Source organism: Vigna unguiculata, chromosome 7 (genome assembly GCF_037176805.1).
Source record: "Vigna unguiculata cultivar grain cowpea cultivar isolate G323 ecotype 2 chromosome 7, ASM3717680v1, whole genome shotgun sequence".
Lineage (NCBI taxonomy): Eukaryota > Viridiplantae > Streptophyta > Magnoliopsida > Fabales > Fabaceae > Vigna > Vigna unguiculata.
In genome coordinates, this window is record NC_140798.1 from 29,896,923 (window position 1) to 30,041,101 (window position 144,179).

The following is a 144,179-nucleotide window of genomic DNA, read 5'->3' on the forward strand; positions in this document are numbered from 1 at the left end:
TTTATTATATACTTATTTCACTATGTAAATGTTAGTTTTACCATCCTTCCAAATTCACTCGTCTTCCTTCCTTATTCCTTATATTTATTGTACACTTGCTCAACTCATTTAATAAAATATCAACCTATGATTTCTCCTCTTTGAACCATTCTCTTGGCCACTCCAATTTTCATTCACAAGACTCATTGTTGCAAAAACCCATTTCCCCTATTAATATTTGTAAAATTTAAATTTAAATTTAAAATATTTAATATTTTTATTACATTTTTTATATTAAAATCTAAATTGTTTTATATTTAAATTTAAATTTTATAAATATTATTTTACTTTTCTTAAATATTTCTAATATTTGAAATATTTTTAAATATCAATTTTAAAAGTATCGGTATTTTAGATTATAAATATTAGAAGAAAATATTTGATAATTATATTCTAATAATATTTTAAAAATTATATTCTATTTTAACAATTAAATAAAAGAATTATATTAAATTTAATAATTTTTAATTGAATTTCCAAAAATAATTAATAAAAATGTCAATTTTAAAAAAAATATTAGTATAATTTTTATAAAAGATATTAAATTTAGTGTCAATTAAAAAAGGACAAAATTGATTCATTTTAACTAAAATTGGGACGAAAATGAACAAAAATAATGAATAGAGAAATTATATTGAACAAAAATAATGAACATATAGACTAAATTGAAAAAAAAAACACAACCACAAACTACACGTGGCACACTTATGACTTAAAGCGTGGACAATTTTTTTAAAATTTAAAAAATTTTAACGAAAAATTAAAAAAATAATAAAAAAATTTTAAAAATAAAAAAATTAGTAACTGACACGTGACATGTACTGTTCAAAAATATTAATTATTTAAACAATAGTTAGTAAAAGAGATTAAATTGATCAAAATTTGACGAAAACAAAAACCTAATTGAATACAAAATAAAAATGAGGACCAAATTAAATAAAAACAATAAAGATAAGAATCAAATATATATTTAAACCAAGATTATTATGACGGTGTAGATATTTCTTTTTATATTATTTTTGAAAGAAAATACTGAACATATTCGAAAGATGACTCATAAAAATTTACAATCCCCGTTTCAACTTGAAACAATAATAAGTTTTTTTATTGTTTTTGTTTCTTTTTATATATTTTTCTTAATGCCTATTTTTATCCAATATAAGACATCCATTCACATTTAGACTCCAGCATTTCAAGAGATAAAAATAGACTGTATAAGGTTTAAAATCTTGTTATTGTGTTTTTTCTTCTTATTTTCTTGTGTAGATATTATAAAATTTGAAAATATAGTTGAGTAGTTTAATAAGAATGATTAAAAAATTTAATATACATCTTGTAAAGGTAAATCACGATAAATTTTTACATCTTTTTTCTTGCATATTAAAATTTAATTGAAATTTTATTTGTGCACGTATGAAAAGTTATCAAATATTATCTTGATATTTCTTGAAGCTTAAATATGCAGTAAGAATTATCTTAATCAAAAGGGCATACTACACCCTTATGCAAATATCTTTTTAACCGACATCTTGAACTCATTATTTAATTTTATCGTTTTATTTACTAATTAGAATTGGATTGAGAAAGAAGTTCATTAATTTCAAACCTAATAAACCACGACTCAACCCAACTACATATAAATATATAAAATTAAGATTATCTATATCTATATAATGGATGTCATTACCTTAGTGAAATAATAACTAGAAATTTCAAAAATTGAAGTATTTTATACTTAATAACCAGTTGTTTCTTTTTAATCACTCAGCTCAAGAATCCAACTCAATTCAATTATAATTAAATTGAATAAAGTGTTAAATACTCACCCTGTGTTCTTATTCCAATATATCAGTTTACGCAAACATGGATTACGATGGCTGGCTAAATACTTACAAGTCCATAATAGCTAGCTATTGGATGCTTTCTTTGCCATGTCCTTGATTTCATGGAAATAAAAAGAAAAAAAAACACTTTATCTATATCATCATTCATCTATAATATCGGACACTGGTAGTTGTCACTGCAAAGTTCTTTGATTGAAGTTTATTTTGACTGACTTTTGAACTTCCCAAATCTTCTGCCACACTATTTTGGATTATCAAAAAACCATTCCACTAGCTTCCTATCCAAATTTTGATGACTGTTCAAAACATACATACACATATCATCTCTTCATTTATGAAGATGTGCCATGTGGATTTATTCGTTTAATGTTCAATTGACGGAACTTCCACATAAAGCAGTTCCTAATCCTCTGTTTCCAAAATTATTATCCAAGTTGTTGACAGAGAGTATTAAATGCAGTGCTATCACAATAAAGATATGCGATGGCTAGTACGACACATCCATCAAACGATAACCACAACCATGATGATACTCCTTCGGAGTATTTGATAAGCACCGTGTGCTGATTAGATCCACCTAAGACTGTACAATATCACTTGACTTACGCATTAACTCTCAAGTGCCAACCCCATGAAACAGTCAAAGCTACAACCACAAATGGGACTCAGAATAAAAATCTACTAACCGCAAAGTCTACAGAAGCAATTGCAACTGAGAATTGGAGCATATCCTCATCGCAAATGATTGTCTGAAACCCACAATCATTAGCCACAAAAAGTAACGTTTAAAGGAAAATTATCTATGGGAGATCCCAGGCACACAAGATATATCGTTATATAAATAATTTACAAACCTCACGTTTTAATGTTCTTTAGGATTAAATTGAATTTCACATTTTATGATCCTAATGTTGTCTTCTCTATCAACTGTAGTCGGACTAATTGTGCCACATTTTAATAGACTGTGTTAGACTACCTATAAATATTCAGTCTCACCCTTTCTATCATTACGAGAGTACATTTGAAATCCAATGTTAACTAAAAAATAAAACAAAATAAAATAAGATAAGTGTGATGCAAATTTGACCTCATGACTGAATTGCACCTAAACTCTGATTTCAAGACTAGCACCTCGATCTCTTTTGATACAGACATTCTGTTCTTCTTCATAACATAACACCAATTCTGATAGACATAAACTCTTAAGATTCTACCAGGAAACGGGCAAGAAGTACAATGTAAGGTTTTTGAATTTACCTGGGAAGCTGTCTAATTAGTAGTCAATCAAGCCTTTGCGAAAGAGGCCCAACTGGGAAGTCGTACTGTTGAAGGACAGACATCATATGCAGAAGCTAATGTGTTGGTATTTTTGGCAGAGCTGATTGGGTTAAGAAGAAGATAAAAAAGAATGGATTGTCTAGAATTGGTTCTGAGGAGATGGGTATTGGTTGAAAATTGATACCAATTTTCTCTGAGTGTTGAAACTGGTGGTGTGTCGGAGTCATACACTAGTATTATGCTGATAGCATAACCCATTATTCGAGTAGTGAAGGCTTTGGTTGATTCAAAGGCTAAGGAGGATGTGTTTCTTATCTATCCCCTCGGAAATATCTTCAACTAAGATCTACCCAACTAATGTCGACATCAGATCACCACACGACATAATACCTTCTTACGACCATAGATTGAAAACTGCACTATAATCCGTTATTCGATAATCTAACTATTAGTAGTTGATCCAATTCTAAAAAATGTCAAAACGGGATAGACTTCACAATCAAACCAAAGAACTACTAAAATGAAACACAAAACTACACTCCACATTCAACACGTCTTACAAACTTAAACGTTCACGACACGTACTTGTTTGATACTAATATGATTGTAATATTTCGTACTTGTTCAAATTACGCAATATTAATAAAGGCATTGTGATACAAAAGACAAAAAAAAAAGCGATATATCCAATGATAGAGTTGCGGCAATTACAAAGAGATTTTTTTGGATTCTGAGACAAATGGTAGAAGAAAGGGCGGAAGCCCCCAGGCAGAAAATCATGCTCGGGGAAACAACACCCAGATAAAAGCAGAGTAATTATTAACTTAAAAAGCATAAAAGACAAGAAAAAAAGATGGATAGATAGATCTACAGTGTGCAAGCAGGAGGTGAATAATCCAATCGAATAACAGAAGGGTAATTAAATTGAAGAAACGTCACCGTTTAGGGGAAGTTTGTTGCAATCGAAGCCACAGCCGCACTGGGGGCTCTCGAGGAAATTCTCGACGCCAAAGTCGGCGGAAGCGATGCCGACGGAGAAGAAGATATCTTCACCTTGACGCCTGACCTCGACGATGTTGAGCCAGAGGAGCAAGATCTTGACGGTCACACCCTTGAGATTGTAGAGCCTACCGTTGGAGATGACTCCTGTGATGGTGGACTTGTAGTTGAGCGTGTAAGACTCTATGACGAAGCTGCAGGCTCCGTCAAAATATACTGCGAACTGCCCCGTTTCTCTGTTCAGCGAATACCCTATCGCTCCCTTCGGAAGAAGCCCCACCGGGAATCCGTACTCCATAAGAACATCGTACACTGACAACCTCTGCGGTTGGCTTAACGCGCATGATGCTGTCAAACACACCACCACGATGCATAGGAATTTGATTGAAGAAGACATCATCTTAAGGCGCCTCCTCTCACTGCAATCGAACACTCACCTCCCAAAAATTTTGTCTTGCTTTTGGAAGATATGGTCGATCGATGGAGAGAGAGAGGGAGACTCTTAGGTAGCAAAAGCTTAATAATTAAAAGATTAAAAAGTGAGCTTTTTCACACAATTAGTATATTACTATAAAGATTTTAATTGCCAGTCTGTGTATGGAATTTTTTTTTATTTAATTATTTTAAGTAAGTAATTAATTATTAAATAAATATTAATTTATGATGAAACATTTGTTGTCCATCTGTATCCAGTAGTTGAAGCATTTGAGGGCGAATTAACTGCTTTGCTTCTACTGATATTGAATTTTCTGGCTCTCTTGTTGATCTACCAATATTAATTAATGAATAAATCCATCAATTATTTACTTCTACTGTTTTTTATAGAAGGAATACTATTATTTTATGCATGCGAGGAACTCGTGCGGCACGTGACAGAACTTTGTCTCCAGGACGCGAAAAGGCAATTCTTTATATTTCATATTGAACACATTTTTTTCAAAATTTAATAACTCATTTGGCATTTGTTTGAGGCGAAAATGAGAAGGGAAAAGAAGATTATGGATTCGTGTAAAAGGTGAAAGTTTTGATGGTTCATGGTAACATTAGAAAGTTGAGGAAACGTGACAATGTTTTTGGTTTTGGTTGAGTATTTTGTTCTTGCGTTACGTGTTCATAAAAAAAAAATGATTAAGTTGTCATCATGAATTTATCGTAATTGTTTTACCTAAATATGAACTTGAGTTTGATTGTATGGGTGTTGACGAGGGTGAAAGGATGTTTACTTGTGTGCTTAATCCATCTTTAGTTTGGCTAATAACCTTAATCCATTTCAATGAAAATTTTACATTGTAGGTCATGTTGTTTGCTGATATTGAAGTTACAAATAATAAATTATATATTTAAACATGATCATTTATTTCTTATGCGTAGTTGTTTATGTGACTACAAATAAGGGTATACGGAGGGTAAAGATAAGATTTGAAAAATTTTATTATTTAAAAATATATGTTTTGTCTTAAAGTATTATGAAAAATTGTGTTTGGTTTCTAAATTAAATTATAAATTGTATATTTTGTGAAAGTAAATGTAAAATATTTTTTCAACAAATCACATGTGACTGTTAAATTTACTTCATGATAAAATTACGATTCTCACGTAAAAAAACACTCCATATGTAATTTGTTGAAAATGTTGTTTTACATTGATTTTCATAAAAGACAAAGATTAAATACTTTGTAATTTAATTTATGGGTAGAAACACATTTTTTTTATAATAATTGAGTTCCTAATTGTTATCTTATATTCAATTTGCTATTAATGGAGTCGTATTGAATTGAATTAATTAGATCAAAATTTTGGAAACCTTTTTTTTTTAAGTTGTGATTTTTATACATCAACCTAATTAAAGAAAATATAACACGATATTTATAAAAATTAATTCAAGATTTCAAATAAGTTAATGATTCAAGTTATAATAAGTTTGTTCAAATTAACCTTAGACATGAAAAAGAAAACATAACATGGTACTTTCAAATTGCATTATATTATAATGAATACAAACTTTTAAACGAGCCATTATAGGTTTTCTCTTGAGTACATGATATAACTTGGATGACTCTAACTTGTAGAAACTTCTAACATTGATGGTAATTGGACTTCTATATTGAGTAGGACATTCAAAAGATGTTACTTGAGCATTCATACTTTCCATGCTATAGTGGTAGACCTAATACACTTAAACTTTTTCATTTATGTAAACATAGAACAATTACAAATTCTCAAATATTTTAGTAATAATCAACATTTTGTCTCATATAATAAGAATTAGTAAAAATCAACAACAAAACAATTACAAATTAACATTGTCACTCATCTACCCACCATATTCAAACAATCAAGTGTGAAAAACATAGTAAAATAACATAACACACATTGTGTTGTGTGCTTTTTATTTGTAAGGGGGAGCTTGAGTTTTTGCAGATTGAAAGCAAAGCAATGATGAAGAAATAGAGTGTGATAAAAAGAAATATAATGTTTTCACTAAAAAGAATGAAAAATTAATAAGCAAAATATTTCTCTTCAAACAAAGGTCGAAGATGAGATTACGTTGGAGAAGATGTGACAAAGTTGAATAGTGAGAGCGAACATGTATAAATAACTAAGACAAAAGTCATGGAGGCAAATAAAGAAGGTGAAGGGTAGAAACAAATGATGAAAGTGAATGATAGAGGAGAAAACATAAAGGCAAGACTGATATGGTAGATGTGAAGAATATACACCATAATAATGTTTATGTTTGTTTGTTTAATGTTAGGATTGAGAAAATTGTGTGGATGAATGATGGAGACAAATGATAGAGATGAGAATTTTAGGTTGATACAAGGAAAAAGACATGATGTCTACAATTGCCAAAACGAGTAGGAAAAGCTCCATATTGATAAGGAACTCGACTTGACAACATGCACACACTTAAAAGAAAATGTTAGTTAAGAGTTTACTTTCTCCTTTCAGCTTTCCACTTCAATTCGACACCAGCTCATATCGGTTTTTCATTGTTTCTTTTTGGTTTTGTTTTTCAATTGTCACGATTGTTTTTTTCATCTGTTTCTTCTTCAATATGTTTTTCAATTGTCATTAGTTCCAATTTGTTGAGATTTTTAGGAGTTTCGGAAACATATGAGAAATATAAGAGATATAGAATATGGAGGAATTTGTTTTTTTATTTTATTTGTGTACTCTATATATGAACAAAATGTAATAGATTATCAAATATTTACAATATCTATTTTTCTTTATCTATTGTATGTCTTTGGCACATTTAATATAATTTTTTTTAACGAATTTGGACTCTAAAAACTCTTTTTGTTGGTTTATGAAAATATAAAGAGCAATAAACCCTACAGATAAACATACAGTTCCCAATATCTCAAAGGACTGAAAGCGGAAACATACATGGGAACAAATATCTCTGGTCTTCCACCTGTAGAGCACCCTTAGTTTTCTCTTAATTTTCTCTTCTGATAAGGAGAAAGAGAAAAGAACAGGATGATAATGAACATGCTCTCAGATGGGGACCATAACCCCTTTTGTAACCTCTAACGGTTACTTTTCTAAAGATAATATTCCTAATTTGTCCCCGTCATCAAATTAGAATATCATGGGTATCTACACAGTTAATATTTTCATGATATAATTATACACTCTTAGCCATAGATATAATTAACAAGATCAATTTATTAAATTGGCTAATAAAATATAACGACCCTAACACATTCAATTATTATATATATATATATATATATATATATATATATATATATATATATATATATATATATATATATATATGCATATATGCATGACCCAAATTGCTAACAATCTCCCACTGGTCACAAATATATATCCTTATAAATCCTTATAAATGTGTCAGACTTTATGAGCTTAAAATTGTCGTTATATATACCTTGAGTATATCCAACACATCCCGTCCATTGATTACATCCGCATATAGAACTAAAACAGTTTTAATTGCATTAATCGTAACTAAACCTGACAATGTTCACTAATGCTGATATAACCAAATGACATGGACTCATCATGAAAAGTGTAGCGTGAAAAATTACGTGAAAATGACCTGTTCACGTCTATTTTTCAACGGGTCCTAACTTTATCTCAATGAGATCAATATAATAACCTTAACATACAGAGTGTAATTTCTGAATAATAAACCATAAATTTATTAAACCAAAAGTGTCCAAAGGACAATGTATGCATACATAAACTTAAACATAGAACATAAACCATAAAAGTGACTAAGTCCCACTAAATCAAAGATTCCTCAAAAAGTAAAATACCCATATAAGCAACATGCTCATGAAAGACCTTGGGTGGAAGTCCCTTAGTAAGAGGACATGTGATCATAGAGTTTGTCCTTAAGTGTTCTATGGAAATCTGTCCACTCTGTACACTTTCTTTAACAACCAAGAACTTGATGTCAATGTGCTTTGACTTGCTCGAGCTCCTATTATTGTTCGAATATAATACAATTGACTTATTGTCACAGTATAACTTAAGTGGTATTTCAATTCCTTTTATAATGCGCAACCCTATGACAAAGTTCCTCAGCCATATTCCTTAATTTGATGCCTCATAGCACGCTACAAATTCTGCAGCCAGAGTGGATGAAGCCGTAATACTTTGCTTGGCACTACGTCAAGAAACTGCACCACCAGCTAACATGAAAATGTAACCTGAAGTGGATCTTAAGTTATCTTGGCATCCTACAAAATCTGAGTCAGAATACCCAATGATCTCCAATTGATCTGACATCCTGTATGTGAGCATATATTCTTTTATTCTTTGTAAATACCTCATTACTCTTTTTGCTGCTTTCCAATAATCCATTCCTGGATTGCTTAAATATCTACCTAATACTCCAACTATGTACGCCATATCCGGATGTGTACATACTTGGGCATACATCAAACTCCCTACAACTGATGCATAGGGAATCTTATGCATTTCCTAAATTTCCAAATTTCCTTTTGGGCATTGATTGAGACTAAACTTGTCTCCCTTAACAACTAGAGTGTTATGTGATTTACAATCCTGCATGCCAAACCTTTTAAGCACCTTTTTGACATAACTCCTCTGTGATAATCCTAGAATACCTCGAGATCGGTCTCGGTGTATTTGAATTCCTAATACATAGGAGGCGTCACCAAGATCTTTAGTTTCAAAATTTCCAGACATAAATTTCTTGGTTTCGTGCAACATGTCTATATTGTTGGTGGCAAGCAGTATGTCATCAACATACAAGACCAAGAAAATATACTTGCTCCGACTGAATTTATGATACACACAATCATCAACAACATTCATCTCGATACCAAATGAGAGAATCATGTGATGAAATTTGTGGTACCATTGACGAGATGTCTATTTTAGCTCATATATGGATTTTGTCAATTTGTAAACCATAGCCTTTGGGTCACCGGACACAAAGTTTTCTAGTTGTACCATATAAATAGTCTCGTCAATGTTGCCATTGAGAAACACTGTTTTGACATCCATTTGATGAAGCTCCAAATCACAATGTTCAACAAGAGTCATGATTGTCCTAAAAGATTCTTTCGATAAAACTGGAGAGAAAGTCTCTTTAAAGTCAATCCCTTTCTTTTGAGTATTGCCCTTTGCACAAGGCGAGCCTTATACCTCTCCACATTACCTTTGGAATCCCTCTTGGTCTTGAATTATTAGAATAAAATATTTTTCTGTTTTGTTTTATTTTCTCCCTCTGTTATAACAGAATGGAATTCTGTTTTGCCAGCTATAATGATTTGCCTTTGACCAAGACAGCTGTTGAATAAGGGTAGCTACTATAAATGCCCCTTTTTGTTTCTTGCATTCAGTGATTGAATTTAATGAAAACATCCTTTATTATTTTAATCTAAGATGGTATCTAGAGCCTTCTTTTCCAGTGGGATACCCTAATTTTTTAAAATGGCTTCCTTTCCACCCACTCCTTCGACTGTTTCTCCCTTTCTCAATTCTCTTGCTGAAAAGCTTGATGATACCAACTATCTCTTCTGGAGGCAGCAGATCGAACCCATCATCAAAGCTCACAAACTTCAGCGGTTTGTAGTCAATCCCGTCATTCCTCCGCAATACCTTACCGAAACAGATTGTCAAGATGGCAAACTGAATCCTACTTTTGAAGCTTGGGAAGTTCAGGACCAGTTGTTGCTCACTTGGCTTCAATCCACCTTATCGAAATCTGTTCTCTCTCGGGTCATTGGCTCAACTCATTCAGATCAGGTCTGGGACAAAATTCATGAGTACTTTCATTTGCAAACGAAGGCCCGCACTCGTCAACTTCGCACCGACCTTCGAACCACCTCTCTTGACGGCAAAACGATGTGCGAGTTCTTGTCTCAGATTAAGACTATTGCTGATGAGCTTGCTGGTGTGGGCAATCCAATCCCGCTTGAAGAACATGTGGATGCTATTTTAGAAGGATTATCACAAGATTATGCTTCTGTGATTTCTGTCATCGAAAGCAAATTTACGACGCCTCCTGTCGCTGAAGTTGAGGCTCTTCTTCTCGCTCATGAATCCCGTCTTGCTCGCTTTACCAAACAGTCCTTCTCTCCTTCTGTTAACTATACCCAAGGCTACCCACATCCTACCTCCTTTGATATTGGCACTCGCTCTCATTCTACTGTTGGGTTTGTTCGTGATGGCGGTTGTAACATCCCTAGGAAATATTACTTAAAAATAAATATTAAAATAAATAATTGCATTAAATAGCCATCTCGATAAAAATCCCAACGCGGGAAAATTTTAATTTAATAAGATAGCGCGCCAAAACTCATAACTGAATTCATAACTGATTACAAGTTACCAAAATTTGTATTTAAAACATAAATTACAATTTATCAAAACCCTAGCACTACTCCCATGCTAGCCCTCACTCCGCCATCTGAGCATCCTCAGCACCACCTGTATCAACAGCTGCTCCCGTGTAACGAATTACACGATCATCGCCACACACAAACAGAAAGGGTGAGCTGAGAAAATAAAATAACAAGCCTGTAAACACAAGATAGATCATTTACCCATCTTAATCATTATCTATAAATCTTGGCCAAGACCCTAACCCCAAGACTTAACAGTCTTCAAATCATACAATTGGTTAGCCTTGGACTCGGGAATCCGATGCTCACACGAACCTGCCCGCTCGTGGTCCTGCCTCTACGAACCTCCCCGCTCGTAGTCCTGCTCTACGAACCTCCCCGCTCGTAGTCCTGCTCTACGGACCTACCCGCCCGTAGTCCAACACATGTGATCCACCAGCCCTCGTACCTCCCCGCACGTGGCATCTCTCAACGTGAGCACGGAACATAAGAACCTCCCCGCTCGTATCCCCACGTGAGAGTAACTTGATATGAACCTCCCCGCTCATATCATCACATGTCACACCATCCATGAACCTACCCGCTCATGGCACAGCATCTCCCGATCCAAGCAAAGCATCATCGTCAGTCAAATAACACACCAGGAAGCAAAGAACAACAGCGTCTCCGCCTGGCCCGGCCCACTTGCCGCCAGGCAAAACTGCTCCAGACCGCCTGGCGGTATTCACTCACCGCCAGGCGCCAGCGCCTTTCAGACCCCACTGTTTTCTCGTCACCGCCTGGCGGATCACACCGTGTCGCCAGGCGCCTGCTCAGTGCAGACCCTCTCACGCTAAGGCTATCGCCTGGCGGTTTAGTTAGCCCGCCAGGCGCTATACCAGAACAGTACCTCACTGGTTTTAGCACCTCAACTAGTCTGTTAGTTACATACTCACTCTTATGGATCAATAAGGATTCCTCCCTGTAGTTAGTCTACCCCAATCATGGTTAATCAAGTGTCTATACACTACCCCGACATATCCATCTGTCCAACTCTTCCAAATAATAAGAACATTGTATTAATAGTGACTCTCCATTCATCCCACAAAATTAGCTAGGAGTCTAATCTCTTACTTCACATCATCGCTTCTGTCATGCCAAACTAACCAATGCATAAACCTTCTTAGTACATTCTCAACTTCCTCATTTATTCTTAACGAGTATACAAAAAAAAGAAACGTGAGTCTTCTATTCACTACCAAATTATGATTACCTCTGCCACACTATTTATTTATATCAAGTCTCCTATCCTCATCGACATTTCCACCTCTTATCGAACATCAACAATTTCAATCTTTCTCTCTTCACTCACCAACAGTTACGTATAAGTTAAATACCCCAACTCCCTCACGGCCACTCACACACTGCACTTAAACGGGGGCTGCTCACGTCCTCGCCTGGCGGATAACAAGGAGCCGCCAGGCGCGTTACCAGAACCAGACCACCTGTACGCGTTCTTGCATCTCCCGTGAACCCCACTCACTCTACTCCTTTCCAGTGACCAGCACACTTCATAAATTCAGTAATAACATGATTCATTGATACTAATCCATTCTAAAACAATGTATTGATTTAATCCAAGGATTGAATCACACCCTTGTGTAATTGAACTCTTAAGGGTTATAATCACAATCTAATTTATAACATCACAACGAAGTCATTCAAGTACAATTTTACATTCAAATAGGATAAATGTCCCAATGAAATCTCAACACAAGGTAAAAGTCACGAAATCACAACAAAACAGCGACAACCAGAATGCACCGCCTGGCGGAATTCAACCCACCGCCAAGCAACTCATAACAAAACCCAGAAATAGGGTTACACTGATGTGCCGCCTGGCGGCACATGCATGCCCGCCAGGCGGTTTCTGGGCGAGAACCCAGAATTTTCGTGGAACAGCGTCAGAACGAAAGGGAAACTCATGCATTCAAACAAACATCACATAACCAATCGAACACGAAGCAAAAACATAATAAGCAGCTCCCCTAACCTGGAATTCCTTGCTAAACCACGAATTCTTGATGTATCTCCAACCCAAAAAGCTTCCTTGACCCTCTCTTGCACGTCCCCAAAGTTTTCCAGCCACTCCACTCTCTTACAATTAGTTTCTCCCTTCTGAAAACCTAGTAATCGACTCTTGCACCCACTGTGGTACCCTTTGCCTCTCCCACAAGCTTGTTCTCTCTCACTTATTACTCAAATTAAAGGTGTTAAGTGCTAAAAACGAAAATACCTTAAGTGTCCTAGCAAATGACTACTCATGAACCACTATTGAATGATTTCCTACCCATTGGACTGCCTTCATCTGCAGCTAGGTTTTCTACGTCCCTTCAACACCATGCAACCCAAAATTGCCAAAAAGAAAATTTGTTCTTAACAAGGATTGAACCCACAACCACCCAATTAACAATTTAAATACATGACCACTCAACCAACACATATTTCATGATGACTCCCACAATTTTAAGGATTTATCATCATCCAAACGAGTTCAATATATAATCACACAAAAACACATAATTTAAATAACATCCAAGTGACACACATAGGACTCGAACCCAAGTCCTCACACACAATAAAGTACTCTCAACCACTTGAGCTAGTACCTTTCCATGTCATAGCTCCTCGCATTTATTGCTTTAAATATTCTCATTATCCGTCCTAATTAAATAATTAATTAAATAACTATTTAATTTTCCCGGATCTTACAGCGGTGGTCGTGGTCCTAATGGAGCTCGCGGTGGCAGTAATAAGGGTCGCCGTGGTGGGGGTCCTGGTCGAGGGCGTGGAGGTCGTTTTGCCAACTTTCAATGCCAAATCTGCCTGAAATATGGTCATACTGCCAACATTTGTTTTTATAGGGCTGATTCAAGTTATCAACCTCATGAGTCTCTTGTGCTCCATGATCCTTCAACCCAGTACCCTGTCCAACCCACTTTGCCTCAGTCTATCGACAAAGCTTCTAACACTTGGGTCAATCCTAATTTACCTAACTCCACTCCTGCTAATGCCTTACTTACTTCATCTCAGAATGTTACCAATTCTACATGGATCCCTGATTCCGGTGCCTCGTTTCATGTTACTGGTGAATCTCAGAATATACATCAGTTGGGTCATTTTGACGGGCCAAACCAAATTTTTATTGGAAATGGTCAAGGTTTGCCTATTACTGGTTCTGGTGTTTCCTCCTTCTTGTCCCCTCTTAACTCCACTGTTGCTTTAAAATTAAACAATTTACTTCATGTTCCTTCTCTTACCAAAAATTTATTGAGTGTTAGCAAGTTTGCCCAAGACAATTGTGTTTTCTTTGAATTTCACTCTGATCATTGTCTTGTTAAATCTCAGGGAACAAATGAAGTTTTACTTCAAGGTGTTGTTGGTTTTGATGGGCTATATTGCTTTCCCAACCTCAAGCTCCATCCACCGTCTGCCTTGTTGTCCTCTTCTGCTGCACCACCCTCCACTTCTGCAGAGTTGCTCTTTAGTTCTCCCTCTGCTTTTAAGACTAATGATGTAAATAATGCAGTGATGACCCCTAGTCTCCCCTCTTTGTGGCATTCTAGATTGGGTCATCCTCACTCTCATGTTCTTAACCTTGTTTTACGTTAGTGTAATGTTTCCTCTTCCAATAAAAATGTTCCCGAGTTTTGTTCATCCTGTTGTGTAGGAAAGTCTCATCGACTTCCTTCCTCGGTTTCTACCACTGTTTATACTATGCCATTGGAATTAATTTTTACAGACCTGTGGGGTCCCTCTCACATTCCTTCCCATTCTGGATATCTTTATTATGTTTCCTTTATTGATGCATATTCACGATTCACCTGGATTTATCCCTTAAAATCCAAAGCTGAGACACTTGCTACTTTTCAACAATTTAAAGCTATGGTTGAACTTCAATTAAACTCCAAAATTAAAAGTGTCCAATCTGACTCATAGATTAATCTGCCCTCATACTCACCACCAAAACGGTGTGGTTGAACGGAAACATAGACATATTGTCGATTTGGGTCTTACCCTCCTCCATCATGCATCTCTGCCTCTTGCCTTTTGGGACTTTGCCTTTCTTACTGCAGTTTATCTCATCAATAGGTTACCTACTGCATCATTAAATTTTAACACTCTTTTTACTGTTTTATTTCAAAAATAGCCTGATTACATGTTCTTGAGAACCTTTGGGTGTGCTTGTTTTCCTTTTCTCCGTCCTTACAATGCTCACAAACTTAACTTCAGATCCCAGGAGTGTGTTTTTCTTGGATATTCTTCATCCCACAAAGGTTATAAATGTCTCTCCTCTTCAAGTAAAATTTATATTTCCAAGGATGTCATTTTCAATGAACACAGATTTCCTTATTGTGATATTTTTCAGCAACAACCTATACCCGTCTCTTCTCTCTCACAATACTTTACCCTTAATCCAGATCTATCACCTTTGTCCCCCACCCCTCTCACGCCTCCAACTTCTGTTTCAGCTGCAGGTTCCTCACAGCAGTCTGCTGTATCTTCTCATACCAGTACCTCTTCTAATTCAAATACTGATTTGTTTGTGTCACCCACTGTGTCACAACCTACACCCCGTTCTCCCTCTTCTCCTGAGTCCAGTGCTTAAGCATTCATTGTCCTCGGATTCGTCCTTCCTTATTGTTGGCTCATACTGAACCCAAAGGAATTAAACAAGCTCTGTCTGATCCAACTTGGTTTTCTGCTATGCAACAAGAGTATTCTGCTTTATTAAAAAATCACACTTGGGATTTAGTTCCCTTGCCCCTTGCTCGACAAGCAATAGGGTGTAAGTGGGTCTTTAGAATAAAAGAAAATGCAGATGGCTCCATCAACAAGTACAAGGCTCGATTAGTTGCTAAGGGTTTTCATCAAGTCCTTGGCTTTGATTTTCATGACACATTCTCTCCGATTGTTAAGCCTATTACTATTAGAATTGTAATTACTCTTGCTCTATCTAATCATTGGGAGTTATTTCAGTTAGATGTCAACAATGCCTTTCTTAATGGCCTTCTTGAAGAGACAGTTTATATGATTCAACCCCCTGGATTTGAGGTTGCTGATAAATCTCTTGTGTGCAAATTGAATAAAGCTCTTTATGGCTTGAAGCAAGCACCACGCCAATGGTTTGACAAACTCAAAACTACACTTATTCAATTTGGTTTTCAGGCTAGTAAATGTGATCCATCTTTATTCATCTACAAGCAACACGCTTAAACTGTTTTTCTTCTGGTTTATGTGGATGATATCATCATCACCGACAACTCTTCTTCTCTCATCCAGCAGCTTACTACTCAGCTTCATTCTACCTTCTCTCTCAAAAATCTTGGTCAGCTAGAGTATTTCTTGGGGATTGAACTTAAGCACTTACCTGACAAGTCCCTTCTCCTCACTCAAAGCAAATACATTCGGGACCTTCTTCACAAGACCAATATGGCTGCAACTCATCCTATTTCTTCACCTATGGCCTCTTCCTGCAAACTCTCGAAAACCACTGGTGACTTATTTCTGGATCCTACTCTTTACAGATCTGTAGTTGGGGATTTACAGTATGTAACTCTTACTAGGCCTGATATCTGCTTTGCGGTTAATAAAGTTTGTCAATTTATGGCCAACCCTCTTGATACTCATTGGATGGCAGTTAAGAGAATCCTTAGATATCTCAAAGGTACTGTATCTCACGGCCTTCTCATGAAACCTGTTCCTGTTGGACAACCTTTCACTATCACAGCTCTGTGTAATACTGATTGGGCTTCTGATATTAATGATCGCCGTTCCACATCTGGTTCTGCCATTTTCTTAGGCTCTAATTTGATCTCATGGTGGTCTCGCAAGCAGCCGGTAATAGCCAGATCTAGTACCGAGGCTGAATATCGTAGCTTAGCTCAAACCACCGCTGAGTTAACTTGGATTCAAGCTCTATTACAAGAACTTCAGGTCCCTTTCTCTCCTCCTCGTCTTCTCTGTGATAATCAAAGTGTTGTCGCCATTGCGCACAATCCTATTTTCCACAGTCGCACCAAACATATGGAGATTGATGTCTTCTTTGTCAGAGAAAAGGTTCTGTCCAAGCAGCTTCTCGTTTATCATATTCCAACTTTAGATCAATGGGCAGACATTTTCACAAAGCCTCTCTCTCAAGCCCGATTTTCTTTTCTTCAAGGCAAACTCAATGTGTAGTGTTTATCTCCAAACCCTCCACCTTGAGTTTGAGGGGGGATATTAGAATAAAATATTTTTCTGTTTTGTTTTATTTTCTCCCTCTGTTATAACAGAATGGAATTCTGTTTTGCCAGCTGTAATGATTTGCCTTTGACCAAGACAGCTGTTGAATAAGGGTAGCTACTATAAATGCCCCTTTTTGTTTCTTGCATTTTGTGATTGAATTTAATGAAAACATCCTTTATTATTTTAATCTAAGATGAATAACCATTTACAACCAATGGGTTTCACACATTCTGGTAATAGGACAAGTTCCCAAACCTTTCTGGCCAAATCTGAAATTTCATCAATCATTTTTCATATATAAAAACATGGGCTAATATATATATATATATATATATATATATATATATATATATATATATGTGTGTGTGTGTGTGTGTGTGGGGGTGGGGGGGGAGGGGAGGTGGAGGGGGGCGAACCCAGTTAATAATAATTTTTATAAACTATTTTCACTTTTTCAAAACTAATTGGGACTTTTCGAATTGTCTTTTCTTGTATACAATCTCTTTTTATATGTTATATTACTTCTCTCATACAAGCATCATGATTACTATGAGATAATACTATTTTTAATGTTCAACTCACATCCATTTTAAATCTAAATAATTGGATCATATTTTTTTACCTAAATCAATTTTTTTAGCAAAACTAATTTGATTTTTTTTTTAAATTCAGATCCAAATATTTGGATCAAGATTTAAATCTAGTTCAAATATTTGGATCAAGTTCAAAACCCAGAATCCATTTTTTATAAAAGAAATTTAAATTGAATTTTCTAAAACATGTGTCCTTAAGGCCAACACGACTCAGCCTGTCTAGGTCGTCAAGCTCGCTCGGCCCATCAGGGTCTCAAACCTGTTCAGTCTATACAGGTTGTCGGGCATGACCCGTCCGAATCGTCGGTCAACTCGACCCAACCCATTCGGGTCTTTGGGTTCGCTTGGCCTGTTCGGGCATCAGGCCTGCCCGGTCCGTACAAATCGGCTGGCACGGTGCGTTTGAGTCGTCAGGTCGACTCAGCCTGTCTGGGTCGTCGAGCCCGCTCGGTCCATTAGGATCGTCGGGCCTGCCCAATCCATATAGGTCGTCGGGCACGACCTGTCCGAGTTGTCGGGCCGACCCATCCAAGGCCATCTGAGTCTTCAGGCTTGCTTGGTCTGTTTGGGTATTTGGGTCCACCTGGCTCGTTCGGGTCATTGGGCCTGCCTGGCCCGTTCGGGTCTTCGGGCCCACTTGACCCGTTCAGGTCATCGGGTTCATTCAACTTTTTCGAGTCGTTGGGCCGGACTGACTCATCCGGTTTTTCAGGCCCACCTAGCTTGTTCATATCATTAGGCCTGCCCATCATGTTTTGGTCATTGGGCCCACCCGACCTTTTAGGGTCGTTGGGCCTGCCCGATCCGTACAGGTCATCGAGCAAGGCCCGTCCGAGTCTGAATTTAGCCTAGTCCATTTCAACCTTTAGCCTAACCCAACTAGAAATTTAAATTGAAAATTTGGATTGGATTTTTTGGATTATCCATATTTGAAAATCTTGATTTATAGAATGGATATCCAATCCATAAAATATATAAAATGTAAATTAGATTGAAATCCAGATTCATTAAAATGATTTTTAAATGGATTGGATTTTTAATAAAATGAATTTTAAGTTGATTGGATTAGAACAAGATTTTTTGTCTAGTCCTAGATGATAATATATTCCATTGTACGAAGACGTTCCAAAACAAAATTAATGAATGGATCACAAACAAGGAATATAAATGGAATAGAAAAAAAAATCCTATGACATGTTTGGTTTAAGAAAATAATATATAGATTTTTATCTTCTTATTTTATTTTATAGTTTAAGAAAATAAATTTCATTTGCAAATGCAAAGATTTAAAACATTTGTTTGGCTTGACTCCCTATTTTATGTTTTTGAAAAATAAAAGTATTAAAAATGTGTATTCTTGGCTATTTTGAATAACAAAGTCTTAAACTATTCCATCATTTATAGTAAGAAATTATATATCTTACTGATCTTATTGCACTACATGACATTTTGAAAAAATATTGATAAATGTCGATATTAATTCTTAAAACCTTTTCCATCACAAATAAATCTACAAGTCATATATGTTAATTATAAAAGATCTTGCAAAATTAACTCTACCCACTTATAACATAAAACAGCCTTCTGGTTTGTGTTTCTTTCTATTCTTTCTGACCAAATCTGAAATTTCATCAATTATTTTTCATATATAAAACATAAGCTAATAAGCTAATAATATGTATGGTTACAAATCACATCGACTAAATATAAATATAAAGTAATTTTATAATATATAAATAAGATACAAATTTTATTCTATTATATAAAATTGAATTAGAGTTAAATTTTAGTTAATATAAATATTGTATCAGCCATTGTTTAAAAATGTTCATTAGCTGTTTCACTTTTTCAAAACTAATTGGGACTTTTCGAATTCTCTTTTCTTTGTATACAGTTTTTTTTATATGGTATATTACTATCTCGTACACGCATTATTAGTACGAGATGATAGTTTATTCCATTGTAGGAAGACGTTACAAAACAAAATTAATGCATGGATCACAAACAAGGAATATAGCGGTAGGAAAAAAGAAGTACAAAAAAGAAAATGATATTTTTATTCTCATTTTGTACTCCACATTAAACTAAATTACGTAAGAAAATATAAAATGAGAGTTAAAATATGATTATCAGAAAAAATATTCTATAACATGTTTGGTTCAAGAAACTAATATATATAGATTTTTATCTCCTTATTTAATTTTATAGAAATAAATTTTATTTGCAAATTCAAAGATTTAAAAAGTTTGTTTAGCTTGACTCCATATTTTATGTTTTTGAAAAATAAAAATATTAAAAATGTGTCTGCTTGGCTATTTTGAATAAAAAAATTATGGAATGAATAGCTTAAGTAGAGATTAAAAAATAAAAATACTTTTGAAAATTATGAATATATTATCCATATGTATATATTTATTTGTTATTGATACATTAATTATCCTTATTATTTTGTAAAAGAGAAAATGAATTTTGACGCAAATAAAGACAAACATAGTAAACCAGAAATAAATGCATATGTATAGTGGAGCTAAATTGAAATTTTATCTGTGAAAGTATACGTTTTAACAGGATAGGAACCTTCCTCTTCCTTTCCCTCCCAAAAATTTAATTACAATTTTTTAATAAAAAAATTCAATTCACTCCCCACCGTATTTCAACCACTGTTTAATCTGTGCATAAATTGCAATCTCTCTTATTTTCTATCTTCTCCGCTCTCTAGTTTTCATGGATCCAGATTATGAAACAAAGTATGCCACTAATGGCAAAGTCATGTTTGGTTCAACCGTTCTTCTCTTCCTCCTCGTAATCGTTCTCCTTTTCGTTCACACTTTCCACCATTCATGCTTTCCTCGCCGCAACCACGCTATTCGAATCCCTTCCAAGGGCCTTCTTCCTTCCTCTCTCAAATTCCTTCCCATCTTCACCTACTCATATGAAGCCCAGACACGGACACGGACACGACACGGACACGGACACGGGGAAGCGTCTAAATCAAAAAAATGTAGGACACGGACACGGATATATATATATATATATATATATATATATATATATATATATATATATATATATATATATATAAATTACAATTCATAGTCTAAAAAATTGAAAATTAATATTTATATAAAAAACAATCCACCAATTATACTTCATGATCTAATAGAAATCAAGATAAACAATTATAAAAGAAATAAAGTCTAGCAAAAGAAAAACAAAAAAAAACGTAAGTAAATCATGATGTTTAACTCTCATATTTGTTCATCTTCATTGAAAAATGCTTCTTCTAATTCTGGTTCATCAAGAGATAGGCTAGCAATCTGAAGAATTCCGCTGTCTTCCAATGAAAAGTCATCTCCTCCAATATCCCATAATTTAGTTTCCTCTTCTCTATACTTTGAGGAGTTTCTTGAGAGAAGACGGAGATTACTATGGATAAATACTAAATCTTCTGCCCTTTTGGGAGTCATCTTATTTCTTTTCAAAGAATGTATAAAAGAGTAGGTACTCCAATTCCTTTCACAACAAGAAGAAGAAGAAGGTTGTCCAAGTAGCTTAAGAGCTATCTTTTGAAGTATTGGTGCCTGAGATCCATGAATAATCCACCATGATTTTGCATCCATTTTAGTTCTATCCCTTATAGCGTCGGGATCTGCAAAATCTTCTCTTTCATTTGAAAAGTTTGCAAACTCTATATTTGCTTGTCTCCTTACATCCACATCATCAAAGTACTTCATAAAACATTTTTTCCTTTCATGAGTAAGTTCTGCATCTTCATGTGGGGCAACTCTTTGTGAATCTTCACTTAACCATTCATCACTATAATATCTACAGTATTAAAGAACATAAGCATAAATTAACATAATATTATATATTATAGATAAGACATATACAAAAAAATATATAATAATAAAATAATTTAATAGTATAATTACCTTGGATTTAAAGAATGAGCAAGACAATGAAGAGATGTGCTACTCTTAGTCCAACGATCAATTAATACTGAGTTTACTGCCTCAAAAAAAGATGAATGTTCAACTTGTGCCTTTCCTTCATGTTGGTATATGATCTTCCTCACATCTTCAATCATTGAATCCCACATCTCATACACTAAATGAAGAGTAGCCATATCCGTATCTGTTTTTCTAATAACATCATAAATAGGGGCAGTAAAAGCAAGTATATAGTCAACCTTCATCCACCAATTATCATTCAATAAAGTTTCTTTGACTGTTCGTGCATTATCAACATTATCCTCTTTGTAATCAGACCATTCATTACTAATTACCATCTGTTGGAGTCCTCTTTTCAAGGTTCTAAATCTTTTAAGCATGATGATGGTTGAAGCAAATCTCGTTGGAGCAACAGAAAGAAACTTCAATGAATTGAAGTTATTAAACATTGATAATCTCATAGAGTGCCCCATAATGAAGTTTTTAATAAATGTAGCATCATCAGCAATCTGTGAGATCCAATAAAATTCTTCATAAAGATCACTATTTCTTTCTGTATTTTTTGCCGCACAAATATTTTTCAATGCAAGATTCAAGGTGTGCACTACACAAGGAGTCCAATATATTGAAGAAAATTCTGATTCTATGATCATACCTGCTGCCTTACATACTGCTGCATTGTCTGTGATAATTTGTACCACGTTTTGTGGTCCAACTTCCATAATTACATCTCTCATGTGTTTGGCAATAAAATCCTTGTCTTTTGTCTCACCAGATCCATCTATTGCTTTCAAAAACATTGGTCCACTCTCATTGATAGCCATAAAATTGATAAGAGGTCTTCTTTGAGGGTCGCTCCATCCATCGCTAACAATTGTCACACCTTTTGGCTTCCATGAATTCTTTATAGGTTGCAGAAGATTTTCTACATGAGCTCTTTCTTTATCAAGCAGTGGACCTCTCAATTTATTATATGATGGTGGTACATATCCACTAAGGTTAGAAGTATTGGCAGCGTAAGAAAAGGCACTCCTATAATAAGGACTTCTTGCGAGATGAAATGGTAATCCTGAAGAATAAAACATCCTTGCAATTTCACAATCAAGAGCATCTCTAGCTTGAATGTTGAAAGAAGCTTCTAGAGGACCCTTGAGTTTTTGGTGAACACCACCACTGCTTGTTTGCTTTCTTTCCTCAGATATAGGTGGTAGAGAGACCTTTTTCTTCTTTGAATTTTCAATTTTCAAAGTTGCTTCATTATCCAATCTTTTAAGCTCAGCAAGTTTTGTCGGATTCACTTTTGGACAAACTCTAACCCCTTCTCCCTTAATTTTTAAGAGATGAGCTCTCACTCGAGTGTAAGATCCATTAAATTCAAAATCGGTTTAATTACTCGAATCATACCCAGTTTGGTTCGAAAATTTCAAAATGGTACCTGCTTTGAACTTTGCCTCAATTTAGTACCCAATTTTGATTATTGCATCAATGTAGTACCCGCCGTTAAGTCTTCACAAACGGCGTTAACTACCTTGCCACGTGTCAGCCTCTGGATTTTTTAATTTTTTTTAATTTTTTTTTAATTTTTTTTAATTTTTTTTTAATTTTTAATTTTTTTTTTGAATTTTTTTTGAAAATTTTTTTTTTGCCACGTGTCAAATCCTTGATGTGACACGTGGCAAGGTACCTTGCAAGTGTCATTGTCTTCCTTTCAACTTAGTCCCCATATATGTCTATTTGTTTCAATTTAGTACCCATATATGTTTATTTGTTTCAATTTAGTACCCAATTTATTTGTTTCAATTTTATTCAAATATTTTATTTTTATATGGAGAAATATTGTATCTCTTTTAAGACAAAATTTATTATTTATATAAATGTTATATTGATACTTGTTACTAAAAATGAGTTATAAAATTAAGTATTGAAATTTATATTAAAGTTAATGGTAAAAGTCATGAATAACATATTTGTAAGTCATTTTTAGTAACAAATATAAATATAACATTTATATAAATAATAAATTTTGTCTTAAAAGAGATACAATATTTCTCCATATAAAAATAAAATATTTGAATAAAATTGAAACAAATAAATTGGGTACTAAATTGAAACAAATAAACATATATAGGTACTAAATTGAAACAAATAGACACATGTGGGGACTAAGTTGAAAGGAAGACAATGACACTTGCAAGGTACCTTGCCACGTGTCACATCAAGGATTTGACACGTGGCAAAAAAAAATTTTCAAAAAAAATTCAAAAAAAAAATTAAAAATTTAAAAAAAAATTAAAAAAAATTTAAAAAAAAAATTAAAAAAATTAAAAAATTCAGAGGCTGACATGTGGCAAGGTAGTTAACGTCGTTTGTGAAGACTTAACGGCGGGTACTACATTGATGCAATAATCAAAATTGGGTACTAAATTGAGGCAAAGTTCAAAGCGGGTACCATTTTGAAATTTTCGAACCAAACTGGGTATGATTCGAGTAATTAAGCCATTCAAAATCACACAAAGTACAGTTGACCATATAATTTCCACCACCAGGAGTTTTTCTTATCTTTGTAAAATATCTCCAAAGGAGTTTTGTTTCATCTTCTTGTTCAATAGCTTGATTAGGTCTACTCATCTTAATTTCCTATAATAAAATAAATTGAAAATACAAAATTTACTTAATATTTAAAATTTAAAAATAAAACCAAAGTATATAATTTAAATAATTTTTATACATAATATATTTATAAAATTAAATTCAAAATATAAAATTTATAATTTTATGTTTATAATTTAAATTATAAAATAAATTAAAATTATGTAATGCATATGTATTGAAATTTGAAATTAAAAACTAATAAAGTATCATGTATAATCTAATAATAATATAAAATATAATTATCTATAAAATATAATTATTTATAAAATAATATATTTTTAAAGTAATGTTAAATTATTAAATTATTTTATATTGTTAAAAGAACAAGGAACATAATACTCTCACATGTATAAGTTATAGCAAATATGATGGATGCATAGAATGCCATTAAGTATTAAAAAAGTTAAATTATTAGCATTTAATGGATGAATTTAATAAGTAGAAGAAAAAGAGGGTGTGGATAAAATTTAATATAGAAGGCAAAGAATTTAATAGATAGAAGAAGAGAAGACGTAAAGAGTACTTACCTTTTTCTACACACTTCTTCTTCTCAGTATTTACTTTTTTCTCCTGCTCAAAATATATCTCTTTTTATTCTTCTATCCGAGCTTCTTCCTTCTTCCTTTAAGAGCTTTTTTGCAATGACCATGTGTTTCGCTCACTAAATCTCAACGTTTCTTTCTTTTACCTCTAACTGATTTCTTTTCCTTTGTATATTTTGTAAGTCTCTGTATGTATTTATAGAACATGTATAAGGTTTTTGTTATTAAAAGATGAGATATAAAGATATTCAAATAGATATATTTGAGGATTATTTTGTTAAAATTTTTGGTTTTAATTTTATATAATTTATTAAGATTTTTAGTTAAGATTATTTATATATTTATCTTTATTTTTTTATATATAAAGTAATTTATTTATATTTATTTGAAATATGGAACATGTATCTAGTAATTTATTTATATTTATTTACGTATAAAAAATGAAAGATGTTATAGATTAAAATTAATTATAATATAATATATTATATAATGATAAAACAAGTTAAAATCTCTTTAAATAAAATATTTTAAGAAAATTTTAGATAAAGTGAAAACTGAACAGATGTATTTCTTTTCAGATTTTTTTTTGTTTTGCTTAACTTTCCCTTTCCTATCTTCTATCTTCCCTTCTCTCCGCGACAGGCAACTCTGCAAGGCGTCCACGTTCCACTTTTTCAGCACCACAAACGTGTTTTTTCTGCATCCGTCCGGCAAAAAAAAAGCTTCCGACACCGCGTCGTGTGCGCTTCCGGCAAGTGTCCGTGTCCGGTGCGCCTCCGACGCGGGGAAGCATGGCTCCGACGCCGTGTCGGAGCTTCATAGTCATCCAACACCCACCGCTCTCTCCACGACTACGTCGTCTACTTGTCGGAGTTTACCGACGGCCAACAATGCCGTGTGCTTCCCAACTGTAACCACGTGTTCCACGCCCATTGCATCGATGCATGGTTCACTTCTCACTCTAACTGTCCACTTTGTCGAATCACTGTTCACCGACACGCCGTACCGGTCCAACCATTTTCTAACACTAAACCGGCTTCGTTGGGTTTTTCTTCTTTTCCCGCATCGGTTTGGTGCCCGAGGAAGTCGTTGGAAATGGTAAGCTTAATAGTGGAGCTAAAAGGTGGCCGGGATCCAGATCTGGGTCGTGGACCCATGATATCAAGGGCTGATAATTGATACCGTTGTACAACTGGCAGTTGGGTTTTTCAGCGGCGCCCAGTGCTACTGAAAAACGTGGCGTTCTCTTTGGTTGACCCTGCCCATATCCACTCTTCTTTGGCGCTATTGCAAGATTATGTTTTGTTATTTTCTGGAAGTGATGAGTGAAAAAAATAGAATTGTTGTACCAATTACATGAATATGAAAATTCATCATTGGAATTTATTATTCAATTAGGGTAGGTATCAGTATTGATTGGCATCCCCGGAATGATATGGTCACGGATCCACAGGATGAAGAAAACGAAATCAAATTTGTCTTCACAAGAAGAAAATTTATACACTAGTACCTTCTGAAATTTTGACCAACCTAAACCGTTATTTGAAACCAAACCTTTTGAAAAATTGAGGTAATCACTGATTTTTCTTTTTTTTTTCCATAAAATTGGTGGAGTGGTAAATGGGCCTGCAAGAAGTAAACTGAAAAGCCCGTTACTGTACGGGGCTAAGTGCGGGGTGCAGAAAGAATAGAAAAATGTGTGGTAATAAAGACGCAAAGAAATAGAAAAGTTGCTGAATATAGCCAGAAGCATTGGATGGCGCAGCGCATCGCTACTTCTACCTTACCATTGTAACAAACATATTTGAGATTGGGAAATGATACATTAACAAAAAAAAATTTGACAAACTACTAAATAAAGTAAAAAAAGTACTATTTTTATTACTTCTTTTTAATTAAAAAATAAAAAGTTAATCTACTTTAATCCTATTTATAGAAAGTTTGTAAACTTTGTCAAAATATTTTTTGTCAAAACCTCATTTTCCTTTGAGATTATAAACCGAAAGCCTGCAAAGTGGAAGGGAACCAGACCAAAGCAAAGCAAAAGAAAATGGGAAGCAAAGCAAATTTGTTGTGGCTATTGGGCACGTGCATGTGTGTTATTGTAGCGCATCACGAAGCCGGTGCTGCAGGTCCTGCCGGTGCTGCAGGTCCTGTCGGTGCAGCCAGACCTGTCGGTGCTCCCAGACCTGCCGGTCCTGCCGGTGCTGCTAGACCTGCCGGTGCTGCCGATCCTGCCGGTGCTGCCAGACCAGCCGGTGCTGCCAGTGCTGCCGGACCTGCCGGTGCTGCCGGTGCTACCGGTGCTGCCGGTCCTGTCGGTGCTGCCGGTGCTGCCGGTCCTACCGGTGCTGCCGGTCCTGCCGGTGCTGCCGGTGCTGCCGGTCCTGCAGGTGTTGCCGGTGCTGCCAGACCAGCCGGTGCTGCTGGTCCTACCGGTGCTGCAGGAGAATTGCGAGGCAAAGAGCTAATCAAGAGTGTGTGCAAGACAAGGGGAAACAGTGAACTGTGCTTGAAGGTGCTTATGTCGGACCCAAGCAGCCCAGAAGCCTCCCTAAAGGACCTGGCAATAATAACGCTGAAGGCAGCGGCAGAAAACGCGAGCAACATATTAGTAGACGCGAAGATGATGATCGATGACCCGACCTTGGAACCAGCAATACAACAGGGACTGTCTGATTGCAAGGAGAATTTGTTGGATGCAGAAAGCCAAATTCAAGACACTATTGCTTCCGTTTTGTCCGACGATGAGAAAGATGCCCTAACGTGGATGAAGGCAGCCCTAGCGGCAATCGACACATGTGACGAATCCATCCCCGGCGACGATGACATTCTCTCGAAAAGGAGTGTAAGCTTTCGCCAACTCTGCAACATTGCCCTCTCCATCAACAAGAGAATGATGGGCGTCAATGCCTAGATGCTACTTACCATCTCTCAATCCAATGTTGGTGTCTTTTTGTCTCCACGTTTTGCAAATCCTAGATGTTTTTGCTTGACAAGGTGGTTTAGCTTTTAGTTATTAGGTGGGTGGATGAGAAAATTAACTAACGTTCTCGTGCATTCAATAGGAACATATGCAGGCACCCACACATACTGTGCTAGAATATGGCACCCCCTATTGTCTTAGAACAACATCCTTTTCAATCTTTCTCCATTCCTTGTAAAAAAACCTATCTTTTATTTTCACATTCAGCACATTACATCACATAACCAATATTTATTCCTTTCTCCTCTCAATTGCTTTTTTTTCCATTATTTTTTATTCATAAAAATATGTTAGCTATAATAATAAAAATGTTCGCCAATGCAATGATGAAATCAGAAGTCACATAGGATTTGGCAATGTCACCTTTCTTCGTTCCACACTCGAGATTGATAACGCATAAAGAATGCAAACATGGTCTTTCACAAATCACAGAAGCGTTGCCATGTTGCGTCATGAAATGACACTATTATAATTTTCTACAGAAGCTCGCAGTTATTGCAGTGAGAATAAAAAGGTTGTTCATGAAGAAATTGTCGAAGAGGTTAACGCTATGGAGCTTGGGAGGGCGAAGAGAAGGCCTTTACACAAAAATATGATAGAGATACTACATCTCTTCTTTCATCAAGGCTTGTTTCATCTTACTATAACAGCTTTAATTTGAGCGTGTCAGAAACAAAAATTTACTTCTCAACATTTTGTTTTGGTTAATACTACCGATTATTGTAAAATGTGGCATATGAAATTGGGACATCCTCTAATCAAATCTTACAAGTTGTTGCTTCCTAACATCCTCACATTTCTTTTTTATATGTCATAGCTTGTGGTTTTGCTAAACAAAAATGCTTACCCTTTAACTCCAACACTACTAAAACTACCCATTCATCTAATCCTTATCCTATACATCGTTCTGTTTCTTATGATAAATGTTCCTCTGATCATGGTTCTTTTTGTCACAACATTTCTGCCCAAGCTGAACACTTTTCCTTTAAAGAAGCTCCTCAAAGTGACTATTGAAAATATGCAATGGTTGCTAAAATAGATGCTCTCAATAAAAACCGTACTTGGACATTAGTTTCTCTTCCTCCTGAAAACAAAGTCATCAGTTGTAGATGGGTTTACAAGGCTTAGCTGGTTGCAAAGGGATTTACACAAGGATAGATTACTTTGAGACATTCTCTCTGGTTGTGAAGCTAACTTCTTTAAGACTTGTCCTTGCGCTAGTTGCTGCTAAACATTGGTTTATACACCAACTAGATGTGGATAGTGCTTTTCTCCATGGTTATTCAATGAAGAAGTTTTCATGAAGCCCCCTCGTGGACTATTTGTTCCTCATCCAAAGTGTGTTTGCATGCTTCACAAGTCCATATATGGTCTCAAGTAGGCTAGCAGAAACTGGAAACACAAATTCATTACAAAACTTCTTCTTCTTAGGTACTCCAAAAAAAGTTCAAACCTCTCCTTTTTTGTCAAAGTCTCTTCTCCACTGTATAGTAGGTTTATGTGACGTACTTGTAGCGATATCACAGAAATTCATATTGTTAAAGCTTATCTTCACAACCAATTCCTTATAAAAGATCTCGGTCCTCTTAAGTATTTTCTGGGACTCGAAGTCATTCGGTCCTCATATGGTCTCGTTATAAACCAAAGGAAATAAAGCTTAGACCTCATAACAAAAACAAATCTTTTTGACTGCAAACCAACATCAACACCATCTGATCCTTCAGTTAAATTGCATGTTGATGAAGAACTGTTATTGATTGACCCCTCTTCCTACCGGCGCATCATTAGGAGATTGATTTATTTGACATGGTATTTCTTTTTGTTGTACAATAACTTGGCCAAGTTGGCCAGGTTGCGTCTTCCCCTCGTCAATCACATATGCAACAAGCTTTAAGAATCCTTCTTTATCTGAAAAATGCCACTAGCTATGGTCTCTTATATCAGTCCAACACTAATCTTAAAATCCAAGCCTATTCAAATTTTGATTGGGCATCCCATCTCTGGCTTTTGTATCTTCCTTGGCACATCTTTGATTTCTTAGAAATCTAAGAAACGAACTATGGTCTTAAGGTCTTCATTAGATGCTGGATATTGTACTTTGGCCTCCCTCACTTGTGAATTATCGTGGCTTCAATACATTTTCCGAGATCTCCATTTCCACACCTTATACAACCTCTTGTGATAACAACTCTGCTATTAAAATAGCTAAAAATCCCACTAAGAGAACTAAACATGTTATACATATGTTTTGTTATCTCTATTAACATATTCTGTTAAATCTGTTTTCATTTTGTTTGTTTACCTTTTTTGTACAACTCTTTGATTAAATGTTTTATTATACATCTATATATTCAAGCCATTCTTTGTAATCAGTGACATGTATTGGAATATATGAATGATATTTTCTTCTCCTCATTTCTCTTTTTTCCAATACACTCACAAAATAGGAATCTAGGTCGTTGAATTATTGTTATTTTTGGGAAAACTAACGTCGAGATGTTCGAGGAAAGGAAAATAATCAACGATTAGAAAGAGATCGACATTTCAAAGAAAATCCATGTGGGTGACAAGGACTCGATGAGTAGGGTTTGCATATGCTTTCATGTGATTTAACTATACTAAAGTAATGCCACATCATTTGAAAAAATTGCATATGACATGTTTTGATTAGATCCACATGAAATAGCACCAAAACGCCTTTCCGAAGGACACCAAAGTAACGCCATATACACACACATACACATACTACACACTTTTTTTTTCTCTTCTAATTGTTTGGCTTATCATGGAATTCATTCACATCTTCAAGATCACAATGTGTGTGCACTTATGTTCAAATAATGTAATTCATGTCAATTAAATATTTTTTTATGTTGCACATTTGAATATTTTTACTCCTTAATAATATTTTTATTTATTGTGTTTTTTATTTGCACATGAGAATGCCTAATTGTAAATTTATTTGTTTAATGATACAAACTTTTCATTTACTATGTAATATAAAAAGGAAGTTGATCTTCTTTATTATCTTATTATTAATTCTTGTTTCATTTGAATACCTCTTTTGTTTTGCTAAAACACTTCTCATCATCTCTCAATAGTTTAACTAATTTGGCAATGAAAAGTTTTCATATTATTCATCTTATCAAATCCATAATTATACAATTATTTTTCTTTGTGGGATTTCATTTTTATTAAATTGTTTCTAAGGCACTGATTTAAGACACACATTTAATTATTTTTATTTATTTTTTAATATTATTATTAGTTATTTATTTTTATCATGTAGAATATTAGTTTTTGTATTTCTTATATTTTTTTATTTTCTAATTCATCATCAGAAGTGTAATTTTATCATTGCAATTGTATAATTTTTTTTACTATGATATAATAATTTAATGTGACTATCGTGATTTTTTTGTCACTATCGAATATATTAATTATAAATTATTATTAGTTTAGTCTTTGCTATTTTCATGCTTTTGTTTTAAGTGGTGTATTTTAACTTTTATTAATGTATTAAAAAAGATATTTCATTATAATTTTAAAAAATGGAAGTAAAAAGACATTTAAATTATTTTTAATTTGAATATCTATTTTGTTAATAATTTTTTAAAAATATTTTTAAATTTTATCAATCAGATTTCATTAATATTTGAAAATTTAATAAATGTTTTGGTTCTCATTACTCAAATTTGTTCTCTTATATAAATCTTGTCTCACTTATATTATTCATTTGAATTCATAAATCTCTCCACACTCATTTCTCATCAAAACTCATCTCCTTTGTCCATTTTCATTCTCTTCATCTATACTCATCTATTTCATTCACACACATATCTTTCATCTACATATTTTCAAGGGTGGCAATATGGGCTTGGCTTAGTGAGCCGGCCAGCCAAAAAATACAGTGTGGGCTGAGATATTGAGCCTTCTAGCCCGCAAAAGTCCAACACGCATAACCTAGTTCTCTTCCATTCCATCAAACATTATGTCTTTGTCCAACCATCAAACATAATGGTACAACCAGTTCTCTTCCATTCCTCATTGCATTCTTCAAGCATTAAATCTGTTTTGCTCACATCTTATTTTAGGAGCTTCTCTCTGATATCATGACAAGATGGTGGTTTGTAGCCAACTCCATATTTACCAATCATTTCACACATCTTTGCAAATGTTGGATTTGTAATCACATTGAAAGGAATGGCATTGGTGTAAAAGACTTCAGCTACTTGAGCATCAACCTCTTCTTTGAATCCTCTTTTCATCATTTGATTTATAGGTGCTTGGACTCCCCCCCTTAATAGTATTGGCAATTGTTTGTTTTCCTTTAAAGCCAAACAACCTATGTCCTCCTTTAACAATCTCAGTTTCTACATTTCCTTCATCAATGATATTCAACTTTCTTCTCTTTAATGAAACATGCTTAGATTCTGTAACTATCTTTATCATCAAATTTTTAATTTCGTTCGAAACAGAGGCATAAGGTTCAGAATCCTCCCTAGTTCCAATAGATGATATTTGAATCTAAATATCCTCCCACTCATAATTTTTGAGCAATAACTACATTTAACTTTTCTACCATTGGCATTAATATCAAACCCGTGTTTCCATCCAATATAAGACCGATTTCCCGAAGTATTTTTACTTCTAGTCTTAACAGATGAGGATGCACTTGGATTAGTATCCACTGAATTTGATGCATTTCCATACATAATAATCTAACTTTTCACTACAAATTTAACCAGAAAAAGAAAAGATCACAAGTGCAGCTGTAAGGAGCTTAAATACTTCAATCAATATGTAAGTATTTAAAAAATAAAAAAATTAAAAATTAAACTAACTAAACAGTTAGAAAAAAGAGGAGAGGATGCATGATATTACAGCGCAACAAAGGGAGAGAGAACAAAGCACTCATGAGTGAAGGATGTGACCATTGTAGATGGCGAGATGGTGGCCGATGGCGACACCGATGGTCACAAGCAGGGACGTGACGATGACACGACCAAGTAGATGGCGACCCGACCCACCACCACGGCCACAACGACAACGAACGACAGCGGATGAATGAGAACAAATGACACAAACACGAACCAATGACGACGCCACAAATAGAGAATGACACGAACGAACGACGATGACGTGACCAACAAAGACAGACACAAATGCGAGTGCGGTGGCTAACAGAAAAAAAAAATGCGACGACGAGTGCAGTGGCCACTAGCTTTAGACGTGATGGCTAATACGGTGGCTAAAAGCTCTAGAAGCGATGACGAAAGGTTCAATAGATGACAATGAGCGAGAAAAATCACGACTGCACAAATTGAAAATGAAAAACCCTATATCGCGAGAAAATTCAAGTTAGGTCTCCCTCCAAACGACCTCATTTCTGTTTCAAATTTTCACCCATTCAAACTTGCAACACGCTACAAACTCACGATTTTGCATGATTTTAACAATCCCACCTTCGAGTTACTTTCAAGTTTTACTTCAAAGCCGACTTTACTTTCGAGTTAACTCGAAAGCCATGTCTAGGATAGTAAACTCGTTTGAGTTAGGGAGTTAACTCGCGAGTTTGATTACTATGGTTTGAACTACTACGTGTTATGCTTGGAGTTACCAAATTTGAATCAAGGAGAAGTATTAAAGTGTAATGCAAATTCTAGAAAAATCTAGAAAATCCTAAGATAAATGTATATATTGAAATGTAATGAAAATTCTAGATCAATGTAGAAAAGTCTAAGATTACATAGGTAAAAATCTAAAACATTATACATAAGTTCTACTTAAAATGTTCTAGAATAATCATGTAAGTGAGATGTGATCTATATATACCCATGTGTATTCTACCATTTTATGTATGACAACATCTAACAACTCACAACTACATAAATGCTATTTCCATAATTTTCTCTATCATATCAACTATTACTTTCACGAGCTATGATAGGTTAACAATGTTTTTAACAAAGTTTTTGACAAACTTTCCTATTTAAGTAAAAAACTATTATTTTATTTTAATTAAAAAAAATAATCTTTTTTAATTCTATTTTTAAAAACTTTGTTAAGTTTGTTAAAAAAAAAATTGACAAAAGATAATTTTCCTACTTTCATAACCCGAAAACACTATAAAAAAGTAAGAAATTTTTTTGTCAAACTGTTATTGACAAAGTTTTAACAATGTCGACATGGCAACACTCAATTCGATATTTTTTTAAATAATTTATCATGGCTTGAAAAGAGAAAATAAAGGTTTGGTGAAGAGTTTATCGAAGTTTGTGAACAAAAACATTGTAAAGTAACAAAATCCAAAAATGTAGCATAAATTTTTTGACAAACATTTTATTGAGAAAGTTACTAAATATAGTAATTTTTTAAAATAATTTTTAAGAAACATTTTATTGACAAAATTATTAAATATAGTAATTTTTAATTATTTTATGGAAGTTAAAAAAAGTAAAATAATAAAATTTTAATTTTTCTTTTTACAAAAGTGATTGTTTGCCAAAGTTTATCGTACATGTTAAACTATCATTTTTGATAGATAAAAGGACGGATTTTTTGAGACACAAATTTATACACTTTACAAGTGAACAAGGAAAAGATGAAATGAAATAATTTCCCTAAAACTGTTGTTGGAGTAATAATTAAACATCTTATCTTTTCTTTGAACATTAATTATAACAGTGTATTAATTCAAAACAACGAAGGTTTTACATTAAAAATGACGTATTGCAGGGTCTGTGTATTTGTTACACCGGATCACCAGCTTATTTTACCATAAGAAAAAAAATAAAGCTTAAAGGAAGAACAAAGTGAATGAGCGAATGAATGTATCTATCTATACGAAGTTAGTTGCGAAAGGCACTGTGGTCTGGGGCAGCCAGTTATCTCCGAGCAAGAAGTTAGAGACAGAAAAATTAGCAGCATCAGTGGCATTAATCACGTGGTAACCGGGCCACGTGACTCTGTTGGCAGTGGTCGATCCAGGTCCAGTGTTGTTAAACTCTGCATAATACAAAGTGTTCAAAGCAAAATCACCGTCCCATTCACGCCACCCACCTGCATCGATCACGCTGTCCATAAAACTCTGCATGTAAACAGTTCTTGAGTAGTTTTTCCATGGCCTTCCCAGATAAGTTTCAGCCGCGTTTATGTTCGCAGCCAAATCATCGGCTGCTCTAATCATACAATACTGGATACAAATTCCGGTGTTTTGGTTGGGGTCGGTTCGGCCTTGTGCGGTTATGGCGTTGAATTGGCCATTCATTGGAAGACGAGGATACAGGTTACAGTTTTGCAACACTGTCGCCGCGTTTCCGAATATGAAATCCACGGTGCCGTAGATGTCGCATTCCCTGTAGAATTGTCGCAGGGAATGCGCATAGAGTGTGTCTTGGTACCCCTCGAAACTGCAACTGTAAAACGCCGATAAATCTGCCCCGTTACGAAGTGCTACGGCTTGGTGCTTCTCTGCTCCGGCAGTGTTACGGATTGTCATGTTAACACCCACAAATCCTGCTCCAACCACCGCTGCAATAAAAGTGCATAATGTAATAATATCAGTCATAATGGCTCATTTCTTTAGGTGAAACTCACAATGGCTAATGATTATATAAGCAAATCAACAACTAAAAGCTTTTTTTTTTTTTTTTCTTTTTCGTCCGAAAACTATTTCGTGAACTTTTAGCCACTTTCTTACTTTTATTTTCATTCTTTCACACGTGTATCTATCCATCTATATATAAATGTATTGTTTTTAAACGTATTTATGGAATTATATTGACCAAGAAGACATGACAAATAAATGTTAAACTTGTGTTAATAATAGATCATTTTTTGGTGCGCTGATTATGTAGTAAACGTAATCTAGTGTACGTACCAAAAGTTGCGGACTTGAAGGTTGTCCAGCCATCAACAACACTACGATTCCCTGTAATAATTGTCTTGTTGATGCCATCTCCAACCATCATCAAGTACGTCTTTTTCTTATCAATGGACACATTTTCCTCGTAAACACCCGCAGTGACGTAGATGAGGAAGTATCCCGATGTAGAGGAAGACTTGTTGGGCGCCGCCGCAATGGCGTCATTCAAGGTGGTGAAGTTCCCACTACCATCTTTACTGACAGTGACGATGTCCTTCACCTTCACCTCGTCACCCACATTCGCCTGAAGGAGCTTTCTCCGACTCACGGACTCGTAGATCGCGCGCGTTCTGCTGGACATCTTCAGCGGTAAACGGCCGTTTCGAAAGGAGCGGTGTTGGGCGGGTGGGTGAAACGCGGTGACGTTAGCGTTGGTGGGGAGCCAGCCCTTGGTGAAGAGCGCGAGAGAGACGGTGTAGAGCTTGGTGTCGTTGGAAAGCGGGAGGAAGAGTCCATTGCTGACGCGCCAAGCGGAGGCGGTGGCTTGGAGGCCTTCCAAGCAGGTTTGTTGGTTGGTTAGAATGGCGCTGAGAAGGGTTTGGATGTCGTCAGCTCGCGAAGTGGGGAGGAGCGTGCTTTTGCGGTTGACTGTTTGGAAGGAACTGGAGAGAAAGTCGACGTTGAGTTCGGCCAGGGTTTGGCAATCTTGGAGCGCGTGGATTGCTGAGGTTGATAGAGAGGAGCTGCGTTGGAGGTATCTGTTAACCAACTTCAAGAACTTGGTCGCTTGTGAAAGAGACTCTCTCACTGAGAATCGCCCATAGTCGTAAACATTGGCGTTTCGGGGAGGGAGGACGGAACTGCAATAAGATGGGTCTGGGGTGGATTTGCATATTGTTCTGGGAGAGACAGAAGCGGTTGGAGGGGTTTCTGCGAAAACCAGGGAGATGAATAACATGGGTACGATGAGGATGAGAAATTTTGTTGTTTTTGGGAGGGAATTACGTAATTTGTTGGCCATTGGGACTTGATATGCAAGAACTGAGTGTGAGATGAAAATTGAGTTGAATCACTTGATATTTATATAGGAATTAAAGGAGGTGGTTTTCTAAATACAAAGATTCCGTGTTGCAGTTACCATTTACATCTATGTATGAATGCATGTTGGGCGATTGGGTTAGTGCAATTGCACTGCAAAGTTGGAGACCATAGACCAGTATTTGGAAATTGAAAAGTGGAAAAAAGTAATCTCTGCTTCACATTATGAGATCTCATATCCATGAAATTATGTGATAATATAATCGCTCGTTGCCTCTTTAATATAGTATTGTTTTTCTTTTCCGCGTCTATTCTTTAACTGCTATATATGTATACATTCAAAAAACATTTTCCTCTGTCAACGGAGTTGTCTTCAACCTAATCTCACACAAATCCAATGAACTTTTACCGGGTGCTGTTATAAAAAAACATTGACTTCATGAGGACGATGAATGGCTCAGTGTGGTGTACACTATAAATCAATACTCGAAATTTGTGCCACAGTATTATTTTTAATTTAAATGAACTCGCGTTTTCATGAAGAGTTTTCTTAAATCTGCTTCAAGAAGAATGAATAATCTTCGAATTATGATGTTTATGGATTAATAAGTGTATGTTTGAATTTTAGTTTAAATAAAGTTAAATAGATTTTACTAGAGTTTAAGGAAGTTTGAAATAAATTTTATTTTTGATTGGAACCGACAGAAATGTCGAGGCAATACTTTATAGAAATTAAAAGTTGGTGTGTTTTGAGAATTATTTCCGAAGATCTTGTCTCCTGATAATGCTAATTTTTTGTACAAAGTAAATCAAACACAAACTCCAAATTTTTGAGAAAATAAAACTTCCTATCTACCAAAACATTCTGAAAGAAATTTTGTTTTTGTCCTAGTAGTAATGGAGAGTTTTTATTTTAGCCTTTTTCTAATTTTTAGTTCATATTATATTAAATTAATTAAAAATTAGACTAAACATCCACAAACTGAAAAGGAAAAGAGGCAGGAAGTCTTGGTTTATTTTATTAGCTCAATTTAAAACAATTGCATAATTTTATAGGATGCGATGTTAAATGTCATTCGGAAGAGTATGTGTTCTGAATATGTTACTTTCTCGTGAGGGTGTAAAACAATATCTTATAATTAATTATCACTAATCATGTCGTAGATATTATAAATGAGTCCGGTTTTTCTGTTGATTTTTTTTATTGAGTATTAAAAAAATAATATTTTAGTATTTTAAAGATAATTTTAATATATTTTAAAATTTTAAAATTAATTATCATTAATATATTTTAAAGGTATAACAGACAAAAATAAGTAAAGAATTCAAATTTTATTATAAATAAACAAGTTTTTTTTTTCTTAGTAGATAAAAGTATTCATGTGGGTAATAAGGAATTTAAATTGGTTAAGATTTAGTTGTATATATTATGAAGAGTGTTTATTTTTATGGTATTTGGGAGTAAAATAGGTGGATGGAAGTTTATTTAAATGAAGATAATTACATAAAATGGAAAAAAAAAGTCAGAAGGGAAAGAAAACGTTTGGTAAAGACTTGCCTATCTTTTGGTAACAAGGCATTTGGATTGTAATTATGCAAGATTTAGTCAATGATGCCTAACTCCATGCATGACTCAACATACATATCTTTCTTTAACATTCAAATTAGTCAATTCTGAATTGGTATGAGTAGGACACGTTCTTTCAGCAAACATTTACATTTGGACATCTTTATTTCTGTGTTTTTCCTTTATTTTTTTTAAATATTAAGAAGGAGTAATTATACGGATACAGGCCAATAACATCTTGGTCTAATGAGAAATGCCTTTAATCTCCTAAATAAAAACTAAATGCATGTATTATTGGTTGATGAAGACCTAGACTAGTAATAGCATTAGAAATAGTCACGATTAAGATTATTTTAGAGATTTTAAAAATGGAAGTCAGTTAACGATAATATAATTCTAATGTATGATTAATTTATCATTTCATTTATTTTTTGATTAATTACTTCATCCTGAGGTTGTTATTATAAACTTTTCTTCCTTTTTCAAGTTCAGAATAACGTGGATGAAAATATGTCAGACTCTCTCGTTTTAAGTTGGAGAAAGAAAAAAAGACATTACTTATATAAAATAAATCGTATAAAATTGTATTACATTGAGCTTGAATTTGGGCAAATCTGTATTTAGGTAAAGTAATGCAGACAATTGGAATGTACTAAATGAGATTTTATTAACCATAATAGAAAGATAATCACTAAAATTATGGCATTTCTCTAGTTAAGGGACCTACAACTAAAGTTATGATTAGAAGAATATAAGAAGATTGAGCCTCTCTAAGTATGACAAACCCAATTTAAAGTTTATTTGGGTCAAGAAGATATGAAAATCTAGCCTAGAACTCTGTATTTGTAAATATTATACTAGGGTTTAATTTTGGGTTTTATATTTTGGTAGGAGCATACGATTTTCTTTAGGCCATGTATCTAGGCCTTGGTGGGTTTTGGGCTTGGAAAGAGTTTGGGCCTAGAAGAAGTGGGTATTCATATTCCTTTTTCCAATAATTTGGTACCAACAAATAGCATGATATTTCATTATCACATTAATAACTAAGATAGAACAATTAAATACAGAAGATAATATATGATATAGGAAAAGTTACACAAAGTATGAATTCATTACATCCAATCCTAATGAAATGAGAGTTTAACTAGTCCTATACTTTTAGAACATATAGATTTGATAAATTCTCACAAACGAATGGAAGAATTTGATGTCCTTTAGACTTAGAAGTGTCTTTGACTGAGTTCTAAGTTTCCTCTCAGTTTTCCACACAAAAGAACCCCCTTCTTTTTTTCATTCTCGACACTATAACCATAATGAGGAACTGTTTGCTCGTTGGGCGAGCCTGAGCTCTCACTGGGCGAGAAATAATCTTTGATTCACTTTTAATCACTACAAAAATTCTCATATTACATGAGATTTTTTTTTTGCAAATTTGTTAAAAAAATTGCAAGAAAAAACTTTTTCCTGCTATTTTTTCTAAGAATCTTAATTGACAAGTAATTCTTTCGTGGGTAATTATTTCCTACAAAATTATAAAATTCGTAAGTATTTCCTACAAAATTTGTTGTGAAAAGTGTTTTATACAAAATATTTTGTAAAAAAATTGGCAGCAATTTCCTGCAAATTTTTATTTTCATAACAAAATTTATAATTATTTCCTACAAAAAAAAAATTCAAAACAAAATTGGGAGGAAATATAGATTTTTTTAATAGTAAATTGCTCTGTCTCAATCTTCTAGTTGGACAAGATAATCTTGGCCGAACTCTCTAATCTTTCCTTTTCCTATACAATAATCTCAAGAAAATAAAAAAAATATACATAACTAAAAAGAACACATAACACTTCAACATCTTTTCATAAACAAAACACATAAATTCAGAAAAACAATAGAGGTTAATAAACATAAATATTAACTATTTATCAAACATATCACATAATACTTTAGACCATGATTTTATATGTGTTGCTTTTAGATTTAAATCACATTTATTAAATTGTTATTTTATATGAAATAAATTCTTTTAATTTTGTATAAATTTCTTACACTAGACTTTAAGATGAATTTTTTTTTGTTCAATTAAATTACATCGCTACAAGTGAAGCATCCAAAATTTACCTGCATCCCTTCCCCCAAAAAGTATTGAATAGATAATAATTTTTATAATTAGATTGTTGGTGCACAATGACACATTCCTCTGTTAGCAATAAACAAAACCTTCACTAGTGCAGAATTGCATTTTTACCTCGCCTTATAGGCCTCGGTTGGCAAGGAACCGAAGCCTATAATGGCGCGGTTGCAATTTTGCAATTACAGGCAACTTTTATGCCTCAGTTCACCTAAAACCCGAAGCCAAAAGCAGTTATAGGCCTCGGTTACAAAAAACCCGGTGCCAAAAGGGGTGTTAGGCCTCGGTTAAGAAGGCCCGAAGCCAAAAAGGTTGCCAAAAATTTCAAAAATGCCATTCTCGTTTTGACTTATAGGCTTCGGTTGGGAAAAAGTCGGTGCCAAAAGGGATGTTAGGCCTCGGGTGTTAAGGAACCAGGGCCAAAAGGGGTTATATGCCTCGGTTCTAAATTGAACCGAGGCCATATAATTTAATTAGGGCTCAAAACTGAACCCCATTTCTTCCTCGCGCGCGCTGCTATCCTCCATTTCTCTCTGCAAATATTCACTTTTTCTCCACAACGCAAACCCAATCCACTTCACTTTCCACTCCGCATTTTCACAAACACAAAGCAGGCACGTTGCTTCCAACAAGTTCTCGTCTCAGCGTTACAACAAGCCCCCACACGGGCCTCCATACGACACCGTCGTTTCGCTAAAAACCCTCGCCTCCCGCTTCGGCGAGGTGACTAACTTCTCCGCCAACGCCAACCGCCACACCTTCGTCCACCTCCCCCAGTGGGTCCTAGAAGAGCGCCAGGAATGTAGGAACCTCGACATCCTCAAACGGAAGGGTGTAGTCACACCCTCAGAGCCCTAGACGTGCGGGGTGTGTGGGCGCAAGTGCAAGACCCACATGGACCTGAAGAAGCACTTCAAGCAGCTGCACCAGCGCGAGCGAGAGAAGAAGCTGAACCGCTTGAAGTCGCTGAAGGGGAAGAAGAAACGGGACCGTTTCAAGGAACGATTTTTACGCGGGAATCATAAGTATAATGAGGCGGCGACGACGCTGCTGGTTCCGAAGGTGGGGTACAGGCTGGCGGTGGGGTACAGGCTGGCGGCGGAGCTGCGGCGGGCGGAGGTGTTTGTGGCTGTTTTTGGTTTCAGATGATTCGGATTTTTCGGAGATGTTGAGGAGGGCGAGGGAAGCGCATTTGGGAACCGTGGTGGTGGGGGATTGGGATAGGGCTTTGGGGAGGCATGCGGATTTGTGGGTGCCATGGAATGCGATTGAGAATGTTGACATATGGCCTCGGGTACTACGCAAACTGAAGCCAAAAAGGGACATATGGCCTCGGGTCATACTAAAATCGAGGCCAAAACGTGAGCGAATTTTTTTAAAATGTATAAATGTGAGCACATATGGCTTCGGTTAGACCTAACAACCGAGGCAGAAGAGGGACTCTATGGCTTCGGTTTACAACCGAGGCCAAAGGCTATCCTCTTTTGGCCTCGCCCCAATATGCCTCAGTCCGGGAACCGGTGCAGAATATGAAAAATAACCGCTGCCAAAAGGCCTTCCTGCACTGGTGCTTACATATGCAAAAGCAAGTTGCTTTTGTTCATTGGAAAATTAGTCAAACAATTGGCTCCATAATAGTAAAGAATATAATGAAACCATTGAATAATCGGTCAATAAGGTCACAACAAGTCAAATACTCACTTCATCATTTGAAACATCTTCCACTACAATGTACATGCAGTGGTACATTGATCACACTGTATATCACCATCTCAACAATCTTTCGACAACAAGGTCAACTTATTTTTAATCCACTTCTATTGTTATTACTTTACTTATTTGAATTAAACCACTATTTTTGTAACAATATTATACGTCACAAGAAATTGCTCAACCTCCTACACAATCCTATCATCACCATGGTAGGTGTTTTTCTTATTTTCTTCAACATCCACATCAATCTTTTAGTTAGTCTAGTATGAACCAAATTCGAATATGTGCACCCTCGGTCTAACATCTTATTTTACTCCCCCTAATAATAAGTGTCATCATTTTACACGGTATTATGTTCAAATTAATACAACTTCCTCAAATTATTTACAAAATTTCTCTAGTCAAATTACCTTCACTTAAGGCAAATCCAAAATATTACAACATATCTAACCAATAAAATATAATAACTTATACAAACCTAAAAGCACAATTAGTAACAGAAGTCGTTATCCTCCTACACGATGTATGCTCTATAGAAGTTGTGCGTCCCTACCACGAATTCTTATCTCATATTGTAATTGAAAATTATCACCACAGATCACAACTTCTTCATTAACACGATTTCCAGGAAGCCGTGCCTGTGGTTCATGATTTCTAATTTCCATATACAAATCAATACTCATAAGGAGGACACACGACTTAAAAACAGACCAATTTACTCAGAAGTAATATTCATGTTGCACAATTTCTAATTTTAAATTATATAGGTATTCTTTATTAGTATCTATATACTTTATAAAACATTCCAAATGTCCTGCTTATTATTATTTTTATTCTTTTTGTCAATAAAAAAAAACATTTACTAAGAACATCCACTCACCTCAATAATAGTAAACACATAAAATTTAAATGTAGAATTGATGAAAAGTACAAATACAAGTCATGTTTTTATTGGTTGTGTTTATCTTTAAAAGAAAATCATTATCCGCCACGAAGATCGCCTAGGTGATACCTAGCAATCTTCTAAAGAAATTAAATCATACACATTACAAAAATAAGTATTGAACAACATTTTGTAGTTTACTATATCAACCCACTTAAGTATGGGACCCCAGTTTGGGGAATCCAATTGTCCCCACCCAAGAAGTTAGAGACGGTGAAATTGGATGCATCTGTGGCATTGATAACATGATAACCGGGCCAGGTGACTCGGTTGGTAGTGTTAGAAGCAGGTCCTGTGTTATTATATTCTGCATAGTACAAGGTACTCAATGCAAAATCACCATTCCATTCATGCCAACCTGCAGGGTTTATCAAACTGTCCATAAAGGACTGCATTATAACTGTTCTTGAATATTCCTTCCATGGCCTCCCAAGGTAGCTTTGCACGGTGCTAACTACTGGAGCCAAATCATCAGCAGCTTTGATAGTGGCATTCTGTATACAAGTTCCTGTGTTTTGACTCGGATCAGTTCTTCCTTGAGCTGTGATCGTGTTGAATTGTCCTTTCAGAGGGAGACGAGAATAGATATTGCAGTTTTGCAAAACAACAGCAGCATTTCCAAATATGAAGTCAACGGTGCCATATATGTCACATTCTCGGTAAAATTGCCTCAGAGAATGTGTATACAATGTATCTTGATACCCTTCAAAGCTGCAACTGTAGAATGTGGACAAATCTGCTCCACTTCTTAGTGCCACTGCTTGACCCTTGCTCGGTCCAGCACTGTTACGGAAGGTTATGTTAACTGCTACAAACCCTTCAGCCACCACAGCTGCAATTCCACATCAAGCATATGTAATTGAAGATAGACACGTAATAAAACAAGAACAGGTTTGTTGAAAGGTTTACTAGAGTTCATATTGGATCAAATGTGTTTTCAATCTCTCTACATGTTTCAAAATGTTAATGTTGACCCTATACGAATGAAAGATTAAAACATATTTGGACATTAGTCATATAAAAATGATGTTATATGAAGGTGCGTGCGAATTATTTTTTCTTACCTACTGTTGCTGAGTTGAATGTTGTAAAGTTATCTCCAACACTGTGATTGCCCGTGATGATTGTCCGATTGATTCCATCTCCAACAAGCATTAAATACTTCTTGCTTTTGGCAATGGATACATATTCCTGGTACACTCCCTCGGTGATTAAAACGACGAAGTAGCCATTACCAGCAACTGTGTTGTTTGGTGCAGCAGCAATTGCATCGTTGATAGTGACAAAGTTTCCGCTTCCATCTTGACTAACAACCACGATGTCACTAACCACAACACTTCCGCCATTATCAGTGGTTAGTAGTTTCCTCCCATGGTGTCTAGCAGAGTCATAAATAGCACGTACTCGATCTGACATGACCAGTGGCAATTGACCATTTTTGAAATTCAAATGTCTTCCATTTTGGGGCCACGATGTCATGATTTTCTTCTCAGGCACCCACCCCTTTATAAACAAGGCCAACGTAACGCTGTGAAGCTTCAAATCATCAGAGAGAGATGATAAAAGTTCATTCTTCACTCTTGCATCTGAAGTTGTACTCTGTAGACCTTCTAAGCATGTTTGTTGGTTAGTCAAAACGGCACTGAGATAGGTTTCAAAATCTTCAGCTTGAGAAGTGGGAAGAACACCGCTAGCTTGGCTAGTAGTGGCATAAATGTTTGATAAGTATTCAAAGTTTTGCTCAGCAAGGTACCGACAGTCTTCAAGAGCACCAATAGTGTATTGAGACAAAGACAAGCTACCTTGAAGATACGAATCCACCAAGTAAAAGAACTTGCGTGTCTGGGACAAGGACTTTTGAAAAGAAATGCGACCATAGTCGAAGACGTTGCCATTTTGATTGGCAAGCACGGTTTTGCTACAGTAAGTAGGGTCTACGGTGGACCCGCAAATGGTTTCAGGGGGAACAATGGAGGATGAACTGGTATCTGCGACGGAGAATGAGAGCATATAAGAAAGAGAGAGTATAAGGACAGAAATGTTCTTAAGAGCCATTTTTTTTTTTAGTGAAGGATTTAGGTTTGTTGTATAGTAACTAGGGATGAACATAAGGTGGTTGGCTAGTTGGGCTTATATAGAAGGAACAAACATATTTTCTCATTGTAACAATTAGCTAGTGAGAATGAAAGCTTTGCTGGTTCGAAGTCAAATGAAAGAATTTGTGTTAGTGTTTTTGAGGTTGTTGTTGCCGTGGCTACCACGAACGCAGTCAACTTCCAACCTACTACCATTTTGAATCTTTTTTATTGGAAGCTTAATTAGGAAGCATACATTAAGTTTAATTACTGCAAACGTGCATGCATGCAAATATTTCTTTGGATTATATTTATTCATATACATTGCCATATTTGGGACATGGTTTACTTGGGACATGGTTTATTTGATACCTGCGAGACAATTAAATTTGAGTTTGTCAACTCAGTGGTTGGTTTCAGGCATTCACAAGATACAGAAATGGAGAACGGAAGATAATGAAAAAATGTGGATGCTCTCTGAGAAACAGATACTACCATTTCTTTCCTCAGATAATTTTTCACAAGTAGTAGCACACTGAAATCAATTTTTTTTCCCTTTTATAGGTAACATTTTTAACATTATTCTATGAATATATTGTAAAGCACATGGGCCATGGTTGGAGGTACGACTGTTATGTCCGCCATAGAAAAAAATTGTCTACTTTTTTTTTAAACTTAAATCTCAAAGAAAAAGTTATATGTCAAAAATTAATAAGTTTTAAGAAATGATTAGAATAACATTAAATTTAATATAAAAAAAGAAGATTTAAAGATCAATTAAACTAAAATTAAAAATATCCAGATTGGTTAAAATTTAATCTATTAAGACAAAATAAAAAATATAGACACGGAGGAATGTTTGGAGGTTGAATACTCTTATGCAAAAGTTTAAGTCTACTTCAATTATTTTAGTCAGTTGTTTATTTAGAAAAAAGTCTATTCTTGCCACTAGAGCCTTCATAGGTATGGTTTTATTTTCTGATAAATTTGATTGTGTGGGTTTTTCTATCATGAAAATTCTATGCACTACTTCTTTTACCAAGCAAGCTCAATTCAAAATTCAATATTTTTTACTTTTATTAATTATTATTAAATATAATTCAACTAGAAATTCAATTTTTTTAGTTATAATTGAACTCAATTTAATTTAAAATCTAATTTTTAATTATACATTATTTAATGAAATGAGTAAATTATATTATGATACAAATCAATTTCAAAAACTTTCAGAATGACCATTTAACCCACGAATCTTTGCTAAAGTAGTGCTATTAATGACCAATTCCTGGATGCAATTGCTCTCACATTTATATATTTTTTATATAAAAAATAATATTTATGTAAATATTATGCACAAATAATTCTATTTTTTTTATTTTGTTTTATTTTCTCTTCTTATTACATTACATCCAACTCCTGCACTCCTGAATTTATAGTACAAAAATAATTGCTTACCTTAATTTTTTTTCCTTCGTGGAATTATGCACTAAGAAAATGCTTCATTAGCAATTAATCTTAGTGATCAAAAAGTGTTAGTATTATAGTGATCAATTTATAAAATAAAAAATTTATTAATTACTAAAATAGTCACTATTATAAATAAAAAATTATAATTGGTCTCTAAATTGATTTTTAAAATTTGGTTACCAATGTTTTATCTATAAAAAAAATTGGTTACTAAACATTAACTATCAAGGCTTTTACTACCAAAGTAATTGGTTTCTAAGTAATTAGTGACCAATTTAACGAGTGACCAATTATAAATTTTTACTCATAATCATTATTTTAGTAGCCAATAATTTTTTATTTTGTAAATTGGTATCTAAATTAGTCATTAATGACTAACAACTTTTAATCAATAAAATTGGTTACATCTTGAATATTTCCTTGTAATGTATATATCGAAATCTAAAAACCTAATTATATCCTGAACATTCAATAATGTTCTAAAGCTCTAGTTACTTTGTAATTTATAGGAATCAAAGTCAAACTTTAAATTTTATGAAAGACAAAATTAAATTTCAAATTTTTTTTAAGGACGAAGAAAAAACTTAATACCTAGGAAACATGTTAAGAAAATCCATTAGTCCCAATAACATTATGTTATTAAAGTTAAACTAATAGATGAAAAACAACCCATTTTATATTTTGAGGGGTCAAAACTAAGTGAATTTTTGGACAAGAAAGAAAATTGGATTTGTTTTATTTCAGAGGAACGGAAAATACATTCTTCAAAACGAAACTAATGAAGAATTTTGTTTCACTGTTGGGAAAGAAGATCTTGATTCCAACCGTATAAGATTCGTCCAACATGACTTTTTAATGTATTAATATTTGGGACAAAAGCTTGGGGAAAAGCTTCGGTACAAAACATATAATATTGTATTGAAGAATGCAAATGGAGGAGTTTGGTCGTATTGGGCCCAATAATCATATGGACTATAAAACAAACAGATATATTGGCCCACAAATCGAGAAGGTATGAAGTTCATCGATCAGCATGTGCCACCGGTCCATGTGGCTGACCACCATTGTGCACGCTTCGGGTAAGTGCAGTCGCATGCACAGCAAAAGTTCTGCTCCTCACAGTAATCATCAATACATCTCCGACAACTATTTTGGTCCACAAGTTTTAAACACACTGCTTTGGAATGCAACACTCTAAAACTCGTTTTGATTTTTTCTTTTTCACTTTCTCAATAAAAAAACATGTCAAATAAATGTAACTCCGTCGACCTATTATTTGTCCACTGATTTTATTTGACTTAAGCCACAGCTAGGAAGTAGAAAAACATACCTATTCGTGGTACTTTTATTTCTTTTACTAATAACAAATAATGTTCTTGGTTATTGTGTTGAGGAAATTAAAATATCTTTACAATATTGAAGAGCAAATCATATAGACGTTATGGCATGAAACTTTTACCTTAGTGTTTAAATCAAGGATTTAAATAATTTTAAAAAATTAAAATATGTAGTGATTGAATTACTTGATATTAAATTTTATTTATTTTTTAAATAATTAATTTGAAAAAAGTAATTGAATTATTTTAAATTTTAATTTTCTTGTTTAGATAAAAAAATTAATTTTTATTGAACTCAATTTTACTCTAATTTAACTTAGTTCGACCTTCAATTTAGTATGACTTATCTTGACTTTTGGTTCAAGTCGACCTTCGGCACGGCTCGACCTTCGATCTGGTCTAGCTCAACTCAACTTTCAGTCCGACTTGATCTAGTTTGACCTACGATTTGACCTGGTTCGACTTACGGCTTGGGACGACCCGACTCGACCTTCAAACCGGGTTAGCCCGACTCGACCTTCAACTTGGGTCGACTCGACTTGATCTTCGGTTTCGAAAGGCTCAACTCGACTTTCTACCCGATCCGAATTGACTTTTTAGACTTGTAAACTTTTTTTTGTCTTAACCGATGAGCAATTCCAATTTCAAATTATAATATTTTAGTTATTTGAAATATATTTTTAAAATTACTTAATTTTAATTTTCTTTTAATCGTCTAATCCAAATATATCATTTTCTTTAAAAAAAATTAAAATTTTCAAATAAATGAATTTCTTTCATAAATTATCTCGTCGTCGAAACACGCAGTTAAGGATTCTACTCATCAAGTGCACGTTTCAAGCTAATTTGGTATATTCTTGAATGAAGTTGACACTGTGAAAATAACTCTTTTGCTACAATAAATTAAGGTGTGTTTTATAATTCAAAGCTTCAGTGGTTGATGTAGGAGCCAAGATGATAAAGGGTCTCACGCATAATAACACATTGCATTCCGGGGAGTTTAACAGAGTGAGTGAGCATGAGGTCCATGTCACATTAAAAAATGTCCAGTTTCACACTGTCAACGTGAGACACCCCACTCCATTTTACAACCCAACCACTCTATTTATCCACAGCATGCACCCTCCTACAAGCACACACAAACTAAGTCACCATGAACAACTTCACACTTGCATCCATTTTGACGGCCATTTCTGCATTACTCTTCTTAGCAACTTATTTGACTAACACCCCAACAAGAGACACACAGAAACACCTCCATTTCCAAAAGCACATACAACTAGCCCAATCCACGTGCCAAGGAACACTCTACCCCGACCTATGTGTCTCAACCCTTGCCACATTCCCAGATCTTACCTCAAAATCTGTCCCGCAAGTCATTTCTTCCGTGGTCAACCATACCATGTACGAGGTAAAATCATCCTTCTACAACTGCACCACCCTCAAAAAGAAGATCAGAAACCTCAACCCACTTGACCAGAGAGCCCTCGACGACTGTCTCAAACTGTTCGAAGACACCAACGTGGAGCTCAAGACCACCATCGATGATCTCTCCAAGACCACCATAGGGTCCAAGCGCCACCATGACTTGCAGACTCTGCTCAGCGGAGCAATGACCAACTTATACACGTGCCTCGACGGCTTTGCTTACAGCAAGGGGCGCGTCAGAGACAGAATTGAGAAGAAGTTGCTTGAGATATCACATCACATGAGCAACTCCCTGGCCATGCTGAAGAAGGTTCCTCAAGTGAAGAGAACAACTTCGAAATCTGAGGTGTTCCCCGAATATGGAAATATGAAAAAGGGTTTCCCCTCCTGGGTGTCCCCCAATGACAGAAAGCTTCTCCAAGCGTCTGTGAATGAAACCAAGTTCGATCTCGTCGTTGCCAAAGATGGCACTGGCAATTTCACCACCATAGGGGAAGCACTCGCTGTGGCTCCCAACTCCAGCACAACCAGGTACGTAATATAAAGCCTTTTTTACGTGAATATAAGTGAATAATGTGACTTTAAATGTTGATTTTGTGCATCATTGTATTATGTTTATTCTCACATAAGATTGTGAAATGTGTTTGATGGTAGGTTTGTGATACACATAAAGGCGGGGGCATATTTCGAGAATGTGGAAGTGATTAGGAAGCAGACGAATCTGATGTTTGTTGGAGACGGCATTGGGAAGACAGTAGTGAAAGGCAGTAGGAACGTTGTGGACGGGTGGACAACTTTTCAATCAGCTACTGTTGGTAGCTCTTCTTCTTCTTCTTCCTTCTGCTAATATTTTGGATTAATTTGTTAACTTCTAATTAATTGGTTTTGAAGTTAATTTGAAAGAAAAGAGAAAAAGAAAAGAAAAATTAGGGGAGGCTATAATCACTGTGGTATCTAGTTAGATTTAATCAGTAGTTTTGTCACGTAATGGTATACCCTGCTATGTCAAAGACAGAGAAAAAATCATTAGGAAAGGTTCGAACAAGACAAACAAAATGGCAACTTGATGATGAACCCATTTAAAAATTAATAGTAAATTAAGTTGGGTAGGTGAGTTTGCAGATAAATTAGATGATATAGGAAATGATTTTAAATGGTTTGAACAGACACCGAGTGGTTGGGTTTGTGAAGTGAGGGTGGTGCAGTTACAACGTGCATTGAATTGAAAAGTAGCGTTGTAGAGGAAGGAAGCAGACGCTGATGCATTTTCTGATGCGCTCTGCTGTCCTTAAAATTCAGATATCACAGACTAGTGTCGGCTATATAACAAATCCTTATTAATGTTACGACAATTTGTAATTTAGATTCTTGTCATGGAACTAGCAAAATGCCTTTTTTTGTTGGTTTTGAATGTCTGAAATAGAAGTAGGGAAATTTGAAAAGATAAAAGGCTTTGCCGCTTAAAGTATCGGAGGAATCGGCTTTCCCGTGAATGAACATTATGCTGAAAAGTGATAGGTGATGGGTCCATGTGAATTTGTGCTATCCTTCATTGATTTAATTATGAGCATATGATAATACAGATCCTTTTTTAATTAATTAATACAATGCTTGTTTTTCTTCGTCGTTACTTTCGTCAATTATTATTCCTTTTCTGGGAATAACATTAGAAGACTCAAATTTGTGTTTTTCAGTGTTCCTGTCTAACTTTCAATCATATAGCAATAAATCCAGTGATATCAAAATCTGGGTATTATTTGGATATCAGTTAATATTTTAGATGTCTATACCATTTTTCAATTAGATCTGCTTCATAAGACAACAGGGGTTAGCGTGTAATTATTTTAATTTATATTTTCACGAAAAGTAGAGTTAGCAACAACATTCTTGGGTCAAAGTATAAGGTCCACATGTCTATCCACGCCCAACTAAAAGAGCATTCTATTATTCTGGATCGCCATAATAACACTCATCCCATTAGGTCCACTTTCCTTGCTATTTCTTCTATGCTTTGCCTTTGCTTTTCTCTTTTTGCTTTTAACAAATGAAAAAGGCTTTAACTTTTTTTCTCTAATGTTGAATTGTGAATGATGATGATCCAGAATGTAATCCTTACAGCTTTGACATTTATGGTATTTTGCAGCTGTTGTAGGAGAAGGATTCATAGCAAAGGGTATAACTTTTGAGAACTCAGCAGGGCCAGACAAACACCAAGCAGTGGCCCTGAGAAGTGGTGCTGACTTCTCGGCTTTTTTCCGTTGCAGTTTTGTTGGGTATCAAGACACACTTTATGTGCATTCCCTACGCCAATTCTACCGAGAATGTGACATTTATGGCACTGTAGACTTCATTTTTGGCAATGCAGCAGTGGTGTTCCAAAACTGCAACTTATACGCACGCAAACCAAACGAAAATCAGAAGAACTTGTTCACTGCGCAAGGCAGAGAGGACCCTAACCAAAACACTGGCATATCCATCTTGAACTGCAAGATTGCAGCTGCTTCAGACTTAGTCCCTGTCAAATCCTCCTTCAAGAGCTACCTGGGTCGTCCATGGAAAACGTACTCAAGAACTGTTTATCTAAAATCTTACATGGAGGATCTGATTGACCCAGCAGGGTGGTTGGAATGGAATGACACATTTGCGTTGGATACACTGTATTATGGAGAGTACATGAATAAGGGTCCAGGTTCAAACACAAGTGGCAGAGTTACATGGCCGGGTTATAGGGTCATAAACAGCTCCACTGAGGCAACCCAATTCACAGTTGCTGAGTTTATTCAAGGTAGTGACTGGTTGAACACCACAGGAATTCCATTCTTTTCTGGTTTGAGTTGAGAAATATTCACTTGTTGTGCTCAGTTCGTTGAGCTTATATATGATAAAGATGTTACACATTCTGGTTTTAGTATGACAGGTTAATATGATTCTCCTGCTTTCATTCTCTGTCTTAACAAAGGTACAGCATTGTTCTCAGTCCTCAGCAATAGCTAAACCTGAGAGATCACGAGAATTATAACGTTTACTTGTATTATTATTACTTAGTTCTCATTGTATAGGGCTATAGGCTATGATAGCCCCCTCACTATGTACTAAATTTCTTTTTAGAAAAAAGAAATGCAACAATGATGGACCTGAAAATAAAAATCTTTGTTTTTCTTAAAGAAAAATAGTTATATGTTTCTTTAGAAATATATTCATGTAACTTGTGAGAGATTATGAGATATGAAATTCATTTATTAAATAAGAGAAGCATTGTGAAAAAAAAGAATACCAATTTCTATATCGAATATTTTAATTTTAAGCAAATATCTTGTATAAAAAAAGGGTTCTTCAAAATAGCATTACGAATTCTCAATTAGAACTAAATGAATCAGTAAAGTTTATATCACATGAAAACAAGTTATCTATAACTATATATATAAAAAGGATTATTTCTTTTTGTCCATATTCTATAATTCTAAATTTATCATTTTTTACTATTTTTTTTCTCCTCATTCTGTATTTTAATATAAAAGGGATTGTTTTAGTTATTTTTAAATTGAATTTATGTACTACAAGTGTCTAAATAATATGCAATTTTATTAATACTAGACACTTATCAAACATTTGTGGACATTTTTGTCCTCTAAATAAAGTAAAATTGTATTAATGATTATTGGGCTTAGAATTCATTTAATATAACTATTAACTATAGACTTCTGTAAAATTGAATGCTTATAATGGCTTTTTTTGTATTTTTAGGTCCTTTTTACCATCAATTTGTAAAATAGGGTCTGTTGAAATTTTTTTTGCGAAACAGGATCAAGTCGTCATGGGGGAGGACGACATTAAAGGTGAAGTCGTCCTCCCCCCAGCCGGTTTCATTTTTTTTTTTTTTTGAAAAAGCGATGTCGTTAGGATGGAGGCCTGTTTCTGCACATTTGAGATTGAAGTCGTCAGGATGGAGGCCGGTTTCACTTTTAGTTTTTTTTTTTCTAATGTAGCATTTTTATTTTATTTTTTTGGCTTAAATAGTCATTTGGTCCTAGTTTTGGTCAAGTTTTTTCACTTTGGTCCTACTTTTGAAATTGTTTTCAATTTGGTCCTGCTTTTCATTAATTTCATTCAATCAGATCCTTTTTGTTAACTCCATCTAAATAGTTAACAGAACAGTGACCAATGTGGTTCGTTTCTGTGACGTGGAGTATTGTTCAATGACGTGTCCGTTATTTTACTGTGTTGGCCTTTTAATTTTAATTAGAGAGTTTTAGTGTTTATAATTTGTGAAATTGGGTTTAAGGATTCTTCGTGGATTTGAGGATTTATTTGAATTGAGGATTTCAGAGGCTGTTCATGACCCACCATCAAAGAGTGCTTTTCGTTATGTGAAGATTTATTCACAGAGGGTTGTAACTGTTCATCGCGGAGGTAGGGTTTGTATAATTTTGTGATTTAGGATTTGTTTAATTTTGAAAGGCCAATATGGGGGTGAGCTATTAACATGAGAGTGTGTGAATGAACTTGAAGAGTATATATGATCTTGGAGTACGAAAAGTGTGGGCATTAAGCACATTGCCGCTTGGATGCTTACCTGGAGGTAGAACTACGGCTGGGGGGCCATTAAGATTTTGTGCATAACTTGCGAACATTGAAGTAGCTATTTGTTTGTGTTGTTTAATTCTGAATCAACAAAAATGAAACAAACCCTAAACCACAAAATTATACAAACTCTACCTCCACGATGAACAACTAGAACCCTCCCCAACCAATCTTCACAAAACGAAAAGCAATTTTTGATGGTGAGTCATGCACAACCTCTGAAATCCCCAATACAAAGAAATCCCCAAATCCACAAAGAATCCCTAAACCCAATTTCACAAATTATAAACCTTAAAACTCTCTAACTAAAATTAAAAGGCCAACACAGTAAAATAACGGACATGTCATTAAACAGTGCTCCACGTCACAGAAACGAACCACACTAGCCACTATTTTATTAACTATTTAGACGGGGTTAACGGAAAGGATCTAACTAAAGGAAATTAACGAAAAGCAGGACCAAATTGAAAACAATTCCAAAAGTAGGACCAAAGTGAAAAACTTGACCAAAACTAGGACCAAATAACTATTTAAGCCTTTTTTTTTATTAATGCCAACGGCTTTGTCATAAAATTTTCAATGAAGCCGTATTTAATGCAAGCGACTTCAATTAACTGAGACCGGTGTATGTCAAGACGACTTTGGTTGGCAATTAAATGAAACCGTCAAGTGGCCTAGCGACATCAATTGGTTTCAATTAATTGAAACCATGAGGTGGCCTAGCGACATCAATTGGGTGTCGTCCACATTGATGGTGACTTCGCCTTCCCCAGATCACTGACGCATTTATTTTAATCAATGTTAAAATATATTAATCTTTTTTTTTATTTTTATTCCAATTTATTATTATTTTTTACCACTTATTGTTCCAAAAAAATTTAAAAAAAAAACAACCATAAAGACGACTTTAATGTGGACATGACCAGAAACCAGACTCATCCCTGACGACATCGCTTTTTCAAAAAAAAAAAAATGAAACCGACTGGAAAGAGGACGACTTCACCTTTAATGTCGTCCTCCTCAATGACGACTTGATCCTGTTCTGCAAAAGAAAATTTGAAGAACTTTTTTACAAATTCGAGAGACTTTTTTACAAATTCGAGTTACAATGACCCCAATTAAAAAAAAAAAAGCCGCTTATAATTTTTCTTAACATGCACACTAGTTAGCAGGTTTTTCTTCTTCAACTGATAGCGATACAAAATCCTTTATCTCAAACTTAAGCTGCCTTTTTGGATGTTGTACCACCGATTTTCATAAGCAGGTTTGTATTCACCTTCCATCTCCTATTTAACCAATTATAATCACCTACAAAACATATTATTCATGCATTTAGAAATATAAGCAGGTATATAGAAATGTAAACATATTAGTGCCCAAAGTTCTAATTACAATAATAACGTATTTCACAAACCGTCACTCCCGGGTTTCACAATATTTTAGTTGCTTTTCATCATATCTCTCTTGAAAAGTTTATCTAGTTTAGATTTTTTATCTTTTTATTTTTTTTAACTTAAAGCCACTCAATGCATTAACTTTATTTACATTTTAATTAAAATTAAAATTTAATTTTTTTAGGATTGAAAAAAAATAGATTTTTTTAAACAAGTGAGCCAATTCATTTAATCCACCAACATGTGGTGGATCAGGCCGAGTTAGATTTTTCTCAGCTTGCAAATAAATGAGTCGGGTTGGGTTGACTCACTAAGAGGCCAACCCGCGGTGGGCCGGGTCTGGCCAGGCCGAGTGGCCCGTTTTGACAACTCTATTTCCTGCCATGGCGAATCCTACTTCATCCTCTAGTTAATCGCTTTCCGTAGGTTCTCGTCGCCTTTCTCCAGGTTCTCGTCGACTTTCTCCGTATTCTCGTGACTTTCTACAGGTCCTCATCAACTTTCTCCATGTTCTCGTGGCTTTCTTAAGTTCTCGATTTTTTCAAGTTCTCAGTTTTCTCAAATTCTAGATTTTTATCAAGTTCTCGGCTTTCTTAAGTTCTCGGCCTTGTCAAGTTCTCAGCTTTCTCGTTCTCAACTTTCTCGTTCTCGGCTTTCTCAAGTTCTTCAAACACTACTACTTTCAAGTTGGACTTTCATAAGTTTCATGCCCATCTTGAAAGGGGGTGTCAAAGATATCATATATCTCTTGATTTTTTTATTCTCTTGTGTTATTATCAAATATTCATGTCTTATGATGATATATTAGGTTTTATTTTTTTTCTTTTACATTATAGGATATTGTACTCTATATATTGGACAATTTTCCACTAGATCAATATGAAAGTTACATTTTAGTTGTTTTTCATCAAACATATCTTGTGCATATTTTTCCTTTCTCATGACTTATACATGTCTAACAAAACCAAGTACCACTCTTCCATCTATATTGTTCCTAATTACTGATCAGATACACTTTCGCATTCTACTATTGGTATTAAGGACTTCTCTTAATATTTGGGGATAATTTTATTGTGTTGATGGTTTGATGTTTCTTATAATCTATTTAGGATTCATAATCTAACATTTTCTTCCTGTATCTCATAATTTCTAACTGCACCCAAAACTAAAAGTGACTTGAAAACCATATGTTCTAGAAATATTTAAAACTAAGATTTTTAGAATTTTCAGAATATAATTTCTAGAACATAATCTCTGGAACAAAATTTTTACAGAAGTATTTGTGGAATAAGTTCTTCAAAATATATATTTATTGGAAAAAGTTTTCCAGAACCAACTTTCCGGAATAAACTTTCCAAAACCCATGAAATACATTTCAGAATGAAGTTTTCAAAACAAGTTTCTTTTCAAAACAAACTCTCTCTCTCTTCTTTTTTCACTGGAGTGGAGAATGGGGATGTAACGAAAACAACAACAATAACAACAGGCGTGATGATATTTTGAGTGATTTTTGTGTTGGAACGGGTGCAGGAAGAAAAAGTCTTAGTTGATCACTACATCAACCTTTGGAATGGCCCAGTTTCCTGAACATGCAATCTTATGGGCTTTGATGGTTATAAAACCTCATAACTTAGGGTCTTTCTTCCGGCACCTCCAAAATTTCTTCTACACCTCCAAAATTTCTTTAAATTCTCAAAAAATTCCTTGACCATTTAAAGAAACCCGCAAACACCACACCCCCAAAATTATATTGACTTCCGGAAGTCAAAATATATCACCGGAAATTAACCTCCGGAAGTCAAAATGTATTACCGGAAGTCAACTTCCAAAAGTCAAAAATTATCACCAGAAGTCGACTTCCAAAAGTCAAAAAATATTCTCGGAAGTCGTCTTCCGGAAGTCAAAAAATATTCTCGAAAGTCAACTTTCGGAAGTTAAAAATATTCCCGGAAGTCAACTTCCGAAAGTAAAAAAACATTCTACGAAAGTTGACTTCCGTAAGTAAAAAAAAAATTATTTTGAATATTTTTAATCTATTAAAATTTATATTTTTAACTTTTAATGATTTTTTTAGTTTATTATTTTATTTGTTTTTTATGTTTTCATATTTCTTAATATATATATATATATATATATATATATTTTAAAATATTAATATCTATATATATAATTTTATTTTTATTTAATATATTAAAAAATAAATATAAATATAAAAATAAGTAAAATTTAAATAATATTAAAATTTAAATAAAAAAACAAAAGAATCAAAAATTTATTCTCGCTTCATTTACTTTTATTTAATATTTAAATTTATTTTAAACTAATTAAAGTTTAAATTAAAAAAATTAAAAAGAAAATATATATACAAATATATATATATATATATATATATATATATATATATATATATATATATATATATATATATATGAATATATACGTTTTTCTTTAATTTTAAATTTCATTATTTATATATTATTTAGATATGTTATTTTAAATATGATTGTTTTAATTCTTTTTTATTTTTATTAAATTTTTAATAAATTATATAAAAATAAATTTAAATTTAAAAATATAAAAAAATATATATATATGAAAAAATTTAAAAAATTTAATTAAATTAAATATTCAAATTTTAAACAAAATTCAAAAATTCAAAAAAAAATATAAAATACTGTACACATAAAATATATAAATAAGATAGTTATAATAATATTAAAAAAATAAATAAAATTAAAATTAAAATTAAAAGATAATTTAAATTAAAATAATAAAACTTTAACTAAAAACAGAAAAATATATATATATATATATATATATATATATATATATATATATATATATATATATATATATATATATATATATATATAAACCAGAAGTCGGAACGGAAGACAAAATCTGTTTATATATATATATATATATATATATATATATATATATATATATATATATATATTAAAATTAAAAGTTTTATTATTTTTATTTTAATTATTTTTTAATTTTATTTTTCAATTTTTTATTTAGTATTTTTATTACTTTTTTTATTTTTTAAATTTTTTTAAAATTTATATGTTTTATAATTTTTAGTACGTGTTTTAAAAAGTAAAATGAAATAAAATATATAATTTTTTTATATCTGAAAGTCAACTTTTGGTAATATTTTTTTATTTTCGGAAGTCGATTTCCGGTAATGATTTTTCACTTTCGGAAGTCGATTTTCGGTAATGATTTTTGACTTCCGGGAGTCGACTTTCGGTGATATATTTGGACTTTCGGAAGCTGACTTCTGGTGGTATATTTTGATTTCCGAAAATCGATTTCTGGTGATATATTTTGATTTGCGGAAGTCATATATTTTGACTTTTGGAAGTCAACATCTAAAATATGTTTGGGAGTGTGATATCTTTGAGTTTTTTTGAATGGTCAAAGTCCACATCAATAGGTATCCAAAAACTCTTCAATCCCTCTCACCTACACCACACAAAAAGATATTTGATTTTATTATTAACTCTGATTAAAAATATAATTTACACATAATTAACGGAAACTGGTAATTTAATAAAACTTGGAATTTGTAAGGACAGATGTTTTTTGTATATTAATATAAAAGTGTGATATTATTTTACTAGTAATAATTAAATTTGACGTATATTTAACGGTAGTAAATTAATAATATATATATATATATATATATATATATATATATATATATATATATATATATATATGAAAGATTTAAAATAATTTTCTTTTTAAAAAAAAGGGTGATATTAGAAACAAAATAAAGGAATAAAAAAATACTTGATATGTTACATTGGATTTTAACTAAAAATATTAGAATCACCCAATGTAAGGATTACAGTAAACGTAAAGTCAACGTATTTATCATAATTAAACTGCTTTATAATCACAAGAGGAGAGGAACAAAAGTTTTTTTTTTTTTTGGTAATATTCTGAAAACTGTGTTAGACATCAGTTTTGAAGCTACGGACACATTTTTCTGAACTTTTTTTTTCCATTTTTAAAAAATATAATAACAAAATTTGAAGCAGTGAACATGTTATTAGAAAATATAGAGAGTTGAAATAAATATGCACACACAAAAATTACTGTTGTAATATACAAAGGATAATTTCATCACTCTTTTACACAAGAGAGACAAGACCATAAGTAATAGTCTACTGCATATAGAGAGCTCTACAGCTTTTGGATAGCCGAAACAAATTTCATTATTCATTTGAATTTATCTTTGGCTAATTAATTTTTAGAAAACTCTACAAAATGTTTCGAAACATTTAAAAGAAGAAAACCTAAATTTTGTCATAATTCTTTTAACAATAAAAGTTGTTTTAAAAGTATTTCAGAACGTGTTGATAGCTTTGTTGTTCCATACTACTTAAAGTGATGAAAAACATATTCTACGATTGCATCTTAAACCTTTGAAGAGAACAGATGTTACCTTTGAGTGTTGAGCATGTTCAAGGGATGGATCATTAACTAGTGGGACCTAAGCCTTTAAATAATATTTTAATCATTATCTTAATTTACATGTGAATCTTGTCCTGAGTCGTTCAGACGAATGATAAAATCATGACAGACAAGAAAAAGAACAAAGGAAACGACATTACATTATGTTCAGCGGTTCTTTTCTGGCAGTTCTACGCCAACGAGAGAAAAGTGGTGATGAAATACGATTATCATGTGTGTTATGTTTTGGTGCAGAGAGAGGGAGGATAGGAAGAAAATGGGCATGAAACGCGTACTGGTGCATGTGGGAGTACAACAGAAGCACATGGCAATGTGTGATTATGTCAATACCGTGCAATCGTTTTCTGAACAAACCCTTACATAATTCATTTTTTCTTCTTTTCATTTCCCAACAAAACAACAACACATCAAGAAAAAGTTTCACTCTGAGCACCTAGTTTTCTCGCTTTTCCAACTTCATCATGCATCTTTTCTTTTCCTTCTTCGCTTTTACACCTTTTTAATTTCATACCAATTGCATTTCGACTCCTTATATAATCATGCTATCATCATTTCTTACATAGCTGCCTCAATTCAATCTTATGGAAACTAACCTTCATTTTTAATTCAAAAAAGTACTTTGTTTCATATTTATTCATTTAAAAATACAACTTCCATTTTAAAGAATTTTTTTGTCCGCCTTAAATACTTTAAAACATGTTAAGTTTTCTAATTTTTTATATAATTCTTAATTAATTATACTAATTAGTATCTAGCTAGGTTTGATCACATGTTTTGCTACTAAAATATTATTATTTTGTAATTTTTTCTTTCTAAATTTTTCATTTCAAAATTATTTAATTTTTAATTAACAAACTACCTGAAAAATGAATGCCCCTTTATCATTAATTTTTATAAAAGTTTTCAACATGGAAATTAAAAAAAAACGTAAAAATGGGAAGTATAATGGTATATATATATATATGAAAAAAAATAATAAAACAAAAAAATTAAAACTTGACAATAAAATGTGTAATAAAAAAAATTAATATTTTATCTTTACTTTTATTTTAATAATATTTTTATGTTAGAGAAATGATAGATAAAGTTTTAGATACAGTAAACATTCGCTTAAGTCTGCATTTTGATCTTAAGAGTTAGATACGAAATTAATTGAGATATGAACTTATGAAAATTTAAGAGCCATATTACAATATAAAATATTAGAATTTATATAATTATGGTAAAGAATACTACGAGTATTGAAAATTTATAAAGATGATAAAAATATGACATAGTTTTACAAGCAAGAGACATAACATCAGCGCATTTTTTTCATACGTATTAAATGAATTATTGGTTTTGACATTGATTTACTAAGCATCTGAACTAAAATAAAAGAAAACTAAAGTAAATAATGGCGTTGAAAGGGAAAGAAAATAATGGCGTTGAAAGAGAAAGAAGAGCATTTTGTCTGTGTTATAATTTTAGGTATATTTTTTAAGTGATTTTTTATTTTTTTTTACAATCTCAATATTCAAAAATCAATGACACATTATATTATAAAAAAAAGTTGTGAAAATTTAGTATTCCAATATAATTTCAAAATATGATTGATTGTTAATTATAATATAGTGCCGCTTTCTCAGTTTATTTATGGGTATCTGATATAACCTCATCATAGGGTACAGTTCCTAATAAGCAATAACCATTGGCTAGTGTGTTGCTTCTTTGTCTTTCGGTTTATAACTATTGGTCTATCGACTGCTACACGCAGCTTTTTCTCTTTCTCCTTTCTGGAAACCCTGCTATATGATAAAAGCAGTAATTTAAGGAAAATTTACATTGCTCCAACCAAATAATGTATGGCATATGCGATACACATGCATCACAGCTTCAATCATTTTATGAGAGAATCATAGTGCAAACTTATTCTTCTCCACATGCTGCTAATACCACCTTTATTTCGCCCATAATTTTTTAATACTTTAATATTACTAACACTCCTTTGCCCAGTTAAAACCTTGGAATATATCCATGGTTATAGACGGAAACTAGATTAGGATAATGAGTGTTTCGTAAACATTCGTAAATAAAATAAATAAATATTTTTTTATAAACTAAAATTAGTTTATGTGAATACTAATTTTGGTTTATGAAGAGATGTGTTTGGAAAACACGAGGATACGATCTAAGAATTTGATTTTATGGAAAAGGATTGAAAAGAAGGAGAGAACGAGAAGTGCGGTTGAAACGCATAATGTAAGTTAATATCCCTCCAATTATGCGATCTTTGAGTCTATCCAAATGGTAAGAACATGTAGGGCTGGGTTGGTGTCTGAGTGGGAACCCAGCCGAACGCTCAATTTCCTTTAGCTTATCCATTGGACCTTTAGTTTCGGAAAACTTTTTGAAGGACTCATCTTCCAAACCTTCCGGATAAAAAGTTTCTTTCTTAAATAAAGATATTAGATCACTTAAATATAAATTTCACTATTTTAATACCTTATTATAATTATTAAGTTTGACCGAAATAATATAATGTTCAAATAGATATAAGCTAAGATGATCTCGAATCGGGTAACTAAAATATCTCGTATATATGTAATACAAAAATTAGGTTTAATTAATCGGAAGGTACCCAGTTTGGTACCAGAGTTTCAAATTGGTACCCGCTTTTAAAAAAGTATCAATTGCGTACCCAAATACGTTTAAGTGCATCAATTGGGTCCAATAATTTAGACGTCATTACTGTGATTAACGTTGACTGATTTAAGTTGGTCTGAGAAGCAAGAAAAGAATACGTGGCCATCAGAGAATTAGTGACGTGGATATTGTTGGTGGGAGAAGTAATTTAACGTTATGGTGAAAATTAAGTGTAGAAGGCAAATAATTAAAAACGAATTTGGTAAAGTTACTGGTGTAGTTCGAAGAAGAAAAGAGGGGAGAAGACGAGACCGACGAATCGATTCGCGCTTGCTTTCACTGGCAATCAGTACATGATCGGAAGCATCCTTGACAGCGACGTGGGTTTAGCGGTGGAAGAAAGGTATGTGTTCCTGCCATTCAGTAGACGAACCACTGGCGCAGGCATTCACTGCCATTTAGGGTTTTTGGTTTTGTCTGACATTGTGGTAATTTTTGGGGTTTTGTTCAATGTATTGATTATTTTGTGTGCTTTTATTGTTGTGTTGTTGTTATTTGTATTGCGGTGCCGGTGTTGGTCCCCCACTTTCAGATTTGTTTATTCATTTGGTCCCCCATTACATTTGGTCCCCCATTACATGTGACGGTGACGGTGACGGTGTTGCGTTTACTGTGTGGTCCCCCTTTGTTCATTTTGTCGCTGTCTTTGTGTGTTGGATGGTATGGTTTGTAATTTCTTTTTGATTGTTTGGGCATTTTCATATGTGACAGGGATATATAGATAGGAATATAGTACTTCATATGGAAGAATTCACTGACGCTATTAGAACTTATGGTGTCCAAAGTGGGAGAAAGTTAAAAATTTTTAGAAATGACAAAAGGAGAATTTGTGTGAAGTGTTTGGGTGCCAAGGGTAAATGCAAGTGGTATGCATATTGTGCTTATAAAGCACCACAAAGTACATGGCAGTTAAGGAGAATTATCGACAATCACACATGTAGTAGGGAATTCAATGTGCGTTTGATGACTTCAAAGTGGTTATGTGGAAGGCTGGAAAAATCACTCAAAGAGAACCCAAATATGAAGTTGACTGATTTGAAAAACAAAATTGGGAGAAAATGGAACATTGGTGTTTCAAGATCAATGGCCTTTAGGGCTAAGAGTATGGCATACAAGAACATTGATGGGTCATTCCAGGAACAATATAAACGTGTTTATGACTATGCACATGAGTTGTTAAGGTCAAATCCAGGTTCCACTGTCAAAGTCCATGTTGATGAGAATGAGGGCAACCCAATTTTCAAACGACTATATGTATGCCTCAAGGCTTGTAAAGATAGCTTCTTCTGTTGTAGGCCTATTATTGGTGTAGATGGCTGTTTTTTGAAGGGAAGATATGGGGGAGAACTGTTAACAGCTGTGGGCAGAGATGGAAATGACCAAATGCTTCCATTGGCATACGCTGTGGTAGAAGTAGAGAACAAGGAAACATGGACATGGTTTCTTGATTTGATGATAGAAGACCTAGGAGGAGCTGAAATTTGTTCTAAGATCACTTTCATGTCAGACCAACAGAAAGTAAGTAACTATATCCATGTGGTATTTGATGTTTAATTGTGATTCCTTAATATTTGACCAATCAATTGTTATGCTCTAAAAATTACAGGGACTGCTTCCAGCATTGCAAGAACTGTTGCCTGGTGTGGACCAAAGATTCTGTGTACGTCATATATATGCCAACTTCCGCAAAAAATTCCCTGGAAAAAATCTGAAGAGACTACTCTGGAAAGCAGCATATGCCACACACCCACAAGCATGAGAGGCTGTGATGAGGGAGATTAAAGAGTTGAATGTTGATGCTTTTAAGCATCTCATACAGATTCCCCCAAGGCATGTTTTTAAATATTTTTTTATATTTACTGTTTTGGATTTAAACTGATTTCAAATTAAAATGGTTTATTCCCTGCAATCAGATTCTGGTCCAGGTCCAGATTTACAACAAGACCTGCGTCTGACACTGTTGTGAACAACATGTCTGAGGGTTTCAATAGCACTATAGTAGATTCCAGGAGTAAACCCATCATAACCATGATGGAAGAAATTCGAATGTATCTGATGCAGAGATGGGCTTCCAATAGAAAGAAGGTAAATGCATTTCATGGTTCTATTTGCCCAAAAATTCAAGACAGATTGGACAAGGAAGCACAAAAGACCAAATATTGGTTACCAAGGTAAATGTATTTGATGCACCTAATTGTAATAATGTTTCATTAAATATGAATGTCTTCTGGCTGTTTTTTAATTATATCTTGTATTCAATGCAGCTGGTCTGGACAACAACTATTTGAGGTCAGCCATACTGCTATGATTGGGGAGAAATATGTGGTGGATTTAGATAAACAGGACTGTAGCTGCAGGAAGTGGGCAATAACATCAATTCCCTGCTGTCACGCAATCACTGCCATCCGATTTCTCAATTTGAATGCAGAGGATTACCTCCCACACTGGTTTTTGAAGTCAACATACGAGGAGACCTATTTGTCCCTCATATATCCTGTTAATGGACCTCATCTGTGGGAGATGACATCTTATGCTGATGTGTTACCTCCTGCTAAAAGAGTGCTGCCTGGAAGACCAAAAAAGAAACGAAGGCTGGAGTCCTGGGAGCTGAGGAAAGATGACACCCAAGTCAGGCAAGGTGGAACCCGTAAAAGATGTGCCATTTGCAGAGCACTTGGACACAAAAGAAATACTTGTCCGCAGGCACCTCCACCACAACAGGAACCAACTCCAACTGCTGAAGAAACACAAGAAAATCAGCCAACTCAGGCAACTGATATCAGTGGTGGTCAACAAATTCAGATTACTGCATCTGAACCAGTTATGCCAGCAGCAACAAATCAACCAACCCAAAATCCTTCATGCCAACAGAGTGAAGTGCCTCAAGCAACCCAAAATTCTGCATGCGAACAGACTCAAGTGCCTCAACCAACAACAACAACCACATTCAGAGAAAAACTATCATTTAGGAGGGGACCAATCACGGAGCCATGAAGAAATTATGGAACACCTGTTTTATTTTGGAAAATCAATATGTTGTGGCTTTTTTTTGACAAATTCAGTGCTGTTATCTTACAATGTAGTACTGTTATTTTGGAAACAGCTTGCTTTTGTGCTGTTATTTGCATATTCAGGTCTTTTGAAGAACAGTATTATGTACTGAAATGGCATTATGAACCACTTTAATATTATTTGCTTTCTCATCTCCACATTATCTTCATTATCAAATGATGTTAAATGCAAATAAATAGAACACAGTCAGTTCACTCAAACTTGTAATTGGTTCATTAAGAATTCATTACAACATTACACCACTGATACTAACAACAGTTCAACAACTCTTTTCAACTAACTTACAAACTAAAATTACATTAACGAAAAGCAAAAACACTATTATTACACTTAAAATTTTAACCCATCTATCAGAAATCGCAATTGCTTTTTCCAGAGTGTAAATCTTTCTCCTTTGTCTCCCAATGGTAGCATCTTTTTCATCTCCATTATCTTCATTCAGCCATTTGAAGTAATTGCACCCTTTAAATACCTCATTCCCACCACTCCGCTGTTTGCAAGAACAAAGAATCAAACATTAATCAAAAACAGAGAACATCAAAAACATTAATAAAGATTCAATCAAAATTAAATTAAAATCAAACATCTACTCCGACCTTATATTTAGGACACCCCCAAAATTGTTTGCCGGCATTCCTGACTGTTTTAGCGACTCTCAACACAGCGTTCTCCCCACAAAAGCAAAGAGGACATTCACCCAACACCCTATACGAACCACCAGTGGAGGACACACTTTGCTTCTGCGAACCCCACGAAGAGCACGAACAGCCTTCACTGCGAGACATTGCAGATTCACCAAAAATTATGTCTTCCAATCAAGAACGAAGACCAAAATGATTGAAGAAAGAAGAGAAGAGGAAGAACTGCAGAGGAAGAACTGCAGACGAAGAACCCCACCACAATGATAGCGAAAACCCAATTCTACAATTAGGGCACAACACAATCTGATTTTTAAATATACCACCACGTCACTGTACAATTATTTTTTCAGCCACAACTGCTCTTTAAATTGACACGTATCCGTTCACAAATGCCACATCATCTCATTTTTAACGCCGTTTCTCACAATTTAACGGTATGGACCCAATTGATACACTTAAACGTATTTGGGTACGCAATTGATACTTTTTTAAAAGCGGGTACCAATTTGAAACTCTGGTACCAAACTGGGTACCTTTCGATTAATTAAACCCAAAAATTAATACCAATCAAATCCTTACCTAAGTTAAACTCATATGGCATTTATATAATATTTCTCTAACTTTTTAAATAAAATAAAAAAATCATCATTAATACTCTAATTCAACTTCATCAAACTAATTTAATAAAATGATATTTACTTCACTTATATTAAAAATTAATCTTATTTATAAAATATTTGATGTTTATAAAAGTAGAAAGAAATATTTTTTACATAAATTATCATTTCTCTTTGTTTTGTGATATCATTATCTGTGTCTTTTCTTTCAAAATATTATTCTCAAAATCCCGAGTCACAAATCACATCCCTTACAGAACTAATGACCGAATTTGAAGGTTTGTGTCTTCTGTATGCTTGAGCTCTTGGCTTTTCCCTCACTTATATCCAACTTTCAAGCATGGATGGAGCACATTTATTCTTGTATCTGCTTTGAGTTATGGGCAACAACTTCTCTCACCAATTATCAACCAAATTGGACTCACTTCTGCAACATAATGAAAACAACACAACAAAACAATTAATGTATACTTTGGAATCCAAGCCAAATAATGTCATTTCCTCTTAATTTTAAAATATTTATAGTGTTCGAATATGTCAATAGTCTATGCAATTTTTTCATTTTTTATTAAAAATAATACTTATGAAAGTAGTGTTATATTTTTTTGTCGTGCACCCAAAATGTCATTGCGTTATTATTGACGATGTTTAAATTTTTTAAGTTGTTCAAGGACTATAATACAAAAATAGTAGCATTACCTTTGCATTGAATAAACAAACGCAAGTCAGCTACTTAAAAACAAAAAGGTAACATACAAATGTAGGAAAATAAGCCATACATTTAAAATAGTTTCTTCTGATTGGGTTAACTTAATTGAAAACACACGTTAAATTTGTGAAGGAGGTTTGTAAAGTTTGTGTGAGAAAATTTGAAATTTAGAATTCATCTTTGGAAAGAGACAATGAAATGTTTTTCTTATTGTACTAAGATTATAATATGTCAATGCTTTCTTTATCAAACTGACTATTTACCTTGTTAATAAAAAGGAGAGACAAAATTACAATACTCAAAAATGCTAGAAAATATATTAATGATTTGAATAGTCAAGATTGAAGGTTGAGTTGAATAAGTTATTTCATTTTGATTTACTCTTCAAATAAGTAGATCCCTAATCTTACTATATATATATATATATATATATATATATATTTATTTATTTATTTTATGTTAATATTATTTTAAAACATATTATCAAATTATTGTTTATGAAAATATAGACCACTTGCGTAACATGTGGTAATTGTAGTCAATGGTCATCATATATAGGATGAAAAATAAACTCATTTCCACGGTTGAATCCATTTCCATTTTGATAAAAGATCTCCACATTAATTGGATATGGGTATGGGTATATAAGATATCTAACTTTTTCAATTAGATATGAAGACATACATATATGCTTTGTCCTCGTCCCCATACCCGTCATATCTCCATCTTTATACTCGTCATATCCTCATCTCCGTTTAAATTAATAAAACACTCATAGTTTATTAAGTATTATACACTACACATTTTCTATTTTTTATTTCTTCAAATTATTTGACTTGTCATGAAACTTATTCGCATCTCTAAGATATTTTTCGTCTTATCACAATATTTATGCAATTAGTGGCAAATTATGTAAAGGGCAAGGGCAAGGAGGGGCCATGGCCCCCCAAATATTTTTGATTTTTTTAATTATGTATATATTTTTGAAATTTTAAAAATTTTAAAAAAAAATTATAGGTAGTATATTTTAGAATTTGATGGAAATTAAATTGTATGTCTATTTATTTCTTTTATAAAGCACAATATTTAATATTAATAAATCATAAAACATAAAATCAAATATAATAAAAAATAAAAATATTTAGGTTTAATTACTCTTTTGGTCTTTTATTGATCTCTATTTCGTTCAAAAATGTCAAATTGCGACAAAAAAATCGGGACCCAATTGAGACTAAAAAAACTAAATGATCAATTTGATATTTTTGGAAATGTAAACCAAAAGAGTAATTAAACCAAATATTTATTAAGATATTTTCTATTTTATTACTCATTGTCCTTTTAGTTTTTCACAAAATTGTTCTCATATCTCATTCTCATATGTTTTCTTTTTGTTTTTTTGAAGAGAATATGAAGTTAGACATAAATTAATTATTTTGGCTCTCATTTATCATTTGCTCTCTTCCTTTCTTGAAGCAGAAATGGTAATTCTCTTTTCTCTCACTTGATAAAGAAATATTAGTTTAATAGTTATTAACATTATCTTTTATCTAATGAGTCTTTGTATATTCATTTTTTATGAATATAAAAGAAAAAATAATGTATTATGTGTTTTTTCATAACCGATTTTTAATTATTACTTTATTATTACGTCTCTATATTTTTTGTTAGATTATGATAAATTATTTTTTAATAGGCTTAAATACCTTTTTGGTCCTCATTTTCGTAGTGTTTATTGCGGATGATCCTCATTTTGACAGAATGTTTAAAATGGTCCTCATTTTTACCGAATGTTTAAAATGGTCCTCATTTTCGCAATTCATGTTTTATTTGGTCCATTTTTGTAACGTCGTTTAAATCATTAACGAAGTATTGTACATGTGGTATAGTTTGTATTAGAGTGTGTTATGTGTACTGTACATATGACTAATTAACGTTAATTTTTCAAATTAGGGAAAATTTTGCAATTAGGGAAATTTCTTCATCTTCGTCTTTCTTGAGCTCGGATTTGCAGAGGAAGCAGCTAATACTTGTCATTTCATCATTGGATTGCAGTTGCGCTCTTCATTTCAATTTTCCAGTTAATCATCATCAACGAGGTAAGTGGGTTTAGGGTTTTCTGGGTTGTGTTTGCTTGTGGGTTAGGGTTTTCGTAATTTTATTTTGGGGTTTGTTTGTCATTCGATTGTTGTGATGTTCTGCATGGTTTCTAAATTACTTCCATGATTTTGTGTAGTTTGTGTCTGTAGGTGGGGTTCAGTGGGGTATTATTTTAGTTGGTTTGTTTGTCGGTTGTCGGTGTTGGTGTAATGGTCCCCATTATTTTATTTGTAATTGATTGTAGCAGTGGTCCCCCATTGCGTTAAAGTAGACTCAATAATACATCTTTTTTATCTGTTTAATTTACTTTAGGGCAATGAGTGATGATAGGTTCAATGTTGTTGTCCACCACGGTGGTGAAGTAGAGGCCCATGAAGAGGCTGCTGAAGTAGAGATTGGGGATGACAGTGGTCTGAATAGTGATGTTGAAGTGGAAGGTGAAATTGAAGTGGAAGGTGATATCGAAGTGGAAACTATGTTTGAAAGCGATGATTCTGGCAGAGGTAAATTTGAAAATAGAGCACGTCATTTAATCGAGTTATCTGATGGTGAATGGCATTCAGAAGAATTATTTAGTGGGCCAGATAACGAAAGTGAAACATTTGGGGATGAAGAAAACAATGATGAAAGGACAGGATGTGGTCCATTCCAGACATTTGTAATGCCAAAAAGTATGGCGGATTACAAATGGGAAGTAGGAACTGTTTTTCTAGACAACACTTCAAGGATGCCATTAGGACTTATGCTATTCATGTAGGGAGAAATATGAAATTCTTGAAAAATGATAATAAGCGAGTTAGGGTTGGTTGTTTGGGTGCACAAAATAAATGTCAATGGTCCGCATATTGTTCCTATGTTCGTAGCCGTAAGAATTGGCAATTAAGGAAACTACTTGATGTTCATTCTTGTAGCAGGGAGTTCAAGATTAATATCATTAAAGCAAAGTGGCTTAGTGAAACCTTGGACCGAACTCTAATAGAGAATCCAAAGCTAAAGATAAATGACGTAAGACAAAGGGCTTTAAGAAAATGGAATACACATGTCTCAATATCAACAGCTCGTAAAGTAAGGGCAATGGCTGCAGATATAGTAGATGGGTCATTTAAAGAGCAATATAAAAGAATCTACGACTATGCACATGAATTAATAAAATGTAATCCTGGATCAACTATAAAAATCAAAGTGGAAAATGATAATGATGAAGCAATTTTTCAGAGGTTTTACTCCTGTTTAAAAGCATGTAAAGATTCCTTCGTCTTTTGTAGACCCATCATAGGTTTGGATGGTGATTTTTTAAAAGGAAATACGAAGGTGAGTTGTTGAGTGCGGTGGGTAGAGATGATAATGATCAGTTACTGCCCTTAGCGTATGCTGTTGTGGAAGTTGAAAACAAAGAAACTTGGACATGGTTCTTGGAATTGCTTATTGGTGATCTTGGAGGTATTGACGTGTGTGGGATAACGACCTTTATGTCTGACCAACAAAAGGTATGTTTAATATATGTTCAATTTATTAATTTTTGTTTAATGTTGTAAGTACTAATAATCTTATCATTGCACATGGATTGGTGCCTGCCATTCAGGACCTATTACCCACTGCTGAGCACAGGTTTTGCATGAGGAATCTGTATGCAAATTTCAGAAAAAGATTCTCTAGCAAAAAATTAAAGATACTCATGTGGTCAAGAGAAAAGCTATTTGAAGTGAGGCACATATCCATGATTGGAGATAAGTACACAGTGAATGTGGATGCTCAACATTGCAGCTGTAGGAAATGACTTCTGACTGCTATCCCTTGCTGCCATGTTATTGCAGCAATGAATTTCATCAATGTCAATGTTGAGGACTTCATACCAATCTGCTTCAGGAGATCTACCTACGAAGAAATATATCAATCCATCATCTTTCCGGTCAATGGTGAAGTCTTATTGGAAAGAACTCCTTACCCTGACGTCCATCCACCACATAAGAGGATCTTACCAGGAAGACCCAAGAAAAAAAGAAGGTTGGAAGAGTAAGAGTTGAGAAAGGATAACACACAAATCAACAAAGGAGGTCATAGAAAAAAATGTAGCATATGTCGTCAAATTGGACATAACAGGAACAATTGCCCAACTGCTGAAACTCAAACAACTCAACCACCAAGGAATGAAGTGAGAGTCAAGCAACACCACTACCAACACCAGAAGAACCATCTCAGCAGTTTAGGATGAAATTACAGATTAGGAAGAGGCCATGATAGCAGCTACAAACGTCTTAGTTATTTTTTGGAATTTCTGATGTATAATTCATTATCGATGTACTGCATTTTGAATTTCCTTAAACTTCGTTCAATTTCACTTTTGCCAAACATTGATGTCGTGCATTTTGATGAGGATGAATTAATGTTATGAATTTAACTTCTTCCAGACTTAGATTAATTTAATTTTTCCCAAGCTTAGATCAATATCACTTACTTCAATGCTTAGATTAAGATGTCATTTTGAACATGGTGGGACTAATATCAACATAATCAAACTAATTCATTTATTCATTTAACAATAGTACAAAACAGATTGGACTTTAAAAGATCACACACAATAACAGTACGAATAATACAATAACAACACAAGTGAACCCTATTACTAATTGCAACCTCTTCTCAGCAACCTTCAATGACTTCTCCAAATCATTAATTTGCCTCATTTATGTCATGATGATGACATCCTTCTCATCAACACCACCATTTGAAAAAGTTGCAGCCCACATTATTGGAACCACCACTCTGTAAATCAATAAACCAAAAATTAAAACCAATTTATTATTAACACAAAAACAAAAACAGATTACACCCAAAATTTTCTACCAATATTCTTTGGAGTTCTTGTCATCCTCAAAGTTGTCATCTCTCCGCAATTACAAATCGGGGTTACTTCATTTCTCGTTGAACCACCAACAGTGCACGAAGTGATACAACACGGTTGCCTCCAACAATTACAACCAGAGGTAAAGGAAAAAGATTGGGACCATAACATACCTACATAATGGGATTGCAAGAAGAAGAAGATTGCAACAACACCAATTGGGAATGGAGGAACAAGATTGCCAAAACTCACCAACTGCCCAAACATTTCTTACCAAAACCCTAACTCAATTATTTATCCCCAAATATCTAATTACCACACCTGTATAGTACACGTAACACACCCTAATACAAATCGTGCCACATGTACAATGCTTCGTTAATGATTTAAACGACGTTACAGAAAAGGACGAAATAAAACACGAATTGCGAAAATGATGACCATTTTAAACATTCGGTAAAAATGAGGACCATTTTAAACATTCTGTCAAAATGAGGATCATCCGCAACAAACACTACGAAAATGAGGACTAAAAAGGTATTTAAGCCTTTTTAATATTATTTTTAAAAAAGTAGGTATTTTTGGTGAAGAATAAAGTAATAAATTTATTTTATTAAAAGTGATAAACTGGAAGCTATTGGTGAAGATGAAAACAAAATATATTTTACTTCACATATTTTGAATCATTATACTCTAACGATCTAATTGTTCATTACAGGAGCCATTTTTTTTGAAGCATTATACTAATTATCCAATCTAATAATCAAAGAATTATATTACTCTGTCCCTCCAAAATTTTTGGTCAAAATCGTCATTGAATGCAGTTATGTTCAAATGATGTATGTCAATTAAATATTTTTTATGTCTCACATTTCAATCTTTCTACTCCTTTTTAATATTTTTATTTATTGTATGTTTCTTTTCACATGAGAATGTTTAACACTCTCAATTTAAGTGTTCAATAGCATAAACCTTTCATTTACTAGGTAATATAGAAAAACTTATCTCATTTATTCTATTATTATTAATTTTTATTTCATTTCAAGAACACTTTGGTTTCGCTAAAACAATTTTCGTTATCTCTCAACCAATTACTAATTGATATGTGAAAAATTTTCTTATATCGCGAATGTATTTTTTTTTATCTTATCATACCCTTAATTATACATATGTTTTCATTTGTGCGATTTCATTGAATGATCTCTCAAATTGTTTATAAGAAACACGTATGATCATTACTTTTAATATTTATATTTGTTGTTTTTTTTATCATGTAGAATACTATTTTGATATTTTTTATATAATTAACTTTATTTTCTAAACACATGATTATACGTGTAATTTTATCAGTATAATTGTATAAATAAATTTTATTTACTATAATATAATGATTTAATGTAATTGTCATGAATTTTTTTATTACCATGCAACATATATTGAAGTTCAAAAGATGAAAGATTTATGTTAAAATTATATTATTATTAGTTTAATTCTTGTTATTTGTGTGATTTTGATCAAATGATGTATTATAGTTTTGATTAGTATATAAAAAAAAGAGATTTCATAAGAGTTTAAAAGATCGAAGTAAACAAACACTTAAACTATTTTCTAATTTGAATATTTGCTTTCCTTTTATATTTTTTAAGGTATTTTTGAATTTTATTAATTATGTTTCATTAACGTTTACAATTTAATAAATGTTTTGGTTCTCATAAATTTTATTTGGCATTCTAGTTTGAAATGTATACAATTATACTTTCTTTCTAAATATTTATATTGATGAAAAAACTCTTATTTTAATATTGAATATTTGATAATATTACGTTTCCTTTAATGTAGTTTTTCATTATTTTATAAAAATTAATTTAATAATATTATGTTTCCTTTATTGTAGTTTTTCATTATTTTATAAAAATTAATTAATTAATATTCAAACAGTAAGAAAACGGGTAATGAGAGTTTAGGTACAAGTATATGTTGGAAATATTTTATTATAATTTAAAAATAAATAATTAAACTAAAAAAACTTACTGTTACTCATGTTTGTATAGACCTTTACCTTGTGTTTGGATGGAGCCTTTCAACAATACTTAAAAATTGAAATGATTTGCATTTGAATTGCTTGCAATTAAATTCCATTCATTTTTTAAATAATTTGTTTGGATAAGGAAATTAAAATACCTTACATTTCAATTTCTTGTTTGGAAAAAAAAATTGAATTTATTGTGAGATAAAATTTAATTTTAACAATATTTATTTTAGGCTTAATTATGTTTTGAGTTCATGATAAATTTGGAAACTCGACGATCAAGAAGGGCCCGACGACACGGACGGGTCTGACGACCCGGACAGGCCCAACGACCTGGACGGGTCCGATGACTCAAACGAGCCTTCCAAATCGTCGGGCCCGTCTGGGTCGTCGGGCTCGTCCGGATAGTTTGACCTGTCCGAGTCGTCGGGCCCATCTGTGTCGTTGGGACCGTCCATGTCGTCGGGTTCGTCTAGATCGTCAGACCCGTCCAGGTTGTCGGGCCCCTCCAGGTCGTCAGGCCCGAAGGTTTGGAAGGGCCCGTCCGGGTCGTCATGCTCATCCGGGTCGTCGGGCCCATCTGGATCGTCGGGCCCGTTCGGGTCATCGGACCCGTCTGGATTGTCGAGCCCGTTAGATCATTGGTCTTGTCCGGATAGTCTGCCCCGTCCGAGTCATCGAGCCATTCTGGGTCGTTGGACCCGTTCTGGTCATAAGGCTCGTCTAGGTCATCGGGTCAACGGACGGGCCCGTCTGGATCATCGAGCCCATTTAGGTCGTCGGGCCCGTTTGGGTTGTCGAGCCCGTCTGGGTCGTCGGACCCGTCTGGATCGTCAAGTCCATTTGAGTCATTGGACCCATCTGGATCGTCGGACCCGTGTGGATCGTTGAGCCTATTCGGGTCGTCGGACCCGTTTGAATAGTCGGCCCCGTTTGTGTCATCGGGCCTACCAAAGAGTCTAGAGAATGTGAGGTTGAGTGAGAAGAATTTCAAATTCCACCTATTTTGAGAGTATTTGAATTTCTACTAATTTAGCTTATTGAAATCCCTCAAAAAAAATGCTTGCATTTGAAATGCTTTTTAATTTTTGTGTCCAAACAAAGCATTTCATTACAAAGCAATCTAAATTCTTCAAAAAAATGAATTACTTCATTAAAATACTCTATCCAAACACACTTTTAATTTATGAGTTAATGGTTTTTATGGCTAACGACTATATTCTTATTACTATTTACTATTGCTACTATAAATACCACCTAGGTGCATGGGGAAGAATACAACGACAACAACAAAAACAACAGAAACAATAAACACTAGAGTTCTCTAAAAAGTGTTCTTCTTTTCTTTTCTATATTATCTTTAAGACAGTGGTGTTAATAAGGTTTGGAGATCCTTCGCTGCACTCGATCGATCTGACGGGTTGTTGTATTTTGGGAGAGAAACGCATATGATTTGAAACACATATGATTGTGTATTTGTTTAGCCCTGTGCAGGAGGAGCATTTTCTCTCTAAGGATAGCGCTATGCGTGCCTCAACCCAGGATATTTCTACTCCTTACCTTTTATCTTTTATTTATTATTGTTATTATAATTGTTGATCTCTGATTAATATTCATTATTTATATATATGTTTCACTATTATTATCGCTCTAATTATTATTATTATTATATTATTTTCATATTTTTATTATTAATAGTATTATTTGAGTAATCATTTTCTAACATTCTCAGAGAGAAAAACTAAGTTCTTGTTATTTCTATTTTTGATTACTCGTTTGTATTCATTTCTAAAATTAAAAAATTAAAAAAATATAGAGCTGAAGACTGAAAACACATTTTATGAACTAATGTGTTGCTTATGGTTATAATTAAATCAGTTTCAACTAAGCATAAAATTTTATGTGTATAATTGTTTCTATTTCTATTGGATAATTTTTTTTTGTGATGTCTATAGCTCATGCTTATGTTGTTATATTAATTTATACTTTAATATTGTCTATTCTTACCATTGATAAAGGTATTCTATATCATGAATATATTTTAATTATTTTGTATGAAAATAATTATAAAATAATTTGTCATACTAAAACTACTATTGTGTTATGGAAAACAATTAAACTAAACTTTGCATTTGCAAAGGAAAATAAAATTAGCTTGATATTTATATGAAAAAATAAATGACTGATAATAAATATAATCTTTATCAAATTTATGAATTCAAAATTATTGTTTATGACATGAAATTAAAATGAATTATTTTAATTGATATCATGTTTAAGATCATGTAAATGCTGATAAAAGAAGAAATCTTCATATCAAAAAATTGAAGGGATGGTCAAGTAAAAACTAAACTTGTCTTCCAGAAACTTCCTTTTTGTTCAACAAAGTTATCAAGTGGTTTCCAAGTGCAATAAGATTATTAATTCAAAACATGCGTTTTGGTTGGTAAATGATATATTTATGATGATTTGTTTGAGTTAAGTACATTTATCTTGTAATAAAATATTTATAAGTTTTCTTTGATTATTACAAAATGTTAAGTTGTGATTTTTGACATGCTATTGCTACAATTGTTGAGAAGTTGAGAACTTTTGATAAGAGACCATTCAAATTATAAAATTTTGAGGTGCAAAATTAATTAAATAGAGAAGTTATGATACATGTATGTATAAATGAGTGTTTTTGTGTGAAACTCATTGTATTATTCATTAAGTAACATCTTCATATAGTGTATGATGTTAATATAATGGTGCAGCGAAAGAAAGAAAAAAAATGTTTTGATATGGTAAATGTTATGATTCAAGTTCTAGCTTGCTTAACATTATATTAGTGAAATTTTATATCTTGCTTACCATATTTTGAACACAAAAGATTGTGATAAAACTTTTTATGAGTTATGAAAGAAAGTGTGGGGGTGTCTTGCAATGGTTAATATACATGTTAATAAAAAAATCTTGGTTATATATTATAAAGTGAATAAATATTTAGAGATGTTTTCTTCAAATAATAAATTGACTAAATTTGTTTATGATACCTTGAGAACTATTTTTCCATCTAGTGTAATATTATTTGTGTTTCTTATATTATGGCAATATGTCCAATTTCTTGAGATTATTGAATGATATTTTTAATGTAAATTGGATATTGATTTTGGTGACGCAAAATCACCTATTGGTTATGGCTATGTTTTAACCTTGGATGGAGGTGCACTATCATGGAAATATGTTAAAAAGTTGTTGTTCTATCATGATCTACTATGCAAGCATAAATTATTCCTTTGTTCAAAGCATCCTGACAATTAAATTGTTATATTTAAAGTTTTTAGTAAAAATGTCAATGAAATTGACATATGAAAACGAGAGACAAATATATTAGAAACTTAATTACTCATGATATTATCTCTCTTGACTTTGTCAGGTCAGAAAGAAATATTGCAGATCTGCTTATTAAAGGGTTGATGCATCAACAACAAGAATTTAAGTCGTCGAGGGGAATGAGACTATAGCCCATAAATTAGTTGCAACAATGGACACCCATCTCCACATGAATGGCGATCCTATGGAATGGAGTTCAATGGGTAATAACGAAGTTGTTGTTGACTAAAGTACACCAAATAATTTGATTAAATTTTATGTCTCATTCCTATGGCGAGGTGTACTATAAATTGTGACAATAATAAGGTTGAAGTATGTGCATTATTATGCTTATTTTATAAAATACCTCTTAATAAATCGAATGGTTGAGGTATGTGCATTATTATGCTTATTTTATAAAATACCTTTTAATAAACCCAATGACAATTATTGTAGGGGTGTGAGTCACAAACCACCCTTTGAGGGTTTACCTAGTGAGTGTGATGGTGGGGTCGCCATTGTGAGACATGGGCAAGTCTCTAAGTGACACTCATGAAACAAGATACATGCACAAGGCCGTAACGTGCACCCACTGATTAGAACCTATAATGAACATCGATATTGTATGTGTTATTTACTAAAACCCGGCCACAGGAGATGTAGTCCAAGACAATCAAGTCTCTACATTTTCTCGGGTGGAAGTTTATAAGCACTAGGTGTAAGGGTCAGACCCGGAAGGTTACTTGCACTGAATTACAATATTTTGTTTAAAAAGATAATATATTTTTTTTGTTTTATTTTATTTTTTAAATTATGTGGGGGATTGTTGGAAATATTTTATTATAATTTAAAAAATAAATAATTAAAATAAAAAACTTACTGTTACTCATGTTTTTATAGACCTTTAATTTATGGGTTAATGGTTTTTATGGCTAACGGCTATATTCTTATTACCATTTACTCCTTTGTCTCCTTTTGCTACCTATAAATACCACCTAGGTGTATGGGGAAGAATACAACAACAACAACAGAAACAATAAACACTAGAGTTCTCTAAAAAGTGTTCTTCTTTTCTTTTCTATATTATCTTTAAGACAGTGGTGTTAATAAGGTTTGGAGATCCTTTGCTGCATTCGATCGATCTGACGGGTTGTTGTATCTTGGGAGAGAAACGCATATGATTTGAAACACATATGATTGTGTATTTGTTTAGCCCTGTGCAGGAGGGGCGTTTTCTCTCTAAAGATAGTGCTATGCGTGCCTCAACCCAGGATATTTCTACTCTTACCTTTTATCTTTTATCTTTTATTGTTATTATAATTGTGATCTCTGATTAATATTCATTATTTATATATATGTTTCACTATTATTATCGCTCTAATTATTATTATTATATTATTTTCATATTTTTATTATTAATAGTATTATTTGAGTAATCATTTTCTAACGGTATATACTCGTTACCAAGGGAGGAATAAGGATGAGATAAAAATTTGATACTCAATTAAGTTTGGATATAAAAAGGAGGAATAATTTTTTCCATGAAAATTATATGAAATAGTGAAACTTGTCTTGTCATGTTCCTGCCATGCCGCATCCCATTGTCATCTCTAATCATAAATACAAAATACAAAGGTCAATTAGTCAACTAATATCACCTAAAATTAATATAAGAATCTAGGTCATTCCGATTTTAAAACATCATATTAATTTTGTTATATATATATATATATATATATATATATATATATATATATATATATATATATAAATTAACTTGATTCATGACTCAATTACTTTCAAAAGATATATATTAAACATATTCATTATATATTAACATATAACTCAAAATTTAAATTTATCAACTCAAGATAATTATTTGCATCTATGCAAACAATATCAATATAACAACTTTCATCGAATCTTCACAGCTAAAATTTTCATACGAGTGATTTGAAAATAAAAGAAACATAAATATATCATATCATTAGCATAAATAATTTAATTGTTTAATACACACTACATCTTACTCAAGCCACTAACACTAATCCAACGTTTTAAATTAAATCTTACCAAATAAATAAATACAAGCATTAAAAATAATATCATTCAAAATATCATTCTTATAATTTTTTATAATAATTATTTAATATATATATATATATATATATATATATATATATATATATATATATATATATATATATATATATATAAACATATTGACTATCTCTTTTTCTTTACAAATTATAAATTACCACAATAAGTACTATCTTTTGGATAAACTACTTTCGAAATCATACTAAGAATGATTTTCAATAAGTTGACAATGTTAAAAAATAGCAATACATCTGATACTCTATTCTTAAAAAAATGACTTGTCTAATTTTTCTTCTTCATGTTTTTCTACTTCTTTTTTTTAGTTCAGAGGAAAGACGGTTAGGGAAAAAAGAAAGAAAAAAGAAAAGAAAAAAGAAGTAGAAAAGATAAGAAAATAAAATCATATAAATTAACAAAAGTATCTTCAATATTAAAATGTGTAAAATAAAGATAATGTATTCTTTCAACTCACTCTTTCCCTACTTTGCTCTTCAAAGTTAGGAGGTTAACATTGGTCGTAGGTTCCAGACTTATAATTTCAAAGTTAATGTTCCAAAATATGGGAAGAGAAACAATTATTTACTTCCCTCTTTAAATATATCTAATTCTGTCATTTTTGTTCATTTGATTTTTTTCTTTTCTTTCTTCTTTCCTTTGTTCCTTTTTTCAACTGTTACCAGAACAAGAATAGAGGGTCCATTTTCCCTTCCCTCTACAAGCAAATCGTTTTCTCTCTATTCCTTTTCATTCTTTCTCTGTTCTCGAGTAATATTTTTTAAATTAAAAAATAAAAAGCAGGAAATGGAGTTTTATTATATTTCTAAAACTTTTTTGTCAAAAATTTTACTTTAAAATAGGCTTGATTAGTTATTGTTGAAAAAAATGAAAATAAAAGAAAAGGCAAAACATAAGACTGTTGTTATAGGAGGAGGATGTGGACCTAATAATTGTTGTATTGTAACGAAGCAGGACGTTAGAGAGGCCGCAGCAGCTTTTGCTTTATAAAAATCAGAGATTGAACATCGAAACAGCACACACTCTTCGCAGTGCGAACTGCAGGTTGCTGTTTGGTCGTTTCACATTGCCTCTTCAAAATGACTTTCTTCTCCCTTTCCCTCACCATTCTCCTTTCCCTTCTCTCTGTTTTTCTTCTACATGCCAATGCTTACAATCACCCCATTCACCATCGCCACCCTCGTTTTGCCACTCATAACTACAGAGATGCTCTCACCAAATCCATTCTCTTCTTCGAAGGCCAGAGGTCAGGAAAGCTCCCTCCTAACCAGAGAATGTCTTGGAGGAGGGACTCTGGTCTTTCTGATGGCGTAGCCATGCGTGTATGTGTATATCTAACCATCTCATAGTCATGCCAACTCTAACATTGCCATGTTTCTTCTTTTTTTTTCTTTTCTGGTGTTTTTGTTTGCTTATTTTGGAGTTCACATGAATGCAGGTTGATTTGGTTGGAGGGTACTATGATGCTGGGGACAATGTCAAATTTGGCTTCCCCATGGCCTTCACCACCACCATGCTCTCATGGAGCGTCATTGAGTTTGGTGGGCTTATGAAAGGTGAGTTGCAGAATGCCAGAGTGGCCATTCGCTGGGCCACTGATTATCTTCTCAAAGCTACCGCACATCCTAACACCATTTATGTTCAGGTCAGTTCTGCTACACTCTTGCTGAAATCAACTAACACGTACCCTTTTCAAAGTTCATTCATTTAATTTTTGTGTATTTTACCTTTTTGATTTTGGTATAAAAATGGAGTTAGTTAGTCTTCTTTAGGTAGAGTTTAAATTCTGATCTTGGTTTGGATTGGCTTTGCAGGTGGGGGATGCTAAGAAGGACCATTCTTGTTGGGAGAGACCAGAGGACATGGACACTCCAAGAAGCGTGTTCAAAATAGATGCAAACACACCTGGTTCAGAAGTTGCCGCGGAAACTGCTGCAGCTCTTGCAGCTGCTTCTCTGGTTTTTAGAAGAACTGACCCTACATACTCAAAAGTTTTAGCTAGAAGGGCCATCAGGGTAAGCCTTTGGTTCAGTTTTCAGAAGCAATTTTCAGTAGAGAAAATTGCTCTCCACTAAATCTGAACACTGTATTTTGTTTGTGGGTTTAGGTATTCCAGTTTGCTGATAAGTACAGGGGGTCCTACAGCAATGCCTTGAAACCCTTTGTGTGTCCCTTCTACTGCTCTTACTCTGGTTATCAGGTAAGCTTTCAACTTTTAAGGGATGTTCAGTTTAGCAAGAGGAGAGACATACTCATTACTCAAATTGTTTTGGTGAATAATATTGTAGGATGAGCTGTTGTGGGGTGCTGCCTGGCTGCACAAGGCTACAAAGAATCCGATGTACCTAAACTACATTAAAGTTAATGGCCAGATCCTTGGAGCTGCAGAGTTTGACAACACCTTTGGGTGGGATAACAAGCATGCTGGAGCGAGAATACTTCTTTCCAAGGTTTCTATCCTTCACTGTACTGCAAACAAAACTAGAAACATAATGTTTTCAAATTTATAGTTTTGTTTTCTTGGTTTTAGGAATTCCTGGTTCAAAGGGTACAATCCCTCCATGACTACAAGGGCCATGCGGACAATTTCGTTTGTTCCCTAATTCCTGGGACCTCTTTCTCTTCCACCCAGTATACACCAGGTGAAGTTCATTTTTACTCGCTCCCAGTGGAAACATGTCTCTGTGGTCCAAATTGTAACGGTTACTTTCTTGTTATACTAGGTGGTCTTCTTTTCAAGATGAGTGATAGCAACATGCAATATGTCACATCCACCTCCTTCCTGCTGCTAACATACGCCAAATACTTAACCTCAGCTGATACGGTTGTTAACTGTGGTGGAATCGCAGTAACACCAAAGAGGCTTCGGTCAATAGCTAAGAAACAGGTTGGGAAAAAAGAAAAAAGAAAAACTAGAAGCATCTAAAATGTGTCTTAAAAAGTGTGATGGTGTTGTTAATTAAAGTTGATTATTTTAATTATTGTATTTGCAGGTGGATTACTTGCTTGGAGACAACCCCTTAAAGATGTCGTACATGGTGGGGTATGGTCCAAGGTACCCAAGAAGGATACACCACAGGGGTTCATCTCTACCGTCCATTGGTGTACACCCTGGAAAGATCCAATGTCGTGCAGGCTTCGGTGTGATGAATTCACAGTCCCCCAACCCAAACATTCTAGTGGGGGCTATTGTTGGTGGACCGGACCAACATGATAGGTTCCCAGATGAACGGTCAGATTATGAGCAATCAGAGCCAGCCACATACATTAACTCACCCCTTGTAGGAGCACTCGCTTATCTTGCTCACTCATTTGGTCAACTCTAAGACTCCAACTAATTTGGGGTATCCCATGTTTTATTTCAGTAGTGTTTTATTTCTTAGAAGCACACACTCATTTGAGACACCTTAGAAACCTTATTGCTACCACGCTTATGTACGTGTATGTATGTTATGTCCAGTGATAGTGTGTTCAACTTCTGAAGAAATTGAAACCGAGTTACCGATGTTTTGTTTTTGGTATTTTCAGTTCCTAGTTGTAGCTTATGTGGGGTCAAACATAAATTTAAGAAATAAAAGGAGCATACAGTAAAAGTGTGAAGATGGAAAAGGAGTATTTGACCGTTGAAAGTGAGGGTGAGGGTGATTGAAGTTAAGGGTGTATGACAAGTGTCAGCGATGACAGAAGTAAGACTTGACCTTTTTCTTGTAAAGGAGGGAACTTCTCCAAAAGTGGAACACAACGCTTACTTCCAAAGACATTTCACCAATTCACGTCTTCATATGTCAAACTTGAAGCCAGAGGGAAGAGTTGTTCTCTATCTCTGCATAGATCTAAATTTTTACTCGATTTAACGTCCTACCCCATAAAAATACAAAACTTACAAAATTCAAGAGCAAACAAGTTCGTCATCTAAAATTGGAAATTTACAAAACACATTTCAAATCTGTTAGTTTACAAAATTCAAAAGCTTACTAGTTATCTGTGCTTTCTTTCTTCGTAAAATTTTGCTATCCACAACAACTCATTCTCACTTGAGTAAAAAGAAAGGATATAGAATGTGTTATATTATTTAAACATAAAAAAAGACAATTATATTTTGACTATTAAATTTTGACAACTTTTTCTTTAAACATGATGTGTCATTTTTTAAGTGGTTTTGAAATATTGAAAATGAGAAAATAAAAAAATGTAAAATAATTTAGAAGATTTCACCTAAAGTTGTAAGAGAAAGTTGTTAAAATTTAGTAGTCAAAAAATCATTTTCCAAAAAAAATCCACAAATGATTCCATATATATAATAATTAGCTTTTTTAGTTTGACTTCTCTAAAATTGGAAAATGTATTTTGAGGTACAGGGTACCTACGAGCAGTGTAATGTATGGAATATATATAAAATAGTATAATGATACTTTAACCCACTTTTTTTGACTCACTTTTAACCTGTCACTCTCATCACCCTTATATCATCACATCACATCACTACAAAAGATTAAAATAGATGATCTAAGGATGATGAGACTGATTGGTTAAAAGTGGGTCAAAAAATGTGGGTTAAAATATCATTTTTCTATAAAATAATACTAAAGTAAAGTAATAATAAAAAGAAAGGGAAGGATAATCATCACCCTCATCTGATTTTTTTTATCTCTAATGTTATGTTTGTGTTTGGATTGATGTGTGAATTTGCATTGATTTGAGTTGATTTACAAGTAAAGATGATATTGTTTGGATTGAATGAAAGATGGTATGATTTGAGTGGATATGAGTAGAAAGTTTGTCTATGACTAGAGATGGCAAATAAACTCGTCCCGTGGGTATTGCCCGAACCCGTCCCTGTTTGACGAAAAATCCCCGCATTGACTGGGTATGGGTAGGGGGAATCCCGATTTTTTCAATTGGGTATGAGGATGGTTATGGGGATGTACATATCCCCGTCATAATACCCGTCCCCGCCATATCTCCGTCATCATTTAAATTATTAAAATATTCACAATTAATTAAGTAACCATATATATATATATATATATATATATATATATATATATTTATTTATTTTTTCCAATTTTTTATTTCTTCTAATTCTTTGGTTTGTCATGAAACTCATTCGCATATCCAATATATTTTTCATCTTATCATAACATTTATGTAATTATGTTAAAATGATGTATGTCAATTAAAAAAATTTTATGTCTCATATTTGAATATTTATATTATTTTTTAATATTTTTATTTATTGTATATTTTCCTTTCACTTGAGTATGTTTAATACTCTCAATTTAAGTATTTAATAACATAAACCTTTCATTTACTAGGTAACATAAAAAAAAAAATTCTTTACTTATTTTTATTAATTTTTGTTTCATTTGAAGAACTTTTTTTTTCGCTAAAACAATTATTTCTCAACAATTGAGTATATATGTTGATATTTGAAAAGTGTTCTTAGATGTCTAAGGTATTTTTCATCTTATCATACCCTTAATTCTACATTGTTTTCCTTTGTGCGATTTTTTTCAATAGTTTCTAAGACATACATTTGTTAATTTTTTAGTATTTTTATTTGTTATTTATTTTCATCATGTAAACAACCATAGTTTCTAATTTAAAATGTAAACAATTATAATTTATTTCAAAATATTTGATATCGAAGAAACAACCATCCTCCTAATATTGAATTGTTCTGGTTCAGAAAAATACTAGATAATTCTTCGCCAAAATGTTCTGGTTCAGAAAAATACTAGATCATTCTTCGCCAAAACAAAGAGAAAGTGTTTGAGACTTATTTAGGTCAAAAAACTTTCCATCCCTTGACCATGGGAGTAATCTTCTTATTTATAGAATAATCAGTTACAAATACTAGATTCTACAAATAATACAAAATAAAATTATCTTTTTCTCCTAAAATATCTCTAAATATAATAACAACCTTTATTAATCCCCAAAATCCCGCCAAACACGGAATTCAATTCAGTTACTATTCTCCCCCTCGGTGATGCCCCGATCTACTACTCTCGATCTGCTATATGCCAAAAATCTGTCTTGCCCAACTAAATTCTCTTAACTATCATCTCGGACTAAAACCGAACCACTTTCTCTGGATCAGTACACAGCTCTCCAACTTCTGCACTTTCTCGTCTCCAGAACGAGGAGAGCAGAAGTTGTCTTGTCAATAACTGCTCTTCACCACTTCTCGTAAAATCATAATTGTTCCCTGCATTTTCGCAACCACGTGTAACTCATCCAACGGTCCTATTTTCCCCTCCTTTTTGAATATCAAACGTCACTTATCTTCCTCTTTAACCTATGCAACCCCAACCATCCCTTCATCTTCTCACTCATTGCACTCACGCTCATTCGACTCCCACCTATCCTTTCTCAACCGCCATTTCCTTTTTCCAGGTATTTGTTCTTTCTTCTTCAAATTTCATGTTTGTCCCCTTGCTCCCTTTGCTTGCTTCTTATGCATTATCTCTGTTTTTGTACTGTGTTTTAGCTTTGCGATTGTATTTTCCTCCTTCCCTGATTATCCATAGCTTACTCTGAAAAAACCCTTACCATGTCGCCACTGTAACCGCCCTCCATGAATACCCACTATAATGTCCTCTATTCTTGGGCCCCTCTGGCCTTACGCAGGGAAACCTCATCCATGACTACCCTTACTAGGATTAGGGCTTTCAGACGCCACCAAACCTTGTGTAAAAGCAATGAAACTGATGTAACCGTTATTGCCTGCGATGGTGATGAACCTATTTGCAGAGATGGTAATTTATTTTCCATTTCCCCTAAAAAATTTACTTATATGTATGTTACTTTATTCGAGAAGCTAGGTTTACGACTCCCTTTCAATACCTTCGAAAAAGAACTCCTCACCATTCTGAACGTTTCTCCATGCAAACTACACCCTAACAGTTGGGCTTTTATTCGCGCTTTTCAAATTCTATGCACCTACTTCGGAATTACTCCCTCAAGCAACATGTTTCTTTACTTCTTCGAATTACGAGCTCCCCATAAACAACTATTAGCCTCCCTTAGTGGAGTTAGTGGCCGAGCTCTTCTAACCTTATACAACTCTTCTTACAAGGGTTTCAAGGGTATTTTCATAAAAATAGTCGCCCCCGATCATAGCCCTTCCCTCCTAGAAGGCTTCCCCTTATATTGGTGCCAATCGCCCAACCTTCAATCCCCTCGGCAATTAGAAGACCTGGACCCTTCTGAGAAAAAAGACTGCTTGATGCTGGAACAACTGGATGTTATTTTTGATACTCGAAAATTATTAGAGCTGGAGTTCCGAGTGGTGGATCTAAAATTCCACATCGGTACTTACTTTACTATTGTCCTTTTATTATTTTGCACTTAATATCACCCCCCCTCTTAACCAATTCTACTTATTTTTGGAGAGAGCCTAATGGCAATGTCTCATGAAGATATGTTAAAACGAGCTCGCCAACTCAAGAAGCAAAAAACAACAACACCCGGTGCTAGTCCTTCTGCACCCCCTCCTCGTATCGAACTTCATGAAGAGACATCGGAACCCGATCTCGAGCCCTTGACCAGAAAATTCAAATCCCGAGGCAAAAAGGTAATTGAAGCCACCTCGCAACACTCAACCTCACAAATTCAGTTGGCTCCTCATCAGATAGTGGACGACACCGAGATGAGCTTTTGGCACCCCCAGTTCCTTCGTTCTCAGCATGGTCGGAAGTACAACTATCTCTGTCACGATATCAACCTGTTAAGGACCCAAGACCTCAAAACTCTGCACGAGAGTATCCAAGCTAATCTCCATAAAGCCGAAGCATCCAGTTTCATGCTGATGGACCAATTCAACCTCCAATCCACTCAGAAATCCCTTGACTTAGAACAAAAAGATCAAGCCTTGGCGCTTTCCCAAACCGAAACCTCTCGTCTGACCAGTGAAGTTGCCGAGCTAACAAACCAAGTAAAGAAAAAGGACGAATTGCTTGTTGATTTACATAACCAGCTAAAAACTCTAGAAGCCGAGAAGAAAAGCTGGATTCTCAAAGAGAAAGATCTTCTTAACAGCTCAGAACTTCTCAAAGACCAAATCGGTTCCTCCCTGAACATGGGATTCCAACTTGCCTTTGATCAAGTCCGTGTTCGCTGCCCCGATGCAGATTTATCTCCAGCGGACATCTCTAAATCCGTGGTCAACAGACAATTGGTGGATGCCGACGACTGAGACTCCATATTTTGTATCTCGGCTTATTTTTTGTATGCCCTTTTGAACCTGGCTTTTATATTTTGCTACTTCTCACTAGACTATTTATTTAACATCGCGAACAAATATTCTCAACGTTTTAGTATTTAGCCTTATTTCCCCATATCTTACTGTTAAGTCTTTCGCTTATTTCTTTCCTTGAACTTTCAACTTGATAATAAAAAATTACTTACTTCTAAATCGTACAACCAATCTTAATTTAACCAACTCTTAAATAATCTTGATTGCTAACTGTTCTAAACAACACCCTTAACCGATTTCAATGCCCTATAATCTTGATTACAAACCAAGCTCTCGGTCATACCAGTTTAGCCAGTCCCTCCTAGCTAATATCTACACTTCTACTAGCTTTGACCTCGGTTATAAACTGAACTCTTAGACAATTTCTTCTAACCAATTTCTACACTTCCACTAACATATGTCTCGGTAATAAACCGAGCTCTTAGTCATCCCAATTTAGCTAATCTCTCTTAGCCAATATCTACACTTCTACTACCTCTGACCTCGGTTATAAACCGAGCTCTCAGTCACACCAGTTTAGCCAATCTCTCCTAGCTAATATCTACACTTCTACTAGCTTTGACCTCGGTTATAAACCGAGCTCTTAGCCAATTTCTTCTAACCAATTTCTACACTTCCACTAACATATGTCTCGGTAATAAACTGAGCTCTCAGTCATCCCAATTTAACTAATCTCTCTTAGCCAATATCTACACTTCTACTACCTCTGACCTCGGTTATAAACCGAGCTCTCCGTCACAACAACTTAGCCAATTTCTATACTTCTTCTAAACCTCAAGCAACTCGGCTTGGAATAGAACACAAAGGCTCTTTTAAACCTCAAGCAAATCGGCTTGGAATAGAACACAAAGGCTCTTTTAAACCTCAAGCAAATAGGCTTGGAATAGAACACAAAGGCTCTTTTAAACCTCAAGCAAATCGGCTTGGAATAGAACATAAAGGCTCTTTTAAACCTCAAGCAAATCGGCTTGGAATAGAAAAGTAACACTGAATAACATTATATTTGAAAAATTAAAACAAAGAAAAACATCTCTATAGAACAAAACAATTTAACTAAAGTAAAAACGTAAATTCGCCGCATTCCATGTCCGTGGTATCTCTTTTCCCTCTAATGTCTCCAATTTGTAAGCTCCTTCCCCCAATACTTCTTTAACACGATAAGGCCCGACCCACTTTGGCGCCAACTTGCTATCCATCTAAATTAACTGTGCCTTCCTTAATACCAAATCCTGTGCCTGGAAACCCCGAGGTATTACCTTAGTCTTGTAACTTCTTTCTAACCTCCTCTTCATTGCTTCACCCGAAATCTGGGCCAAGTCCCTTACTTCATCTATAACATCAAGGTTTGCCCGCAACCCAACCTCGGAAACCTCCTCATCAAACAACCTTACTCTTCCCGTGTTTTGCATGATTTCTATCGGGATCATTGCGTCCGTGCCGTATACCAGGGTAAATGGAGTTTCTCGAGTAGACGTTTGAGGTGTGGTATGGTATGCCCATAACACTCGGTGTATCTCATTTGGCCACTCTCCTTTTGCTGCCATCAACCTTCGTTTCACACCCCTTAATATCACTTTATTAGCCGCTTCCGCTTGACCATTCGTTTGAGGATGCTCCACCGAAGAGAAAACCTGCTTAATCCCAACTTCATCGCATAATTGCCTCACCTGTGAACATGCAAACTGAGTTCCATTGTCCGAAATAATTCGGCGTGGAACACCAAATCGGCATATTATATTCTTCCAAATAAATTCCCGAACCCGACTACCCGAAATCACAGCAACCGGTTCGGCTTCAATCCACTTTATAAAATATTCTACAGCAACAATAAAAAACTTGAGCTGTCTCACCCCTTTAGGAAACAGACCCAAAATTTCTATTCCCCAAGTGTGAAAGGGCCAAGGTGTATTAATAGAATGCAACACCTCTGGTGGCGCATGGCTCCAGTCAGCATGTTTCTAACACGACTCACATTTCCTGACATACTCTATACAGTCATTCTTCATAGTGGGCCAAAAGAACCCACCCCGAACTATCCGCAACATCAATGCTCTCCCTCCAACGTGACTTCCACATATGCCCTCATGAAGTTCGGTCATGAGCCGAAATGCCTCTCTCCTACCTACGCAAATCATCAAGGGCTTGGAAAATCCATAACTAAACAAATGGCCATCGATCAGTGTATATCGACTTGAGTTTTTCTTTATTTTTCGCGCCTCATTCACATCCTCAGGTAACTTGTTATCCGCAAGATAGCTTCTTAAAGGTGTCATCCAAGATTCTTCAGCCATCAAAATCTCCAAGACCTGATGTTTCTCCTGCGTATCTACCCGAGGAGCTACCGATGTTTCTCTTATAACCGATTTATGCTGCCTTGGTTTTGAACAACTAGCTAACTTGGATAATAAATCAGCTCGACAATTTTGCTATCTCGGAACATGCACAAATTCAAAGAGAAGAAATTCTTTTGCAATAGATTGGATCACCTCTAAATATTTAGCTAACTGCGGATCACGAGCCTAGAACTCTCCGGTCACTTGCCCTGCTACTAATGCGGAATCCTTTTTGACTAATAACCTAGCGATACCCATTTCTTTAGCTAAAAGCATCCCCGCTATCAAAGCTTCATATTCTGCTTGATTGTTACTAGCTTTGAAAGCAAATCTCAAAGATTGTTCAATCAAAACTCCCTCTAGTCCTTCTAATACTATACCAGCACCACTTCCTCTTAAATTAGAAGCTCCATCCACTGATAAAATCCATGATATCTCTTTTACGCGCCGATCAGCGACAGGTGGTTCAGATATCTCTACTAAAAAATCAGCTAAAAACTGAGCTTTGATCGGCCCTCGTGATTCATATTGTATTCCATACTCCGAGAGCTCTATTGGCCATTTAACCAACCTACCTGATATATCAGGTTTTTGCAGTATGTACCTGATCGACAAATCCGTCATCACCTTGACACTATGATTTTGGAAATAATGTCTTAAATGCCGAGCCGATACCATTATAGCCAATGCAGCCTTCTCGATAGTCGGGTATCTTACCTCAGCACCATGAAGTAACTTGCTTACGAAATACACAGGCTTCTGATCCCCACCAGACTCTCGTACCAATACCGAACTAACTGCATGCTCGGTCACCGAGATATATAACGCTAGATCAGCGCCCTTCTCGGGTTTGCATAATATCGGTGGTTTACTTAAATATTCTTTTAGCTTTTGAAAAGCTTCCTCGCATTGATCGGTCCATTGAAAATTTTCATCTTTCTTCAAGCATTGGAAGTAGGAAAAACCTCGATCTCCACTTTTAGCAAGAAAACGGGACAAAGCTGCCATCCTTCCCGTCAACCTCTGTACCTCTTTAACATTGCTTGGACTCCTCATATTTATGATAGTCGCACATTTGTCCGGATTAGCTTCTATTCCCCTTTAAGTGAGTAAGAAACCCAAAAACTTCTCTGCCTTAACCCCAAAAGCACAATTCTCAGGGTTAAGTTTGAGCCTGTATTTGTTAATCGTGACAAATAATTCCTCCAGATCTCCCTGATGCCTTTTTTCCTCTACCGAGGTGACTACCACGTCATCAACATACGCATGCACATTCGTCCCTAACATGGACACCAAAATTCGATCCATTAGCCTTTGGTATGTAGCTCCTGCGTTTTTTAACCCAAAAGGCATTACCCGATAACAATAATTAGCCATTCCTCCCATGAATGTTGTCTTATCTTCATCTAATGAATGCATTTTTATCTGGTTATAGCCTGAATAAGCATCCAAGAAGCTTAACAAAGCACAACCTGATGCACTATCAACCAACGCATCTATATTAGGCAAAGGATACGAATCCTTTGGGCATGCATTGTTTAGGTCAGTAAAATCAACACACATTCTCCACTTTCCATTCGACTTTTTTACCATCACCACATTTACTAACCAAGTCGGATATTGTATTTCCCGGATATGAGCCGCTTCTAATAGCATACGTACCTCCTCGGCAGCAGCCTGAGCACGATCCCCACTCAACCGTCTACGTCTCTGAACTTTAGGTTTAGCCGAAGGATTAATGTTGAGTTTATGGCATAAAAAATCGGGATCTATTCCCATCATATCTGGTACACTCCAAGCAAATGAAGAAAGGTTATTCTTCAGTACTTGTACAAGTTGTTGCTCTTGCTCCAAACTCAAATCCCCTCCAATCCTTAATTTCTTGCCTTCTATGAATACTTCTTTTATCTCTCCCACGGGCTGAGGTCTTCTCTCAGAATGTACTAGTCTAGGATCTAACTCGGGATCTATGACTACCTCCGTTGTACTGACTGAATACGCAACCTTCCTTCTTGACCTTAGGCTATCTTCATAACATTTGCGAGCCACTTCCTGATTTACTGATAAAGTGAGCACTTTCCCATCATCGGTAGGAAACTTCATTTTCAAATGAACCGTCGATATCACGACTCCCAATTTATTGATAGAAGGCCTTCCTAGCAGCAAGTTGTATGATGAAGGTGCATTGGCAACTATATAACGTATAAATATAGTTTTAACATCTTCTTTGTCTCTAAAAGTCGTTCGAAGATCGACATACCTTTTAACTTCCACCTGATCTCCTGAGAAACCAACAAGTACTCCATCAAAAGGCCTTAATTGGTCTGTTGGTATTTGCAGCCCTACATAGGTGTTCCAGAACATCACATCTGCCGAACTCCCTTGATCAACCAGCACTCTATGAACATTCCTTCCCATCATGATAACAGATAAGACTATAGGATCATCTTCGTGTGGAACTACTCCTTTTAGATCTTCACTTGAAAACACAATGTCCGGAACTTTCTTCGGCCTTTCAATTTTGGCCGTGGTCATGACACTCTTTACATATCTTTTCCTAGCCGAGCTGGTCTGTCCTCCTCCCGCGAAACCTCCTGCTATCGTGTTGAAATCCCCCAGGACAGGTGTTTCATGCAAATCGGGGACCGGACGAGTTCCAGATGGTTCCATATCTATATTAGCTTTTATATATTTCCCCATAAGTCTCCTATCTGCCAACACAAAGAGTTGGTTATTTAAAGCGTAACACGAATTTGTGTCATGACCTCTGGCCTGATGAAACTTACACCAAGCGTTCGGTCTGCTTCCGAGTGTTCTCCCTGTATTATTGGGATAGCGCAAATGTTTAGATATTTTCGCATCTTCTAATATTTCGGCTGGAGTCAATCTGAAATCAGGGATTCTTTGAGTTCAGTGATACTCGGTCCTTTGCTGTGCTACATAAGGGACGAACCGGCGATCCGTCCTAGTCCAAGGTGGACGTTAAGCGTTCGGTCTCTTCGAAAAGTTATAATATCTCGTTCACTCTTGGTATGGGTCAATGTTCTCTTGTCTCCTGCTTTTTTATGACGCATGGCCTCTTCAGTCTCTATCTCCACTGATGCTCTTTGCCTAATCTCCATTAAGGTCTTTGGGGGGATCCGATACAAGGATTCACCGAAGGAACTGGCTCGGAGCCCCTTCACAAAGGCTTTTACAAGTAAGCCCTCGTTAGGATCGACTACTCTCATGCTAATATTGGTGAAGCGATTGAGAAACTGTTTCAATGATTCTTCAGCATACTGTCGTATGTCAAACATGTCTGCCATCTCTACTGGTTTGGCCCTATTAGCCGAAAATCTTTCCAGGAAAACACGTTTGAATTCGGCAAACGAGTTGATCGAGGAGCTCAGAATAGTGTTGAACCATTCAAGAGCGATTTCGGCTAGCGTGCCCACAAACATTTTACAACGTATTGTGTCGTTTCCCCCTGATATCAACATCCGGGCCTGAAACGCTTTTAAATGTAACTCTGGATCAGAGCTTCCTGTGAAGGGTGTGATCTTTGGGATCACGAAATTTTGTGGAATCGACTCCTCCATGATCGTATTTGCCAGAGGGTTGGCATCGCTAACCTCGAGATTCAACCGACTAGCATATCGGTAACCAATCCTGGTGGCCTCCAGTCTGTTTTGCATCTCCTTGTTTGCCTTCCATAGCTGTTCCTGTTGTCGAAGTGCATCTTCTAGGCGTCGGTGTGTTTCTTCAGCCTCTTTGCGTAGTCTTTCTCTCTCCCCAGAGCCTCTTCCCGAAGAGCCTGTAGATCTTCCTCTGCTTTCTTACGAGTTTCCTCCCTCTCCTTTTCTAATTGAATTTGGTCAGCCTCTGCTTTCAGTTTGATCTCCTCATTCTGTTGTTGCAGCTCCAAAATACTTTGCATTATCTGTTGCCTAGTTGGCCCTTCACGTGCCGCACCTCTGCCTCTGTTCATCCTCAGTTTTGTCTCTTTCTGCTCGTTCTTTGAGTGGGGTTAGGATCGAGTTTTACCGGTTCCCACGGTGGGCGCCAATGTTCTGGTTCAGAAAAATACTAGATAATTATTCGCCAAAATGTTTTGGTTCAAAAAAATACCAGATCATTCCTCGCCAAAACAAAGAGAAAGTGTTTGAGACTTATTTAGGTCAAAAAAATTTCCATCCCTTGACCATGGGAGTAATCTTCTTATTTATAGAATAATTGGTTACAAATACTAGATTCTACAAATAATACAAAATAAAATTATCTTTTTCTCCTACAATATCTCTAAATATAATAACAACCTTTATTAATCCCCAAAATCCCGCCAAACACGAAATTCAATTCAGTTACTATTCTCCCCCTCGGTGATGCCCCGATCTACTACTCCCGATCTGCTATATGCCAAAAATCTGTCTTGCCCAACTAAATTCTCTTAACTATCATCTCAGCCTAAAACTGAACCACTTTCTCTGGACCAGTACATGAATATTTGATAATATTATGTTTCCTTTACCGTGATTTTTTATTATTTTATAAAAATTAATTAAAATTTATATTGAAGTAGTAAGGAAATGGGTACGGGTATGTGTACGAGATTATACCCGTTATCCGGTAGGGATGAGGATGGGATAAAACTTTGATACCCGTTGGGTTTGGGTATGAGAATGAAGATGAATTGTTTTTACGGGAATGGGTATGGGATAGTGAAACTCGTCCCCGTCCCGCCCCGTTGCCATCCCTATCTATGACGTGATTGATAAAATATTTTTTAAAATTATTTTATAGAAGAAATGATATTCAAATAAAATTAAAAATATTATTTAAAATTACAAAAATATAATTTATTCATATTATAATTAATAACTTAAAATAATTATTATTATTCTCAATTATAACTTGAAATAATTTATAATATAGGCGGTTTAATTTTAACTCCGCATTTATTTAAATATTTTATTTTATAGCATTAATTTATTTACAAAAAGATATTTATTTGAATAATAATAATATTACTATTATTATATAATACTAATTATTATAATAATTAAAATTAAATATATATATATATATATATATATATATATATATATATATAATATACAATGTTATCAATATTCATATAATTAAATACAAGTAAATTAAATTGTTAAAAGAGATGGACAATAAAGTAATTTTAATACGATAATCTGGCTTTCCTTTCACATCTCTTCATTTTAGAGAGTGTCAAATTTTGCAACTCACCTGCAAATCCACACTCTCAAATCAGCGCAAACAAGTAAATCCAAACACGTTTTCAAGTCATTTTTCATTCGCATGAACATTACTCATGCGAATCTAAACACAACATAAAATCACTAATTAAGGATTATTAATACACATTGAATCTATAGTTAACTCTGATACTGAATGAAATATGTCCTAATCATAATTAATGCAGTTTTATTTTATTTTAAAGACAAGAATACCCATAAGCATTGTACAAATGTGTTAATATCTTTATCTAATGTTGACTGATAAATTAAAAAATAATTGAATAATAAAATAATTATATGTTAATGTTGCTAAAAATTAAAATATAATTAAACATAAAAAATTTAAATTAACATAAAAACCAACAAAAAATAATATTAAACATCTAAAAAGTAAAAAAAAAATCAATTAAAATATCAATTTGATTTAATTGAGTTTCCAAAATACTTATTTTTATTGCTTAGAGATTTCAAAGGATATTTTTATCTTTATAAAATTTGTTATATGCATTTATATTATTTTAATTAATAGAATTCATTATTCCAGTTTTCAATGTAAAAATAATGGAACCAATGCGCATTAATTATTCCTTAACCAGTACCCTAAGGGCACCGGTTAACATTCTCCTATATTGAAACTCCATTTTGTTTGGACACTTTGCTCTAGGTCTCTAGTTGGGATTAGCTCAACCTATTGAGTTGTGGAGTTCTTAGCTTTGGAAAAAGTTATTTTAAGGTAAGAGAATTTAGTAAAAATAAAGAGATAGTATTTATTAAATTTTGGTATTAATAATGTGATATTAAATCTTGTGTAATGGATTGACTCAGTTATGATTATTTTGACCCCTTTGTTGAATCCATATTGTTATATTTTTTTATAGGTGATGGTGAGGCGAGTGTGGAATTGATGAGATAATGAATTTTAATTAGTGAAGTGATACACTTTGTTTGGTTTTTATTGTTTTGAGTTGCATAGTTCAAGTAAATTGATTTATAATGTATAAACAATGTCACTTAAATTGTCTAAGCTGGTTTTGCATTGAATTGAACTTTGATGGCATAATTTTTGGATTTTTTTATTAAGCTATTTTCTTCCTTGTGTTGATTGGATAATTTGTAATGTAGCTTTTCTAAAGAAATAGGATAAGATAAAATAAATTGTTTATGTTTGGCATGTTTAATTCAAATTGGTACATTGATATATTGAAACATTTTTGAAAAGAAATTAGCCTATATGGCATAAGAAAGCCTTGAAATAATTTGGATGTACCAATGAACCAGATTAAAACACATTAAAACTCTTATCTATTATATAGCATTGGGCAGTATCACATAACCACTAGGTGTCAAGCGAAAAACTCAAATAAGTGCGTTCCGGAGGCTCAGGGTGATGGTAGTACCCTAGAATCGTTGGGCTCTCGCAAATCAATGTTTTTAATGCCATGGCGTCGGACGCCACTCTAAGATCGTCTGTTGGTTTTGCTTTTGTGCTCTTTCAGTAAAATTTTGATTCCGACTTCATTAACTGTTGGAATGGGCTGAAATTTTGAGGTAGTTCTTGAAATATGTTTTTTCACTTTGATCGTTATGATATTTGATTAGAGGTTTGTGGTTAGAGAAATTCTTTTCACTGTTTTGATATAATATTTGGTAATATTATATCTTAATATTATGCTAATGCAATAGAACATAAATGATGAACTATTTACATTTACATTGAAATAAATAATATGTGATTGATGATATGTGATGAGTTCAAATTAAGGTAAGATACATATGTATGACATATTGTGATGATTTAAGTTCATATGAGAAAGTGATGTGTGAATTATTATCTGGATGTGTGAATGTAGTGACTCCTAAGGACAGAGTCCTACATTGATGTGATGTGATGTGATGATATGATATGTGGTGTATTGAGAGAGATTTTGTAGAGACTATTTTGACTCTGCTAATATCGTACTCATGTAGATAAAAATATCTAGTTGTGAGAGTTGAAAGAAGTTCCTACAATCTAGAGTTTTGATATGAAAAGGATTAGACCTCACAGATATAAGGAATTGAGCTGTGAGGGTTGCATTGTGACGATTGAGCCTTAGAGTTGTGTTATGATAGATAATTGATTCTTGCTAAACTATTGATTTCAAATTTGATGATGAACTTTGTATGTGATATAATTTGGATTGTTTAACTATATTTATAATAGAGGTCAGGGGAGCTTGATAAATGGTGGATGTGTAACTAGTTTATAGGCTAATTATGTATATTCGATGAAAAATATTGATTTTGATTTGATGATGGAATTGACATATGTAGTATTGTTAATTTTCACTAGTTTACCTTTTATTTTTGGGTTCGTGTGATATCCACCTATGATGATAGTATATTATACATAATGTTTATATATGTACATATTTTTATTATATTTGATAGAAACTCCTAAATGAATTTTATATTTATATTTCTTTTGAAAAAAGAGATTGAAACAAATTCTAGGAGAAATGTAAATATATTATATAAACTAGCGTACACACAGACGCGACATTTTTTAAATATACATGATAGTGATATTATATTAATAGGGGAGGATAATGTAATGTTATTAAGTTCATGTATAAAATAAATTATATTTATTAAAAATAAAGTGAAATATATAAAAAAAGATGAGGGAATAACTGTTGATAAATAGAGAAAAAGAAAAAAGCAGAGATAAACAATACTATAAAAAAAATTGTAAAAATAACGGTCAATTTTCAAAAATTTAATAAATAATTATATTTTAAAGGGTAAAATTAGTATTTTTAAATGTGGACACAATAAAAGGAATCCTCTTTATATATTGTTATAGATACATATTCCATGATGTTATTATTCGTTATTAATCAAGTGATGAACATTGATAAAAAAAATAATTATTATTATTACATTTTATTTTCTAAATTATATATGACTTGTTATATAAAAGCTATTTTCTTTTTACTTATAATTATTTTCTAGTATATCTAAATACAAATTTTGGTAGTTCCACTTCAATATTTAGCAACTACTTTCCATTCAACAACAAATATTTACATAAGGTGTTTTAAAAAAATAGAATTTGTCTGAAGTGAATTGAATTTAAAATACTTTTATCCTACTTCAATAAATTATTTTGCTCAAATTGAATAATGATTTTTGAATCAAGCTATACTTATTTTTAAACCAACGGAACTAATATTAGTGCGAAATTACCCCTTTATCGATCTGGTTCAAATTTTATAGGTTGAGTTCCGTTATTTCTTTATTTTTTGGTTTTTATAAGATTTATTTTGAAAATATTTTTTCAAATTTTAAGAAATCTTAAATAAAAATTTGGAAACTAAATAACGTTTACTTATTTTATAAAATACTATTTGAAAAATATGTAAGAAGAAAATCAAACACACAGGTTACAGAATTAGTGTGTTTCAAGGTAAAGACAAGATAATTTTACTTATAAAAAAATTAGGAAAAAAACTAGGTTAATTGATTGTAAAATAGAAATTAAATTATCTTATCTAAACAAGAAAATTATTGAAATGTAAATTAATTTGTATTAAATATTTTAATAAAAATTAAATTGTTTCATCCAAATTAATTCAATTATTAAATATTTTAATTTTTTAAAATGGTTGAAATTTGTGGTCCAGACACACCATCTAAATGATTATATTGTGCATTTTATCTCCCTTTTGGAAAAGATTCAGCACAATTACACTTATGTTGTATTATATAAATTTGAGAGATCTCGGTGCAAGGAGAGATTCAAAAGAAGAGATCTAATTATTTAAGATTTTCCGTAGTCAAAGTGATAACTGTAGCTAAATGTAGAGATAGGCAATGCTAAATTAAAGAAAAGCTAAATCAAACTAATTAAAAACTAGCATATTGCGAGTAACAAGGGATGGCCCAAAGATAGATTTGATATTGGCAGAGGAGGTAAATTATGTTGTATATAAATATTTAAAGTCACGTGTTAAGAAATCTCTTCCCAAAACGTAGAATACAGGTTCTAAATTGCAGTTCCGTGACAATAACAGCATCCTTAACCTAATACAAAAAATCACATAAGCTGCAATTTAAAACCTCAACATTCTGTGTTTTTGAGGTTAGAGCTGGTGATCAATCAGCATGGCTACGGCGAAAGCCATTTTTTTCTTCGGCATTGCTTTGCTATCTTGCAGTTTGATAGGTGCATCGCGTGGCCTTGAGAATCGCCGTAGTCTCTTCCTTCCAATTCTAAATAGTGATCCAAAAGTTTTTGACGTCACAAAATTCGGTGCTGTGGCAGATGGCAAGACAGACAATATTGATGTGAGTTTAATCTATTTCATTACCTTCCTAAGTACTCTTAATATTTCTTCAATGTATCTAATCTCTATAAAATTTGGTAACAACACATTATTCAACACTCTTCCCCCTTAATGTGTTTTTCTTAAATTTCTGAAACTTCTCTTATTGTCTAAAACCTCTCCTTAGGCAAAGTTTTTTTTTTTATCAAGAGTTATGTGTTTTTTTCTTCCAATGTAGAGTGAAATTTCTATCATGACGATGATTTATCATCACAATGTATTTTCACTACAAGAAAATTTCACAATAATAAATTTTAGTGATCAAAAGTATGTTTAGATACCAATTTAGAGACTAATTTTTTTTGGTAGTCAAAACCTTGGTAATTAATATTAGTTACCAATTTAAAGACTAATTTATAACAAAAACTATTTTAGTTACCAATTTAGAGAGTAATTATAAATTTTTATTCATAATAGAAACTATTTTAGTTACTAGAAATTTTTAATTTATAAATTGATATCTAAATTGGTAACTGTAGTGACTAATTATTTTTAGTCACTAAAATTGGTCATTATTTATAAATTTTCTTGTAGTGTTTGTCTCTTCACTAAAATCTTCAAGTATTCTCTTGAACCCAACTAAAATCTTCAAGTATTCTCTTCAACCCAATTGCTTGTTGGGTTTTTAAGTTAATCAAAATATATTCAACATATGAAAAAAGATTGAGACTCATATTGTTTCTTCTTTGTACACCATGAAAATTACTCAAGAGCAACTGATAAAACATTTCCATAAGTGTTTTTCATATCATTCATGCATCTTGCCCAATCACTACTGAAAAAACCATCTAAAATTGCTCTAATTTTATTGTCACATTTTATCACATAGCTCAAGGTACATTGAATGTATCTTAGTACCCTTTTTGTTGCACCTAAACAAATATGGCTTGGATAATTCATGAACCAAAAGAGTAAACTTATTGCAAACATCATAACATGCCTTTAATTAGTAGGACAAAATAAATTACCAAGTATACCTCTATAGTTTCTAGGATTAACTTTTCTTCTTCCATCTTCTTTCTTTAACCTTTCATTCACGACCAATATTGAATCAATTGGATCACATTCAAACTTTCCAAACTTTTTCAATATTCTCAACCTATTTCTTTATTTTTTTTTTTACAAAGTCTCCTTCATTATCTTGATGAATTTTTAATCCAAGAGAATGATAAAACAAGCCTAGATTGCCCATCTCAAATCTCTCTATTATTTCAATTCTAAAATCGTCAGACATTTGTAAGTTGTTTCAAGTAAAGATTGAGTCATCTAGATACAATGTAACAATTAAGTTATCACTCCTACCTTCTTGTTTGACATATAAGGTACGCCTATTCTTGCTCTTCATAAAACCATATTAATGAAATAGTTATCAGTTTGTTATATCATTTGAAGCTTGTTTCAACCTCTAAAGTGGTTTCTTCACTTTATAAACCTTCTGTTCTTAGCCTTTAATGAAATATCTCTCATTGTTGTTATATCATGCTCTTAAAGCTTTTTTCAATCCTTAAAGGACTTTCTTCACTTCATTGGTAAATTTTGTCAGTCAATTTCGTCAAAAATTTAGAATTCCTATTACGAACAATTTTTTCGTCAATAAATTCGTCGGTAAAATAACCCAATATTTTTTTGCCAAGTCTGAGGAGATTTTTTTATATATTAATAAAGAGAGATGTGTGAGAAGAAGAGGAGAACGAGTAGGAGAGGAAGCTGGAGCCAATGGAGGCAGAGTGTTGATGACACAACAAATATGGCAGCTAGAGTTGGAAGAGGAATATGAGGAGGAAGAGGAAGTAGTGAAGGAGGAGAAAGATGAGGGGAGGAGGAGAAGGAGCCATAGGTGCGAATGTGACAGTGGATGTAGTGATGACAACGACAATAGAAGAGGAGGGGGGCAAGGAGGGGAGGAAAGGAGGAGGAAAAAAAAGGAAAAGAGGAAGAAAAAAAGAGGAAAGGGGGAGGAAGAAGAAGATCAAATCGCCATTACTGACAATTAGAATCCATTGTTAATTACTGATAGATATTTATAAAAGGATATTTATCGACGAATTTGTTGTCGTCGATAATTACTGTTGGATTTATCGATTTGTTAGTAAAATTTATTGACAAAAATTCTACCAACATATTTTTTGTCATTAGTAATTCGTCGGTAAACTTGAATTACCAACAATTTTTTCCTATTACCGAAAGATTATGTTTGTCGATAATTAGCAATTCTCTTGTAGTGAATGGTGTCTATCCATGCCAAGGTGCGAAAGTCTCTTCAAAATCAACATCAGGTTGTTATGAATAGCACTTTGCAAGAAGTCTTACTTTATTCTTTCGAAGTGGGTCATCGTTTGGGTTATGCTTTACTTTGTATACTCATTTCCTACCAATAGTTTCTTTGTCTTTTGGGTTCTTAGTCAACTTCCATGTTTTATTCTTTTTAATAAATTTATTTGCATAGCCTTCCTCCAAACTTCTTCTTTAATTGTCTCTTCGCTCAAAGTTTTCTAGTTCTACAATATAATAATTGCTCCTTGGACAAATATCACTAAAAGTCCTCATTTCATTAGGAGTTGAACTTAGAGATGAGGGACTTGGAGTTGAAAAACTCGACAAGGGTGAGGAACTTAATGTAATTGGGAGTAATTCCTCATTTTCATATTGACCATTTTCTGATATTGAACTTTGAGAAATAGTTGTTATTTGTTTTTTTCTCTACCCTCTTTTCTTGTCAATTCAAAAAAGTCTTGTTATCAAATATCGTGTCTCGACTAATTATCACCTACTTAATCTTCAAGTTGTAAAGTTTATAGTCCTTTGTCATGGAACTATAACTCATAAATACGCATATCTCACTTTATTCTTCAAGCATCACTCTCTTTAGTTTTGAAACTCCAGCATATGAGACACATCTAAAATTTTTAATATGGTTCACCAAAGGTTTTCTTCCACTCCATGTTTCAATTGGGGTCATGTTCCAAACAACTTTGGTCTCCTTTCTCAAACAACATGGACTTTGCAATCTCCATGTTCAGTTCTTTCTGTTATATACGCCATTGTTTTTAGTGGTATAACCAACTATTAATTGTCTTTCTTCTCATTACAAGAAAACTCTCAATTAAAAACAAATTTTTTAGAAATCAATTTTAGAAACAAAAAATAGTTAGTCATTATAGTAACAAATTTAGATATCAATTTACAAAATTAAAAATTATTGGTTATTAACATAGTCACTATTATGAATAAAAAATATAATTGGTCAATAATTAATTAGAGACTAATTTAAAAACTAATTCATTTGGTAGCCAAAATCTTGGTAGTTAATTTTAAAGATCAATTTAGTGACCAATTATAATTTTTTATTTATAATAGTGACTATTTTAGTGACCAATAATTTTTAGTTTTGTAACTTGATATTTAATATATCACTATAATTACTAACGATTCTTGATCACTAAATATTTAGGTGTTTTCTTGTAGTGACTCTTCATTCTCACAAAAAAAAAAAAAAAATTCGAATTCATTGGAGAGATATTCATTTCCTTTGTCACTTGTCCCAAAGACTTTTATAAATCTACCATTTTTTTTCTCAACATTGTCTTGCGAGTAAATCAATAAATAAAATAAAGTATCCATTTTTACCATGGGAAAGGGTTTTCATTAGACGACACATGTGCACTAATTTTAACACTTCTTTGACTCTTGTTCCATCCTTTGGAAATGGTCGCTGATGATGCTTCTCAAGCATGTATCTTTATACACTTTATTTTTATTCACAATATTTAGCAACCCAATCATCATGTTCTTTTGAGAAAGCAAGATTAGACCATTGTAATGTAATTTAAATGTGCAAGCCTCCTGTGCCATAAACAAGAGTCATTGAAATAACTTTGACTCCTTGCTTTGTTGTAACTCCGATTGACTTTGCCTTCTAGTTCAACATGTTTCCCAATGCCTAATTTAAATTTTAGGCAAATGAAGAATCCATATTATCAAAAGCTTCTTTATATCCAGTCATATAGTTGTTGTAACCATTGTGTAAATGTCACATATTTTTATCTTCTTGAAATTTTGCCTTTACCATATTGAACCTCTTTCAAACTTATGTTGAAAAGTATTTCATATTTCCTTAGACTCTCATGATATTTGAAAATATGGCTAGTGAGACTCCATTTTAGTCATTCCAAAAACTCTAGCATCTATGATTTTCTTCCTTTTCATTTATGCGTGTTGTGCATATTTAGCGGCTTTAGTAGGTTGATTATCATATTTTATTTGTATGAACTATGAGACATCCAAATATGTAAAAAACGTTTTCATTTTAATGATTAAAAATCATAATTTTCTCGTTAAAATAAATGAATTTACACATTGTTATAAACTGTGGTGCTCGAGGTTGAAGTGTAGCCATTGTACTTCACTTTTATTTTTATTTTTTTGTTGCAATGCCACTTTATTGGGAGGTGCAATATATTTTGTAGTGTTTAGAAAAAGAGGAATAAAAAATCTTTCTTTCTTGTAGATTAAAAATAAAACTTTTAGAATTCTGTAAGAATACTCGTACAAGGTCACGTGAAGACCATTGAATGTTTTTAATACCCATTCTATCTATGTTAAACTTTGTGGGTAAAGAAAAATATAGTAAGAATTGCAATTTTTTTTTATTAACGTCTTTTAGCGTGGATAATTTATTTTTAAAAGAAAAAAATAATGATATATTAATAAATAAAATAATAATATTATGATTTTTATTTTTTGACTTTTATATTTTACTCCTCTATATGAATTAGTGTGAATAATTGATTAATGTTTTATTATTTTTTATTTTTTTTAAATATCAATAATTGATTAAGGACGAGATGTTTAAGGAATGATATTATGTGGTTATATGTATATGCAGGCATTTAGGGCTGCATGGGGAGCAGCATGCAAGAACAGCACTACTCGAGCAAAGGTTTTGATCCCAGAAGGCACTTATCGTACTGCTCAAACTATGTTCGCGGGGCCATGTAGCAGCCCAAAGCCTATAACCGTTGAAGTTAAAGGAACTGTTAAAGCCAACACAGATCCATCTGAGTATGTGAGTCCAGAATGGTTCACCTTCCAAGAAATTGATGCCCTTGTTTTGACTGGGCGAGGAGTTTTCGATGGCCAAGGACCTGCTATGTGGCCATTCAACGACTGCAAGCACACTAAAAAAGATTGTTCTCCCCTCCCTTCTGTAAGCATGCTCTTATTATTATCGATCCAAGTTTTATATGTAAATTTTATTTTATAAGATTCTTGCATAACAATGGAATGGATATGGCTTAAATGAGAGTTTATGAATGCATGCAATGCAGTCTCTGAAATTCTACAAGGTCAACAACTCTGTGGTCACAGGCATCACTTCGTTGAACAGCATGCAGATCCACTTTCACATTCATGGGTGTAGAAACGTTTCACTGTATAAACTGAACATAACAGCGCCGGGAAACAGTCCCAACACAGACGGCATTCACATAAGTTCCAGCGACATGATCAAGGTCTTCAGCAGCGTTATCGGAACCGGTGATGACTGTATTTCCATTGGACACAGCACCACTAACCTTACCGTCTATAACATCACCTGCGGCCCCGGTCACGGCATCAGTATCGGAAGCCTTGGCAAGAGGCCGGAGGAGCGAACTGTCAACGGCGTTACCGTTACCAATTGCACGTTCGTCAACACCACCAACGGTGCCAGAATCAAAACCTGGATCGGGACAGTGGCAGCGGAAGTTAAGAACGTTACCTATGAAGACATCATCATGAAGGATGTTCAGAATCCCGTTGTCATTGACCAGAGTTATGTTGGGAATCAGAGTACCAGCACAAGTACTCACAACTAAAATACAAGATGAAAATAAAGGAACAAAAATAGATAATAGGCAATGAATATAATTTATTCAAGGAAAGAAAAATTACATACCATTCTCTCTAATCCCAAGGAGAAAATAATGACAACCCCTCTCTTGGAAATAGGAAAAACTAATGCAAGGAGAACCTTAAAGGAGAAACTAACCTTCTCTCTTGGAGGAGAAACTACTATTCTCTCTTAATTCTTCTCTCAAGCCAAATAAAGTATAAGGAATAGAGAGGGAGAGACTTTGGGATGATTTCCTAAGGAAACATTGGACTCCTTTTATAACATTAAAATGAATCCCAAACTAAGTTCCCACCAATGTGGGACTTCTATTCTCACAATCTCCCACTTGAAGATTTTGATGAAATTAATCAAATCTTCACACCATGCTTTATTCTCTGCTTTCATGTTGCTTGTTCTTCTGGTAGACTTCAGTAGGATCGAATCCACGTAGACTTCATTGACACATAATTCTGATCCTCCGAAACGCAATGCAACACCCGAGGTTCCTTCTAAGGACCTCTTGTCAATACTTCACTACTCTCCACCAAACCCGCCATGAACCTACTAACCACTCCCACTGCTTGTGCAATGTCTGGTCTTGTACACATCATAACATTCATAAGGCTGTCCACCACCGATGCACTCGGTACTCGAGACTTCTCCATCCTCTCCGCTTCACTGCTAGGACTCATACGTGAGGAACAATTGATAGAAAGTGGGGTCGAAATTGGCTTGCAATCTTGCATGTTGAAGCGTCGCAAGATTATCAGTAAGTATTTCTTCTGGGAAAGCCAAACCTTCCTATCTTTTTTTGTCTCGGTGTATTTGCATCCCTGAAATCCTTGTTTGCTGGTTCCTAGTCCTTCTTCTCATACTTCCTAGCCATTTGTGCCTTCAATTCCTGGATTTGAACTTTGTTGGGGCCTACCTCCAACATGTCATCCACATACAACATCAATGGTCTAAACACCCAGTCTGTTGTAACTGAGGCTTATGAAGGAATTAAATCTCTGGTACGAACACCTGAGCTCTCTTTAAACCGTACTGAGATTTGTTCAACCATGCAAACCAAGTTTTCTTGTTCTTTAACGCCTTCTGGTTGGAGCATCATTTCATTTCTGCTTAACAATAACCTTGTGGGTAGTGGGACCCACAGGTGGTACCCCTTCACATTGTTAGCATAGCCCAAGCACTTAATTTTCCCCAGTTTCAAGCTCTACTCGTGCTTTGGATTCCTTGAACTGGTAACAACACATTTGACTTTCTCTTGATGTAGTACACCCACAATCTCCTGGAGTAAACTTTGATTCTCCTAGTGATAACTCTGGTGATTCCCTTACATCAGAATAAACCAAGTCTTCTTGTGTTTTCCTTTTTCCTGGTAGTCAAACTAACCATCTGCGATCTATGACTATGTTTGTTGGCTTACCACACAGTGCTCGCGTAGAGGTAAAACAACCTTCTTGAGCCTGAGTAAGAGATTACGTTCCGCCTGGATTTGCAAATTTTGCTCTGACTTATACCCAAGTTTACGATGTCACATCAACATCGCTTCTTCTTGACTTGTCGATGCAACCATTGCATTAGCTTCCTGCAACATATCTCCCAAAAGCACATACACATTTGCCATGATCCTCTGAGCTTTCATGACTTACCAGATCTCTCCCCTTCTTCACAGAATATATTCGTCCTCCGAGGTATTTGCCATACAACCTTGTGAGGTTGATGCCTCAGAGTTCTTTCCTCCATTCTTCAAATGCCAACAATCTTTCTTCACATGTCCTCTTTTGCCACAATGGTAGCATTTGAGATGCTTCTTACTTTGACATCTATCATGAGACTGACTCCCACTAGATCCACGTTCTGTTGATCTACCTCTCGTCATCACCAAAGCTTCTATTTGCCTTGCACTTTCCACCATATCCTCTTTGTTCTTTCGCCTGGATTCTTCTTCAAGAAGAGCTCCGGCAACATCCTCAAAGTGTAGGAGGTCAGCAACGTTGTAATTTGTAATGTTGATGACAAGTTGATCATACGAATCAGGTAAACTCTGTAGTAGAAGCTCCGCACGTTCATTTTCAATTATGTTGAAATCTGCCGCTGAAAGTTGGGCAAACAATGTATTTAGATTGTTGATGTGGTCTGTCACCGATGTAGACTCACTCATTCGAAGAGTATAGAGTTTTCTCTTCAAGAATATTCTTGTGTGAAGTGACTTAACCTCGTACAGGCTTGTGAGAGTATCCCAAATCTTCTTCGCTGTAGTCTTCTCCGCAATGCTGGATAAAACCGCATCTGCCAATGCTAAGTGCAAATTTGCTATAGCATTGTTATCTATTTCCTTCCACTTTTTATCTGTAATGCCGACAGGTTTTTCTTCAATTGCTTCTAGACAATTGTCCTTTCTCAAAATTGCCTTCATCTTCAGTTTCCACAATGAGAAATTTTTCCCATTGAACCTCTCTATCTCGTATCTTGTTGTCATTGTTTTAAAACCGACTTATGCACTTCTCACTATGAATAGTACTGTCTACTGGAACAATGGAAGCAGACCGTGAACCAGTGCACCAGGTAATTCCCAGGAAAGAGAGGTGGGTCACTAATGGACACGCTTAAGTACCAAGTCTTTCCTAGCCAGAACTTTCCTAGACATGCACTTTCACACTACCACACTTTATCCACTATCACAGCACTATTCTAATGACAATAGCAGCGGAAGATAATCACACGAACCAACAGCTCTGATACCACTGTTGGGAATCAGAGTACCAGCACAAGTACTCACAACTAAAATACAAGATGAAAATAAAGGAACAAAAATAGATAATAGGCAATGAATATAATTTATTCAAGGAAAGAAAAATTACATACCATTCTCTCTAATCCCAAGGAGAAAATAATGACAACCCCTCTCTTGGAAATAGGAAAAACTAATGCAAGGAGAACCTTAAAGGAGAAACTAACCTTCTCTCTTGGAGGAGAAACTACTATTCTCTCTTAATTCTTCTCTCAAGCCAAATAAAGTATAAGGAATAGAGAGGGAGAGACTTTGGGATGATTTCCTAAGGAAACATTGGACTCCTTTTATAACATTAAAATGAATCCCAAACTAAGTTCCCACCAATGTGGGACTTCTATTCTCACAAGTTATGGCTCCAGATTGTCCAGAGCGGTAAGTAACTTAACCATGAAATCCTGCAATATGCAACTTGGTATGAGATACCAAAAAGGGACATATTAAGCTTTTATGTACCATAGTTTTTAACGCTGAAAGCTAAAGATAGATAATTTATGAATGATTTCAATGTTGTTTAAGAATTGAACTTGAGAATATTCCTTCCTTCTTTACTTGTTTTGTAATCTAACTATGTAAAAATGTTCAGCCATCAACTTCGGTATGGAAGATCAGCGATATTCATTTCCGCAAGATAAAAGGAACTACAGTGTCAAACATAGCTGTGTCTCTGCAATGCAGCACTCGGAACCCGTGCGAGGGTGTGGAGGTTGCCGATGTAGATTTGGATTTTTCCGGTCGACGTAATACAACTTTCATATCCTCTTGTTCAAATGCAAAAGCTATTTTTGGAGGGATATTAAATCCACCACCATGTTAGATTTTCCACCTTGTTTACAATTTAAGTAAACCAGTGAGAAAAATCAGAACTCTAATTTCTTTTTGGAGAATTTTACATACCACTTTTAAATTTTTTATGCCCTTCCAACACCAGTTAAAAATTAATATTTTTTAAGTTTATAGTTGAATGATCTTAAATCATTTGAATGTTAGTATAAAAATATTATTTATTGGTGTTGGATGAGTGTGAAGGAAAAGATAAGGTGTTTGTTTAGCACCACCCTATTTCTTTTACCTGTAGTTTACATGGAATGGAATTTCTTACAGCTACTTCATGTTAAGTATGTAGTTAGATGTTACAATTAGTTTTTGCAACAATTTATAGTGAAAATAAAAGTAGAATGACAATGTAGAATGAAACCTTGTCTTCATTAGCAACAATTTAGGAAGTTAATAATATGATTTTTTTTTAAATTTCATTTATCATTCAAAATACAAAAGCTATATTGTTTCCCATGCTTATTTTGTAAACAACTAGTATAAATTATATTAATTTTGTTATGAATTAATGATTGTCCATTGATTTGATACATTTACTCATATGATTCATTACTCTTTATGGTAAATATTTGTATTAACTAAGTTGATTTGTTTCCTTTATGGATCACATATTGTATCTATAAATAGGACTCTTCCTATCAATAATAATACATAGATGAGTTGCTCCCTATTCTCTCATTCTCTATTCTCTATTGTTTCTTCTCTTCTCTATTATCTGTCGTCATTCTCTATGTTATTCGCTTTATTTCATAACACGTTATCAGCACGATGCTTCAACCAATTGAGGACTAGTGGAAGCTTTTTCTCTATAACGACAGTGTTATGCGTGTCTCAATCCAGGCTCTTTCTAATCCTTTCTCAAATTATAATTTTACCTTATATTCTTCCTCTTGTGATAAGAATTATTTAACTTTATCAATTTTCATCTTCGTCTTATTATTTTTATTTTTATTTTGACGGTGATTATTATTATTATTATTATTATTATTATTATTATTATGTTATATGCTAGTTCTAAACACGCGAAAAGTTGCAAAATTTGGATTTGTGACTCTTGATATTACAAGGAAGAATTCCTTATATTGAAATTTTAAATGTTGAAATACATTTATATGTAATTGATATTGGGATACCATTGAATAAAAGAAATAAAGCATCTAAGCAATTAATTTGCTCATGCGACAAAAATATTGTGAAAAGAGATTTCACAAATATTATGAATTTATTTCATGCCTATGTATGGCTGGCTGGACAAAGCAATAAAGCTTTTGATGAAAAATCATGAGATCCGCCTAATCTGCTCCATTCCCAGAAGTGAATGCAGCAATCAATATTATGAATTTATTTCATGCCTTTGTATGGCTGAACAAAGCAATGAGCTTTTGATAAAAAATCATGAAACCTGTCCAAATTGGTTCTGTTCCATTCCCAGAAGTGAATGCAACAACATTTTATTTATATTTTCATGATCGATCATGATCTTGATTTTGGACATGGTTATAAAGAAAATTTCAAAGACACATTTTGTCACCAGAAGTGGCACGATAATGTGAAAAAAGGAAAAGGAAAATGTGAAAATATTGATAAAAAGATTAAGGTATATATTATCATTACGATGGTAAAGACCATTTGAGTTGTACTTATTGTACACCAGAGCATCTTACAAATAACGAGAAGAACATAGAAACACACTTTGCTTATGAAGATGGTGATTCTGATTATGGCCATATGGATGCTACTCATCTTGATATTGTTATTTTCTTTGCTAAAGCAAATGGAAGCATTGATCACCTCATTGATTATGAGAGTGTTAAAAAAAAAAAAAAAAAATCTCATATTGATATTTACGTTTATATGAAAAACGAATGTTTGCACTAGTACCAAAAGAATGTCTTATTGATTGTGCAACAACTTATACAATTCTCAAGAGTAATAAATTTTTCTCTTGTTTGATGATGCGAGACATCGATGCTAGTATTATTTATAGTACTACAAATATATTTGAAGACTCTAGAAGAGCTATTATACTTCTACCAAGAAGTTGAATAGAAACTTATTAAGTTTCAATGATATTTGTCTAAATAGATATTATATTGAGACAAACAATGAAAAAGATATGAAATATCTTTATATCTCTATGATTGAGTTGAAAAAAAAAAAAGTGTATTGGAGAAATTATCAACATTCTCTTATAGTTTGTACTACAAGTTTATTAGTACAATTTAAATGCATGTCATGGTAAACCAGAAGTTTACAAATCAAAATGATTGCCTTGTTTGACATGATCAGTTATTATGATGCGAAAAAAAAAAGGGTTGAAAAACTCATGTGAACACGTTTGAAGCGTGGTAGACCTATTGGTCCCAAAGATAAAAACTCTTGAATGAGAAAGGGGGCTAATATGCAAAATAACCTAATCGAAAAGGTTGAAATCCCAAAAGATTCATTTGACATAATTAATGGTTCGGTTCCAGAAGAACCTCAGGTACCTGAAATGGTTGAAAATGATGAGATCTCAATAAATTATGTCATGAATCATATAATATGAAACCAAAATGAAGTTAACATTGACGAAACTTTTACTTATAACATAGCGATGAATGCTAGAAATGACAATGAGGATCAATAAGTAATGATCATTGAAGATTGTCGGCAAAGAAAAGATTGGCCAAAATGAAAATATGCAAAGAAGCATAATTATATTTGTTTGCTAAACGAAAGGTTTTTGGACGTATAGTTCGCACTCCTGAAGTTGTGAAACCCATTGGGTACATATGGATTTTTGCGCAAAAATCAAATTAAAAATGATGAAATTGTTAGATACAAAGCATAATTGGTTGCTCAAGGTTGTTCACAAAACCTTGTATTGATTAGTGAAAAAAAAAAAAAAAACATGTTCACTAGTATTGGATGCAACAACATTGCAATATTCGATTATTCTAGTTGCACAACAAGGTTTGCATTTACATCTAATGAATGATGTTACAACCTATTCGTACGGTTCTTTTGAGAATCATATTTATATGAAAATCCCAGAAGGATTTTATTTGCCCAACGAGACAAATTCTAAAGAGGGTTATTCAATAAAATTGAACATGCTCTTTTATTGATTAAAGAAATCAAGACGTGTGTGGCATAACCGTCTTATTGAGTACTTATTAAAAGAAGGATATAAAAATGATCCTATTTGTTCTTGTATTTATATGAAAAGATCCAAATAATGAATTTGCCATAATTATTGTTTATGTAGATGACATAAACATCGTTGGAATTCCTAATGAGCTCACAAAGGCAATTGATTACTCAAAGAAATCATTTGAGATGAATGATCTTTGAAGGGCAAAGTCTTGTTTGAAATTAGAAATTGAGTATTTAAATAAAAGTATTTTTATACATCAAGAGGCTTATATGATTAAGGTGCTTAAAATGTTCTAAATGGACAAGTCATGTCCATTATGCACTCCAATAGTTGTGAGGTCGTTAGATGTTGATAAAGACTCTTCTTAGACCTCAAGAAAATGATGAAGATCTTCTTGGTCTAGAAGCACCATATCTTAGTGTCATAGAAACACTAATGTATCTTGCGAATTATACTCGATCTAATATTGCATTTGCTATAAATTTGTTAAGCAAGATATAGTTCTTCAACTACAAGAAGAAAATGGTTTGGAGTAAAACATATACTTCGTTACTTTAAGGGTACTACGAATATGAGTTTATTCCATCCAAATGATTCAGATTCAGACCAATGGGTTATGAATATGCATGTTATTTTACATATTCTTACAATGCCACAATAGTTGATCACAAACAAGATGTTTGTTCACGTGTGGTAGCACAATGGTTTCATGAAGGTATATGAAACAAACCATAGTAGCAACATCGTCTAATCATACAAAATTACGAGGAAAGTTGTGAATATGTTTGGTTAAGGTTTATAATTCAACATGTGCAAGAAACTTGTGACTATCCCCGAGAAAGATGGAATCAACAACCATATATGAAGACAATAGTGTATTTTTCAATTGAAAGGATGATATAGATATCCAAAAATTCGTTCATCTGAAAATATGACAAGTCTATTTGTAAAGTTTTTGCCAAGAAAAACTTTTGAGCAAATGACTCACAAATTCGGACTCTGTCACCTTAATGATGTAAGTTTACATGAGGGGGAGAATTCGAATATGTGATGAACAATATTGTATTAAAGAATACAAAATGTTGTACTCTTTTTCCTTCACTAGGTTTTTTTATCCCAGTGGGTTTTTCCTAGTAAGGTTTTAACGAGGCACATTCTTTATCAATGGACACTCAAGGGGGAGTGTTATGAATTAATGATTGTCCATTGATTTGATACATTTACTCATATGATTCATTACTCTTTATGGTAAATATTTGTATTAACTAAGTTGATTTGTTTCCTTTATGGATCACATATTGTATCTATAAATAGGACTCTTCCTATCAATAATAATACATAGATGAGTTGCTCCCTATTCTCTCATTCTCTATTCTCTATTGTTTCTTCTCTTCTCTATTATCTGTCGTCATTCTCTATGTTATTCGCTTTATTTCATAACAAATTTAAGTTTATCAAAATATAATTATACACTAGAATAAAACTTCTAAATATTGACCAATTTTAGTAACCAATAACTATTAGTAACTATAGTGACCAATAATTATTAGTCATTATAGTGACCAATTAGATACTTACAAAACTAAAAATCATTTGTCTTTAAAATTAGTTACCGTGGTTTGATTACATAAGAAAATTGGTCACTAAAAATGAGCAATCTAAGCTTTAGCTACCAAAATGAGTTGGTTTTTAAATTATTTTCTAATTAATTAGTGACTAATTTTGTGACAAATTATAATTTTTTTTATTTATAATAGTGATTAGTTTAGTAACCAATAATTTTTAATTTTGTAAAAATGGTATTTAAATTTATCACTATATAGTGACTAACTACTTTCGGTTTCTAAATTTGGTTTCTAATTTTGGTTTCTAATTGTGAATTTTCTTATTATGTATAATTTAATATAAACTTTTTATTTTAGTTAAATAATAATATTTTGATTGTTTTTATGATGAAAATGTGTAAATTATTTATATATTTTTAATAAAATACACTGTACAAAATCATTTTGAACAATATATTAAAATTGAGTTAATCTAAGAATTTAAGTTTAATTTTAAATGAAATATTAGTTAGACAATGTAAAAAAATTGTAAATAGTAAACTTTCTAGTAATAAAATGCACTACAAAAAAAATATTATTTTGTGGGAATTTTTTTGCAGAGGTTATTTAAAACCTCCAAACATAACTATGATTTAAGACAATTGTGATCATTTTTCTTAATGCTAATAGTATCAGGGGTTTTGTATTTTTTTCGAAGAGGTATTTGACCTCCGCAAATCGTAATACCTTTTCGCTCTTTGTTTCACACATTTTTCCAAAATTTTCCTATTCTAAATTTTTTTACTTAAAATTGAAAACCTAAACACCTTCTCCCTCAATCAGCCGCATCTCTAGCTTTGTCGCTCACTCTTTCACTCGTGATTCTAGTTCTCTTGCCCACTCCGTCACGCGTCACTTCCACCGTCACTCTGTTACTCCGTCGTAGGCGGCTCTATCATTCGTCGGAGTTGTTCGCAGCTTTTAGGAGCCTCCACTTTCGATTGTTTTCCCAACATTTTACTTTCGATTTGCCTGCATTCATGGTACTGCGATTTAAACTTTTATCTAGTTTGTGAATGTTTAAACCTAATTTTCGATAATTTGCACAAAGCATTCCAAATAGAAATGTGTCCCTTACATTTACCGTTTGAAAGTTTGGTAGTTTTTATGATGCTAATGATTCGTTGTAGGTGCATTATTCATTCCGAAATCATGAATGCTTTTGAACTTTTCTCGTTTTTGTTTTTGTTTTGTTTCGTTTTTCCAACGAGTCTCTATAAAGTCTCGACTCAGTGTTGGTGCCTGAGTTGGCACTATGGTAGGTGTATGCGGCTGGAAAAACTGAATATATTTTGCATATTCAAAATAGTTTTTCTTAGCAATTAGTATCTTGATTGGAACTAACTAAAAACAAAGGCTCAAACTGGGTTGTGGTTTGTCTTTTTTACATTGTGGTCTTGCTTAACAACTTGTATCTGCAATGTATTGCAGAGTTTATAGGGTGTACAACTTATTAGAACCTTCCAACAACAGCTTCCAACAATATGTTGCTTAACTTGGTGTATCTTCAGATTATTTAGTATTAGTTTCTAATCCAAAGTACTAGCTGCATATAAAGATGTATTGTTGAGCACAATATATATATGCTTGACTATGTTGAGGCTTTATATCTAGCGTTCAACTTGGTGCAACCCTAGTATACTATGGAAATCTTAACTGCTCTACGTCTCTGCTCTAGATTCCTGGATTTATCTTAATTATTTTTGTTCTTATTAGAATCTTTATCGTTATTTCTTCTCTTGTCTTAATTTTGTGATTGTATCATAATTTCTCTGCCTTCTCATGAGAATCCTTATCATTACATCTTATAGATAAGATATCTCTCTTGGTAAAAGTTTTGAAATTACTCTTAAGGTGGCCCATGTCACTCTATGGTTGTATACTTATTATACAATTTTGGTTTTCTTAGATTGTCGTTGCTATTATGACTGTGTGCTCTACTAAAGTTTTGAGCTTTACCTCAGGTTTTGGGCACACATTGTAGTTGCTTATGCATTTACCTTTTGGACATGCTATATTTTATCCAAGGAGTATGAAAAAGTTGCCGCAATGAGATTGCAATTTCTTGCGTCAGAAAAATGTCGTCCTGATCAATTCACGGTAAATTTGATTTTTCTCCATTTTAACAATGAACTTTTCTGTTTATTGTTGCGTACTTTGGTTCTGTTTTTGTCTACCACACTCACTTTTTTTGAGGTTGGGCAGCTTTAAGATTGAGACGAAGTTTGGTTACATCTCTATTCTTGTCATCCCCTAGAATCCTAAGGAATCCTAAGCAGTTTGGTTACATCTTTAGCAATTAAATCTCTTAGTTGCAGTAAGTTGAATAGTACCACTACAATCTAAGTGATTGTTACTCGTAATTGGCAATGCTACAGGGACAACATATTTTCTCATTTATGAAGAAGGTACCGGTGGAAAGGTATTGTTGAGTGAATGAAGCCATACATGTTGATTGTACAAGATATTGACTTTCTCTGTCACGCAGATCACACAGAGAAAACAGAGTCCAAATAAGAGAAAGAAAAACTTCCTTTTGCTGTGAATTGTTTCATCCTGCAGAAGCAAAACAACTGCTACATGAAAGTGCATATGGAAACATTATGTAAAAGGAAATAAAGGGCACTAAATGAAACAAAAACCAACCACAAAGATAACATGAATCATCGATAACTCTGTGTTTAATAGGGAGAGATCCAAATCATCAAAACCAGAATTGTTGTGATGTGATTTGGTATAGAGGGAGGAATAAAGATGTGTGTTGGGAGAATAGGAATTATGTGTGACCAAGATAAAGATAACAATTAACAACACAAACTTCTTAGTGCTTTTTAGGTTGTTATATTATATTATAAAAATATGCAAGGAATTGGAATGGAAGAAAAAGGGAGGATTTAGATAGATTTGATTATAAAACTCTTGAAAAGCTAGATTCCCAGAGTAGGAAAAGATTGACATGTACAATGATTAACGTAATACTCAGAGTGTTTGCATGCATTAAAAAATGGATTAAATTAAACCATTCACTGTTCAATGATTTAGTTTATTATGTGCAGGTGTTTGCTTCTTTTAAACTAATAATTTTGTGCGTTAGGTTTACTTCAAATTTTAATTTACTCTCATCTTTATGGTAGTGGGGTATTTGAGTAGTTCTCATGGAGTCCCATGAAAAACAATAATTTTTAGTTTTTGTTGAATGGATTTTTTTAAGCTTACATTATTTACTAGAGTTTTGATTTTTTTTTTCAATTTTGAGCATTGAATTTTTTTAGTAAATGATATGGTTCTGAGAATATTTTGATGTGTAGTGTCATGTGTGTGTGCCTTCCTTCTCAAAGCTATTGAGAGATAAGAGAGATAGAAAGAATATATTGGGGAATGAAAGTCTCCTATGATTCTGCTATGACTGTTAATGCTGCTTTTAGAAGAACTGTTACACAATCCATCATCATTTTGATCTTTTAACAAGTTTTGGGAAATTGTAGTGATGGAGTGAACTGTTACACCAGTTACATGTTGGTATTTAGATGTGAGATATTTGATCAATCATATTTTGCTTATACAATTTATTTCTTCTTCAGGTACTCGTTAAAACATTCCACCAGATCCCGATGAATCTGTAAGTGAGCTTGTGGAGCATTTTTTTCTAGTCAATCATCCGGACAACTATCTTACTCACCAGGTTGAATAAACAGCTAGCCGAATTGCACTGAATCTAAACTTATATATTGCTTATAAAACAATTATTAGGTGCTGGCATTCATGAACTTATATATCATTTTGTATCTGTTTCTAGAACAAGGATTTGGGTTGAACCAGAAACTTATCAACTTTGAAAGTAGTTTGTTTTTACCTATGTCTCATTCATAAGCCTCTGCCAAGTACTTTTGGATATGGTGAAACCACTTTCTAGAATTATTTTCTTCCATATGTGATTCTTGTAGCATCGTGGCTATGCATTTCAAACATTATTTTATAATTCTACTTGTTTTACATTGGTAGCATAGTATATATCAAGCAAATAATATTTGATTTAAAATTGTCACTTTCCCATATATTTGTTGCATCAAATCCTCGTGGAGCTGAATCACTACCCCTGGAATTGTTTTGCATCCTTGAATTATTGTTTGGTATGAATTTGTGTCATTTTATATTATCTTATTTTTTTAATTTTAAATCATTTTAAATTGCATTGTTTATAATCTCCTTTTCTTTGGGTCAGGATTAAGTAGATTTAAATTCTTTCACCAGGTCATGGAACAATGCTTAGCTAGACTAGACATTGTTATGTCCAATGTTCTCCAGGACTTGGCCCTTGAGATCCCAACTGAACCAGTAGCTGTATTCTTTTCTTGTGCAGTTGAAATGAGGTATCTTTTACCTCTCAAACTTGAATTTTATGATAACTGAAGATTGATTGTGCAAGCAGATTATTTCTCTAAGGCCAACGAAATTCATCACTCAATAATGCGAGTCTTATTGAAAGAGTTATCTTTCTCTTCAACCAAGCACTTCAAGAAAGAATCGGCAGAGGAAGAGCAACGAAGGGATCCGACAAAGGGATCAATATTTTTATCTGTTTAGGTAGCTTTAAACTCTACACTTAGTTTTTATATTTAGAACACTATGTATTCTCTTTGTTCAACACCATGTACTTTCTTTTTTTAGATTTACATTGTAATTGTTAATACTTTATGAAAGCATCAATAAAATTAACTTTGGTTAATTTTTGTGTAATTTACGAATTTATATATTTTATTTATTTTTTATTATAAAAATAATTCCATTAAATTAATAAATTATAAATGCAGGTGGGTAATTACAAACAAAGGAGGTTTCAAACCTCCACAAAATAATAGTTAGCAATAGAAGAGGTTAAAACCCTCCACAAAACAACCTCCACAATATAACTCAGATACCAGGGGTTGTTCAAAACCTCTGCAAATAACTTGTGGGGACTCTAATTGTAGAGGTCCGGGGACTCTAATTGTAGAGGTCCAAAAAACCTCCGCAAATTAATTTGTGGAGGGTGAAAACCCCCACAGATCGAAAAAAAAACCTCCACTAAATATTAATTTTTTTGTAGTGATGGATGAGCGATACATAAAGTAAAAAATTGGTCATTAAATATTAATTTATAAACTCAAAATTATTAATAACTAAAATAGTTTGAAAACATTATAATTCGTCTCTAAATTATAACTAAAATAATTTATATTATGACTATTAAATTAGTCACTGTTATTAGTTACCTAATTTTTGTCTACAAAAGGAATTAGTCCCTGAACATATTTTTGGCCACTGTTATTTAAGAATTTTTTGTAGTAAAAGGTTACATGATAAAAAAATATGAACCGTAAACAATATAAATCTATAAAGGATAGACATTAGATAAAAATGTAAATAGAAAACTATCTTAAACTACAAAAGATATGAAAAAAAATAGACTTAAATATTACTTTAGTCTCTATTTTTGTCAAATTTGTTTAATGTAATCTTCGATTTCTTTTATATTCAATAAGGTTCCAATTTTTCATAATTTTTTTTTTTAACAACGGTTTGTACATGTTAGTTCATATTTTTTTTTAGCTTTTCCATTTTATTTTACTTTTTAAAATAAAATCTTAATTAAAAAAAGTTATTCATCGGTCAAATCATCGTACCTTCCGAAATATATAAAACATATATTTCAAAAAAAATATTCAAAAAAATATTTCTAAATTTAAAAATACCTTCCGAAATTAGAGATGACAAATAAATTCGTCCCCGTGGATATTGCCAGAACCCGTCCCCGTTTTGACGGGAAATCCCCGCATTAACTGGGTATGAATATGGGTATGGGGAATCCCTGACTTTTTCAATTGGGTATGGGATGTATATATCCCCGCCATAATACCCGTCCCCGTTTAAATTATTAAATATTCATAATTAATTAAGTAATCATATATATATATATATATATATATATATATATATATATATATATATACTTACTATTATTTATTTTTTCTAATTATTTGGTTTGTCATGAAACTCATTCGCATCTCCATTACAGTTTTCATCTTAGCATAATCTTTATGTAATTTTGTTAAAAAAATGTATGTCAATTAAAAAAAAAAGTATACCTCACATTTGAATATTTCTATTATTTTGTAATATTTCTATTTATTGTATATTTTCCTTTCATATGAGAAAGTGTAATACTCTCAATTTAAGTACTTAATAGCACAAACATTTCGTTTACTAGGTAATATAAAAAAAATTATTTACTTATTATTATTAGTTTTTGTTTCATTTTAAGAACTCTTTTGTTTTGCTAAAATAATTTTTGTTATTTCTCAACCATTGAGTATATATGTTGATATTTGAAAAGTTTTCTTAGATTATTTTTCATCTTATCATACCCTTAATTATACATTTGTTGTCCTTTATGCGATTTCTTTCAATAGTCTATCAAATTGTTTTTAAATATTTGTTAATATTTTAATATTTTTATTTGTTGTTTATTTTCATTGTGTAGAATACTATTTCAATATATTTTATCTAATTATTTTTTTATTTTCTAACTCATTATCAATTATACTGTAATTTTTTCACTATAATTGTATAAATAACTTTTATTTATGCAATATAAAAATTTAATGTAATTGTCATGAATAATTTTTTATCACCATTAAACATAATTGAAGTTCAAAAGATACAAGATCTATGTTAAAATTTCATTATTATGATTATTATTTATTCTTTGTATCATTTTGATCAAGTGATGTATTATAACTTTTATTAATGTATAAAGAAGAGATTCATTAAAATAAAAGATTGAAGCAAACAAACATTTAAAATATATTTTAATTTGAATATTTGTTTTCCTTTTATATTTTTTAAAAATTATTTTTAAATTTTATCAACTAGGTTTCATTAATGTTTGCAAATTTAATAAATGTTTTGGTTCTCATGAAATTTTATTTGGTATTATAATCTAAAATGTAAATAATTATAATTTATTTTAAACTTTTATTATGATTATTATTATTTTTTGTATCATTATGATCAAATGATGTATTATAACTTTTATTAGTGTATAAAAAAATCATTAGAATGTTTAAAATATATTTTAATTTGAATATTTGTTTTCCTTTTATATTTTTAAAAAAATTATTTTTAAATATTATCAACTATGTTTCATTAATATTTGCAAATTTAATAAATGTTTTGGTTTTTATGAAATTTTATTTGGTATTATAATCTAAAATGTAAACAATTATAATTTATTTTAAAGTATTTGATATCGAAGAAACAAACAACCATCCTTCTAATATTGAATATTTGATAATATTATGTTTCCTTTACCATTATTTTTCATTATTTTATAAAAATTAATTAAAATTAATATTGAAGTAGTAAGAAAACGGATATGGGTATAAAATTGTACCCGTTACCCAGTGGAGATGGGGATGAGACAAAAGTTTGATACCTGTTAGGTTTGGGTACGAGAATGAGGATAAATTTTTTCTACAGGGATGGGTATGAAATAACAAAACCCGTCCCCGTCCCGCCCTCTTGCCATCCCTATCCGAAACCTCTAATCGAAAGAAAAAATGGAGCAAGGGTTTCTATTATTTTTGTTAATCGGGGTAAGTTATGAATTACAAGTTTTATGAGGGTGCATGAAGAAATAGGGGTGTGAAGGAAGAAAAGCTCGTATGTTGGACACCTAAATTTTGTAAGTTAAGAAAAAACTTATTGTATAAGAAACAATTCTTCCACCGATTCCCAAACAAAGTTAAAGAACTTAATTATTTGAAACGTAATTAATAAGTAAAGAAAAAATGTATAAAAATATTCATGAAGCACATATATAAAAAATTATGAGTGGAGATTCCAGTGCTTTAATATCCGTGAGAGATGGTTGATGGTGGTGATGAGGTGAAGAGAAAAGGCCCAACACTGTATAATTTCATGTTCTTGTTATGGAGAAAGCGAGGAGAGTGAAGCAGAGCACCACTGATCCCTTTGTTAACGTCTGTGGCATAACTGCAATTATTCAAAGGAGAGGCATAAGAAAAGCCCTGCACTCCTTCACCACATCTTTTATAGAGCACATACCATACGCAGGGATTTTCCAACATTTTGTCCAATCAATAGTAGGAAGTAGGGTGTGACTTGGATGCACGATCAAGACCTCAATTGCATGATTGGATTACATTATTACTCCATGGACGACTTAATATATTAACAATTCAATAAGATATGAAGCTAGGTACTAGTCTGCTTATATAATTGTTTTTTTTTTTTCATTGTTGCACAAATATTTCTTTTTTATTCGTTATATACGTTCTTTAAGGATGTCTCTACTTTTTTTTCCCTATTATTTTAAACAATATTTCTGAATTTTTGTCTTTTCTAAAACTATAACTATTTGTAACTTTTATTTTGAAAACGAAACTAAAGCAGTACTGGCTTCTTCTTTTTTTTTTTTAACTATACTAACTTTAAATGTGTTGAACCCATCTCACTACAAAAATATCTAACTTTAGTGGGGTTTATTAGTTTGAGTTATAATTACCTCTAGTAAAAAATAAATATAACGGAGGTTTTAGAAATATTAGTTAAGTATTATGGATTTTGTCAAGAACCTTGATAAAATTTGAATTCCATTTTTCATTTTTCTTCTTCTTTTCCCTTTTGTAATTTTTAAATTTTTTTTATTTGGTTATTCAATGTTTTTTTCTCTATATGTGAGTGTTCGCTACCCTAAGAGGAAGAAGAAGAAGAAGCATTCACGTGTCTCCTACCATTCTTCCCGCTTTTTCTCTCTTTATGAGCGTGTTATTCTAGGAAGAAGATAGAGAAGTTTTTACGTGTCTCCCACCGTTCTCGCCGCATTTTCTCTCTTTGTGAGGAAGAAGAAGCTTTTGATAATAAACATTGTTCTCCATGCTTTCAATTTCGATTTCATCACTTTTTTCCTCTCTTGATTTCATCACTCTTTTTCTTTCGATTTCATCACTTTTGTCACTTTCTCTTTCGATTTCATCTTCTTGCTCTTAATCCTTATGGAATCCATTTCATAAACTCTTTAAGAACATTATATTTCCTTGCATAACAGTTCTTATAAGCATGACCTTGCACTAACATATCTCAAAATATCTAAAGAACATTTATGTAATTAAAAAGCTATTTTTAACATGTTTTTGTGTCTCATGCCAAATAAACCCAATTATAAGAAATCTCAATTAAATCAATCTTTTAAAAACAAAAATTTAATTAAATCCCAAAATTAAACATTAAATGAGGGCAAAAATATGAACTCATCACCTTTCTTCATACAATAATTGAAAGAAATAAATGACATATCATTTAGCTCATTTTGGAAAAGAAACTAGAAAACTTATTGGCTTTCTTTTCAAAATTAGGGTTGTAACCTAGTCCAACATTTCCAAAAATACAATGTTGAGAGTAAAGAACAACTTCTATGTTTGTTTTCCCTCTTTTTAATCTTGCACATGTTTTTAAAAGGTATTTAACTTGGTTTTTCAATACAGTGAGTTTTCACAAGGTTTTGTAGCCAGCTAATTTTCACAACAACATGTTGAATTACTGTAAATCATGTCTAGGTGTTCGAAATAAGTTTTTAAATCGACTAATTTTGATTCTAGATTAACTCTGTTTTCTATCCAGTTGTTTAATCCTTTTAATCAATTGTTTATGATAGCAATTATGTTAACATCACCATGCAATTTTTCAAAGTCATGCAACAATTGATTATAGTCATTCTTGTCTTTTGATGATAGAGAACTTACTTATGATGAAGATGACTCCTATCCAGCCATGAGGCACAAGTTTGCTTCTTCACTTTCATCTTATGATGAGCTACTTGTTGAATCATCATTGTCTTCCCTAGCTATGTAGGCACGTCTTTTCTGGGCTTTTTCTCCTTTTTCTTGTCACAAATTTTCTCCTTTTCTTTGTTAATGTTTAGACATTCAATTTTGATATGTCCTTGTTTTCCACAATTATAACAAGAGAAACTAGGAGTGTTACTTGAATCACTTCATTTAGAATTGTACCTCTTTTTATTACCTTTGTTGTCTTTCCTCTTAAGATACTTTTCAAACCTCTTAACCAGTAGATTCAAGTTTTCATTGTCACTTGATTTAGCTTTTTGGTGCTAGTCTTCAAGGCTATATTCTTCACCTTTTCTCACTTGACCCTTGCTCATTTAGCCTTTGCATCTCAATTTCATGTTCCTTTACCTTACTAAACAATGCAATTATGATCATAGTGGATAGATCCCTTGATTCTGAGATGGTCGTGACCTTAGGTTTCCAACTCCTATCAAGACACTTAGCACTTTAATGTTTAGCTCTTCTTTATCAAACTCCTTTCCCAAGCCTATAAGATGGTTGAAAATATGCGTGAATCTCTTTTTAGCTTCAGCTATTGATTCTTTTTGTTGCATCTTGAACAACTCATATTCTTGGATCAAAACATGCTTCCTTGCTCTCTTCACATCATTTGTTCCCTCATGAGTAACTTTAAGCACATCCCACGTGTCTTTTGCAATTTTGCATTGAGAGACTCTAAAAAACTCATCAATGTTCAATGAAGAGTTGAGGATATTCTTTGTTGTAAAATCATATTGAGCACGCCTTCTTTTGTCCTTTGTCCATATATTTCATGGGTTGTCAACCTCTTATCAACAACATGTTTATGAGTGTAAAATTCATTCATAATTGATAATTGTTCTGGTTCAGAAAAATACTAAATAATTCTTCACCAAAACAAAAAGAAAGTGTTTTAGACTAACTTAGGTAAAAAAAAAATCTCTCATCCCTTGACCATGGAAGTAACCTTCTTATTTATAGAATAATCAGTTACAAAATATTAAATTCTACAAATACAAAATAAAATGAAATTATCTTTTACTCTTAAAATATCTCTAAATATAATAACAACCTTATTAATTCCCAAAATCCCACCAAACACGGAATTTAATTCAGTTAATATTCTCCCCTCAGTACCGATCCGATTCACTACTCCCGATCTGCTATATGCTAAAAATTCGTCTTCCCTTGTAACTATCATCTCGGCCTCAAACCAAACCACCTTCTCTGCACCAGTACATAGCTCTCCAACTTCTGCACTTTCTCGTCTTCAGGACGAGGAGAGCAGAGGTTGTCCTGTCAATAACTGCTCTTCACCACTTCCCGTAAAATCATCATTACTCCCTGCATTCGCGCAACCACGTGTAACTCATCCAACGGTCCCACTTTACTCTCCTTTTTTGAATATCAAACGTCACTTATTTCCCCCTTTAACCTACGCAACTCAACCATCCCTTCATCTTCTTACTCATCGCACTCAAGCTCTTTCGACTCCCACCTATCCTTCTCAACTGCCATTTCCTTTTTCCAGGTACTTCTTCTTTCTCCTTCAAATTTCACGCTTGTGTGCCCTTGCTCCCTTTGCTTGCTTCTTATGCATTATCTCTGTACGGTGTTTTAGTTTTGCGATTGTATTTCCTTCCCTGATTATCCATAACTTATTCTGAAAAACCCTTACCATGCCGCCATTGTAATCGCCCTCCATGAATACCCACTATAACGTCCTCAATTCCTGGGCCCCTCTGGCCTTACGCAGGGAAACCTCATCCATGACTACCCTCACTAGAATTAGGGCTTTTAGACACCACCAAACCTTGTGTAAAAGCAATGAGACTGATGTAACCGTTATTGCTTGCGATGGTGATAACCCTATTTGCAGGGATGGCAATTTATTTCCCATTTCCCCTCAAAAATTTACTTATATGTATGTCACTTTATTTGAGAAGTTAGGTTTACGACTTCCTTTCAATACCTTCGAAAAAGAACTCATCACCATTCTGAATGTCTCTCCGTGCCAACTGCACCCTAACAGCTGGGCTTTCATTCGTGCCTTCCAAATTCTATGCACTCACTTCGGTATTACCCCCTCAAGCAACATGTTTCTCTACTTCTTTGAATTACGAGCTCCTCATAAACAACTATTAGCTTTCCTTAGTGGTGTTAGTGGTCGAGCTCTCCTAACTTTATACAACTCTTCTTACAAGGGTTTCAAGGGTATTTTCATAAAAATAGTTGCCCCCGATCACAGCCATTCCCTCCTAGAAGGCTTCCCCTTATATTGGTGCCAATCGCCCAACCTTCAATCCCCTCGACAATTAGAAGACCTGGACCCTTCTGAGAAAAAAGACTGCCTGATGCTGGAACAACTGGATGTTATTTTTGATACCCGAAAATTATTAGAGCTGGAGTTCTGAGTGGTAGATCTAAAATTCCACATCGGTACTTACTTTACTACTATCCTTTTATTATCTTATACTTAATACCACCTCCCTTTTAACCAATTCTACTTATTTTTGTAGAGAGCCTGATGGCGATGTCCCATGAAGATATGTTAAAACGAGCTCGCCAACTCAAAAAGCAAAAAACCACAACACCTGGTGCGAGTCCTTCGGCACCAGTCCTTCGGCACCCCCTCCTCGTATTGAGCTTCATGAAGAGACATCGGAACCCGATCTCGAGCCCTTGACCAGAAAATTCAAATCTCGAGGCAAAAAGATAATTGAAGCCACCTCGCAACACTCAACCTCACAAATTCAGTTGGCTCCTCATCAGACAGTGGATGACACCGAGATGAGCTTCTGGCACCCCCAGTTCCTTCATTCTCAACATGGTCGGAAACACAACTACCTCCGTCACGATATCAACCTGCTAAGGACCCAAGATCTCAAAACTCTTCACGAGAGTATCCTGGCTAATCTCCATAAAGCCGAGGCATCCAATTTTATGCTGATGGACCAATTCAACCTCCAATCCACTCAGAAATCCCTTGACTTAGAGCAAAAGGATCAAGCTTTGGCACTTTCCCAAACCGAAACCTCTCGTTTGACTAGTGAAGTTGCCGAGCTAGCCAACCAAGTAAAGAAAAAGGACGAATTGCTTGCTGATTTACACAATCAACTGAAAACTCTAGAAGCCGAGAAGAAAAACTGGATTCTCAAAGAGAAAGATCTTCTCAACAGCTCAGAACTTCTCAAAGACCAAATCGGTTCTTTCTTGATCAAGTCCGAGTTCTCTGTCCTGATGCAGATTTATCTCCAGCAGACATCTCTAAGTCCGTGGTCAATGGACAACTGGTGGATGCCGATGACTGAGTTTCCCTACTTTATATTTAGGCTTATTTTTTGTATTACCTTTTGAACTTGGCTATCTATTTATCATTGTGCACAAACATTTAACCTTACTTCTCCATATTTTACTGTTAAATCTCTCGCTTATTTCTTTCCTTGAACTCTCCACTTGATACTAAGAAACTACGTACTTCTAACTTATACAACCAATCTTAACTTAACCAACTTTTAAATAATCTCGATTGCCAACTGTTCTACGCTACACCCTTAACCGATTTCAATGCCCTATAATCTCGATCTCGATCACACCAATTTAGTCAGTTCCTTAATATTTAATATCTACACCTCCTAACTTTGACCTTAGTTATAAACCGAGCTCTCAGTTACACCAGTTTAGCTAATCTCTCTTAGCCAATACCTACACTTTTACTACCTCTGATCTCAGTTATAAACCGAGCTCTCAGTCACACCAGTTTAGCTAATTTCTCTTAGCTCATACCTACATTTCTACTACCTCTTATCTCGGTTATAAACTGAGCTCTCAGTCACACCAGTTTAGCCAATCTCTCTTAGCCAATACCTATACTTCTACTATCTCTGATCTCGGTTATAAACTGAGCTCTTAGTCACACCAGTTTAGCTAATCTCTCTTAGCCAATACCTATACGAATAGAACACAAAAGCTCTTTTAAACCTCAAGCAAATCAGCTTGGAATAGAACACAAAGGCTCTTTTAAACCTCAAGCACATAGGCTTGGAATAGAACACAAAGGCTCTTTAAAACCTCAAGCACATAGGCTTGGAATAGAACATAAAGGCTCTTTAAAACCTCAAGCACATAGGCTTGGAATAGAACACAAAGGCTCTTTAAAACCTCAAGCACATAGGCTTGGAATAGAACACAAAAGCTCTTTAAAACCTCAAGCACATAGGCTTGGAATAGAACACGAAGGCTCTTTAAAACCTCAAGCACATAGGCTTGGAATAGAACACAAAGGCTCTTTTAAACCTCAAGCACATAGGCTTGGAATAGAAAAAGTAAGACTGAATAATATTATATTTGAAAAATTAAAACCAAGAAAAACATCTCTACAGAACAAAACAATTCAGCTAAAGTATTAACTAAAGTAAAAACACAAATTCGCCGCATTCCATGTCTGTGGTATCTCCTTTCCCTCTAGTGTCTCCAATTTGTAAGCTCCTTCCCCCAATACTTCTTTAACACGATAAGGCCCGGTCCACTTTGGCGTCAACTTACTATCCATCTGAATTAACTGTGCCTTCCTTAGTACCAAATCCTGTGCCTGGAAACCCCGAGGTATTACCTTAGTCTTGTAACTTCTTTCTAACCTCCTCTTCATTGCTTTACCTGAAATCTGAGCCAAGTCCCTGACTTCGTCTATAACATCAAGGTTTGCCCGCAACCCAACTTCGAAAACCTCCTCATCAAACAACCTCACTCTTCCCGTGTTTTCCATAACTTCTATCGGGATCATTGCGTATGTGCCGTATACTAAGGTAAATGGAGTTTCTCGAGTAGACGTTTGAGGTGTGGTGTGGTATGCCCATAACACTCGGTGTATCTCATTTGGCCACTCTCCTTTTGCTGCCATCAACCTTCGTTTCACACCCCTTAATTTCACTTTATTGGCCGTTTCCGCTTGGCCATTCGTTTGAGGATGCTCCACCGAAGAAAAAACATGCTTAATCCCGACTTCATCGCATAATTGCCTCACCTGTGAGCGTGCAAACTGAGTTCCATTGTCCGAAATAATTCGGCGTGGAACACCAAATTGGCATATTATATTCTTCCAGATAAATTCCTGAACCCGACTGCCCGAAATCACAGCAACCGGCTCGGCTTCAATCCACTTTGTAAAATATTCCACAGCAACAATCAAAAACTTGAACTGTCTCACCCCTTTAGGAAACAGACCCAAAATGTCTATTCCCCAAGTGTGAAAGGGCCAAGGTGTATTAATAGAATGCAGCACCTCTAGTGGCGCATGGCTCCAATCAGCATGTTTTTGACATGACTCACATTTCCTGACATACTCTATACAGTCATTCTTCATAGTGGGCCAAAAGAACCCTCCCCGAACTATCCGCAACATCAATGCTCTCCCTCCAACGTGACTTCCACATATGCCTTCATGGAGTTCGGTCATGAGCCGAAATGCCTCTTTCCTTCCTACACAAATCATCAAAGGCCTAAAAAATCCATACCTAAACAAATGGCCATCGATCAGTGTATATCGGCTCGAGTTTTTCTTTATTTTTCGCGCCTCATTCACATCCTCAGGTAACTTGTTATCCGCAAGATAGCTTCTTAAAGGTGTCATCCAAGATTTTTCAGCCATCAAAATATCCAAAACTTGATGTTTCTCCCGCGTATCTACCCTAGGAGCTACCAACGTTTCTCTTATCACCGACTTATGCTGCCCTGGTTTCGAACAACTAGCCAACTTGGATAACAAATCAGCTCGGCAATTTTGCTCTCTCGAAACATGCACGAATTCAAAGAGAATAAAATTTTTCGCAATAGATTGGACCACTTCTAAATATTTAGCTAACTGCGGATCACGAGCTTGGAACTCTCCGGTCACTTGCCCTGCTACTAATGCGGAATCGCTTTTGACTAACAACCTAGCGATACCCATTTCTTTAGCTAAAAGCATCCCTGCTATCAAAGCTTCATATTCTGCTTGGTTGTTACTAGCTTTGAAAGCAAATCTCAAAGATTGTTCAATCAAGACTCCCTCTGGTCCTTCTAAAACTATACCAGCACCGCTTCCTCTCAAATTAGAAGCCCCATCCACTGATAAAATCCATGATATCTTCTTTACACGTCGATCCGCGACAGGTGGTTCAGATAACTCTACTAAAAAATTAGCTAAAAACTAAGCTTTGATCGGCCCTCGTGATTCATATTGTATCCCATACTCCGAGATCTCTATTGCCCATTTAACCAACATGCCTGATATATCAAGTTTTTGCAGTATGTACCTGATCGGCAAATTCGTCATCACCTTGACACTATGATTTTGGAAATAATGTCTTAAACGCCGAGCCGACACCACTATAGCCAATTCGTCCTTCTCTATAGTCAGGTATCTTACCTCAACACCATGAAGTACCTTACTTACGAAATACACAGGCTTCTGATCCCCACCAGACTCTCGTACCAATACCGAACTAACTGCATGCTCGGTCACCAGATATATAACGCTAGATCAGCGCCCTTCTCGGGTTTGCACAATACCGGTGGTTTACCTAGATACTCTTTTAACTTTTGAAAAGCTTCCTCGCATTGATCGGTCCATTGAAACTTTTCATTTTTCTTCAAGCATTGGAAGTAGGAAAAACCCTGATCTCCACTTTTAGCAAGAAAACGAGACAAAGCCGCCATCCTTCCCGTCAACCTCTGTACCTCTTTAACATTGCTTGGACTCCTCATATTTATGATGGCTGCACATTTATCTGGATTAGCTTCTATTCCCCTTTTGGTGAGCAAGAAACCCAGAAACTTCCCTGCCTTAACCCCAAAAACACACTTCTCGGGCTTAAGTTTGAGCCTGTATTTGTTAATCGTAACAAATAATTCCTCCAGATCTCCCTGATGCCTTTTCTCCTCTATCGAGGTGACTACCATATCATCAACATACGCATGCACATTCCTCCCTAACATGGACACCAGAATTCGATCCATTAACCTTTGATATGTAGCTCCTGCATTCTTTAACCCGAAAGGCATTACCCGATAACAATAATTAGCCGTTCCTCCCATGAATGTTGTCTTATCTTCATCTAATGAATGCATTTTTATCTGGTTATAGCCTGAATAAGCATCCAAGAAGCTTAACAAAGCACAACCTGATGCACCATCAACCAACGCATCTATATTAGGCAAAGGATACGAATCCTTTGGGCATGCATTGTTTAGGTCAGTGAAATCAACACACATTCTCCACTTTCCATTAGACTTTTTTACCATCACCACATTTGCTAACCAAGTCGGATATTGTATCTCCCGGATATGAGCCGCTTCTAATAGCTTACATACCTCCTTGGTAGCTGCCTAAGCACGATCCCCACTCAACCGTCTTCGCCTCTGAACTTTAGGTTTAGCCGAGGGATTAATGTTGAGTTTATGGCATAAAAAATCAGGATTTATTCCTATCATATCTGCTACACTCTAAGCAAATGAAGAAAGGTTTTTCTTCAGTACTTGTACAAGTTGTTGCTCTTGTTCTAAACTCAAATCCCCTCCAATTCTTAATTTCTTGCCCTCTATGAGTACTTCTTTTATCTCTCCCACAGGCTGAGGTCTTCTCTCGGAATGTACTAGTCTAGGATCTAACTCGAGATCTATGACTACCTCCGTTGTGCTGACTGAATACGCAACCTTCCTTTTTGACCTTAGACTATCTTCATAACATTTGCGAGCCATTTCCTGATTTACTGATAAAGTGAGCACTTTCCCATCATCAGTAGGAAACTTCATTTTCAAATGGACCGTCGATATCACTGCTCCCAATTTATTGATAGAAGGCCTTCCTAGCAGTAAGTTGTATGATGAAGGTGCGTTGACAACTATATAACGTATAAATATAGTTTTAGCATATTCTTTTTCTCTAAAAGTCGTTCGAAGATCAACATACCCTTTAACTTCCACCTGATCTCCTGAGAAACCAACAAGTACTCCATCAAAAGGCCTTAATTGGTCCGTCGGTATTTGCAGCCCTGCATAGGTGTTCCAGAACATCACATCTGCATAACTCCCTTGATCAACTAGCACTCTATGAATATTCATTCCCATCATGATAACAGACAAGACTATAGGATCATTTTCGTGTATAACTACTCCCTTTAGGTCTTCACTTGAAAGCACTATGGCTGGAACTTTCTTCGGCCTTTCGATTTTGGTCGTAGTCATGACACTCCTTACATATCCTAGCCGAGCTGGTCTGCCCTCCTCCCACGAAACCTCCTACTATCGTATTGAAATCCCCCAGCACAGGTGTTTCATGCAAATCGGGGACTGGACGAGTTCTAGATGGTTCCACATCTGTATTAGATTTTATATATTTCCCCATGAGTCCCCTATCTACCAACGTGGAGAGTTGGTTATTTAAAGCGTAACACGAGTTTGTGTCATGACCTCCGGCCTGGTGAAACTTACACCAAGCGTTCGGTCTGCTTCCGAGTGTTCTCCCTGTATTATTGGGATAGCGCAGATGTTTAGATATTTCCGCATCTTCTAATATTTCGGCTGGAGTCAACCTGAAATCTACGATTCTCTGAGTTCGTCGATACTCGGTCCTTTGCTGTGCTATATAAGGGACGAAGCGACGATCCGTTCTAGTCCGAGGTGGAGTCCTTTCTCTTCGAAAAGTTTTGATATCTCGCTCACTCTTGGTATGGCAATGTTCTCTTGTCTCCTGCTTTTTTATGACGCATGGCCTCTTCGGTCTCTATCTCCACTGCTGCCCTTTGCCTAATCTCCATTAAGGTCTTCGGGGGGGAATCCGATACAGGGATTCACCGAAGGAACTGGCTCGGAGCCCCTTCACAAAGGCTTTTACAAGTAAGCCCTCATTAGGGTCGACTACCCTCATGCTAATATTGGTGAAGCGATTGAGGAACTGTTTCAATGATTCTTCAGCATTCTGTCGTATGTCAAACATGTCTGTCATCTCCACCGGCTTGGCCCTGTTAGCCGAAAATCTTTCCAGGAAAACGCGTTTGAAATCGGCGAACGAGTTGATTGAGGAGCTCGGAATAGTGTTGAACCATTCAAGAGCGATTTCAGCTAGCGTGCCCACAAACATTTTACAACGTATTGCGTCATTCCCCCCTGATATCAACATCCGAGCTTGAAACGCTTTTAAATGTAACTCTGGATCAGAGCTTCCTGTGAAGGGTGCGATCTTTGGGATCACGAAATTCTGTGGAATTGGTTCCTCCATGATCATATTTTCCAGAGGGTTGGCGTCGCAAACCTCGGGATTCAACCGACTGGCATATCAGTAACCAATTCTGGTGGCTTCCAGTCTGTTTTGCATCTCCTTGTTTGCCTTCCGCAGCTGTTCCTGTTGTCGAAGTGCATCTTCTAGGCGTCAGTGTGTTTCTTCGGCCTCTTTACGTAGTCTTTCTTTCTCTCCCAGAGCCTCTTCCCGAAGAGCCTGTAGATCTTCCTCTGCTTTCTTACGGGTTTCCTCCCTCTCCTTTTCTAGCTGAATTTGGTCAGCTTCTGCTTTCAGTTTGATTTCCTCATTCTGTCGTTGCAGCTCCAAAATGCTCTGCATTATCTGCTGCTTAGTCGACCTTTCACGTGTCGCACCTCTACCTCTGTTCATCCTCAGTTTTGTCTATTTTTGCTCGTTCTTCGAGTGGGGTCAGGATCGAGTTTTACCGTACCACACGGTGGGCACCAATGTTCTGGTTCAGAAAAATACTAGATAATTCTTCACCAAAACAAAAAGAAAGTGTTTTAGACTAACTTAGATAAAAAAAAATCTCTCATCCCTTGACCATGGGAGTAACCTTCTTATTTATAGAATAATCAGTTACAAAATATTAAATTCTACAAATACAAAATAAAATGAAATTATCTTTTACTCTTAAAATATCTCTAAATATAATAACAACCTTATTAATTCCCAAAATCCCACCAAACACAGAATTTAATTCAGTTAATATTCTCCCCTCGGTACCGATCCGATTCACTACTCCCGATCTGCTATATGCTAAAAATCCGTCTTCCCTTGTAACTATCATCTCGGCCTAAAATCGAACCACCTTCTCTGGACCAGTACAATAATTAATACCACTAAACATAAGTGGCCTATGTATAGAAGCACCTTCTGCAAAAGGAAGCTTTTTTTTAAGCCATTTCAAAAAGTTTTAGGATCAAACTTGAATAACTTTCAAGAACTTTGCTCTAGATACCAATTGTAAGTAATGAAATGGATAGTTTAGCCAAGAACAAGGATTGAATTGGCTTTATAGAACTTTGTTTACTTTTTAAAAACTTAAAACCCATTTTTCGTTGAATTAAACTAATCACGAAATCAGAATGCAAATATTGCAGAACTATACACTTTCAACTGATTAAAACCAAAAACAGTAGATTAATATATTCATGCAATATGATTTAATAGATTAAAATATAAAAACATCAGTTGATATTTTGGGAAATTATGCAGAAACGCAAAATGCACGAAACTCACTCAAACAACATACTTTCTCAACCAAGATATGTTCCAATCAATATATTCAACTTAGTTATATTACTAGATAACGTAAAAACACATGCACACCTTAAAAAGATTTATTTAATTGGTTTTCTTAAGATTTAGATGATGAACAAGATAATAGAAAGAAGATCACACAATGATTTTTATACTGCTTCACTCAATATTTGACATACATCTAGTTTATCAAGACAACCTAAGCCTAATCATGCACTATATCAAAATTTTTACACAATCCCTCCAAGATTACCCTTTTGAATAAAGCAAAACACCAAGATTCTTGAATCCTACAAGAATTTTATCCCCAACATGGTAAGAACCGCACTTACAGACCTGGAATCGCATCAAGAACAACACAGAAGCACAAGAACAATCGAACCTGGTGGAGGTTCACCCTAGCCAACCAAACACGTGTTCTTCTAGCTTCAACAAAGCAAAAATGCTTCCAATATCTTCAATCAACAACTACACATTGTGTAATACAGAGAGAGAGAGTTTTCCAAATTCGTATCATTATTTTTCGCACTAAGAAATCTCAAGTTGTATCTCATCTCTTTGAAAACCATCTTATATAGCTTGGTCATAAGTGAATTCAACAGGTTGATTTGTCCATACAATCTGTTTATTTTAGTTAACTTAAGTGAAACCAGTCGATTGAATAATAATTCAAATGATTGAATAAATTCATACTAAAACTATATGCAACAAGCCTTTTATCCTATTAAAAACCTTTTTAACATATTGAAAAGGGCACACCCAAGACAAAACGACATTTAACCTACATCATATAGTCTATGAAAACAATACAAAACAACAAGCTCTATGATCTTCAAGTCAATTTCAAATTTAGCAGATCTCTAGCTTGATCATCAATTCTTCATCAACCTCATATGATATCATTCACTTGCTTCATCAAATCCATGCACCAAGGTCACTCGTGCTAACATTCTCCTTCTAAGACATAGATGTTGTCATGTTTGTCTCACCCTTCAGAGCCTTAGCACAACCTTGTTATATCAATATAACTTCCATCTAGATCCCCACAATCTAAAGTCATCATCCTTCAAAAACTTTTTTATGCCAAGCTTGGTAGCCATGTCTTTAACAACTTGAGTTTCTTTTTCTTGTTCCTAGAAGCAACGTCATTTGTTGGTTTCTTAATAATTATAATTCAAGAAAACACATGAAAGAGGATTGAAAGAAATTACTTTTATTATTCTTGAAATTTTCCATACACAGAGAGTACTAATTCAATTTCCCATCTAAATCCATAATGGTCTCTATATATAAAAACCAGGTTAAGGGAATAACAAAAAATCATTAAGATAGTTACATCTAATAAATGATTGTATTAGGTTGTTTATCATTCCCCTACTAGATGATTTTAGTCTATTGTTCCCTTTCATTAGATGTTTTAACCGTCTAACTAAGAACTTTAGCAAATTATTTGCTACACATCATTTAGAGTCTATCATAATAAGAAATTATTGCTCAGTTCACCTAAGAGAGAGTAACGTTATATAAGGACCAAAGGATGAATCATAAAACTTATTTTGGTTTAGGCTCAATACTCATAAAACTTATATAAGAACAAAGAATTAAAATTTGTAGCATAAATCTCTTGAAGGAAAGGAGGCTTCATCATCCCCTCCTACCAATAAATTACATATGAAATCAAAAACATCAAAAAAAAAAAAACACACAACAATACAAATTGATAAAAGAAGAAACAAAAGAAAAAAAAATCATGATTTCCACTTTGCGGCCATTTCAATAGACCTCATAGAAGGTGCTTCAATAACCATTGGGGAGTGGCTTAGCAGGTTGGGAGGTACAGAAGAAAGGTCCCACAGTGTACAATTTGACCTTGTTTTCAAGAATGCGGTAAGAAGAAAGATGAGCACCACTAATCCCATAGTTTACATCGGTGGGAACTTTGCATGTCTCTAATGGAGAACTTTCCAAGTATGCCTTGCATTCAGTTACCTTCAATTTGGATTCAAGTTCCTCAAGTGACACTGTTGCATAGAAATAACCTTTATTATCTGTCACATGGCTCAATACTGATATAGAACTGGCCTCGTACCCATGTTCATCCTTGCATCCACATGTAATTCTTGTCACGGCTCCTGCACAGTCACACATAGCAAATACAATTAATAATAAATATTTACCAAACTCTAAACTTAAATGAATTTATTTGTTTTAAAACATGTATTAACAACCTATAGGCGATTGAAAATGTAATTGTTACATCAATGAAGAAAACATGTTACCTTGAATTGGAGAATAGGTGGAACCTGATTTACATAAAACAACTCCTTGCACACCAATGGTTGTTGGAAAGAGATGTTGTTCATCTTTTCCTTTTGGTTTGGGCACTTCATAATAATTTGGTTTGGTAGGGTCATGTTTCTCAACTTGGTAGTCTGTTTTGGGTTTAGGGTTCTCAACCTTCGGTGATGGACCGTATCCATTTTCAAAGTTATATGTTTTAGATTTGGACTCTTCATCATAATCGGGATTTGCAGGGTGTGGTTTGTAACTTGATTCATCTTGAAGCTTTTGGACTGTTGGTGCTAAGCCATATCCATTGTTGTAATAAATTGTTTTGGGTTTGGACTCTTCACCATAGTTTGGTTTTGTAAGGTGTGGGTTGTAATCTACTTTGGCTTCAACCTTCTCGACCTTTGGTGCTGGACCATATTCATTGTCATGGTAATTTGTTTTGGGCTTGGACTCTTCACCATAGTCTGGTTTTGTAAGATGTGAGTTGTAATCTACTTTGTCTTCATCTTTCTCAACCTTTGGTGTTGAACCATACCCATTGTTGTAGTAATCTGTTTTGGGTTTGGGCTCTTCACCGTAGTCAGGTTTTGTAAGGTGTGGGTTGTAATCTACTTTGCCTGCAACCTTCTCGACCTTTGGTGCTGAACCATATCCATTATCATAGTAATCTGTTTTGGGTTTGGACTCTTCACCATAGTCTGGTTTTGGAAGGTGTGGATTGTAATCTACTTTGGTTTCAACATTCTCGACCTTTTGTGTTGAACCATAATCATTGTTGTAGTAATCTGTTTTGGGTTTGAACTCATCACCATAGGCTGGTTTTGTTAGATGTGGGTTGTAATCCACTTTGGCTTCAACCTTCTCGACCTTTGGTGCAGGACCATATCCATTGTCATAGTAATATGGTGTGGGTGTGGACTCTCCACCATAGTATGGTTTTGTAAAATGTGGGTTGTAATCTACTTTGTCTTCAACCTTCTCAACTGTTGGTGCTGGATCATATGCATTGTCGTAGTAATCTGTTTTGGGTTTGGACTCTTCACCATAGTCTGGTTTTGGAAGGTGTGGATTGTAATCTACTTTATTTTCAACCTTCTCGACCTTTGGTGTTGATCCATAATCATTATTGTAGTAATCTGTTTTGGCTTTGGGCTTCTGAACCTCTGGTGTTGGATCATATCCATAGTAGTCTGATGCGAATGCAATGGCTAAGAATGCTAGAAGAAGCGTAGAGGTGGCGAAGGTGGATCGAAGGAAAGCCATTGATAAATTTCTTCACAATGGTTTGTGAGAGGATATATGGAAAGGCTTCAAAGTTGATATGAGATACAATTCACAAAGTGCCTTGGGTATTTATAGATCCTGATCATTTTCTAATGATCTCTATAATGCCTTGTTGGGATTAAAGCATAAATTGTGATAATATATGAATGATTGGATTCGGCAAGAAGTTGGTTGCACGTCATGGACTTAGAAACTACAAAATTCATTGTCAGTAGCATGTTCTGTGTGGCTTAGAACGTGATTTTCACGTCTATAGATACTGTTTTCTTTTCATGGAAAAGCTTAAATATAAAACCATATATCACCGGGTCACCAATTTAATGGACAACACGTAAAATATCCACTTATAGAATATATAATATTCAATTTTCTATCAAATTACAAGGTAGCACGATTCCAATTAAAAATTCCACAGATTTGGATAGTTTTTTTAATATATTTGAATGAACAACTTCTTATTTACCACGATAATATTTTGCTTCCTATCGTGTATATATTGGCGTGAGAAATTTTACAATTCAATTTCACGCACTCTCAACAAGTCATATTTTATCGGTTGAAATTATAGCAAGAGTATAGATAAACTTCTAAAAGAATTGAAATCTAACTTTTATAACCCGATTAAAGCACAAATTAAAAAATAAATAAAGAAAGAAACTATGAGTCCTTACGAAAAATTTGTCCAAACAAGCCATAGTTACAAACATCTATGGATTTCACATTCTATTTAATAATTTTTTTATGTGATTTTGAAGTTTTTAAATAATGTTTAACCAATAAAAAAATATTATTATGTCGGAACATGTTATCAACACTTCTCGTAATGGAGATATCACAACTTAATGCTAAAATGCGGATATATAAATATATATATATATATATATATATATTAATTTTCACCTTATAAATATATTTCTGATGTTAAGTTACATCTAAATTCAATTTCTAAAAAATTTCCTTATACTCTTTTTTTGGTATGTTTAATATAAAGAGAGAGAAAATAGACGTTAAAAATGAACAAAAATATGTGGAAATACAGATAACTTTTTGAAAGAAATATATGAACAGTAGAATGAAAATAGAGATGGTTGGATTGAAGAAAAATACAAAATAAATTATATGAAAGTTAGATTTATGAAATTATTTAAGTTTGGAAAGTTATAATACTATTTGTTAATATTAAAATTGTATTTATTTTATTATGTCAGTATATAAAAATTATTAAATAACAATTAAATTTAGAAACTAAAAAAAATTATTTATGATGTTGACTATTATAAATATTATTTTATAATCTAAAAATTACTGACACCTAAAATAGTGTCTATTATTAATAAAAAAAATAATAATTGGTTTGTAAATTAAAGTCTAAATTAGTCTTTAACATTGTTACTAAGAAGGACGACAATGAGGCGTGACGGGACAGGTTTCGTTATCTCAAATAGATAAAAAAATTCATCACATATCCTATATCTAAACTTAATGGGTATCAAATTTTTGTCTCATCCTCACTCCTACCGGATAACGTGTATATATTCGTACTCATACCCGTACCTATTTTTTTCACTATTTTCAATATTATTTAATTAATATTTATAAAATAATACATAATTACGGTAAAGAAAAAAATAATATAATCAAATATTCAATATTAAAAGAAGGTTTGTTTATTAAATATTAGATATTTAGAAAAAAATTATAATTGTATATATTTCAATTGTATACATTTCATATTACAATGACACATAATAATTCATGAGAACCAAAATATTTATTAAATTTGCAAATACTAATCAAACATTGTTCATAAAATTAAAAAATATTTTTTTAAAAATGTAAAAGCCAAATAAATAGTCAAATTAAAAATATTTTAAAAAATGTATGTTTACTTTAATTTTTTTAATTCTAATAAAATCTCTTATTTTATACACTAGTAAAAGTTATAATACATCACTTAATCAAAATCACACAAAGAAAAAATATTAAACTAATAATAATATAATTTTAACATAGATATTTCATCTTTTGAACTTCAATCTATGTTGGATGGGGATAAAAAAAATTCATGGAATTTACATTAAATTATTATATTCTAGCAAATAAAATTTATTTATGCAGATAAAGAGAGATAGTTATCAATACCCAATTTCGTTCGAGTGAATAAATTTATGTTCGAAAAAAATAAAAAAAAAATAGTTAATGGCAAATAAAGAAGGTAAAATAAATTTTTCTTTAAAGATTTTCAAACTTTAATTATAGCAAAAAGAAAAAGAAAAAAAATAAAAATAGACGAATAAGGAAAAAAAATGTTTTTAATTATCACACCGATTCTCATCAACTCAGCAACCCAACATATTTCCTCCTTCACTCTTTGTTTTCTACCTTGTTCTTGTTCTTGATAGAGAAGATAGTACTCTAATAATTAGAAGGAATATCTCTTTTAGATGATTGATATTATGCTCTAATTTGCTGGTGATTCCTGTAATGTGTTGCTATCATGACTAATTCTTTCCTTATATTGTTCATCACAATTAAGGCTAGAATTACATTGGTATATAAATACACAGTCTCTCATATGAAAAGGCATCGAAAAAAAAATAAAATATTCTCTACACTTCCCTCTTTCATCCCCATTACCACTCATACAAACACACATCTTTTGACAGAAAAACAAAATTCTGAAAGAAAGAGGCAAAATAAAAAATAAAATAAAATAAAAAAGAAAGGAGAAAAAGTAGTTGATATGTACGAAACGAAAGAGTGAGATTGATAGAAAAGAAAATGGATTGAAAAGTTTAAAAGGTATGTCATTGCCAGTTTTTTCTTTTTTATTTGTGTATTACCAATTTTCATTATATTTTGTTTTCATATTGTACACATTTTCTTAAACCTAATCTTGGTATTCTTTGTATGGACATTAGTTCTACTATTCAAAAATATTTTATTCTAAAAAAAGCTAAATATAGTTTTCCTCATTTCTTTTCGTGTTTGTTCGGCTACTCACGTCGTATGACATACATTCTCAATTATATTTTCTCTAAAAAGTATAAATAACTAAAAAGAAGGCCATAGTTTTCTTTATTTAGTTTTAGTGTTCGTGTTTGTCCGGCCGCTCCCGTCGTATGATCTTCTTTTCCAAATAACTAAAAATACAAAAGACATAAAAGGTTTTCAAAATTATAAAAAAAAAATCAAATCAACTATATTTTAAAAGGTTCATTAAGAACTATTGATCTTTGATTTTCCATTATGAATGGAAATTCGTAGGAACGAGGTCGATCCTTGTCGGGTTTACCAAGTAAAAACTAAATCATTTTTTCAAATAGTCTTTTCGTTTAAAATTTTGAGATACCTAATTTTTCATTACGAATGAAGATATTGGGATCGGGGTACATTCTTGTCAGCTCAAAAAACCAAAAAGAAAAAAAATTGTTTCTTTTGTACATTCTTTTCTTAATATTTTTTGGAAAAAATAAACATCTTGAAAAAACACATCTTTTCCATCTTTAACTAAAAGTATTGTCTTAGGATGAAAGTTATGGGATGTTACTACTTTCCCCATGCATCACCAACTCCTAGACCCAAAATCTGGTCTCGTAGACCTTGCACTTATCTTTATGATTTTTCATAATGTTTTCCAGAATAAATTATAATGACGACTCCACACTATTTTTTTAAATTATTTTTTGGTTCGTTATTCTGTCCCAATTTTGTTTGGAACAAAATTATTTAAAACTAGCGAAAACACAGGCGCTGCCGCGCCTGTGTGTTCACTTTTTTTATGTGTCTATACGTATAATATTAAGAATAATCGATGACAATTTATGATGGGTATACGTAGATTGGTTGAAAAGGAAAACAATAAATTACTAAGTCGTAAAATTATATATTAACTAATATTTAATACATTTGATCAAGATTTGGGGTTAATGAGTTATATGTGATGAAGTCAATGGTAGTTGTTTATAAATATACAAACTATTTTAGTAGGTGTCTATAAATATACATTCATTAAAAGAATGAAATATATATTTCATACATACATGATGCAGAAAAAAATAGTAAATGAAAGTATCATAGATTTACATCCTTAAACATTTCTTTAATTGGGAGGCCAAATAAAGATTGATGTCTAGGATGTGTTTCAGCTTCCATGCATTGTAAAAAAAGTAAATATTATTGCTAATATATATGCAAATAACAGAAATATTATGTAGCAATTGAATTATGTATAGATAATAAAAAAAACTTTATTTACCTTTGAAGCAGTCTTCTTAATTCTTTGTAGAAGACATGATCCATAAGTTGTTGAGTTTTAAAGAACTAAAAAATATCATTGGATAATGTTATTTACTTATGAGTCATTAAATGTATATGTAATGGTATACAAATATTGAAGAAATAGTAATAACCTCATTGATGCATATATTTTGATAAACACAAAGATATAGCAAATACCAGTTTTCAATTTTAATAGATATAGCAAATGGAGTCTTTGCTGTTAGCCAAATTTTCTCCCTTAGACAATTTCTGAACAGCAGATGAATTCCAGTCTTGATGCACCGGATTCAAACTTAATCAATTTATTTTACCACATACTTGACTGAACTTTCTTGAACCTTTCTTGAATGCGTTAGTAGAAAGTTGGATTACATAACTATTTTTATAAGATTATGTGCTGCTTCATAATAATTTCTTATAGTGTGAATGTGGCTATTCAAATGTATTCCAATCCATAATAGTAAATAAATAGAATGAAAATATTTTTTGAAATGGAATGTAAACAACATAAATTAACTATTGATGAATAAAGTTGACTAACCATGTTCAGTGCCAGTAATGTGCGTATTACTTGGCCCTGTTTCATTATCATTACGACCTGGAAACCTGTCAGTAATGTGCGTATTACTTGATCCTGCTTCATTATCATTACGTCCTGGAAACCTGTCAGTAATGTGCGTATTACTTGGTCCTGCTTCACTATGATTACGTCCTGGAAACCTTTGTGGGGCAAAACCATAACCTAATATTTAAAAAATAAGATAAATTGTATTTGAATCAAATATATACTTTACAGGAAAGAACTAAAAAGAATGTAAGCATACTCAGAAGGATTTTCTCGGCCAATGACATACAGTAGTGATGAGGTGGGTTTAAATCTAAACAAAGAAGTTGGATTATACTTTTTTGTATAGAGTTAGATATAATTTTACATCTAAGCGTAAGTAAATGTAATTATTTATGAAGTATTTTTAAGATTGTTAGAATACATTATTGTTTATATATGTTTTTTACTGTTGTACATAATACAAATATAGTGTACTGACCACAATCTATGTTACTGACAGGTGAAGTACTTGACCATGCTCCATATACATTATATTCTTCAAACCTTTGCGGTGCATGAGGAGAACCTGTTATGTGAAAGCATGAAGCATAATAAATATAAATATGTAAATATTTCATAAAATGGTAAGTAAATAACATGGATTAAATATTGATGAATAAAATTGACTGACCAT

General features: G+C 33.7%; 12 protein-coding genes, 1 long non-coding RNA gene and 1 pseudogene across 14 annotated transcripts; 8 read left to right on the forward strand and 6 right to left on the reverse strand.

The window, feature by feature from the left end:
- Nucleotides 1-3,818: 3,818 nt before the first annotated feature.
- Nucleotides 3,819-4,694, reverse strand: LOC114190740 (uncharacterized protein At5g01610-like). The gene has a single exon (XM_028079738.2). It carries the CDS (start codon nucleotides 4,558-4,560, stop codon nucleotides 4,081-4,083), a length of 480 nt encoding a protein of 159 aa, XP_027935539.1. The 5' UTR covers nucleotides 4,561-4,694; the 3' UTR covers nucleotides 3,819-4,080.
- Nucleotides 4,695-21,099: 16,405 nt separating this feature from the next.
- LOC114180749 (uncharacterized) lies at nucleotides 21,100-26,178 on the reverse strand. The gene is made up of 3 exons (XM_085676022.1): nucleotides 26,028-26,178; nucleotides 21,810-23,178; nucleotides 21,100-21,702 (listed from the first exon to the last, which is right to left on the reverse strand). Exons 1-3 carry the CDS (start codon nucleotides 26,176-26,178, stop codon nucleotides 21,126-21,128), a joined length of 2,097 nt encoding a protein of 698 aa, XP_085532148.1. The 3' UTR covers nucleotides 21,100-21,125.
- An 824-nt stretch (nucleotides 26,179-27,002) lies between these two features.
- Nucleotides 27,003-28,258, forward strand: LOC114192619 (uncharacterized). Its single transcript, XM_028082398.2, has one exon. It carries the CDS (start codon nucleotides 27,072-27,074, stop codon nucleotides 27,936-27,938), a length of 867 nt encoding a protein of 288 aa, XP_027938199.2. The 5' UTR covers nucleotides 27,003-27,071; the 3' UTR covers nucleotides 27,939-28,258.
- Nucleotides 28,259-34,702: 6,444 nt separating this feature from the next.
- On the reverse strand, nucleotides 34,703-36,938 carry LOC114192404 (putative pectinesterase/pectinesterase inhibitor 41). The gene is made up of 2 exons (XM_028082115.2): nucleotides 35,890-36,938; nucleotides 34,703-35,540 (listed from the first exon to the last, which is right to left on the reverse strand). Exons 1-2 carry the CDS (start codon nucleotides 36,893-36,895, stop codon nucleotides 34,849-34,851), a joined length of 1,698 nt encoding a protein of 565 aa, XP_027937916.2. The 5' UTR covers nucleotides 36,896-36,938; the 3' UTR covers nucleotides 34,703-34,848.
- A 3,724-nt stretch (nucleotides 36,939-40,662) lies between these two features.
- LOC146884771 (uncharacterized) lies at nucleotides 40,663-42,020 on the forward strand (annotated as a pseudogene).
- A 1,222-nt stretch (nucleotides 42,021-43,242) lies between these two features.
- LOC114192063 (pectinesterase-like) lies at nucleotides 43,243-45,405 on the reverse strand. The gene is made up of 2 exons (XM_028081633.2): nucleotides 44,327-45,405; nucleotides 43,243-44,094 (listed from the first exon to the last, which is right to left on the reverse strand). The coding sequence occupies exons 1-2, from the start codon at nucleotides 45,369-45,371 to the stop codon at nucleotides 43,403-43,405; spliced, it is 1,737 nt and encodes a 578-aa protein (XP_027937434.2). The 5' UTR covers nucleotides 45,372-45,405; the 3' UTR covers nucleotides 43,243-43,402.
- A 3,713-nt stretch (nucleotides 45,406-49,118) lies between these two features.
- LOC114190749 (pectinesterase-like) lies at nucleotides 49,119-52,739 on the forward strand. The gene is made up of 3 exons (XM_028079755.2): nucleotides 49,119-50,100; nucleotides 50,224-50,384; nucleotides 51,713-52,739. Exons 1-3 carry the CDS (start codon nucleotides 49,295-49,297, stop codon nucleotides 52,405-52,407), a joined length of 1,662 nt encoding a protein of 553 aa, XP_027935556.1. The 5' UTR covers nucleotides 49,119-49,294; the 3' UTR covers nucleotides 52,408-52,739.
- A 10,818-nt stretch (nucleotides 52,740-63,557) lies between these two features.
- On the forward strand, nucleotides 63,558-64,479 carry LOC146884772 (protein FAR-RED IMPAIRED RESPONSE 1-like). The gene is made up of 2 exons (XM_085676023.1): nucleotides 63,558-64,238; nucleotides 64,327-64,479. Exons 1-2 carry the CDS (start codon nucleotides 63,684-63,686, stop codon nucleotides 64,477-64,479), a joined length of 708 nt encoding a protein of 235 aa, XP_085532149.1. The 5' UTR covers nucleotides 63,558-63,683.
- Nucleotides 64,480-64,488: 9 nt separating this feature from the next.
- On the forward strand, nucleotides 64,489-65,714 carry LOC146884773 (uncharacterized). The gene is made up of 3 exons (XM_085676024.1): nucleotides 64,489-64,550; nucleotides 64,634-64,891; nucleotides 64,985-65,714. Exons 1-3 carry the CDS (start codon nucleotides 64,489-64,491, stop codon nucleotides 65,712-65,714), a joined length of 1,050 nt encoding a protein of 349 aa, XP_085532150.1.
- Nucleotides 65,715-81,177: 15,463 nt separating this feature from the next.
- LOC114190072 (endoglucanase 17-like) lies at nucleotides 81,178-83,717 on the forward strand. The gene is made up of 8 exons (XM_028078837.2): nucleotides 81,178-81,518; nucleotides 81,635-81,841; nucleotides 82,011-82,211; nucleotides 82,304-82,396; nucleotides 82,485-82,646; nucleotides 82,727-82,838; nucleotides 82,920-83,083; nucleotides 83,190-83,717. The coding sequence occupies exons 1-8, from the start codon at nucleotides 81,276-81,278 to the stop codon at nucleotides 83,520-83,522; spliced, it is 1,515 nt and encodes a 504-aa protein (XP_027934638.2). The 5' UTR covers nucleotides 81,178-81,275; the 3' UTR covers nucleotides 83,523-83,717.
- An 8,173-nt stretch (nucleotides 83,718-91,890) lies between these two features.
- LOC146884774 (uncharacterized) lies at nucleotides 91,891-94,466 on the reverse strand. The gene is made up of 2 exons (XM_085676025.1): nucleotides 93,743-94,466; nucleotides 91,891-93,500 (listed from the first exon to the last, which is right to left on the reverse strand). The coding sequence occupies exons 1-2, from the start codon at nucleotides 94,464-94,466 to the stop codon at nucleotides 91,891-91,893; spliced, it is 2,334 nt and encodes a 777-aa protein (XP_085532151.1).
- A 5,574-nt stretch (nucleotides 94,467-100,040) lies between these two features.
- LOC114192695 (exopolygalacturonase-like) lies at nucleotides 100,041-110,263 on the forward strand. 2 transcript variants are annotated; one of them, XM_085675373.1, is made up of 5 exons: nucleotides 100,041-100,367; nucleotides 105,291-105,611; nucleotides 105,733-106,240; nucleotides 109,448-109,449; nucleotides 109,661-110,263. In XM_085675373.1, exons 1-5 carry the CDS (start codon nucleotides 100,185-100,187, stop codon nucleotides 109,889-109,891), a joined length of 1,245 nt encoding a protein of 414 aa, XP_085531499.1. In that variant the 5' UTR covers nucleotides 100,041-100,184; the 3' UTR covers nucleotides 109,892-110,263. The 2 variants fall into 2 exon arrangements, with proteins under 2 accessions (XP_085531499.1, XP_085531498.1); XM_085675372.1 differs by having other exon boundaries at nucleotides 105,733-106,215; nucleotides 109,423-109,449; nucleotides 109,661-110,261.
- A 5,059-nt stretch (nucleotides 110,264-115,322) lies between these two features.
- LOC146884775 (uncharacterized) lies at nucleotides 115,323-119,380 on the forward strand. Its single transcript, XR_014996639.1, has 4 exons — nucleotides 115,323-115,637; nucleotides 116,619-116,754; nucleotides 118,236-118,336; nucleotides 118,906-119,380. It is a non-coding gene; the product is annotated as an uncharacterized LOC146884775 (long non-coding RNA).
- A 17,284-nt stretch (nucleotides 119,381-136,664) lies between these two features.
- LOC114190522 (uncharacterized) lies at nucleotides 136,665-138,707 on the reverse strand. Its single transcript, XM_085675704.1, has 2 exons — nucleotides 137,361-138,707; nucleotides 136,665-137,213 (listed from the first exon to the last, which is right to left on the reverse strand). The coding sequence occupies exons 1-2, from the start codon at nucleotides 138,634-138,636 to the stop codon at nucleotides 136,879-136,881; spliced, it is 1,611 nt and encodes a 536-aa protein (XP_085531830.1). The 5' UTR covers nucleotides 138,637-138,707; the 3' UTR covers nucleotides 136,665-136,878.
- Nucleotides 138,708-144,179: the final 5,472 nt, after the last annotated feature.

Coding starts and splice junctions, on each gene's coding strand:
- LOC114190740 (XM_028079738.2), bottom strand. CDS start 4,560: ATGATGTCTTCTTCAATCAAATTCCTATGCATCGTGGTGGTGTGTTTG.
- LOC114180749 (XM_085676022.1), bottom strand. CDS start 26,178: ATGGGTCCACGACCCAGATCTGGATCCCGGCCACCTTTTAGCTCCACT. Junction 23,179..26,027: donor GTTAGAAAATGGTTGGACCG/GTACGGCGTGTC, acceptor CTTACACTCGAG/TGAGAGCTCATCTCTTAAAA. Junction 21,703..21,809: donor GCTCATTCTTTAAATCCAAG/GTAATTATACTA, acceptor TTAATACTGTAG/ATATTATAGTGATGAATGGT.
- LOC114192619 (XM_028082398.2), top strand. CDS start 27,072: ATGGGAAGCAAAGCAAATTTGTTGTGGCTATTGGGCACGTGCATGTGT.
- LOC114192404 (XM_028082115.2), bottom strand. CDS start 36,895: ATGGCCAACAAATTACGTAATTCCCTCCCAAAAACAACAAAATTTCTC. Junction 35,541..35,889: donor CTTCAAGTCCGCAACTTTTG/GTACGTACACTA, acceptor CTTTTATTGCAG/CGGTGGTTGGAGCAGGATTT.
- LOC114192063 (XM_028081633.2), bottom strand. CDS start 45,371: ATGTTCATCCCTAGTTACTATACAACAAACCTAAATCCTTCACTAAAA. Junction 44,095..44,326: donor ATTCAACTCAGCAACAGTAG/GTAAGAAAAAAT, acceptor GTGGAATTGCAG/CTGTGGTGGCTGAAGGGTTT.
- LOC114190749 (XM_028079755.2), top strand. CDS start 49,295: ATGAACAACTTCACACTTGCATCCATTTTGACGGCCATTTCTGCATTA. Junction 50,101..50,223: donor CCCAACTCCAGCACAACCAG/GTACGTAATATA, acceptor GTTTGATGGTAG/GTTTGTGATACACATAAAGG. Junction 50,385..51,712: donor TTTTCAATCAGCTACTGTTG/GTAGCTCTTCTT, acceptor GGTATTTTGCAG/CTGTTGTAGGAGAAGGATTC.
- LOC146884772 (XM_085676023.1), top strand. CDS start 63,684: ATGACTTCAAAGTGGTTATGTGGAAGGCTGGAAAAATCACTCAAAGAG. Junction 64,239..64,326: donor TCATGTCAGACCAACAGAAA/GTAAGTAACTAT, acceptor TAAAAATTACAG/GGACTGCTTCCAGCATTGCA.
- LOC146884773 (XM_085676024.1), top strand. CDS start 64,489: ATGAGGGAGATTAAAGAGTTGAATGTTGATGCTTTTAAGCATCTCATA. Junction 64,551..64,633: donor CTCATACAGATTCCCCCAAG/GCATGTTTTTAA, acceptor CCCTGCAATCAG/ATTCTGGTCCAGGTCCAGAT. Junction 64,892..64,984: donor ACCAAATATTGGTTACCAAG/GTAAATGTATTT, acceptor TATTCAATGCAG/CTGGTCTGGACAACAACTAT.
- LOC114190072 (XM_028078837.2), top strand. CDS start 81,276: ATGACTTTCTTCTCCCTTTCCCTCACCATTCTCCTTTCCCTTCTCTCT. Junction 82,212..82,303: donor TAGCTAGAAGGGCCATCAGG/GTAAGCCTTTGG, acceptor TTGTGGGTTTAG/GTATTCCAGTTTGCTGATAA. Junction 82,839..82,919: donor TTCCACCCAGTATACACCAG/GTGAAGTTCATT, acceptor TTGTTATACTAG/GTGGTCTTCTTTTCAAGATG.
- LOC146884774 (XM_085676025.1), bottom strand. CDS start 94,466: ATGCAAAACAGACTGGAGGCCACCAGGATTGGTTACCGATATGCTAGT. Junction 93,501..93,742: donor TGGACTAGGACGGATCGCCG/GTTCGTCCCTTA, acceptor TTGTGTTGGCAG/ATAGGAGACTTATGGGGAAA.
- LOC114192695 (XM_085675373.1), top strand. CDS start 100,185: ATGGCTACGGCGAAAGCCATTTTTTTCTTCGGCATTGCTTTGCTATCT. Junction 100,368..105,290: donor GCAAGACAGACAATATTGAT/GTGAGTTTAATC, acceptor ATGTATATGCAG/GCATTTAGGGCTGCATGGGG. Junction 105,612..105,732: donor ATTGTTCTCCCCTCCCTTCT/GTAAGCATGCTC, acceptor CATGCAATGCAG/TCTCTGAAATTCTACAAGGT.
- LOC114190522 (XM_085675704.1), bottom strand. CDS start 138,636: ATGGCTTTCCTTCGATCCACCTTCGCCACCTCTACGCTTCTTCTAGCA. Junction 137,214..137,360: donor CACCTATTCTCCAATTCAAG/GTAACATGTTTT, acceptor GTGACTGTGCAG/GAGCCGTGACAAGAATTACA.